General features: G+C 45.9%; 1 protein-coding gene across 1 annotated transcript; it reads left to right on the plus strand.

Moving 5' to 3' along the window:
• The first annotated feature begins 12,331 nt into the window (after positions 1-12,331).
• LOC145337959 (NACHT, LRR and PYD domains-containing protein 3-like) lies at positions 12,332-121,299 on the plus strand. The gene is made up of 11 exons (XM_080182737.1): positions 12,332-12,467; positions 24,797-24,968; positions 25,075-25,140; positions 32,700-34,437; positions 44,858-44,944; positions 49,453-49,623; positions 69,566-69,736; positions 97,027-97,197; positions 103,045-103,215; positions 117,877-118,044; positions 120,555-121,299. Exons 1-11 carry the CDS (start codon positions 12,396-12,398, stop codon positions 120,640-120,642), a joined length of 3,075 nt encoding a protein of 1,024 aa, XP_080038863.1. The 5' UTR covers positions 12,332-12,395; the 3' UTR covers positions 120,643-121,299.
• The last annotated feature ends 22,880 nt before the right edge of the window (positions 121,300-144,179 follow it).

Genomic DNA, 144,179 nt, shown 5'->3' on the forward strand with positions numbered 1-144,179 from the left:
TGGTAATTATAGACCAGTGAGTTTGACATCGGTAGTAGGAAAATTGTTGGAAAAAACTCTTAGGATGTATACGCATTTGGAGCGTTGCGATCTGATTAGGGACACGCAACATGGCTTTGTTCGGGGGAGGTCTTGCCTTACGAATCTGGTAGAATTTTTTGAGGAGGTGACAAAAACGGTTGACGATGGGAGAGCCGTTGATGTCATCTATATGGATTTCAGTAAGGTGTTTGACAAAGTCCCTCATGGTAGGCTGGTAGAAAAAGTTAAGGCACATGGGATACAAGGACAGGTAGCTAGATGGATTGAAAACTGGCTGGGCAACAGGAGACAGAGAGTAGTAGTGGGAGGGTCCTTTTCTAGCTGGAGGTCTGTCACTAGTGGTGTGCCGCAGGGCTCGGTACTGGGACCTCTTTTCGTAAGATATATAAACGACTTGGAAGAGGGCGCACGTGGTGTGATCAGCAAGTTTGCAGATGACACAAAGATGGCATGATTGGCGGATAGTGAGGAGGAGTGTCAGGTGACACAGCAGGATATAGATAGGTTGGTATATTGGGCAGGTAGATGGCAGATGGAATTTAATCCTGACAAATGCGAGGTGATGCATTTTGGAAGGAATAATGCAGGGAGGAGTTACGTGATAAAGGGTAGACCAATTAAGAGTATAGAAATGCAGAGGGACCTGGGAGTGCAAGTGCACAAGTCTTTGAAGGTGGCAACACAAGTGGAGAAGGTTGCGAAGAAAGCTTATGGAATGCTAGCCTTTATAGGAAGGGGTATAGAGTATAAGAGCTGTTGTCTAATGCTTCAGTTGTACAGAACGTTGGTTAGACCGCATTTGGAGTACTGCGTCCAGTTCTGGTCACCTTACTACTGGAAGGACGTGGAGACTGTGGAGAGGGTGCAGAGGAGGTTTACCAGGATGCTGCCTGGTATGGAAGGACTGTGTTATGAGGAAAGATTGGGACAACTGGGGCTCTTCTCCTTAGAAAGACGGAGATTAAGGGGGGATCTGATAGAGGTGTATAAAATAATGAAGGGAATAGATAAACAGTGGCAGGCTTTTCCCTAGATTGGAGACAACTATCACGAGAGGTCACGATCTAAGGGTGAGGGGGGAGAAGTATAATTTGGATGCTAGAGGGAGGTTTTTCACACAGAGTGCTGTGGGGGTATGGAATGCACTGCCAAGTAAGGTGGTGGAGGCAGGCACGCTGGACTTGTTTAAGGTTTACTTAGATAGACACATGAGCGAAACGGGGATGGAGGGTTATAGGAGACGGTTTTAAATAAGGGTCAGAGCCTCGGGACGTTCCTGGAAATAGTACGTTAATCCACAGGTGTCGCTCCACCTTGTTGTCTACCGAGAAGCATGCACATGGTGGGTCGTGCGTGGGCTGCTCTTGGATGTTTCGAGAGTGGCCTAGTACTTCACGTCGTTGTGTGTGTGCTTCAAACTGGACCAGCAGATGGGCACCACAACAGCTCAGTGACTATCACTGCTAGCTGTGCAGATACATGGATTTGGGCCTGTGTATGTGGGAGTTTGTGGATTCTCCCTGCGGTTGCGTGGGTTTCCTCCGGGTGCTCCGGTTTCCTCCCACACCCCAAAGATGTGCTCTTAGGCTGATTGGTGTACCAAATTGACCCTACACTATTCTCCCCTGAATCTGGCTACAAAGGGGTACCATTCACATACACACGGGGCAAGGTAGGTGTAGGAAAATGCTTTGTTAAAATGGCGGCATGGGCTCGTTGGGTCGAAGGGCCTGTTTCCCGTGCTGGGTTGTTCTTTGTTCTTTTGTTAAGTGTTAGATTTGTTTGTGAGAGAGCACTTTGGAGATGGTGTCTTTCACTATTGTAATGGAGAGGGATAGGGTAACATGGCAGGGCAAGGTTTATAATTGGGGGAGAGGTAATTATGATGTGATTAGGCAAGAATTAGGGAGCATAAAATGGGAATAGAAACTGTCAGGGAAAGGCACAAATGAAAAGTGGAGCTTGTCCAAGGAACAAATTCTGCGTGTCCTTGATAGGTATGTCCCTGTCAGACAGGGAGTAATTGGCCAAGCGAGGGAACCATAGTTCACAAAGGAGGTTGAATGTTTTGTCAAGAGGAGAAAGGAAGCATAGGTAAGGATGAGACAACAAGGTTCAGATGGGTCGCTTGAGGGTTACAAGGCAGCAAGGAATGAACTAAAGAAAGGGCTTAGGAGAGCTTGGAGGGGGCATGAGAGGTTCTTGGCGGGTTGGATCAAGGAAAACCCCAAGGCTTTTTACTCTTATGTGAGAAATAAAAGAATGACCACGGTTAGGTTAGGACCAGTCAAGGACAGTGTTGGGAACTTGTGCATGGAGTCAGAAGGGATAGGAGGGGTGATGAATGAATCTTTTCTTCAGTGTTCACCAAGGAGAGGGGCCATGCTTTTAAGGATGAGATTGTGATACAGGCTGATAGGCTGGAGGAGGTCAGTGTTCTGAGGGAAGATGTATTAGCAATTTTGGAAAACCTGCCCTCCAAACCAGACAGCATCCTGGTAAATCTCCTTTGCACTCTTTCTAATGCTTCCACATCCTCCTCATAGTGACGTGACTAGAACTGCACACAATGTTTCAAATTTCATCTTACCAAAGTCCTGTACAGTTGCAGCATAACCCCATGGCTCTTAAATTCAAACCCCCGTTACTAAATGCCTTCTTCAGTCCCCTAGGCAGATGGGATATGTCCTGGGATTCTTTGGGAGGCAAGGGAGGAGATTGCAGAGTCTTGGCTTTGATCTTTGGGTCCTCATTGTGGACGGGGATAGTGCCAGAAGACTGGAGAGTGGCGAATGTTGTTCCTCTGTTCAAGAAAGGAAATAGGAATGGCTGTGGTAATTATAGGCTGGTCAGTCTTACTTCAGTGGTCGGTAAGTTAATGGAAAAAGTCCTTAGGAATAGAATTTATGACCATTTGGAAAGATGCAGCTTAATCTGAGATAGTCAACACGGATTCGTGAGGGATAAGTCTTGCCTCACAAATTTGATTGAATTCTTTGAGGTGGTAACTAAGTGTGTAGATGAAGATAGAGCAGTTGATGTTGTATACATGGATTTTAGTAAGGCGTTTGATAAGGTTCCCCATGAAGAAAGTAAGGAGGTGTGGGATAGAGGAAAATTTGGCCAATTGAATAAGTAACAGACTATCTCATAGAAACAAAGGGTGGTGGTGAATGGAAAATTTTCAGACTGGAGACCAGTTACCAGCAGTGCACTAGAGGGATCAGTGCTGGGTCCTCTGCTATTAGTGATTTTTATCATTGACTTGGAGGAGGGGGCTGAAGGGTGGGTTAGTAAACTTGCTGTTGACTGCAAGATTGGTGGAGTAGTGGATGAGGTGGAGGGCCTGTTGTAGGCTGCAAAGAGACATTGATAGGATGCAGAGCTGGGCTGAAAAATGGCAGATGGAGTTTAACCCTGATAAGAGCGAGGTGATTCATTTTGGTAGGACAAACTTGAAAGCAGATTACAGGGTCAATGGCAGGGTTCTGAGGAATGTAGAGGAACAGAGAGATCATGGGGTTCATATCCACAGATCTCTGAAGGTTGCCACTCAAGTGGATAGAGCCGTGAAGAAGGCTTATAGTGTGTTAACATTTATTAACAGGGGGTTTGAGTTTAAGAGCTGTGGGGTTATGCTGCAACTATACTAGATGTTGGTGAGACCACATTTGGAATATTGTGTGCAGTTCTGGTCACCTCACTATAAGAAGGATGTGGAAGCATTGGAAAGAGTGCAAAGGAGATTTATCAGGATACTGCCTGGTTTGGAGGGTTGGTCTTATGAGGAAAGGTTGAGGGAGCTGGTGATTTTCTCTTTAAAAGCGGAGGAGAATGAGAGGCGACTTAATAGAGGTTTATAAGATGATGAGGGGCATTGATAGCGTGGATGTTAAGAGACTATTTCTTTGGGTGGATGTAGTGGTTACTAGGGGGACATAACTGTAAGGTCAATGGTGGGAGATATAGGAGGGATGTCCAAGGTAGGTTCTTTACTCAGACTGGTTGGGGTGTGGAATGCACTGCCTGCTGTGATAGTGGAGTCGGACACTTTAGGAACTTTCAAGCAGTTATTGGATAGGCACATGGAGCACACCAGAATGATAGGGAGTGGGATGGCTTGATCTTGGTTTCAGACAAAGCTCAGCACAACATTGAGGGCCGAAGGGCCTGTTCTGTTCTATGTTGATGCTAAATGCCTCCTTCATCATTCTGTCTACCTGTGACTCCACTTTCAAGGAGCTATGAACCTATAACCCCAGATCTCTTTGTTCTGTAACTCTCCCCAACACCCTACCATTAACTGAGTAAGTCCTGCCCTGGTTCAATTTACCAAAATGCATCACTTCACATTTATCTAAATTAAACTCCATCTGCTGTTCATCAGCCACTTGAGATGTGGTCTTCCCAATTCCCTGTAAAACTGAAGCGTAATATCCTTTTATGTTCAAGTCCCCTCAAAATAAAGGACGATATTCCATTAACCTTAATTACTTGCTGTACCTGCAAATTATTTTTTTCTGACTCATGCACTAGAGCACCCAAATCCAAATGCATCAGAATTCTGCAGCCATTCTCCTGTTTTGTAATTCTGCTTATTTTATTCTCCCTGCCAAAGCAAACAGATTCACATTCTCCCACAGAATACTCCATCTGTCAGTTTTACTCACCCATGCACAACCTCTTTATATCCCCTTCACAAGAACCTTTTTTACCGATGTTTATATCAGCTGTAAATTTAACCTTTCTGCCTTCGATTCTCTCAACTATTTCATTCGTAAAAGTGGTATCAGGTTGATGCCGCAGCATAAATGCTTGCAGCATTCCGCTCGTCCCAGCCTGAAGATCAGATAAAGCACCAATTTGTAAATACTCTGTTTTCTACCAGTCAGCCAATCTTCTATCAGTACTATTATGTTACTCCCTATAATCATGATCTTTCATTTTCCAACAAGTTTTAATGTGACATCCCATCAAATGGCCTCTGGAATCCAATTGCAGCATGTCTCCAGGCTCCTCTTTATCCACAGTGTCACTGATCCTTCAAAGAACAGTAAGAAGTCTCACAACACCAGGTTAAAGTCCAACAGATTTATTTGGTAGCAAAAGCCACTAACTTTCGGAGCACCGCTCCCTCATCAGGCAAGTGGGATTTCAGTTCACAAACAGGGCATCTAAAGACACAAGCTCAGTTTACAAAATAATGGCTGGAATGTGAGTCCCCACAGGCAATCAAGTCTCAAAGGTACAGACAGTGTGAGCGGAGAGAGGGTTAAGCACGGATTAAAGAGAAGTGTACTGTCTCCAGCCAGGACAGTTAGTGAGATTTTGCAAGCACAGGCAAGTTGTGGGGGTTACAGATAGTGCGACATGAACCCAAGATCCCGGTTGAGGCCATCCTCGTGTGTGGAACTTGGCTATCAGTCTCTGCTCAATGAGTCTGCGCTGTCGTGTGTTGTGAAGGCCGCCTTGGAGAACGCTTACCCAAAGATCAGAGGCCGAATGCCCGTGACCGCTGAAGTGTTCCCCAACAGGAAGGGAACAGTCTTGCCTGGTGACTGTCGAGCGGTGTTCATTCATCTGTTGTCTGCATGGTCTCCCCAATGTACCATGCCTCAGGACATCCTTTCCTGCAGAGTATCAGGTAGACAATGTTGGCAGAGTTGCAGGTGTATGTACCGTGTACCGGGTGGATGGTGTTCTCACGTGAGATGATCCGGCTTGTCTTGCAGAGGTTGCTGTGGCAGGGTTGTGTGGTGTCGTGGTCACTGTTCTCCTGAAGGCTGGGTAGTTTGCTGAGGACAATGGTCTGCTTGAGGTTCTGCGGTTGTTTGAAGGCAAGGAAGTGGGGGTGTGGCTACCTTCAAAGAACACCGTTAAATTAGTTAGGCACGATTTCCCTTTCCATGCTGACTCTTCCAGATTTCCTTGAATTTCTGAGTGTCCAGGTATGACCTTCTTAATAATCGATTTGAGTGCTTGATCTCTGACAGAAGTTAAAGTAACTGACCTAGTGTATCTTTTTTTAACCTCCATCCCTCATTGAATACATGGGTTAAATTTATCAGGTTTTCAGCCTGATGGAACCGTTTCACAAACTAGGGAATTTTAGAAAATTAACACCAATGCATCCAGTACCTCATTAACCACGTCTTTGTGATCCCTCGATGAATGCCATCTCGATCTGGAGATCTGTCAGCCTCAGCTCTAGCAGTTTGCTCAGTACCGATCCTCCTTCATCAAGTTCCTCTCCTAATCGCTGTCCTACAGCTATTACTGAATGCTTCTGTATCCTCTAGAATGTAGACAGCAGCAAATCATGTTCACTTCATCTGCTAGTTCATTATTATCTGCTAGTGTCTCCCAACTGTCACTCTCCACAGGGCTAGCACCAACTGTACCAACTCTCTTCCTGTTTGAATACTTGTAAAAACTCCTACTATCAACTTTCACCATTTTTACCTGCTACCTGTTTATTTCAGTGGACAACACAAGTCTTAGACCCATTCTTCAGCCTCAACCTGGCACTTGTCAGGCAACATTTTTTACACTCTTGCTGTTTACTGCAGTGAACAGTGTCATTCCCCCTCACTAAATTCTTTTGGGACAGAGTGTCCGGCTATTTCTCTCTCTGCCTGATATTACACAGTGTCTTCAGTTCAGCTTCCAGATCAGTAATCCTGATACAAATTTCCTCCAGCTGCTTATACTTTTCCTGACAAATACATCAGCAAATCGCCTTGTAATCCAAAAGCTCCCACATTTCCACAGCTGCAACGTAGCACCAGTGGTGCCTTTGCTACTTATGTTATTTACTTAAATTGATTGCTCATTTAATTAACTTAGAATAATTCCTATGTATACTACACCCCTCTCCCATGCACTGAAGTCCCACTTGAAGCTAATTTGCTGCTCTCGGTCACCGTCTTACTCTGGTGTAGTTATGTATCCCTTACACCCCTTTTACACAATACAAAATTAATATAGATGCTGTTACCTGGAAAGAACAGCAATGAGTGAAACAAACATATTTCGAGAGCATGAAATGAAACTTGCAAGTGATATTAAATCAACAGTTATTTTTTTGGTTACGTTTGGGAACAGACGGTGGTCAGTAATAATGTAGACCCTGTGAAAACTGATAATAGTGATATTGTCGGTGAAAATATGGAAATGGGGATATGTCAAATTTGCATGAGAATTTACAGTAAATTAGGGAACGACATGCCAGACATCTCCAGGAATCTAATGTTGAATCAGAGGTAAGGTTCGTTCCAGCATTTTAAACAAAGTCGGTGAGGCATTTTTCTCAGATTCATTAGAGGTTTGTTGGTAAAACCAGTATTTATTACCCATCTTATTTTCCCTTGAAAGGTGGTGATGAGCTGCTGCTGACTTGAACCTCTGCAGTCCATGTGGTGCAGTTACACTCAGTATATTAGGAAGGGAGTCCTGGGATTTTGATGAAAGAAGTGGGACATAATTCTAAGTCAGGATAGGGAAGAGTAGAACTTTGATGTGGTCCTGTTCCCATACATATGCTGCCCTGCTGGTGGATAGAGGTCATGGGCTTGGAAGGTGTTTTCGTGATTGCCAATCGAACATGTTATTTTGTCGTTGGTGTTGAGCTTATTGCATGTCAATGGAGCTGGTTTCTTCTGGGCACGAGATGAATATAGAACATATATAGAACATAGAACATTACAGCGCAGAACAGGCCCTTTGGCCCACGATGTTGCGCCGACCAGTTACAAAAACAATGACCCACTAGCCTATACCAATCCCTTTTCGTCCATAAACCTATCCAGAGATCTCTTAAACGCCCCCAAACTAGGCGCATTTACAACTGCAGCAGGCAGGGCATTCCAATCCCTCACCACCCTCTGGGTAAAGAACCTACCCCTGACATCTGTCCTATAACTACCCCCCCTTAATTTAAAGCCATGCCCCCTCGTGCTAGCTTTCTCCATCCGAGGAAAAAGGCTATCACTATCCACCCTATCTAAACCTCTAATCATCTTATATGTTTCTATAAGATCCCCTCTTAGCCGCCTTCTTTCCAATGAAAACAACCCTAAATCCCTCAGTCTCTCCTCATAGGACCTCCCCACCATACCAGGCAACATCCTAGTAAACCTCCTCTGCACCCTCTCCAATGCCTCCACATCCTTCTTGTAATGCGGGGACCAGAACTGCACACAGTACTCCAAGTGCGGCCGCACTAGAGTAGTGTACAGTTGCAACATTACACTGCGACTCCTAAATTCAATCCCCCTACCAATAAACGCCAAGACACCGTACGCCTTCTTAACAACCTTATCTACTTGATTCCCAACTTTCAGGGATCTATGTACACATACACCTAGATCCCTTTGTTCATCCACACTATTCAAAGTCCTCCCATTAGCCCTATACTCGACACATCTGTTGCTCCTACCAAAGTGAATTACCTCACTTTACTTTTACTTTACTTTCACTTTACTGACTTGTGCATTTTAAACAGTGAACGGGCTTTAGGGAATTGGGAAATGAGAAATATCTGCTGCAGAATTCCTAGCCACAGAATTTATATTGCTTGTCAAGTTCAGTTTTGTCTCAATGGTAACCCAGGGAATATGGTCAGTGGAAGATTCAGTGATTGTAATGTTGTTGAATGCCATGGGGAGATGATTAGATTCTCTGCTGTTGGCAATGCTCATTGTGTGACAGTTGTCTGGTGTTAATGTTACCTGCTATTTATCTGCCCATGCCTGGATACAGTCTGGTTCGTGTTGTGTAGGAACATGGACTGCTTTAGTATTTAAACAGTCATGAATGGAACTGAACATCGTGCAATCATCAGCCCAAATCCTCCCTTCTGACCTTATGATGGAAAGGAGATCATTGATGAAGCAAATGAAGATGATTGGGCCTAGCCCCTATCTACAGAACTCTGGCAAAGACTTGGAGTAAAGATGATTCCCCTCCAACCTTCACAACAACCTTCCTATTTGTTCGGTTTGACTCCAGGCAGTGGAAAGATTTCACCAGTGCAATGATTCTCATTAGTTTGAATTCTGTCAGGACATCCGAATGCCACAAGCAGTCAAATATTCCCTTGATGTCAAAGGCAACTACCCTGTCCCCCCCCTTACAGCTCTCATCATTTACAGATGAGAGTCCTTGTGTACAAAGCTTTCTTCTGATTTCACTCCTGAAAGGTGGAATTCTGAATTTTTAATTAAGCCACCTCATCCTAGAGGTGATGCAGTGGCCCACAGTCCCCCACTCAGGCTGAAAATTTACGTGTCTAATTTCACGTGACAAGGAATGTTCTGAACAAAATAAGGGCCATAGGCACATTCCACAAGGAGGTGTGCGACCGCCTCATCAGCCCCGCAGCCGCTTCGAGGGCAGCGTGTTGTGATGCTGAGACTTCGAGCATGCACAAAGGATCTGACGGGGAATGCCCTTCTCACCACCAGCCAAGCCAGATCTTGAGTTCTGGTGATGAGGCGTTCTGCCAGATGATACTGACGGTCTGCTGAGGGAACCATCTGACAGGATCCGCCATCTCCTTTTCTCTCAGGGCCCCAAGGACGTTACGCAGTGACCACTGCTTAATCGCCATGTGGTCAAAGGTGTGTTTGCGGAGAAATTCCTCCACGAAGGACAGGTGCTGCGGGACGGTCCAACTACTCGGAGCGTTCCACGGCAGTGTGGCCAGACCCATCCTTCGCAACACTGGGGACAGGTAGAACCACAAAACAAAGTGGCACTTGCTGTTAGTGTACCGAGGGTCTACGCACAGCTTGATGCAGCCGCACACAAAGGTGGCCATCAGGATGAGGGCGGCGTTGGGAACGTTTTTCCCTCCGTTCTCTGGAGATTTGTGCATCGCTTCCCTCCGGACGCGATCCATCTTTGATCTCCAGATAAACTTGAAGATGGCCTGCGTCACTGCTGCAGCGCAGGATTTGGGGATGGGCCACACCTGCGCCACGTACAATAACCTGGACAGCATCTCGCACCGGATCACCAGGTTTTTTCCTATCATGGAGAGGGAGCGTTGCTCCCACAAGCCCAGTTTCTGCCTGGCTTTGGCGATGCGCTCCTCCCAGTTTTTGATGCAAGCCCCTGCCGCTCCAAACCATATCCCCAGCACCTTCAGGTAATCTGCTTGTGGAATGTGCCTTTGCAAAGAAGGTCTGGAGTGAGATGCAGTGGTATTTGTCGAGGTTCGTCCCCAACAGCTCGGTGACGCAGGACTCTGTGCTCTACGGGCTGTTTCCGGGAACGCACACCGAGACAAATATCAACTGCTGCTGGAGGGTCATCAACTCGGTGAAGGACACACTTTGGTCCGCCCGAAACTTGCTGATCTTCCAGTTGAAAGAACTGTCCTCGACCGAGTGTTGCAGACTGGCACATTCCAAGGTCCAGGACTACGTGCTGAGGGACGGGCTGAAACTTGGGGCAGCTGCCGCAAAGGCACAATGGGGAAAGGCCACACTGTAAGGCCTTTTAACGGAGGCAGACCGAGGGCCCGGGAACTGCAGAATACCCTCGACCTGCGGAGCTGTGTGCTAATCTGAGCACTAACGGCAGTAATTTATTGAGGCATGGATATAGTCTTAAGTTTTGAAATGCCTATAACTTTGTGTAAATAAGACTGTATAGGTCTGTAAAAATGACCTTTTTTTGCACTGTTTGTAATTTTTAGATGTTGGTTTGCAATGTTTTGAGGTTTTTTTATGAATAAAGTATATTTTTGGAAAAAAAACAAGGGCCATAGGACAGAACAGCAAGACTTAAACTGCCATCAGGAAGGATCTCCTGCCTCTGCCAGGCCAGCTGACCAAATGGGAAGGAATGATGATCTCAAAGAATGAGGCTCTGGCTTGTCTCCTGCTGGGACGCATGTTGTCCTGCAATTTTGTGTTTCAAATTTTGCATATGCCCTGTGTGTATTATCTGGAAGCAACCCTCCCCACACTCTCTCCCAGCCCTCTACCCCTGTCCCAGCACTTAGAGGATTGGCAGCCCCTCCCCAACCCATTCTGATACCAAATGTATGTCATTGCCTTACCTCATAGATAGTAACAGTGACTTTAACCAGAAACAGACCTCGATCAGCCATATACACACAGCAGCAACAACAACAGGTCAGATATGGGGCATTCTGTGGAGAGTAAGTCACCACCTATCTCCCCAAAGCCCATAATCTGCAAGGCACAACTGGAAAATTTGCAACTTGCTCCATGAACACTCGAAGCTCTGTACTACCCAGGAGAAGACTGAAGGGGCCAGACAGGGTAGAGGTAGAGAGATTCTTTCCGCTTAGAAAGGAAAACAGAACTAGAGGGCACAGCCTCAAAATAAGAGGGGGGGGTGCAGTTTAGAACGGAGTTGAGGAGGAACTTCTTCACTCAAAAGAGTAGTGAATCTCTGGAATTCTCTGCCCGATGAAGTGTTGGAGGCTACCTCGCTAAATATATTTAAGTCACAGGTAGATAAGTTTCTGATAGACAGGGGTATTAAGGGTTATGGGGAGAAAGCGGGAAAGTGGAACTGATCCACTTCAGATCAGCCATGATCTTATTGAATGACGGGGCAGGCTCGAAGGGCTAGATGGCCTACTCCTGCTCCTATTTCTTATGTTCTTAAGACAACCCAGTTGAACAGCACCTCACTCCCTTAGCCGCCAATGCACAGTGATAGTAATATGCATCATTTACAGGAACTGCAGCAACTCAACAAAGCTCCTTCAACATTTCCCAATCCACGACCTCTCGCCCTTGAGGGACAAGGGCAGCAGATATATGGGAAGACCACTATCTGCAAGTTTCCTTCCAACAGTAAATTAAGAAAAGAAAACAAATTCAGGCCTCACCAGCAACCCCCACATCTAGAGAACAATTAAAAAAAAATGTTGGTTTTATATTTGAAATTCGTAGCCTCTTTTAACAATGGATGTTCATGGATTTGGGACTAAGTTCATTACAGGGGTATGGTCAAATATGCTTTCACCAAATGTTTCTGTGTTAAACACAGTAAGAAGTCTCAACATCAGGTTAAAGTTTGACTTTAACCTGGTGTTGTAAGACTTCTTACTGTGTTTCCCCCAGTCCAACACTGGCATCTCCACATTGTGTTTCTGTGTTCCCAGAAGGTGTTTGATAATACGGTTCACAGGGGGCTTCAGTTTCTTCTCGTAAAGCGTAACGACATGGATAGAAACTCATTGAAGTGTTTATTTTTCTCCATTTGTGTTCACAGATCCAAACTCCACAATCCCTGAGTTCCTGACAAACTGTGATGATTACCAACTGTTCAAATTGACAAAATTCTACCGGGACAGACTCGTGCAGGCGATGGAAGGAGGAGTGAATGGAATCAGCTCATTGTTAAAAGACAAGGGGATTTTCACTGAACAAGAACATCGGGTAAGTGAGAGGAACACAATGAATTTCAATCAGTGCAAATCTTTCAGGATATATTGACAAATGATGGTAAAAGAACAGGTTCTGTTCAAATGATCTTCTGGCATACACGGAATCACTTGCTGCACTGATAATGGAATTATTGACTAATAATATTCCTGTCTGTAAGTCTACACCGGACCCAGGTATGAGGAGAGGGAAACCTCTGAGATTGGGAATTCTGGGATCTGGAGATCCTTTTGGATTTTGAACAGAGGGGAGTACGGTAGGATGAGAGAAGAATTGGCGAATGTTGACTGGGGGAGCGCGTTGGAAGGTAGGTCTGCTGAGGAGCAGTGGGACTAGGGGGCACAGCCTCAAGATAAAGGGGGGGGCGGTTTAGAACGGAGTTGAGGAGGAACTTCTTCACTCAAAGTGTGGTGAATCTCTGGAATTCTCTGCCCGTTGAAGTGGTGGAGGCTGCCTCGCTAAATATTTTTAAGACGCGGGTTGATGGGTTTTTGATAAGAGAGGGGATTAAGGGTTATGGGGAGAGGGCAGGAATGTGGAACTGAGCCACGACAGATCAGCCATGATCTTATTGAATGGCGGGGCAGGCTCGAGGGGCTAGATGGCCTACTCCTGCTCCTATTTCTTATGTTCTTATACTCAGGGGCTCGGCTGCGCTCGCCCCGCCCGGGGACAGGGGCTCGGCTGCGCTCGCCCCGCCCGGGGACAGGGGCTCGGCTGCGCTCGCCCCGCCCGGGGACAGGGGCTCGGCTGCGCTCGCCCCGCCCGGGGACAGGGGCTCGGCTGCGCTCGCCCCGCCCGGGGACAGGGGCTCGGCTGCGCTCGCCCCGCCCGGGGACAGGGGCTCGGCTGCGCTCGCCCCGCCCGGGGACAGGGGCTCGGCTGCGCTCGCCCCGCCCGGGGACAGGGGCTCGGCTGCGCTCGCCCCGCCCGGGGACAGGGGCTCGGCTGCGCTCGCCCCGCCCGGGGACAGGGGCTCGGCTGCGCTCGCCCCGCCCGGGGACAGGGGCTCGGCTGCGCTCGCCCCGCCCGGGGACAGGGGCTCGGCTGCGCTCGCCCCGCCCGGGGACAGGGGCTCGGCTGCGCTCGCCCCGCCCGGGGACAGGGGCTCGGCTGCGCTCGCCCCGCCGCTTATTGGGATATTGCTGGATACACAAACTGGAGATCTGGCCTCAAAATCCAGAAATCCACTTAGGTGCTTGTGTAAACCAATGTTAAAGGAGCCCTTATGAGATCGGAGCTTTAAAACACCATGGAACATGCTTTGACATTAATATTCGATTTTCGTCAAAGGCCCTTTGTAAAGTCATAGAGATTTTCAGCATGTAAACAGCCCCTTCAGCCCAGCTTATCCATGCTGCCCCATTTTTAACCCCGAAGCTAGTTCCAATTGCCCCTGTTTGTTCCATACCCCTCCATACCTATCTCGTGTAACTCCCAATGACTTTTAAAATACAAAGTTGTACCCACCTCTACCACTACTTCTGGAAGCTTGTTCCAGACACACACCATCCTCTGTTTGAAAAAATTGCCTCTCTGGACCCTTTTGTATCTCTCCCCTCTCACCTTAAACTATGCGCTCTAGTTTAATCTCCTCTACCTTTTGGAAATGATGTTGACTATCTCGCTAATCTGTGCCCCTCATTATTTTATAGACCTCTATAAGATCACCTCTCAGCCTTCTATGCTCCAGAGGAAAAAAACTCCCTTGCAACTCGATCCATCAAGTCCAAGTAGCGTCCTAGTAAATATTTTCTGCACTCTTTCTAGTTTAATAATATACTTCCTATAATAGGGTGACTAGAACTGGATACGTTATCCCAAGTGTGGCCTTATCAATGTCTTGTACAACTTGAAGACATTCCAACTCCTGTATTCAATGTTCTGACTATTGAAACCAAGCATGCCGAATGCCTTCTTCACCACTCTGTCCACTTTCAAGGAGCTATGAACTTGTGCCTCTAGATCTCTTTGTTCTGTAACTCTCCCCAATGCCCGACCATTAACTGAGTAAGTCCTGCCCTGGTTCAATCTACCAAAATGCATCACCTTGCATTTATCTAAATTAAACTCCATCTGCCATTTGTCAGCCCACTGGCTGTTACAATGCTAGATAACTGTCTTCACTGTCTGCCATGCCACCAATCTTGATGTCATCTGCAAACTTACTAACCATGCTGACTAAATTCTCATCCAAATCATTAATATGAATGACAAATAACAGTGGACCCAGCACTGATCCCTGAGGCACATGACAAGTCACAGGCTTCCAGTTTGAAAAACAACCCAATACAACCACCCTCTGTCTTCTGTCATCAAGCCAATTTTGGATCCATTTAGATACCTCACCCTGGATCCCATTAGATTTAACCTTATGCAGCAACCTACCATGCAATACCTTGTCAAAGACCTTACTAAAGTCCATGTAGACAACATCAACTGCACTGCTCTCATCTACCTTCTTGGTTACCCCTTCAAAAAACTCAATCAAATTTGAGAGACATGATTTTCCATTCACAAAACCATGCTGCCTGTCCCCTATCAGTCATTGCATCTCTACATGTCTGTATGTAGATCCTGTATCTCAAAGTACCTTCCAACAGCTTACTCACTACCGATGTGAGGTTCACCGGCCTGTAGTTCCCAGGCTCTTTCCCTGCAACCCTTCTTAAACAAATGCACAACATTTGCCACCCTTCAATCTTCAGGCATCTTAGCTGTGAGTTTAGCTGAGGAAACCTGCTGTCCTGACTCAAGCTGGCCTGTTTGTGGATCCAGACACACAGAAATGTGTTTGACTACTCATTGTCCTCTGAAATGGTCTAGAAAAAGAGGCAAAGCAGCTTAATTTCTCCAATCAAGGATGCCTTGGCAGCACGATTACTGACTGAACTATCCAGGCTGAACTTGTGGCGATTCACTTGTTTATGACAGTGTTGGTAAGACTCAGCACACAGTCTGTGTTGGAGATGAAGTACCTTCTTTACACTGATGAGTGGGTGTGGTGTTGTGTGATGCTATGTCCTTGTGAAATGTGCTAGATTATCAGGTGCAGCATTGCTTATCACCTCAATCTATTCGATAATAACATCACACATCCATCACTCCACCATTATAATCAAACCAGAGGCCTAACCCTGGCTCAATGAGTTGTGTAGATGAGTGTTATGATGGCCATAAAGGACATGGGAGATGGTCATTAAATCTCCTGCTGGCTTTTTGAAGTACAAACTTCCTGCTTGAGCGGAGGCTTTAGCCGGACTGCTGGTTCTGGGATTCAGACTTGCTGTAAGTTGTGATTGCTGCTCTTCCTTTTGATTTTCAATAAATGGTTTCTGGTGATGGGGAAGTGGATTTGGAGGCTTTCTGCATTGGCGATGAGGACTCGCCTCTGCGGACGACTGCCATTCGTCAAGTAGCTTCAGTAATGAAAAGGAAATATGTTTGTTTTTGTGAAACCTGAGCCCTATGATAAGAGTGTACAGAGAGCATGCATTACTAATTTCATGTCAGCAACATTGAAGGAGATGAAAAACAAATGTAATATTGTTGAGAGCATGCGAGGCCCTGACATTCAGTATGATTTAAAAAGTTTGACCTTGCTGCATGTTCCTGACTTAAACGATTGATGAACTAGTAGACCGAGGGAAAATCCTCCATGACCCGAATCCCTCTGTTATACTCCAGAGATACCACTTCAACGTGGCTGAGAAACCTGTCGGGAACCTATCACCCAATTCCTGTCTGGATGATGAAAATTAGCAGAACATTTGTGAAATCTTGCTGCCTCGAGATGAATTGTGGTGATATAGATTGGTCTGCAGCATCAATAATCTAACTAGACAAAAAGAAGCTGTTGGTATAACTCAGTCTGGATTCACAACAAATAATTCCAATAACCTAATGTCAGAATAAAGCAGACGAGGTGCTCAGGAACTACAAGGGGCATCAGGCAGCAAAGTCATCCAACTGGGGAGATTGTCATTGTGTAAACAGTCTTTAATAGAGAGGGCTTGTGTAAACCAGCTGTTAAAGGACCCTTTGTGAGATCGGAACTTTAAAAGACCATCAACGAAAGGCAGTGATGACCCTAGGAGTGTTGGGGAACATGTGCCAGAGAGTTGTGGATGCCAGACAATAAATGATTACAAGTACTGCCAAAGGGCACAGCCAAGGTGAAATTACAGGAATCGGTAAAACGTGTGCTGCCTAGTGAAGAAACCATGGCCAATACCTGACCGTACCATGCTGCTATTCCTTCTTCCAGAGTCAGAGATACACAAGGGAATCACATCACCACAACAAAGGCTGCCCTCATCATTATAGAATTACTGGGAAATGGCTAACCCCAAAGAACAACAGGAACAGGCCTTTCGACCCTCCAAGCCTGCCAATTATGCTGTCCGACTGAACTAAAACCCCCTACCCTTCTGGGGACCATATCCTCCATTCCCATCCAATTCATGTATTTGTCAAGATGTCACTTAAAGTGACTATCTTATCTGATTCCACTACCTCCCCCGACAGTGAGTTCCAGGCACCCACCACTCTGTGGAAAAAAAAATCAGCTTGTACTCGTTAGAGTTTAGAAGAATGAGGGGAGATCTCATTGAGACGTATAAGATGATGAATGGGATGGATAGGATAGAGGTGGAGAGACTCTTCCCGCTCAAAAAAGACAGTAGGACTAGGGGGCACAGCCTCAAGATAAAAGGGGGGCGGTTTAGAACGGAGTTGAGGAGGAACTTCTTCACTCAAAGGGTGGTGAATCTCTGGAATTCTCTGCCCGTTGAAGTGGTGGAGGCTACCTCGCTAAATATATTTAAGACGCGGGTTGATGGGTTTTTGATAAGAGAGGGGATTAAGGGTTATGGGGAGAGGGCGGGAAAGTGGAACTGAGCCACGACAGATCAGCCATGATCTTACTGAATGGCGGGGCAGGCTCGAAGGGCTAAATGGCCTACTCCTGCTCCTATTATGTTCTTATACATCTCCTTTAAACTTTGCCCCTCGCCCCTTAAACAGGTGCTCCCCCTAGTAATTGACTCTTCCACTTTGGGAAAACAGCTCCTGACTATCCACTCTGTCCATGCCTATCATAATCTTGTAGACTTCTTTCAGGTCTCCCCTCAACGTCTGTCGTTCCAGTGAGAACAAACCAAGTTTCTCCAACCTCTCCTCATAGCTATTACCCTCCATACTAGGCAACATCCTGTTTTTTTTTCTCTGTAGCCTCTCCAAAGCCTCCACATCCTTCTGGTAGTGTGGCGACCAGAATTGAACACTACATTCTAAGTGCGGCCTCACCTAAGGTTCTATAAAGCTGCAACATGGCTTGTCAATTTTAAAACTCAGTGGCCCAGCCAACGAAGGCAAGCCTGCCTTCTTGACTACCTTCTCCACCTGCATTGCCCCTTTCAGTGACCTGTGTATCTATACACCCAGATCCCTTTACCTATTAATACTGTGAAGGGTTCTGCCATTTACTGTATATTTCCTTTCTGTATTAGACTTTCCAAAATGAATTACAAAGAACAAAGAACAACACAGCACGGGAAACAGGCCCTTCGGCCCAACGAGCCCGTGCCGCCGTCCCACTGTCTCAGTGACCTATTCATGATTTTAGTCTACGCCTAATGTGCGAGGATCAGGGAGGTCCAATATAGGGACAATTTAGTACCCAATCAATCAGCCTAAAAGCACATCTTTGGGGATGTGGGAGGAAACCAGAGCACCCGGAGGAAACCCACGCAACCACGGGGAGAACGTGCAAACTCCCACAGACACAGGCCCAAATCCATGTGTCCGCACAGTAACAGAGATAGTCTCTGAGCTGTCATGTTGCCCTCGAGATGGTCCAGTTTAAGCACACTAACGACATGAAGCAATAGGCAACTCCCGAAGCAACGTCCAAGAGCAGCCCACTACAACCTGCCGCCTGCATGCCCCTTGCTGGACTTAAATGCCTGTGGAGACAAAAAAATTCATTATTAAACAGGCAAAGACTAACATCCCTGAGGCAAAACGTATTCCCAAGCCTACAATGTTTAGTAAGGCCTACTATATCCCCCTATATGTAGCCCGCTCATGTGGCTGTCTAAGTGACTCTTAAACAACCCTAGCGTGCCTGCTTCCACCACCTTACTCGGCAGTGCATTCCACACCCCCACTACCCTTTGCGTGAAAAACTGCCCTCTAATATTTGTCTTATACCTAGCCCCCCTCACCCTAAGCCCGTGACCCCTCGTTCTATCCATTTCTTGTAGCGGAAATAGCTTACCACCATTTACTCTATCTATCCCCTTCATAATCTTATAAACCTCTATTAGATCCCTCCTCAGCCGACGTCTCTCAAGGGAAAACAGCCCAAGTTCATTCAATCTTTCCTCGTAAGACAGCCCTTCCATACCAGGCAGCATCCTGGTAAATCTCCTCTGCACTCTCTCCAGGATCTCTACATCCTTCCGGTAGTACGGCGACCAGAACTGGACGCAGTACTCCAAGTGAGGCCTAACCAACGTTCTATACAACTGCAACATCAGACTCCTACTCTTATATTCTATACCTCTTCCTATGAAGGCAAACATACCATACGCTTTCCTCATCACATTCTGCACCTGCGCCGACACCTTCAGGGACTTGTGCACTTGCACCCCCAGGCCTCTCTGCGTATCTATACTCCGGATAGTTCTACCTTTTATCGTATAACTCCCCTCCACATTATTCCGGCCAAAGTGCATCACCTCGCATTTCTCCGGATTAAATTCCATTTGCCATCTATCTGCCCAATCTACCAGCCTGTCTATGTCCTGTTGCATTGCCAGGCACTGCTCCTCAGTACCCGCCAATCCAACCATCTTAGTGTCATCAGCAAATTTGCTGATCACACCACCTACCCCCTCTTCCAAGTCATTAATATATACCACAAATAGAAGAGGTCCTAGTACCGAGCCCTGCGGCACACCACTGGTGACAGACCTCCAATTGGAAAAGGAGCCTTCCACTACTACTCGCTGTCTCCTCCTCCCAAGCCAGTTCTCCACCCATCTACATACCTGGCCTTGTATCCCATGAGCCTTCACCTTTTCTATCAGCCTACCATGAGGGACCTTGTCAAACGCCTTACTGAAATCCATGTAGACGACATCAACGGCTTGTCCTTCGTCAACCGTTTTTGTCACCTCTTCAAAAAATTCCACTAGATTCGTAAGGCACGACCTCCCTGTAACGAAGCCATGCTGCGTATCCCTGATCAGATTGCAGCGCTCTAGATGTTCATACATCCTATCCTTGAGGATCCTCTCCATTAGCTTGCCTATAACTGAAGTCAAGCTCACCGGCCTATAATTCCCTGGGTTATCCCTCTGACCCTTCTTAAACAACGGTACTACATTTGCAATCCGCCAATCCTCTGGGACCTCACCTGTGTCCAAAGAAGAGTCAAAGATTTGCGTCAGAGGCCCAGCAATTTCATCCCTCACCTCCCTTAACAGCCTGGGATAGATGCCATCAGGCCCCGGAGATTTATCCGTCTTTATACTGTCTAAAAGTCCCAACACCTCTTCCCTCGTGATGACTATTTCCCTCGACAGATCCTCAAACTCCTCAAGCACAGCACCAGACATCAGGCCCCTCTCCTGCGTGAATACCGACGCAAAGTATTCATTCAGGATCTCCCCCATTCCCCCAGGCTCCAAGCATAGTTCCCCTCCTCTGTCCCTGAGAGGACCAATCTTCCCTCTAACCATCCTTTTATTTCTAACATAGGAGTAAAATGCCTTAGGATTTTCTTTAATCCTACCCGCCAAAGCCATTTCGTGGCCCCTTTTTGCCTTTCTGATGCCCCTTTTAAGTTCTCTCCTACATTCTCTGTATTCTTCTAACGCTATCTCTGTCCTCAAATGCCTAGATCTAATGTACGCCTCCCTCTTCCTCCTGACCAGGTCCTCAATATCCCTAGTTACCCACGGCTCTCTAATCCTACCCTTCCCATCCTTCCTCTTGACCGGCACGTGCCTTTCCTGCAAAGATTTTAGTTTTCCCTTGAGAGACTCCCACATACCCAGCGTCGACCTGCCATCAAACAGCTTACCCCAGTCCGTATCTTTAAGATCCTGCCTAATCCGGTTGTATCTAGCCCTCCCCCAGTTTAACACCCTCCCCTTAGGACAGGCTTCATCTTTATCCATTAATATCTTAAACCAGACAGAGTTGTGGTCACTGTTAGCCACCTGCTCTCCTACTTCAACCTCAACCACCTGCCCAGGCTCATTCCCCAGAACCAAGTCCAGTATAGCCCCCTCTCTGGTCAGGCTATCCACATACTGCTCCAGGGATCCTTCCATTACACACTGTACAAATTCCTCCCCGTCAGCACCCTCTGATCTCGGCACCTTCCAGCCTACCCTGGGGAGATTAAAATCTGCCACTACCACCACCCTATTCTTCCTGCACTTATCTAGAATGTCCCTGCTTATCCCTCCTTCCACAGCCCTCGGGCTGTTGGGCCCTCACACTTGTCCCGATTAAACTCTGCCACCTCTCCACCCAAGCCTCCAACCAATCTATACCCTGCTGTATCCTTTAATTGTCCTCATCGCTATCAGCAAATCCAACAACCTTTGTGTCATCCACATATTTACTAATCAAACCAAATCATTTAGCAATGTCCCAGCACTGATCCCGGAGGAACACCACTTGTCACAGCCCTCAGAAATGCACTACTGCTACTCTGTCTTCTTTGACCGCGCCAGTTTTGTATCCACCTTACCAGTTCACCTCTGATCCCATGCGACTTCACCTTCTGCACCAGTCTGCCATGGGAAACCTTGCCAAAGGCCTTACTGAAGTCCATGTAAACAACATCCACTGCCCTACCCTCATCAATCATCTTCGTCACTTCCTCGAAAAACTCCATCAAGTTAGTGGGATACGACCTCTGCTTCACAAAACCCATGAGCCTGTCTCCTTTACCAGCATTGCATCAGGTCGTGATGACACTAAATCATTTGGAGAGTTTTCCAGTCTCCACATTACAGATTAGAGCCTGGACACAAAGATCAATCGACAGTATTTGATTCTACATGGAGGATTCCAATGGTGACTCTGTGAAGAAATGCAACCTTACCTAGCTAAGAAAGACTAGCAGTGGGATGGGATCATTGAGAGTCTCGAGTGTTGTTCCATCCCCAAGGTGACACCCAATATTAATGGAACTACATAATGGCCACCTTGGGGTATCAAACAGATTGGCGGAAGAGGCAGTGCAAAACTTCAGAAATGGCAGGAAAAAAATCAACTGATGGCAACCATGGATAGCAAACTGGTGTGATATTTGTTTGACTGCAGGATCACACCACATATAACGAATGGAGTTGCCTCTGTGAATCTGTTAATGGGATGGCAGCTTCATATCAGACAGAGACTATTGTTTCCAAACCTGGCAGGGAGGGTGGAGACCCAACGAGAAAATCAGAAGGGAAATAAAGATTCTACAGGGACAGAAAGAACATTTGAAGCAGGTCACCTGATTCACACAGTCAACTTCAACGCTGGTCCCAGCTGGGACTCTGTGACTGTTATGGAGAAAACAGGGCCTGCATCTTAAGCTTAAAGAAACATCTCAGATGCAGGTTGTCCACTTCTGAACAGGTTTCACTCCCCATGGAGAAGCCACTTCCAATGTTGACCCTCAACTCGAAGCTGAGTCCACATTAGCCTCTCCAGATAAAGAAGGCACGGACTCGCAGATGAAAGCTGAGGAAGTGGGTGTCCAGGCTACAACAAAACCAAAGGAGGAGACCACATCAGTGAACCTACGATGCTCCTTCGAAGCAGAGGACCCTATTCACTTCACTGCCTGACCCAGGCCCACCTTCAATACACCACAGACCAAACACTAAGTGATAGGAAGTATCTCCTCACGGTGGGGACATTGGGGGAGAAACAGACTCAAGGTGGAGGGGGGGAGGAGTGGGGCGAGTGTTATGAAGGACACGGGGGGTTGTTGATAAATCTGTCCATGGGCTTTGTGGAGTATAAAGTCACTTATTAAGCAAAAGGAGACTTGCCCAATGGGAAGATAGTGATGGGAGTTTAAAACCTTTTCCTTTAAGCCTCACGATTGTTGTAGGTCCCAAGTTTACAGACTTGTTTACTGTAACGAATGCAACTCATCTTGTTAGTCCCACTAAAGGGTTTCAGGAGAGAGGAATTTGTCTCTTTCTGAATTACTACAGAGACCATTGCAGGAACAGCAGCAGGGATAGATAAAAACAATGTGCCAATCTGGTGAATCTACAACCCCTCACCCTGCTATAGGTAGACAGGCAAGTTGAGCCACAACTGACACAGCATAAAGCTTTTCTATTCTGCCATACCAAGGCATATGATGTTGGATAATTAAACAGCAAACGTGTGGAGGGGATTTTGCAAAGTTTCACATCCAGCTCATGAGTGCAAAAGACCAGGCTGAAACATTCACAATAATATTCAGTCAGACATGTTACTGAGTTATTCATTTCAGCCTCTTCATGGGATCCCCATCATCACAGAAAAACCAATTCAATTCCCTCCACGTGATCTAAAGCGGCTGACTGAGACCTGGACAGATTATCTGTGACTTCAGTGTTTAGAATCAAGCTGAACTCCCATTTCCTGTATAATTATCAGTGCAGAAATATCCTTATTCCCTGAATGTAACACAACACATTTCTCCTCCCACCTTAGTACAGCTCCTGCTGAATCTGAATCTATATTTGTGTTACCCCCAGATTCGTCTGTTCCAATGTTCTCCTGTTGGGCCTCCCACATTGTCCTTTATCTTCAGCTCCTCAGATTCTGCTGCCTTTACTATGTTCCCTGTCAGACTGCAGATATCACTTTGTACTCATGATGGCCCCCAGTCCTCAGATGTCTTTGATTTAAAATTCCCATTCTTCTAGTTTACAAGTCAATGAGTTTGAACCATTCCTGTAAACTCCAGTCTGAAATTCTCCATTAAATGTCTCTTTGACATCTTGCCCAGCCCCTCCTTCACACCCCACTTGTAACTGTGTTACTATCTCTCAAATCCTATCTAACTCCCCTCTCCTCTTTACTGAGATTTCATACCAGTAATTTGAAAATGAAAAATGTTTTGTTTCTGTAATTTGAGTTACTGAGCAGTAAAGATTACATTAGATTTTTCACCATTGTCAATGGCTCATTCTCCTGGCCTAAATTAGCAGTCAGTATTTGAATTAGTCAGTGCCAATTTGTCAGTCAAATTTCATTTTAACATTGCTTCCATTTCAATAACTGAAGGATCAGACTCATTATTTCCCTCTGTCTGAGTTCTGATTCGCTGCTGTTTAGTTTACTTACACATGGAGAGCAGGAATCCCTACAGTCCATAAGGAGGCCCATCATTCTGCACCAACTCTTTGAAAGAGCAGCTTACCCAGGCCCATCTTTAGACAATGGAAACAGGAGCACCTGCAGGAAACCCAGACTTACCAAGACACCATCCCCCTCTCCGTTCCTACCACCGTTTCAAGAAGAGCGTTTCAAAGATGCACTACCCTTTCAGAGAGAAAAAAAAACATAGCCACATCTCATCAGGATTTCCTGGAAAATCAGAGCGTGATTTAAGTGTGTGAAAAACGTGGATCATGTTGTCAATCAGTAATCGAATGTCATAGAAACCCGACAGTGCAGAAAGAGGCCATCTGGCCTATCAATTCCGCACTGACCACAATCCCACCCAGGCCCTATCCCCTTATCGCTACGTATGTACCTGCTAATCCCTCTAACCTGCGCATCTCAGTACACTAAGGGGCAACTTTAGCATGGCCAATCAGCCTAACCCTGACATCTTTGGACTGTGGGAGGAAACTGGAGCACCCGGAGGAAACCCACGCAGAGGAGAATGTGCAAACTCCACACTGACAGTGACCCGAGCCGGGAATCAAACCCAGGTCCCTGGAGCTGTGAAGCAGCAGCGCTAACAACTGTGCTATCGTGCCACCCCATCATGTTGGTCAGTGAAGGACAGACAACTATCACATGAACATATTACAGATTCTCAGTGATTCCACACTAGCTGAAATGTGTTTTTGATTTCTAGTTCAATTGATTCACATTTGTTTATTGTTAATGATTGGAATGAGATTTCAAGAGAATTTTCAGTCCGTGTTTATTATGGATCAGGACTTGGCCCAGTGACTGATTTCTGAGCTGAAAACAACTGGGAAATCCCATCACTGAGCAGATCCTTTCCTTCTCATTCTCAGTGTTTATCTTTCACTCTGTGTCTCATTATTCTTCATTATTATTCTTCATAGAAAGTCACTGAGCTCATGGATAAGGGAAACCGGGTGGACAGTTCCAAACTTCTCCTCAGTCTGGTGATGGGAAAAGGATCTCAGGCTCGAAGGGTGATGTGGGAATCCTTTGTGAGAATGCGTCACGGAGTCCCAAAGCTGGATAAAATACTGAAAGAAATACAGGAGCTTGGTACGGTAAAATCACAGTGAATTTCACAATTTCACATTTAAACACTGCTGATATCAGTGTAATATTACACAGAGCTGTTTTCATGGAAGTTCATTTATTTAAACAGGTGCTGATTCGTTTGATTATATGGACATCGAGAATGGTTTATCTGAATTATCCAGTAACCTGAAAGGTAAGAGAGGAAATGGAGATTATAAACTATTTCACTTCTGAGAATCTGAATGATTGGAGCCTTTTTTAAGAGATTGTGAAAATCTGGGATAGTGAAAATTAAAGACTGTGGAAATTGGGTAGAGCATGATTCGGTTTTGTCATTAATACTCAAACATACATTGCTTCAAATTACAATTTGTTTGACCTGTTGTTTTTTTTTCAAACGTGTGACCACTGCATCTTTTCACTTAACCCAGCTGTTAATTGCTATTAACTCTGAAGTCTTGTACACACCCGGCTGAAACCCAGTACTGTGTGAATCTCAGTACAGAGCTCCTGTGTGCCTGGGTTTTCTGACTAACAGAAAGCAAAGTGGGGGTGGGGGGGGTGGCTGCGGTAAATGGGTGTTTTTCTTATTGGCGATTATTGACTAGTGGTGTGCCTTAGGGATCAGTGTTGGGACCGTAATTGCTTACGATTTACATGGATGATTTGGAGTTGGGGACCAAGTGCAGTGTGTCAAAATTCGCAGATGACACTAAGATGAGTGGCAAAGTGTGCAGAGGATACTGAAAGTCTACAAAGAGATATAGATAATCTAAGTGACTGGGCAAGGGTCTGGTAGATGGAGTACAATGTCAGTAAATGTGAGGTTATCCACTTTGGTAGGATTAACAGCAAAGTGGACTATTATTTAAATGGTAAACAATTGCAGCTTGCTGCTGTGCAGAGGGACCTGAGTGTCCTTGTGCAAGAATTACAAGTTTGTTTGTTTGCAGGTGCAGCAGGGAATTAAGAAGGCAAATGAAAGATAGACTGATGGAGTTTAAAAACAGCGAGGTTATGTTGCAGCTGTATGGGATGCTGGTGAGGCCACACCTGGAGTACTGTGTACCGTTTTGGTCTCCTTACTTGAGAAAGGATATACTGGCACTAGAGGGGGTGCAGAGGAGATTCACTAGGGTGATTCTGGAGTTGAGAGGGTTGGCTTTAGAGGAGAGACTGAGTAGACTGTGAAGATACTCCTTGGAATTCAGAAGAATGAGGGGAGACCTTTTAGAAACATATAAGATTATGAGGGGAATCGATAAGATAGAAGCAGGGAAGTTGTTTTCACTGGCAGGTGAAACTAGAACTAGGGGGCATGGCCTCACAATAAGAGGGAGCAGATTTAGGACTGAGTTGAGGAGGAACCTCTTCACACAAAGGATTGTGAATCTGTGGAATATCTCTAGTCCCAGACTCCCATTCAGAAAAGCTCCCCTCTACTGCTATCCCGTCTTCTATGGCCAAGCCAGTTCTGTATCCATCTACCCAGCTCTCCTCTGACCCCGTACCCTAAACCTATCACTGTCTCTGAATCAAAATCCTGGAACTCTCTCTGTATCAGTATTGTGGGTCTAACTACACCACGTGGACTGCAGCGAGTCCAGAAGGCAGCTGACGAGCACCTTTTCACGGGAATTAGGGATGGACAGTAAATGCTGGCTGAATGGAATGACTCGGGAAACCAGATCGGAAAGGAACTTACTTCATTACAGAAAGCAAAGCAAAACAACTGCCTGATGTATACACACGTTAGTCCATGGCCAATCAACCTAACCTGCACATCTTTGGACTGTGGGAGGAAACCAAAGTATCCGGAGGAAACCCACGTAGATATGGGGAGAATGTGCAGTCTCCACAAAGAGTCACCCGAACACTGGAATTGAACCCAGGTCCCTGGCACTTTGCTGCCCCCTGTAACTCCAAGCTCGTTCCCCCACCCCCTCACTCTGTCTCTATTATTCCTGATAAATGATGCCCCTATTCAACACTGCATCAACAACTACATTTGAGGCACATTTATCTTAATCTTTATCTTAAACCTGTTTGTCCATGTGTTTTCTCACTGCATGCAGTCAGATGCATATTTTTTCATATGATTGTTTTCTACAATGTTAATCATTCTATTAATATTTCCATTGGCAAATTTACTGTAAACCTCATACTACTGCTCCGAGCTTGTTTAATCTTGTTCAACTCATGAGCGGGACTGGTAAGAGTAATGTGTGTCAGACTAATTCTCGGGGAAGGCCATTCCAAATCCAGACTTTCTCATTTCCACTGAAACAATAACACTGTCTCACAGTGACCTTGTGTGAGGAATCTTATCAGTCTAGAATGACAATGTCCACTGTATTCCCAAATCCACTGGTAGACTCAATTTCACAGTAAACTCCAGCACAATCTATTTATTGTAGAATGTGTATTGTGAATATTTCCCTTTTCACAGTGACCATAAAGAATATCTTATATTTTCCCTTGTATCATCCACCAGACAATATACATCAGACTGATAAGTGTGTGGGTTGCTCGCTCTGATTTACCCCACATTGGGCTAAACGCTTGGGTGGGCCAGGAAGGAATATTGATCTTTACCATTTCATGGAACAGAATTTAACATCAGAAAATATTTGATAAATAACGAATAAAGAACAATACAGCACAGGAACAGGCCCTTCAGCCCTCCAAGTCTGCACAGATCATGTGTTCCTAACTAGACCATTTGTCCTTGCCTTGGAGGGAGTGCAGAGGAGGTTTACTAGGCTGATACCGGAGTTGAGGGGGTTGAGCTATGAGGAGAGGCTGAATAAACTAGGCTTGTACTCGTTAGAGTTTAGAAGAATGAGGGGAGATCTCATTGAGACGTATAAGATGATGAATGGGATGGATAGGATAGAGGTGGATAGACTCTTCCCGCTCAGAAAAGACAGTAGGACTAGAGGGCACAGCCTCAAGATAAAGGGGAGGCGGTTTAGAACGGAGTTGAGGAGGAACTTCTTCACTCAAAGGGTGGTGAATCTCTGGAATTCTCTGCCCGTTGAAGTGGTGGAGGCTGCCTCGCTAAATATTTTTAAGAAGCGGGTTGATGGGTTTTTGATAAGAGAGGGGATTAAGGGTTATGGGGAGAGGGCGGGAAGGTGGAACTGAGACACGACAGATCAGCCATGATCTTATTGAACGGCGGGGCAGGCTCGAGGGGCTAGATGGCCTACTCCTGCTCCTATTTCTTATGTTCTTATGTTTGTATCCCCCTATTCCCAGTCTGTTCATGTGGCTATCTAGATAAGTCTTAAATAATCCAAACAAGTCTGTCTCGCCCACTTTGCTTGGTAGTGTATTCCAGACCCCCACCATCCTCTGTGTAAAATACATCCCACCCATATCTGTATTGAACCTCACCCCCCACCCCCCTTATCTTGAACTTGTGACCTCTTGTGTTTGTCATTTCCAACCTGGGTAAAAGTTTCCAACTGTTCACCCAATGTTTGCCCTTCATAATTTTATAAACTTCTATTAGATTACCCCTTAACCTTCGTCTTTCCAACCATAGTTTACTCAATATCACCTCATAGCTGTGACCCTCCATAACAGGCAACATCCTGGTAAACCTTTTCTGCACTCTCTCCACAGACTCCACGTCCTTCTGCTGGTGTGGCGACCAAGAATTGTCAGTATTCCAAATATGGCCTAACCAACATTCTATATAGCTGCAACATCATATTTTTTAACTCTATGCCCCGTCCAATAAAGGCAAGCGTGCTTTATGCCTTCTTTGCCATTTTTCCACCTGTGTTGCCGCCTTTAAGGATCTGTGAACTTGCACACCCAGATCCCTCTGTGTATCTATACTCCTGATGGTTCTGCCGTTTATTGTGTAGCTCCCTCCTGCACTCGATCTACCAAAATGCATCACTTCACATTTATCTGGATTAAATCCCATCTCTGCCCAATTTTCCAGCCTATCTATATCCTGCTGTATTCTCTGACCAGAATGGTAGGGAGTGGGATAGCTTGATGTTGGGTTCGGACATAGCTCAGCACAACATGAAGGGCCGAAGGGCCTGTACTGTGCTGTACTGTTCTATGTTCGAATGTTCATCACTGTCCTCAACTCCAGCAATCTTTGTGTCGTCGCAAACTTACTAATCAGACCAGCTACATCATGTTCCACATCATTTATATGGTCCCAGTACAGAGCCCTGCGGAACACCACTAGTCACCAACCTCCAATCAGAAAAAGACCCCTCCACTGTTACCCTCTGTCTTCTATGGCCAAGTCAGTTCTGTATCCATCTAGCTAGTTCACCTTTGATCCCGTGAGATTTAATCTTTTGCACCAGCCTGCCATGAGGGACCTTATCAAATGCTTTACTAAAATGCATTTAAACGACATCCACGGCCCTTCCTTCCTCAATCACTTTTGTCACCTCCTTTTCTAAGACTAACTGCTGATGTTCACACAGTTGAACATTGATCTGAAGCAGTAATCTGAGGAAAGAAAGAATATCTGGGCTTGATGCAAAACTAGCAGTTGTTTATAAATGGCAGTGAAAGTTGAAGTTTCAGTGCAGTAACAGTGAGACTCCTGAACAATTACAGTCTCTCCCGCTCCCACACAGTCTCTAATATCCCACTTACCATTTCTGCAGCAGATTGGGAGCTCTGACTAGTTCACAAAGAACAAAGAACAAAGAACAACACAGCACGGGAAACAGGCCCTTCGGCCCAACGAGCCCGCGCCGCCGTCCTACTATCTCAGTGACCTATTCATGATTTTAGTCTACGCCTAACGTGCGAGGATCAGGGAGGTCCAATTTAGGGACAATTTTAGTACCCAATCAATCAGCCTAAAAGCACATCTTTGGGGGATGTGGGAGGAAACCGGAGCACCCGGAGGAAACCCACGCAACCACGGGGAGAACGTGCAAACTCCCACAGACACAGGCCCAAATCCATGTGTCCGCACAGCAACAGAGATAGTCTCTGAGCTGTCATGTTGCCCTCGAGATGGTCCAGTTTAAGCACACTAACGACATGAAGCAATAGGCAACTCCCGAAGCAACATCCAAGAGCAGCCCACTACAACCTGCCGCCTGCATGCCCCTTGCTGGACTTAAATGCCTGTGGAGACAAAAAAATTCATTATTAAACAGGCAAAGACTAACATTCCTGAGGCAAAACGTATTCCCAAGCCTACAATGTTCAGTAAGGCCTACTATATCCCCCTATATGTAGCCCGCTCATGTGGCTGTCTAAGTGACTCTTAAACAACCCTAGCGTGCCTGCTTCCACCACCTTACTCGGCAGTGCATTCCACACCCCCACTACCCTTTGCGTGAAAAACTGCCCTCTAATATTTGTCTTATACCTAGCCCCCCTCACCCTAAGCCCGTGACCCCTCGTTCTATCCATTTCTTGTAGCGGAAAAAGCTTACCACCATTTACTCTATCTATCCCCTTCATAATCTTATAAACCTCTATTAGATCCCCCCTCAGCCGACGTCTCTCAAGGGAAAACAGCCCAAGTTCATCCAATCTTTCCTCGTAAGACAGCCCTTCCATACCAGGCAACATCCTGGTAAATCTCCTCTGCACTCTCTCCAGGATCTCTACATCCTTCCGGTAGTACGGCGACCAGAACTGGACGCAGTACTCCAAGTGAGGCCTAACCAACGTTCTATACAACTGCAACATCAGACTCCTACTCTTATATTCTATACCTCTTCCTATGAAGGCTAACATACCATACGCTTTCCTCATCACATTCTGCACCTGTACCGACACCTTCAGGGACTTATGCACTTGCACCCCCAGGTCTCTCTGCGTATCTATACTCCGGATAGTTCTACCTTTTATCGTATAACTCCCCTCCACATTATTCCGGCCAAAGTGCATCACCTCGCATTTCTCCGGATTAAATTCCATTTGCCATCTATCTGCCCAATCTACCAGCCTGTCTATGTCCTGTTGCATTGCCAGGCACTGCTCCTCAGTACCCGCCAATCCAACCATCTTGGTGTCATCAGCAAATTTGCTGATCACACCACCTACCCCCTCTTCCAAGTCATTAATATATACCACAAATAGAAGAGGTCCAAGTACCGAGCCCTGCGGCACACCACTGGTGACAGGCCTCCAATTGGAGAAGGAGCCTTCCACTACTACTCGCTGTCTCCTCCTCCCAAGCCAGTTCTCCACCCATCTACATACCTGGCCTTGTATCCCATGAGCCTTCACCTTTTCTATCAGCCTACCATGAGGGACCTTGTCAAACGCCTTACTGAAATCCATATAGACGACATCAACGGCTTGTCCTTCGTCAACCGTTTTTGTCACCTCTTCAAAAAATTCCACTAGATTCGTAAGGCATGACCTCCCTGTAACGAAGCCATGCTGCGTATCCCTGATCAGATTGCAGCGCTCCAGATGTTCATACATCCTATCCTTGAGGATCCTCTCCATTAGCTTCACAAACTATATAACTGCTATACAACCAAGATCTACCAATGGGATGTCTATAATAAGGGCAGGGAGGAAAGTATTAACCATCAGAGTTAAAACATCACCTTTGTAAAATCAATGGGGGTGATTCTCCCAGCTCTCTGTGCTGTTTTTATAGGGCAGGAGACCAGGAGACCGGTGCAGAGCCGTTTCACAGGCTCCCCGCTGGGGGAAGAGCCTGCATGTGTCTCCCGCAGCTGGATTTCAGGCACCGTCAGCTCTGTGCCAGAGAGATCGGCGTGGAGCTGTATAAATTATTACAATGCACATTTGAAACTGCTTAAAAGTCATTAGAGGCCCAGGACTGAAATTTCCAGGCCCACTAGCTCCTCGCCCCACCACCCCCTCACATCAGAAGGGGTTTTGTATAAATTCCCATTAGCAGGGAGCTGGCGAACAGACCCCGCTGGAGTGAAGGGGATGACATTGAGGCCCCCAGAAGGGTGCAGGCTGCTGGGGTACCCTGGGCATTGTTAGCCTGGTCCCCTGGCACTGCCAAATGGGCAAAGTCTTAATGTCCAGGACACCTTGGCACTGCCTTCTGGGCACTGAGAAGTGCCAAGGATTCAGGACCAAATGGGGATCGGGCCTGTGGGAGTGAGGGTGGGGAACCCTGCTTCCACTCTGCATTCGGGCTGAGTGATGGAGGGAGGACAGTGATTGGGGTTGGCCATCAGGGTGGGGAGAGGGGACCAGCCTGCTGGGGGTTGTTGAGATTGCGGTGGAGTCAGTCTGCTGGGTTGAGCGGGGGAGAGGGTGTTGGGATTGTGTAGGAGGATGAGAAACACTGGCCGTCGGTGTTGTGGAGCCATTATGCATGCACCGATCTCTGTGCTGACAGATCATCGCACACACACTGGCCACTCAGCGCGATGCTGCCGGTCTCTCCAACCGGAATAGGCTCCATCCACTGATTTTCAACCTGATTCACGCTCATCCACTCTGCTGTGCACAGATTGTGGGAGGTTCATTTTGAAACTCTCGCTGAAAAGTCCAGCATGATTTACTCCAGTTTTTACACACATTCGACATTTAGATTCCTGTTTGGGAGAATCACCCCCAACATGTTATAGAAATATTGAAATTAAGTGATGATCTGAAACTTTGTGGAAATTAATCATTGTCAAATGAGATCTTCAACAACTCAATTTTATATCCTACTCAAACCTTGTCTGACAGTGTAAAATAAATCCCTCAAATCAGCAAAGACAGTGTCTTAATGTAACTAACATCTCTCTGTTCTAATTGAAGATCTCCAACAGAAACACAAGGAGACACTCCGGGTACAAACTGAAACTCTGAGAGTGAACACTATCCTCATAAAGGAGAAGGTTAAGATTTTCCAGCTGGTTGATCGATACGCTGAGCTAACGGTTATTTCCAATGTTCGAGATCGGACACTTGTCGAACATGAACTGCTGGCAAGAGGCCGAGACCATGAAAAATGGAGAGAGAAACATCTCCGGAGAGAACTGGAAAAAATCCGAACTGATCAATTGTTCCAGAGCAGCTTTTCCCAGAGAAAATCCAAATCTGGGAATTCAGCAGCAGTGAGCGGAGTCCCGGGAATTGGAAAAACAACAATGGTACAAAAGATTGTTTATGACTGGGCCACTGGGAAAATATACCCACACTTTCAATTTGTCTTCAGTTTTAAATTCCGGGATTTGAACACTATTAACTGTAGAATAAACCTGAGGAATCTGATATTGGATCAGTATCCTTACTTTGGGAATATCCTGGGAGAGCTCTGGAAGAACCCAGAGGGATTGCTGTTTATATTCGATGGTTTGGATGAATTCAAGGACAGGATTGATTTTGCTGACAATCGGAGAAATACAGAACCTCAGTCCATGTGCACAGATCCTGAATGCTGGTGTGAAGTGTCTGACATTGTGTACAGTTTAATACAGCACAAGCTGCTCCCAGGATGTTCAGTGCTAGTGACCAGCCGCCCTACTGCATTACATTTATTAGAAAAGGCTGAGATCAGTGTCTGGGCTGAAATCCTGGGGTTTGTTGGTGATGAACGGAAGAAATATTTCAACAAGTTTTTTGAAGATCAGACGGTGGCAGCAGCTGTTTTCAAACACGTGGAGGAGAACGAGATCCTGTACATCATGTGTTACAACCCTTCCTACTGCTGGATCCTCGGTCTGTCACTGGGTCCCTTCTTTACACAAAGAGACAGGAAACAGCAGCAAGTTCCCAAGACCATCACCCAACTATATTCCTACTATATTTACAACATTCTGAAAAACCATGGCCGAGAGATTGAAAACCCCCGTGATGTGTTACTGAAGCTTGGTGAGATGGCCTACACAGGAGTCTCCCAGAAGAAGATTGTGTTTGGAAATGCAGATTTGATTGAGTACAATCTACAACCTTCCCAGTTCCTGTCTGGGTTCCTGATGGAACTTTTGGAGAGAGATGATTCTGCCCAGAGTGTGGTTTATACATTCCCACACCTCACCATCCAAGAGTTTGTAGCTGCACTCACACAATTCCTGACTCCAGATCCCGGGGAGATCGGGAAACTCCTCAGTGAAGCCCACAGCGAGGAAGATGGGCGATTTGAGATATTTCTCCGTTTTGTTGCTGGTCTCTCCTCCCCACAGTCAGCTCGACCCCTGGAGGAGTTTCTGGGTAAATTTCCTCATCAAACAACCTGCCGAGTGATTGACTGGGTGAAGGAGAAGGTTGAAGGGCAGATTGAAGACACACAGACTGAAACTGGGAAACGGAAGCTCCTGAACACATTCCACTACCTGTTTGAGTCTCAGAATAAAGCACTGGCTGAGAACACAGTGGGATCTGTGAAAACACTTTCATTTGGTGAATTGCGACTGACCCCGATTGACTGTGCAGTCCTGTCTCATGTCATTGGACACTGTGATTCAATAAAACACCTCGATCTACAGCAATGCCACATTCAGTATGAAGGGCTCCAACGGCTGGGACCTGTTCTGCACATGAGTCCGGGATTGAGGTAATTGTTTGGTCCTGTCCCTGATATTTTCATTGAGAAGCCATTTCCTTTGTCCCACATAAAACAGAGACATGTTCAGTTGAGGAAGTCGAGAGAGAAACAATGTCCAGTGTTCACAGAGAAAGTGTGGGAGAATGGTGCAGAGTAATAATGTTCATTTCAGAGCAGCTGCAGACATGATGGGCCGATTGGCCTCATTCTGAACCTGTAATAAATCGATGATTCTCTGATAAAACTACATCATTTCAAGAATGCGGATTCTCGTGGGCAAATAGGCATGGGCAATAAATGTTGGCAAAACCAGCGATGATCACATTCCTTGAGTGAATGAAAGCGTTATTGGGATACATTTTAAATAATTAGAGGTGTAAAGGCCTCCCTACAAAATTTAAAAATAAATATTTCACTCTCCCAACAAAAACCATCTGATTCTGTATGATGCTAGAAAAAAAATTGTTTCTCTGTCTTCAGTACAGCTTACAGTTTGTAGCTAATTATTATCAGGATTATTTTCCTGTATGCTGCCTCTCTTATGTATTATAGTTCGTGTGTATTATATCGGACAGTGTCCCTTTATAATTCATGTGATCACCGGTGACATCAGTCAGGGTTGAAGTGGAAGTTCAGTCTTGTATTAAACTTTACAGTGGGCAGTTATGAAAATAAACCTCCCTGTTCGGTTACAGCAGCCCACCAGTTTTCTCTTTCACTGCAGCCTCATAAAACCTGAACCACTCACTGTGTTTAAAAAAAAAGTTGTTTTTTTCACACTGTATTTGCAACTTTTGCAAATCAATTTAAATTGTGTTGTTGATCCTTGTCCAAACAGCAAATGTTGATTTGCTACCTGCTCTGTCCAGCACCATCACTATTTTGAACATTTCAAATCTCCTCTTAGCATTCTTCCTTCCAAGGAGAACAACCTCTCCAATCGATCCTCGTGACTTAAGTTTCACATCCTTGTAGCCAATCTTGTAAACATCTTCAGCACTCTCTCCAATGTGTTCTAAGCCTTCCTAAAGTATGACACGGTGCAGTGAGATCTTTTTTCAGATTTGGCACAGCCTCCTTGCTCTTGTACTCGATGCCCCTATTGACAATGTTATGATCCCAGCTGATGTCTGGACAGTCAGGTCTAAGAGCAGAACACCGGCTTAGTAAATCGTGACTTTTTTATTTATTGTTTTATTATTTAGATATGGAGATGAACAGAATAACAAAGTAGTCAATTAACTTTTAACAAAAGACTAAAACCTTTGTTAAGAAAAAACTACAGTGCCCCACTACTTCACCCATCTAACTTCACAGATGTCTGCAGATCTGTAAGGATGACACGATTTACAGAATAGATCTTATGCTGTAATGTTCTCAGTAAGTACACAGTCAGTGTAAACCAACAAGCCACCCATGGTCAGATACACCATCTGTGTAGGTGTGACCTGTTCAGTAAGGACAGGTGGCACTTGAATCCCAGGGGACCAATATCTTGGTGGGAAGGTTGGCTAGGGCTACTGGGGGGAATTTAAACTAGAAAGGTTGGGGGGAGGGAATAGAGATGAGGAGACTGAGAGTGAGGAGGTTAGCTCCCGGGTAGGGAAGGACTGTAGACAGTATGAGAGGGAGGTTAGACGGGTGATGGAGAAGGGAAGTGCCCAGACTGAGGGTCTGAGGTGTGTCTATTTTAACGCCAGGAGTGTAGTGAATAAAGTAGATGAGCTTAGGGCGTGGATTGCTGCTTGGGAATGTGATGTGGTGGCCATTGCGGAGACTTGGATGTCTCAGGGACAGGACTGGATACTTCAGGTGCCAGGATTCAGATGCTTCAGGAAGGACAGGGAGGGTGGCAGAAGAGGTGGTGGAGTGCCACTGTTGATCAGGGACAGTGTCATGGCTGCAGAGAAGGTGGATGCCGTGGAGGGAATATCTACAGAGTCTCTGTGGGTGGAAGTTAGGAACAGCAAAGGGTCGATAACTTTGCTGGGTGTATTCTATAGGCCACCCAGTAGTGACAGGGAAGTTGAGATGCAGATAGGGAAACAGATTCTAGAGAGATGTAGTAATAACAGAGTTGTCGTGATGGGAAACTTCAATTTCCCAAACATCGACTGGAATATCCCAAGGGTAAGGGGTTTGGATGGGGAAGAGTTTGTTAGGTGTGTTCAGGAAGGTTTCCTGACACAGTATGTGGATAAGCCTACGAGAGGAGAGGCTGTACTTGACCTGGTACTGGCGAATGAACCAGGACAGGTGTCGGATCTCTCGGTAGGAGAGCATCTCGGGGATGGAGATCATAATTCTATCTCCTTCACGACAGCATTGGCAAGAGATAGGATCAGGCAGGCTAGGAAGGTGTTTGTCTGGAGTAAGGGGAGATACGAAGACATCAGGCAGATAATTGGACGAATAAACTGGAAGGAGGTGTTCTTGGGGAAAAGTACTGAAGGAAGGTGGTGGATTTTCAAGGAATGTTTGTCTGGAGCTCTGCATGACAATGTTCCGATGAGACAAGGAGGTTTTGGTAGGTCGCGGGAACCGTGGTGCACGAAGGCTGTGATGAACCTAGTCAGGAAGAAAAGAAAGGCGTATAAAAGGTTCAGAGAGCTAGGAGATGTTAAGGATCTTGAGGAGTATAAGGATTGTAGAAAGGAGCTTAAAAAAGAAATTAGGAGAGCCAGAAGGGGTCATGAGAAGGCCTTGGTGGGTACGATTAAGGAGAATCCCAAGGCCTTCTACAAATATGTGAAGAATAAAAGGATGAGAAGTGAAGGGATAGGACCTATAAAAGGTGAAGGGGGGAAAAGTCTGTGTGGAACCGGGAGACATGGCAGAGGTGCTTAATGAGTACTTTGCCTCGGTATTCACGGTGGAAAGTGATCTGGGAGGTTGTACTACAGGTTTGCGGCAGTCTGAAAAGATTGAGTATGTGGATATTAAGAAAGAGGATGTGTTGGAACTTTTAAACTCTATCAAGATAGACAAGTCGCCGGGACCAGATGGGATGTACCCCAGGTTACTGTGGAAGGTGAGGGAAGTGATTGCAGAGCCCCTGGCAATGATCTTTGTGTCGTCGATGGAGATGGGAGAGGTTCCGGAGGATTGCGGATGTGGTTCCCATTTTCAAGAAAGGGAACAGGGATAGCCTGGGAAATTACTGACCGGTGAGTCTGACCTCACTGGTTGGTAAGTTGATGGAGAGGATTCTGAGGGACAAGGTTTATGAGCATTTAGAGAAGTTTAGAATGATCAGGAATAGTCAGCACGGCTTTGTCAAGGGCAGGTTGTGCCTTACGAGCCTGGTTGAGTTCTTTGAAAATGTGACTAAACACATTGATGAAGGAAGAGCAGTGGATGTGGTTTATATGGACTTCAGCAAGGCGTTTGATAAGGTCCCCCATGCAAGACTTCTTGAGAAGGTGAGAGGGCATGGGATCCAAGGGGCTTTGGCCTTGTGGATCCAGAACTGGCTTGCCTGCAGAAGGCAGAGAGTGGTTGTGGATGGGTCTTTTTCTGCATGGAGGTCAGTCACCAGCGGAGTGCCCCAGGGATCTGTGCTAGGACCCTTGCTGTTTGTCATTTTCATAAATGACCTGGATGAGGAAGTGGAGGGATGGGTTAGTAAGTTTGCCGTTGATACAAAGGTTGGTGGTGTTGTGGATAGTCTGGAGGGATGTCAGAAGTTGCAGCGTGACATAGATAGGATGCAAGACTGGGCGGAGAAGTGGCAGATGGACTTCAACGCGGATAAATGTGTAGTGATCCACTTTGGCAGGACCAATGGGATGAAGGAATACAATATCAAGGGCAGGAGTCTTAGCAGTGTTGAAGAGCAGAAGGATCTTGGGGTCCGGGTCCATAGGACTCTTAAATCGGCCTCGCAGGTGGAGGATGTGGTCAAGAAGGCGTATGGTGTACTGGCCTTCATTAACCGAGGGATTAAGTTTAGGAGTCGGGAGGTAATGCTGCAACTTTATAGGACCCTTGTCAGACCCCACTTGGAGTACTGTGCACAGTTCTGGTCACCTCACTATAGGAAGGATGTGGAAGCTATTGGGAGGGTGCAGAGGAGATTTACAAGGATGTTGCCCGGATTGGGAGGCATGCCTTAGGTTGAGGGAGCTGGGACTCTTCTCCCTGGAGAGACGAAGGTTGAGAGGCGACCTGACTAGAGGTTTATAAAATGTTGAGAGGAATAGATAGGGTGGATTCTCGGAGGCTATTTCCCAGGGCTGAAATGGTCGCTACAAGAGGACACAGGTTTAAGGTGCTGGGAAGCAAGTACAGAGGAGATGTTAGGGGTAAGTTTTTCACTCAGAGGGTGGTGAGTGAATGGAATCGGCTGCCGTCGATGGTGGTAGAGGCAAACTCGCTGGGGTCTTTTAAGAGACTTCTGGATGAGTATATGGGATTTAATAGGATTGGGAGTTACAGATAGTTCTATGGCTTGATAGGTTATAGATGTCATCGGCGCAACTAGTGGGCCGGAGGGCCTGGTTGTGCTGTAGTGTTCTATGTTCTATCTCTGAAACCAAGTGACAGATGCCGCCCAAAGTAACTTAGTGGATTCTTCTTCAAATCCCCCCAAATGTTTGTAACAATGTGAGAAAACTTGTCTCACTGGGATTCTTGCTTCCACTCTACAAACTCCGCTCTAGAAAAAAAAAGCCTTTGGAATCCTTCCCCAAACAACACTTCCTCTCAGATGCCTTCACCAAGGATCCCCCTCCAATATTTCAATGTTTCCTTTTAGTATTCCTCCATACTCAGCCAGGCCAACAGTACACAGCTCCTCTTGACTGTATGAAGGTGTCACCAACTTTAGGATGATATCAGATGTCTGGATACTCGTGAGCAAACTTTACCATGTCCGCATTTAGCAGCTCTGTTTGTAACTGGGAGCCTCTCTCTGCTCCTCTCTAACTTTGGGAGCAGTAGCTTGTTCAGATTCAGGTTTTATTGTCACTTTGACTTCTATCTTCCTGACACTCCTCTTTTCCTCCTTGGTTTCTGACGGTGATTTATCTTTTGGGTTCTGCTTTCTGAATCCCTGCATTGTCCTGTCTCTATTGGCAGCCTCTGTAAACACCGTCTTGCTTCTTGGGTTAACTGGTTACAACTGAAACTCAGTGTTTCTATTATTCACTGTGGGTCTCTGAATATAAGCAACCATTTTCTTAACCTCGATAACTCTTACAGTATCGTAACCCTTAAATTAAAATGCCGGGACAGTTTAAAGTGAAACCAGGCAGGCAGCTTTGTTTAACATGAAGTGAAATTAAAGCTTTGGCCCTTTCTGAGCTCACAAGCACAGAAACACCAATTAAACTTAAACTCAGGGATTATTATCTGATACCCACAAACATAAACTAATTCATAACAGTAAATCCCAAGATTCTGTATTCTTTATTAACTGCTACCTACACTTACCCTGCTAACAGCAATGGTCAATGTACATATACGTCCAGTCCCTCTGATCCTGCAATCCGTTAACAATTCTACCGATTATTTTATATTGCTTCCTCATGCGCATGTTTCCTGAAAGTCTCACCTCACACGTCTCTGCATTGAACTTAATCTGCCACCTATCTGTACACTCCACCATGGTCTGTTTTTTCAGTCCCAAGCTCCCCTCCTCACAGTTTCTGATGCCTCAAAGATTTCTGTGACTAACAAACTTTGAAATTTTCCTCAAGACTGTAAACACCGAGATCATTCATATATATCAGGGAAAAGCAGGAATCCCAATACTGACCGCTAGGATTCTCCACTACAAACATCCTCCAGCCTGGAAAATATCCATTACTCTTTATTCATCCAATTTTGTATCCACATTAATACTTTCCCATTTATTTAATGAGCTTATGTCACAAGTCTGTTGTGTCACTGCATCAGATGATTTTTGAATATCCGTGTACACCACATCAACAGCAGAACCATCATTGACCCTCTCTGTTGCTTCCTCCAATTCACAGCAATATAAAGCCAATGGCAAACAGCATGTTTTGTTTACCAACCAATGGATTTAGTTTTCCTCTATGTCACTATTAGATTCACCATTTCCCTTTTGAACTCAGTGTGGGCCGCCTCAGAGTAGTTAAATGATTAACTGACCCTCCGACAATCAGCTAAGTTTAACAGCACTGCTCCAGGCTGGAGCCACAGGCTTGACTAAATTAGATAGACCCACTCTTTTAGGTTGTGGTTACTGGCTCCTGGCCCTCCCTTCATCCACTCCAACAAACTGAGATAGATGATACAATGTCAATAGTTAAGAGGCACTAAGAGGGATCCACTCTCACAGCTTTACCATTTAACTCTCCGTAAAATCTACAATTCTCATAAAATCCTGGATTTCTGTAACAGCAGAAATGATTTGAATTTCCGGAAACGTAGCAGGGTCAGTGAGATTCAGGAGGGTAATTCTGATGATCAGGAAATGAGACCAGAATGTGGGACATGTTTAAAATTACTTTCTTGTTCACAGGATGTGGGGTGGGGAGGATTTGAACGGGAGGGGAACTAATGTCTTAGCGGGGAGGTTGGCTGGGGTGTTTATGAAGGGTTTAAACTAATATGGAGGGGGGGTGGGGAGGTGGCTGGGAGAGAGTCGGGTGAAAGGAGAAGTATCAGGGAGAAGGTGGTTCCGAGGGACACTTGTGGGTTGAACTGTGTCTGTTTCAATGCTAGGAGTGTGACAGGGAAAACGGATGAGCTTAGGGCCGTGATGTTTGTGAGGCAGTTAGATGTGGTGGCTGTAACGGAGACGTGGTTACGGGAAGGGCAGGACTGGCAGCTGAATGTTCCTGGGTACAAGTGTTTTAGGTGTGACAGAGGAGGGTTGAAGAGAGGTGGAGGGGTGGCACTGTTAGTCAAGGAAAACATCACAGTAGTGCAGAGGGAGGACGATATGGAAGAGATAGGGATTGAGTCACTGTAGGTGGAGTTGAGGAATAAAAAGGGAGAGATTATGATGCTAGGGGTGTACTATAGGCCACCCAACAGCCCGAGGTCAGTGGAGGAAGGCATTTGCAGGGGCATTTTGGATAGGTGCAGGAAGAATAGAGTGGTTGTAGTGGGTGACTTTAATCTTCCTGGAGTGAATTGGAGGGGGCCTAGAGCTGGGGGTACGGAGGGAGAGGAGTTTGTGAAATGTGTTTTGGAAGGGTCTCTAGAGCAGTATGTAACTAGTCCGACTAGGGGAGAGGCTATACTGGATTTATTGTTGGGTAATGAGCCGGGGCAGGTGGGAGAGGTAGAGGTAGGCGAACATGTGGCTAACAGTGACCACAAGTCCGTCTACTTTAGGATAAAAATGGAAAGGGACGAGTGCCGGCCGAACGGGAGTGTGCTGAACTGGGGAAAGGCGAGCTATAGCAGGATTAGGAGGGAGCTGCAGGACACTGATTGGGAGGGACTGTTAGCTGGCAAGTCCACGGTTGGCAAGTGGGAGGCTTTTAAGGGTAAAATGAAATGGTTGCAGGGGAGGTATGTTCCGGTTAAGAGGAAGGATGGGAAAGGTAGGATTAGAGAGCCGTAGATTACAGGGGGTATTGAAGACTTGGTCAGGAAGAAGAGGGAGGCGTATGTTAGGTCGAAACGACTGGGTACGGAGAGGGCGCTGGAGGAATATAGAGAGAGTAGGAGGGAGCTAAAAAGGGGAATTAGAACGGCAAAGAGAGGGCATGAAATGGCTTTTGCTGGTAGGATTAAGGAAAATCCGAAGGCATTTTATTCCTATATTAGGAGCAAGAGAGTAGTTAGAGGGAAAATTGGTCCTCTTAGGGACAAGAGTGGAGAGTTGTGTATTGAGTCGGAGGGAATGGGGGAGCTCCTGAATGAATACTTTGCGTCGGTATTCACGAAGGAGAGGGGTTCGGAATCGTGCGGTCTCTTGGAGGGAGCGGAGGATCAGCTGCAGGAAATATCTATTACGAGGGAGGAAATGCTAGGGCTTTTAGGTAGCGTAAGGACGGATAAAGCTCCGGGGCCTGATGGTATTTATCCCAGGCTGCTTAGGGAGGTGAAAGATGAAATTGCTGGGCCTCTGGCGCAAATCTTTGTCTCTTCTTTGGACACAGGTGAGGTCCCAGAAGACTGGAGGGTAGCAAATGTGGTACCGCTGTTTAAAAAAGGTAGTAGGGATAACCCCGGAAATTATAGGCCGGTGAGTTTGACATCGGTGGTGGGGAAATTAATGGAAAAAATACTTAGGGGTAGGATGTATGAGCATTTGGAGCGTTGCAATCTGATTAGGGATACACAACATGGCTTTGTTAGAGGGAGGTCTTGCCTTACGAATCTGGTGGAATTCTTTGAGGAGGTGACAAAAACAGTTGACGATGGGAGAGCCGTTGATGTCATCTATATGGATTTCAGTAAGGCGTTTGACAAAGTCCCTCATGGTAGGCTGGTAGAAAAGGTTAAGGTGCATGGGATACGAGGTCAGGTAGCTAGGTGGATTGAGAACTGGCTGGGTAATAGGAGACAGAGGGTAGTAGTGGAGGGGACTTTGTCCGGCTGGAGGCCAGTGACCAGTGGTGTGCTGCAGGGCTCGGTACTGGGACCTCTCCTCTTTGTAGTATACATAAATGACTTGGAAGAGAGCGTAGGTGGTGTGATCAGCAAGTTTGCTGATGACACCAAGATGGCAGGGTTGGCGGGTACCGAAGTGGATTGTGAGGTGATACAACAGGATATAGATAGGTTGGTGCATTGGGCAGATAGGTGGCAGATGGAATTTAATCCTGACAAATGCGAGGTGATGCATTTTGGAAGGAATAATGTAGAGAGGAGTTATGTGATTAAAGGTAGATAAATTAGGAGTATAGAAACACAGAGGGACCTGGGAGTGCAGGTTCACAAATCCATGAAGGTTGCGACACAAGTGGAGAATGTTGTCAGGAAGGCTTATGGAATGCTAGCCTTTATAGGAAGGGATATAGAGTTTAAAAGCTGCCGTCTAATGCTTCAGTTGTATAGAACGTTGGTTAGACCGCATTTGGAGTACTGCGTCCAGTCCTGGTCACCTTACTACCGGAAGGACGTGGAGGCTCTGGAAAGGGTGCAGAGGAGATTTACCAGGATATTGCCTGGTATGGAGGGGCTGGGTTACGAGGAAAGGTTGGAGAAACTGAGACTGTTCTCCTTGGAAAGACGGAGATTGAGGGGGGACATGATAGAGGTATATAAGATACTGAAGGGAATAGACAGAGTCAATAGTGAGAGACTGCTCCCTAGATTGGTAACAAATACAAGAGGACATGATTTAAGGGTGAGGGGGGAGAGGTATAATTTGGATATGAGAGGAAGGTTCTTTACGCAGAGAGTTGTGGGGGTATGGAACGCGCTACCGAGTGGGGTGGTGGAGGCGGGAACGTTGGACTCGTTTAAGGTTCAGTTAGATAGGCACATGAGTGAAACGAGGATGGAGGGTTATGGTAGGGGGTATTAAATAAGGGTTAGAACCTCGGGAGACAGGAAAGGCAGGCTTGTGATTAACGTTTTTGTCTTTTATTCCACAGGTGGAGGTCCACCTTGTTGTCAAACGAGGGGCATGCACACGGTGGGTCGTGCGTGGGCTACTCTTGGAGGTTCCGGGAGTGGCCTAGTACTTCGTGTCGGTGTGTGTGTGTTTGATCCTGGACCGGTAGACGGGCGCCGCAACAGCTCGGTGACTAGCACTGCTAGCTGTGCAGATACATGGATTTGGGCCTGTGTCTGTGGGAGTTTGTGCATTCTCCCTGTGGTTGCGTGGGTTTCCTCCGGGCGCTCCGGTTTCCTCCCACACCCCAAAGATGTGCTCTTAGGCTGATTGGTTTTACCAAATTGACACTATTCTCCCCTGAATCTGGCTAAGTCAGGGGTTCTATACGTAGACACGCAGGGTAGAATAGGTGTAGGGTGATGCGGCGGCGCGGGCTCATTGGGCCGAAGGGCCTGTTTCCCGTGCTGGGTTGTTCTTTGTTCTTTGTTATCTCCTGCTCTAGGGGCCATTAGCAGTGGGAAATAAATGCTGGTCTTGTCAGTGACACCCATATCCCATGGACAATTAAACAAAATGTACATTTTGAGAGGTGTAAAAGTGGTTTCCCCAGTTGGCAAACCAGTGAGAGTGAATTGTTCAGCTGTTTCAATGCTGACTATTGCCTTTTCCATTCAACAGAAAGGGTTTGATATTATTTGATTTATTATTGTCACATTTATTAGTGCCAAAGCATAACATATATAGGGAAGGAAAGGAAAGAGTCCAGAATGTAGTGTTAAAGCCACAGCTAGGGTGTAGAGAAAGATCAACTTGGGTGAGATATCGTAACTTAAATCAGTTCACCATTGGTGCTAAGTTTCTGACACAAAAATAGACCCAGCTATTTCTCCTGCCGAAAATTAGTCTGAATTTAGCGTGTTTCTCACTTTCTCCATTTAGTCTGATTGGCAAGAAAGTGGGAGATTCAGGAGTGAAACTATTGTCTGCGGCTCTGAGGAACCCAGAATGTAAAATACAGAAACTACAGTAAGTATCAGACTGTGTGAGATTGTGTTAATAATCAGTGGATGTCTAACACTGTAAATTGTTATCTGTGTCAGTAATCGTGCCATTAATAACCATTCCACATCATTCCTGTCAGTATTCATGTTAAACATCACGGATTCACTCTGATTCCTGAAATCTTTCTCTCTCTGATCTCCAGTTTGGAGAGTAACAGCCTCAGATATTCTCACCTCTGCTCTCAGTACAAACCAGTCAGTGATGTGTCTGAACCTGAGTTACAATAAACTGTGAGATTCAGGAGTGAAAGATTTAATTCATCATTTATAATTATTCTCAAAACCATTCATGAGAATAAAAAAGATGGACAAAAAAATTAAATGTTTATAGAATTACCAGATATGGCTGGTCACATGTTCAATTTCTTTAAATTTGTCATATAGATGTTTGTCTGTCAGCTTCTCAGTTTAATTAAACATAGAAAACTGCTGTATATTGGTAAGGCAGATTACAAACTACATTGAATTCTGATGAGTTTTATCCCGAGGGATCCACTCTCAAATTTATATTAAACGGAGCTTAAGGAGCATCTTAAAAAGAGAATGCAGAGATGGAGGTGGGGAGGGTTATGAAGGGAATTCCAGAGCTTACAGCCCAGCAGTTCAAGGCACAGCTCAGCTGGCAATGGCAATAATCACAGTGCAGAATAGTCTGAATCATGTCCCTATTAATATTGGACATTGTTTTTAAGAACACAAATAATGATACTAAATATACCATTGCTATCAGTATTCGTGTTATTAAAAACACTGTCTGCTCTTAGGAAACACATAATAAGCTTGGGAGCAAAGTTGGAGACCCTGAAATAAGAGACAAAGGCAGCCTGGATATGAAGTTATCTGAGTGACAGGAGAGGTGAACTGTACCTTATCATTTATAGGAAGCTGACAATGGCTTTCCCCAGCAATCAATACCGTGTTACATATACGACTTTCGGTTTATCTAAAAATGAGGTGTAAACCTGGTGAAACTCCAGCACACGGCCACCAGACCAGAGAGTGGATACAGCATACGATAAACCGAGCTTGTGTCACAGTTGGAGCAGAAGAGGACCCACTGCCCACACCAGGGCCATCCTGAGAGGAGCTCCCAGATGCTGCAGGCAGCCGCTCCTCTATCCATTCAGGTCAAACTGGACCCTCCCTGTTCAGCTGGGAAGTCCTGACAGTGACTCCAGGATCATTTTCCCATCCCTCCCACAGCCCGTGTCCCACAGAGCTCCTGGAGGTGGTGAGAACATGCAGCTCATGTGTATTTCCTGTGGGTGATAGGCTGGATGTGACTCTCCATGAAGGTCACCAATCTCTCTGTGGAGGATGTTATTTGTGTTCATACCTGAGACATGGTAACACTGCTGGTCTGGATTGACTCCTCCATCCTTTTGTGTATGGATACACACAGCCTTTGGAAACTCCACCGGATGTTAAAATACCTTACACTGCAGCTCCAGTATCTGCTGTATTGTTAAAGACTCCAGTCACATTTCACCTTCCACAAGCTGGCTCTGCTCTCTCCCCTCAAGAGTGTGAGTGAACTCAGCTATTGCTGCCTCCATCAGCTGCTCGGGTTTGTGTGTGCTGTCCTGTGCTGCCAGATTGTAACCCCTTTGCTACTCGTGTGAGACAGTATCTGCTCTGGCGGATGTTATGGGGAATAATATGACAATCCATCCTCTGACGACCCCTCCTCATCTTCAGAGGCACACCCGTCTCCCGCTCACCACAGCTGTTGATCTGTGAGAGAGTGAAGATTGTTAGAGGGTAATGCACATCCCAACATGTCCTGGAGACTGTTCCTAACCCAGAGCTCCATCTGACCAATGGTGAACAGACAAGCACCAGGTTTTGGACTCAGCAGCAGAGTCTCTCCTGTGCCCATCACTCACTCACTCTCTCTGGATCCACAACCCATCTCACCATTAGCGATTGCCCACCCAGCCTCCAGGTCTCCCAGCTCCAGCACTTCATCTTCCATTGGCATAAGGATAACACAATCCAGACACTGTCACTCTTGGCTCCTTCTCTGATGCTCTGTGCCCTCTTCTACAAGCACATAAATTTCCATTGTTACTCACCCATCAAAGACACACACAAGCCTATGGTGCTGCCAGACTGCCCATCATGGGCCCACCAGGATGGTCACTCAGTGTGGGCAGTGCAGCAGTCATCTCTGACTGACCGGAACCCTTCACAGAGAGGCTGACATGTTCCTGAAGATTGATGCTGCTGTTTGGACATTGCCAGTGTCTGGGTGGAGATGTTCTTTCCACAATTTCTCTTCCATCCTTATTCACATATCAGCCTGTAAGTTTAACACTCACCTTGTCAGAACATATCAGGTTATTGATCCTTTTGCCTCACTGCAGCCACGTGCTGCCTGCTCTGGCCCTCGGCAGTTTCTATCCAGACTTGCTTGTGTTGATGTGACAGGTCTCCTCCTCCAGTCCTGAGGGAACAGAACCTCCCTCCAAACCGATATAGCCTTGAGAATTTCCAGGGAAGTGTCAGTGAATTGGGTTTAATCTGCCTTCTGCCATTTCAGCCCTTTGTTCATTAACCAGGCTCCCTCACTGCTCCCTTCAGAGCCTTTAAAAGTGCTGCTGGCTGCCTTTAAATCTGGTGCCAGCTTTGCCTGAATGGGATCTTCCCCTGCAGCCAGTGGTTAAGCTCTGGAATGACCAGGGTTTTGGGGGAAGGTGGGGGAATGACACTTAGTGAGTTGCTCATTCGGAGGGTCAGTGCAGACACAATAGGCCGAATGGCCTCCTTCTGCTCTGTAACAATTCTGTGATTCTGCCTGTGTTGCCTGAGTGGACGGATTCCCCTAACCTGTCAGATATTAATGTGTCCGTTCTGGTTCTGTGTGGAGTTGGTTAGTTCAGTTGGTTTGGTGTCTGGAGTGTGATGTGGAATGATGATAATGTTGAGGGTTTGGTCCTCGTACCGGCTGTGGGGTTCATGGAGTCCCATCTCCTCCCATTGCCCCACGTTTACTAAGTTTTGTCCCTGAAGCTCCATGTAACAAATTGTCTCTCTCTCTATTGGAGAGAAATACAGATATTTCATCGAGTACTGTGGATACTAACACTGTCCACTCAGGTTCGTTCTTACTCACATCTGAACATCACACCCCAGGCATCTTTCTCCACACCCATTTCAACATCCTGATCTTCACGTGGGGGGAGGCTACTCCTCTTACCGGTCTCAGGCTGGGTCTGTAAAGACAAATGCCTCCTTGTCCGTATATGTTCAGATCAGACCTCTTACACACTCTCACACTCTTTCATCACAGATGAACATCTACTGCACCTACTGTACTTTGACCCATTCTTTTTAAGTTTGGTGATCTATTCCGGGGCTCTGGTCATTCCAGAGTTTAACCACTGGCTGCAGGGGAAGATCCCATTCAGGCAAAGCTGGCACCAGATTTAAAGGCAGCCAGCAGCACTTTTAAAGGCTCTGAAGGGAGCAGTGAGGGAGCCCTGGTTAATGAACAAAGGCAGAAGGCAGATTAAACCCAATTCACTGACACTTCCCTGGAAATTCTCAAGGCTATATCGGTTTGGAAGGAGGTTCTGTTCCCTCAGGACTGGAGGAGGAGACCTGTCACCCTGAAGCTCCATGTAACAAATTGTCTCTCTCTATTGGAGAGAAATATTAATATTTCATTGGGGTCTGTGGCTACTAACACTGTCCACACGGAAACATCACCAACTCCCAGCTGAAATATCGATACATTTCCAACCATTATCTTCACAGAATTGTTACGGTTCACAATGAGGCCATTTGGCCCATCGTGTCTATACTAGCTCACCAAATTAGCTTTAGGAATGTGTGTCATTCTCCAGCCTTTTTCTCGTATCCTCGCTCATTGTTTCTATTCAAATAATCATCTAATTCCTTTCTGACTGTTTCGATACAGCCTCCCTCCACCACACTTCCCGGCTGTAATTCCAGACCCGAACCACTGGCAGTGTGAAAAAGGTTTCTCTCTCATCATCTTCAACCCCACCACGCACTCCATTCCTGAGCCACTGACCATCCCATGTCCCTCCCTGTGACTCAGGGTAAGGACATGGGAATCCTGAGCTCTTCCCTTTCACCATCATCCTTTTTATCATTTAATCACTCCGACACTTCCATTTTGTTCTTTCCTTGTCACCCGCCCATCCCCAGCTCCCTGTCACTTCAAACAATTTAATTCACTGCTACTTCCACATTCTAATTTTAACTAATTAAACTGAAACTAAATCTGTTTCTCTCTTCACAGATATTGCCTGACCTGATGAGAGTTTCCAACATATTTATTCATATTTCAGATTTTCAGCATTAATATAATTTTGCCTTCTGTATCAACTGAAGTTGTGTTTCTTGAATGTCCCGCACTGTACATTATTATCGTTAATGATCTTATTCTTAAAAACACTGGGGATTTACCCTGATTCCTGTTATTTTTCTCTCTCTGATCTCCAGTTTGTCTGGTAATGATCTCACCGATTCTTGTGCCGAGGATCTGGTCTCTGCTCTCAGCACAAACCGCTCACTGATAGATCTGGACCTGGGTTACAATAAACTGGGAGATTCAGGAGTGAAACGGCTGTCTGTGGCTCTGAGGAATCCGGACTGTAAAATACAGACACTGGGGTAAGTAGCAGACTGTGTGAGATTGTGTTTATAATAACTGAATATTCAACAATATAATTTCACCGCTGGTATTTGTATAAAAACACTGCCCATTACTATTGGTGTCAGTTATGAATAAGGAAAATTGTTTTTCCTCTGACTCCTGTTGCTTCTCTCTCTGATCCCTGAGCAATGGGATGTCAGTCCCACAGATCCTTATGTTGAGGGAGTGGGGGAATAATGTTATGGTTCACCCTCTGAGGTTCTCTCCTCCTCCTCAGATGTGTACAGCTCTCCCCGGACACAGCTTCCATTGATTTGTGAAAGGGGACAGAGTGAATAGATGACAGTAAATGGAGGACAGGACGTGGTGGTGGAGTCTCGCTGTTAGTAACAGATGACAGTACAGCAGCGAGAGGGGAACTTAGTTCCAATGATCAAGGTGCAGAATCAGTTTGGGTAGAGATAAGAATTAACAAAGTTAAAAGATCACTTGTGGGAATCATTTATAGACCCCTAACAATATTCAGAATCTCTGACACAGTACACAGGAAAAATAATGGGGTCTTGTAAAAACATACTGCAATAATCATGAGTGATTTTAATCTTCATCCATGAAGAAGAACAAAGAGCCACAGAACACAGTAACAGGCCCTTTGGCCCACCAAGCCTAACTCCTAATCCTTATTCAGACCCAGTCCTTACTGCCCATACGTGGTTTCTATTCATCTGTTCGTCTCCTGTTCCTGTGTCCATAAGAACATAAGAAATAGGAGCAGGAGTCAGCCATCTAGCCCCTCGAGCCTGCCCTGCCATTCAATAAGATCATGGCTGATCCGTCGTGGCTCAGTTCCACATTCCCGCCCTCTCCCCATAACCTTCAATCCCCTTGCCTATCAAAAACCTATCAACCCGCGTCTTAAAAATATTTAGCGAGGCAGCCTCCACCACTTCAACGGGCAGAGAATTCCAGAGATTCACCACCCTTTGAGTGAAGAAGTTCCTCCTCAACTCTGTTCTAAACCGCCCCCCCTTTATCTTGAGGCTGTGCCCCCTAGTCCTACTGTCCTTTTTTTGAGCGGGAAGAGTCTCTCCACCTCTATCCTATCCATCCCATTCATCATCTTATATGTCTCAATGAGATCTCCCCTCATTCTTCTAAACTCTAACAAGTACAAGCCTAGTTTATTCAGCCTCTCCTCATAGTTCAACCCCCTCAACTCCGGTATCAGCCTAGTAAACCTCCTCTGCACTCCCTCCAAGGCCAAAATATCCTTGCGTAAGTGCGGCGACCAAAACTGCACACAGTACTCCAGCTGGGGCCTCACCAATGCCCTATACAGCTGCAGCAAGACCTCCCTACTTTTATATTCAATCCCCCTCGCTATGAAGGCCAGCATCCCATTAGCCTTCCTGACCACCTGCTGCACCTGCAGGCTGGGTTTTTGCGACTCATGCACAAGGACCCCGAGGTCCCTCTGCACCGTCGCCTGCTGCAGTTTTTCACCACGTAAGTAATAGTCTTTCCTACCATAATTCCTACCAAAGTGGACAACCTCACATTTGCCAATCTTCCGGCACTTCCCTGGAATCCAGCGACGTTTGGAAAATAACCACCAAGGCATCCACTATAACCTCCGCCATTTCTTTCAGAACCCTCGGATGCATTCCATCTGGTCCTGGGGACTTGTCCACAATCAGTCCCTCCAGTCTGTCGAGCACCGCCTCTCTAGTAACAGTAATGTCATTCAGGCCTTCCACTCCTACCATCTTTCCATCGCTAACACCCGGCAAATTATTCACGTCTTCCTCCGTGAAGACCAAAACAAAAAAGTTATTCAAGACCTCAGCCATTTCCCCATCCCCTACCACTAAGTCCTCCCCCTCATCCTCTAAGGGTCCAACGTTCACCCTAGCCAGCCTCTTCCTTTTTACATCTTTATAAAAACTTTTACTATCCTTTTTTATATTAAGCGCTAGCCCAGCTTCATAGTTTCTCCTACCCTTCTTTATCAACTTCTTTGTCAATCTTTGTTGACATTTAAACCTCTCCCAATCCTCTTCTCGCCCACTACTCTTAGCTACTCTAAATGCCTCCGCTTTTAATTTAACACTTTCCTTCACCTCCTTCGTTATCCACGGCTTATTACCTCTCCTCCTACGGTCCTTTTTAACCATCGGAATAAATTTCTGCTGAGCACCAGGAAAGATCTCCTTAAAGATCCTCCACTGCTCCTCAGCAGACCTACCTTCCAACGCGCTCCCCCAGTCCACATTCGCCAATTCTTCTTTCATCCTATCGTACTCCCCTCTGTTCAAACAAAGGACGCGTGTCCGGGAACCCACTTTCTCCTCCTCCATCTGCAGCAGAAACTCCACCATACAATGATCACTCTCTCCAAGAGGATCCTTCACCGCAAGGTCCCTAATTCTACCCGCTTCATTACATAGCACCAGATCCAAGATAGCTCGCTCCCTCGTCGGTTCCAACACACACTGTTCAAGGAAACTATAAGATGTATGTTGAATGTTGGTAACATGTCTGCTTCCACCACCTCCATTGGCAGTGCATTCCAGACCCCACCACTCTCTGTGAAAACTTTCCCCACACATCTCCCCTAAACTTTACCCCTCTCACCATCATCCTGTGCCCTCTTGTAGTTGACCATCCCACCCTGGAGAAAAGTCTCTGACTATCCACCATGTCGATGCCCCTCATAATTGTGTTCACCTCCATCAGGTCACCCCTCAGCCTCCCTTTTTGTACTGAAAACAATCCGTGTTAATACAATCTCTCCTCATAACAACCTTCCATGGCCAGGCAACGATCTGGTGAACTTTCTTTACACCCTCTCCAAAGCATCCCCATCCTTCTAGTAGTGAGGTGAACAGAACAGCAAGCAATATTCACATGTGGCCAACTAAAGTTTCATACAGCTGTAACATAACTTGCTAACTTTTATACTCGATGCCCCAGTCAATGCTGTCTGCCTTTTTGACCACATCGTCCACCTGTGTTACCATTTTAGGGATCTGTAGACTTGTACACACAGATCCCTCTGTAGGTCAATGTTCCTATGGGTTCTTCCATTTATTGTATAAATCGCTCAGATTGTAAAAAGTTGAAAAGATTAGTTCACAGAATGTATTCAAGCAGTTTCTTGGAGAAGTACGTTCCAGTGCCAATCACAAAACAAGCTGTTTTAGACATGGTGATGTGTAAATGTGTGGCGTTTCCAACAAAAATAGTTTCCTTTCATTTGAAAAACAGCAGCAGAAGTGTTCCAGCCATTGCTAATTCAAGGAATGTATTAGATTAAGTGAAGATGTGGCACCGGAGTTGGCACTGCTGCCTCACAGCGTCAGGGACCAGGATTCATTCCAGTCTTGGGCGACTGTCTGTGGAGTTTGCACATTCTCCCTGTGTCTGTGTGGGTTTCCTCCGGCTGCTCCTGTTCCCTCCCACAGTCCAAAAAATGTGCAGGTTAGGTGGATTGGCCATGTTAAATTGCCCATTAGTGTCCAAGATGTGTAGGTTATGTGAGAAATGGTCTGATACTCACTTTTATGATCCCCCCCCTTGAATCAAAGACACGGATGAGTTCAGCTAACTGTCGGTTTATTCGATCTTGCAAGAAAGGGTGCCGTCCCGTGGGTACACACACCTTGCTTTACACAATCATAGTTTATATACATTTTTCTAGATAACAATAGGACAGCCCTCCTTTCTTCATTGGTTACCACTTCCTAATCCCTTTACCGAGTGAGCTCCTCCCTTGTTGACATCCTATTAACTCTAATCCAATCACCCCCTTTAAGGCTTAAATCGTTTTACCTCTCATTAATTCAGCTAACTCTTTTTCATTGTCCTGTAAATTGCTAACACATTTATTTTATATGGTGTAAATTAGTTTGTTTTCCTATCTCTTTTCTGAAGACCCTGGGCGCCTGCCGGTCTCATGTTTTTTTTTCTTCTTTTTCTATGTGTTTCATCATCTGCTGGTCTTAGTGTTTAACCCCTTAGGTTACAATAACGGTTCTGTCATGGTTTCTGCCCCAGATGGCTTGACTCAAAAATTACACTACCATCCCTTACAATCCTCCCTGTTTTTCTTACGCTTTGTAATTTTTGACATTCTTCTGGTGTTCCAGGCGTTCCAGCAGGTCAAGGGCCTGTTCGTCCAGAGTTTTATCGTCTAAGAGGCTTATCCTCTCTTCCGTCTCTAAATTCATATTTATCACTTTTCCATTCAGGACATCCCCCTTAGTCAGGGCTGTTTCGATTAGCCGCTGAGCCAACCCCCGAACACAAGGGATGATACAGCACCCTAGGGCGGCCAATACCCCTGCCGTCACCATGAAAGAGACAAGGACGGACATTACTACTCCTTTCCATTTGCCGAACCAAGTTTCCCACCACCTAGTGAGACCTGGGTCTGTACCCGAGTTCTCAGCTAGTTCATTAGCTAGGGTCGTTAGCCCTTCGAGGGCTCGGGTAATTGACCCATCGGGAGCTGTGTTATTTGGGCTCTTAAATCCTTTACCTCCACTACCCTGACTTCTCCCGAGACTCCCCGGCTAGGGGCGGAGGAGTTCCTGGTTTCGGCATTTTTGACTGTAACCCGCACACAACACAGGGCCACCCCCACCCTCCCTGTGTGTTCCTTGATCTTGACCCCAAGAACTTGTCCGTCGAGGCGCTCCGTCCCACCGTCGTCTGACTTTTTTATGGTGAGGTAGAGGGGGTTACATTGGTTTAGCTTACAGTCTCTGGGAAAGATCTTCCGTGGAACAAGTGATATTTTCTCGCGAATCCTTAACTTAACGTCTTCATTTAACCCCCCTACTTGACAAGATTCTACTTTCCCCTGTTCATTTTTAGTACACTTTGGGTTCTTATCGAAGACAAGTAATTCTATTTCCCTCCCCTGGTATCCCTTCTGCCCCATGAGGTCGTCTTTGCAGGGTACCATTCGACAGAGGTCGATCTCAATTACCTGTGCCTGGGGTGATTGGATTATAGTAAGGGAGTACACTTGGGCCGCCTGCCCAACACCTATGCCCCCATAGAGTAAACATATTATTAGTAACATCCCGCTATTGCCGTATATTGCCCAAATTAACATATCAAAAATCAAGTCCAATCAGTTCTTCGCGGTGTGGTGGCCAGGGGTAGATACTTCTTCTGCTGGTTCTGGCACCGGTCCTTTCACTCGAGTGTAATGCGTCCAGCCTTTCTCAGCCGTGTGGATAGCTGTTTCCGTGGTCAGAAGTACCAAGAAGGGACCATCCCAGATCGGTTCTAAAGTCCGGAGTTTCCAGTTCTTGATTAGGACCCAATGCCCTGGCTTGATGGTGTGTATCGCAAACTCGAGAGGTGGTGTCTGTGCCAGGAGTCCCTGTTGGCGTAAATGAGATAGAGCAGACCCCAGGACCTCAACATATTTATGCACAAATACATCGCGGGACTCGAATGTGGGGAGTTCCCCTTTTGGTCCATTAAAGGGGAGACCGAACATTATTTCGTATGGGGACACCCCCGAGTCCCGCCGTGGCTGCGTTCTTATTTGCAGCAAGGCAAGGGGAAGGCACTTGGTCCAGGGCAACCCGGTCTCCGTCCTGAGTTTCGTCAGCTGTTTTTTAATAGTCTGATTCATTCTCTCCACCTTGCCCGAGGACGGGGGATGCCAAGGGGTGTGGAAATCCCAGCTTACCCCCACTGCCCGCACTATGTTCTGTAGGACAGTGGACGTAAAATGGCTCCCCTGGTCTGAATCGATGGCCCGGGGGAGTCCGTATCGTGGGATAATTTGTTCGAGAAGGACCTTGCCCTGTCCTGCCAAATAATTCAGAAGGGTATTTGTTCCCGCTACGACCTCCGCTTCTGTGGGTCCGGACAACAGGAGGTCATCCACATACTGTATGAGTTTGAGGGCTGGGGAAAGGATCAGTCCCTCTAATACCTGCTCTAAAATCTGACCAAACAAATTTGGCGATTCGGTGAACCCCTGGGGAAGCACTGTCCAGCGGTATTGCTGCTCCCTGCCCGTGTCAGGGTCCTCCCACTCGAAGGCGAATAAGTCTCTACTGGCCTCGTCCAACGGGCAGGCCCAGAAGGCGTCCTTTAAATCCACTACACTGAACCATTCATGTTCTGGGAGTATCCGCCCTAGTATAGTGTATGGGTTCGGCACCACCGGGTGTCGTACCTGTACAATCTTATTGATTTCTCTCAAGTCTTGGACCATTCTGTAACTGCCGTCGGACTTCCGGACTGGCAAAATGGGAGAGTTATATCTCGACATACATGGTTCCACCAGCCCATCACTTATCAGGTCTTTCATCACTTCTTTCAGGCCCTGTCTCCCTTCCCGGGAGATAGGATACTGACGTATCTTGACAGAGGGGCTCTGGGGCTTAAGATCAATTTTTACAGGCTGAATCGAGAGTCGCCCTCTGTTTCCCTTGGCCGTCCATACTCTAGAGTCTATACCCGTGAGTCGGTCCTCGCTAAGGTATGACATAGTTACCACCAGGTCTTCATCGTCCCCTACATTTATTCAGAGCCCGAAGCGGATTATCAGGTCCCGCCCCAACAGACCATAGGGGAGATGAGGGAGGTGGAGGAGCTCTGCTAAAAGCTCCTCTTCCTCCCATTGTAGTACCTGTGGTTCAAATAGTTTCGCCCTAAATACCCCTCCCTTTACTCCTGATATGTTCAACATTTTAGTTTGGTAATTGGCTCCTGTAGGATAGATTGGGATTGAAGATCTGCCTGCCCCTGTGTCGACTAAAAATGTAACATCCTCCTTTTGTGGACCCACCTTTAAATTTACCAGGGGTTCTTGGTAGGTCCTTTTTCCGATTCTCCCCTGACCCCTCTAATCAACCTCACATTCCATTTCATAAATCCCTTCTCGTTCCTTCTTAAATTCAGGACACTCTCTTTTGAAGTGTCCCGGTTTCCCACAGTGGTAACACTCGGCCTCCCGGGGCCAGTCACCACCGTAAAATTCTCCTCGTCCTCTACCTCGGCCCCTCCTGGCCCCCCCTTCCTTCCAACCTCCCCTTGACCTTCCTCTACCTACTGTATATCCTTCATCCGTTATCCCGGTGGACTTACATACTTCCCTAACGGCTGCCACCATCATCTTTGCCTTCTGCTTTTCCTTTACAACCTCTCTCTGAACAAAGACCTTCTGCGCCTCCCGCAATAATTCCGCCATGTCCTTCCCACTCCAATCCTCAATCTTTTGTAGTTTTCTCTGGATATCTGGCCAGGATTTCGTTACAAAATTAATTTTTAGCATCCCCTTTCCAATTTCATCATCAGGATCGATTCCTGAATATTTGTGGACAGACTCCCTCAGTCTGTCTAAGAACGTGCTGGGTGATTCATCTTTTCCTTGCCTAATATCAAATGCTTTTGCCACATTCTGCTGCTTGGGGACACATGTCTGGATCCCCCGAATTATAAGATTTCGGAGATCCGACATGTTTGTCCGCCCTTCCTGGGTATTATGATTCCAATTTGGATCCTCAAGAGGGTATTTTTGATCTCCCCTGAGTTGTTCTTGCTGTTGGTGATCCCTATCCCAAATTTCTATGGCCCTATTTCGGATCATAACTCCTTCATCATAGTTGAATAATATGCTCATCATGGCCCAGAGTTCCCCCCCAAGTATACATGCTTGGACCCAGGAATTGGTCAAGTTGTGTCGCTACCGCGACAGGGTCTTCTAGGAGAGGGGGCAACTCCTTCCTAAGTTGTCGGATGTCTGCCGAGTTAAGAGGCACCACCACGAACCCTGTCTCTCTTTGTCCGAAGGGAACCTCCCTGAGAGGGTGCATTTCCACCTCGGGCGCTGAAGCCCCATTATTCTGCTGTTGTTCCAGGGACTGTTTTATTACTAACCTCTCGGACCTCCGCAGACCCTCAACTGGGGGTCCGTCTCCTGCGCCATTCTCAAGCTTTATGAGATCTTCCCCTTGGGGCCCTTAGGCCCCATTATTATTTGGTTGATATGCAGGGGGTACATTTGGTACAGGAGGGGGTGGCGGCGGGAGGTTGTCAAGAGGGTCCCATTGCCCCGGTCTGCTCTGTGGGATCATTGGATACAGGGAGACTGGCTGTGGCGATCTACTCATCGCGCCCACCCAACAGGCAGTGTACTTACTTTCCTCGGGGTTAAAGGGTTGTTTACTATTAACATATAAATTTAATATCTGACAGACCCAATCCTCATCCGATCCATATTTTGGCCACAATACAGATGGTTTTCGGATTGGTTCCTTCGTCCACACAAAACAACAATATTTTATCATAACCTTCTTTTTTAAGTCCTTAGTCTTTTGGTCCCAATCCCAATTTTCTAACTGTATCCCCAGAGGACTGTCGGGGGGGTATTCCCTTTTCATCATTATTATTTCCCGGTTTCCCATCCTTACTCTTGGACGGTTTACCTCCCATGGTTAGTCTTCAGTTGTCGTCTTGGACACAAGTTAATTTATTTGCGCCCTCAGATCAAACTGTCATAACCATAAAGTCAACAAGGAAGAAAATGACTCTCACCCTTAATCAACCGAATTCCCGGGAGAGAAATTTCTTACCTTGATCCGTGCACGGAGTTGTCCGACTTCTCCCAATGATGTGTATACCCCCTCACAAATTTCAGTCACGGTCCTAGCAGTCCTAGTGTATAGAAGTCATCCGTGTGATTCTCCAGGGTCCAGAATTATCTCAATTGAGTGGTTTCAGATTCCCCTCCTTCCAGACCAAAACGACGTTTTTACGTGTAAATATACACCAGACGCGTCTTATTCCGTCGATTTGGTCTAGTCGAGGGAAACCCCCGTTATAATTCCAGATCCCGGACGAGCCCCCAATTGTGAGAAATGGTCCGATACTCACTTTTATGATCCCCCCCTTGAATCAAAGACACGGATGAGTTCAGCTAACTGTCGGTTTATTCAATCTTGCAAGAAAGGGTGCCGTCCTGTGGGTACACATACCTTGCTTTACACAATCATAGTTTATATACATTTTTCTAGATAACAATAGGACAGCCCTCCTTTCTTCATTGGTTACCACTTCCTAATCCCTTTACCGAGTGAGCTCCTCCCTTGTTGACATCCCATTAACTCTAATCCAATCACCCCCTTTAAGGCTTAAATCGTTTTACCTCTCATCAATTCAGCTAACTCTTTCATTGTCCTGTAAATTGCTAACACGTTTATTTTATATGGTGTAAATTAGTTTGTTTTCCTATCTCTTTTCTGAAGACCCTGGGCGCCTGCCGGTCTCATGTTTTTTTTTCTATGTGTTTCATCATCTGCTGGTCTTAGCGTTTAACCCCTTAGGTTACAATAACGGTTCTGTCATGGTTTCTGCCCCAGATGGCTTGACTCAAAAATTACACTACCATCCCTTACAGTTAGGAGGATTAGCAACATATGCGGAGTTACAGGAAACCGGGCAGCTGCAGGTCTATTAGTCTGACAGTGAGAGTATGGAAGATCCTATAATAATCTATAATAAAGGAAGTGATAACAGAACACTTCGAAATTAATGTCAGGATTAGACAGGGCCAGCATGGATTTATGAAAGGCTGGTACGGTGACACAGTGGTTAGCATTGTTGTATCACAGCCACAGGCCCGGGTTCAATTCCAGCCTTGGGTGACTGTGTGGAGTTTCTACGTTCTCCCCATGTCAGTGTGTGTTTCCTCTGGGTGCTCCGGTTTCCTCCCACACTCCAAAGATATGCATGGTAGATGGATTCACCATGATAAAATTGTCTTTAGTTTCCCAAGATGTGTAGATTAGGTGGATTAGCCCTTGTAAATTTATGAGGTTATGGGGAGCGGACCTTGGTAAAATACTCCGTCAGAGTGTCTTGATAGGTGGAATGACGACCTCCCACATTCGGGATTCTGTAGTTGGATGATTCACTCACAAGAGGTTATTAAAGAAAATTGGAGCATATGGGATTGGGAGCAATATACCAGCATGGATTGAGAACTGGTTAGTGGACAGAAACAAGGAGTTGGAATAAATAGGTTATTTTTGGGTTATGATGTGGAGATGCCGGCGTTGGACTGGGACAAACACAGTAAGAAGTGTCACAACAGCAGGTTAAAGTCCAGCAGGTTTATTTGGTAGCAAGTTAATGGCGTTTGCTTCCAAATAAACCTGATGGACTTCAACCTGGTGCTGTGAGAGAATTACCTGTTTTTGGATTGACGACCTTGAACTAGTGAAGTACGGCTGTTATTCAGAATCTATATCAATGATATGGATGTGGGGATCAAATATAATATTTCCAAATGTGTGAATAATAGAAAACCATGTGGAAATCTGAATTGTGAGAAGGATGCAATGATGTTTGAAGGGGATGTGCAGAGGCCCAGGGAGTGGCCAAAAGTTTACCAGCTGGACTACAAGGTGGAAAAATGTGAAGTTATCTAATTGTGTAGGAAAAACAGACATGAAGACATCTCCAAAGATATTTTGATGTTCTAGTTCATGAGGCACTGAAAGCAAAGATGAGAGCAATTAAAATAACAAATGGTGTGTTAAGTCATTATTCTAAGAGGATTTGAGTTGAGGAAAAAGATGTCTTCCTGTAATTATATGCGGCCTTGCTGAGACCAACCTGGAGAATTGTGGACAGTTTTGGTCTCCTGACTGAAGCAAAGATGTACTTGGCATGTAAAGAAGGTTCACTAAAATAGGTCCAGGGACAGATGGGTTGTCCTCTGAGGAACAAAAGCACTTTATTCTCAGGCCTTTAGAAGAATGACAGCTGAACTTATTCAAACCTACACTATTTTATAGCGTTCAATAGGCCAGATGCAGAAAGGATGTTTCCCCTTGCTGGAGGGTCTGAAACCTGGGACACAATCTGAGAATAAGGGGCAGTTATTTATGAGATGAGGGGTATTTATTTCCCATTAGAATGCTGGTGAATCAAGGAATGCAGGGATAATGTTGGAAATGGTGTTGAAGCAGAGGATCAGCCATGGTCACATTGAATGATGGAGTGGATTTGAAGGACAGAATGGATGATTCCTGCTCCTGTTTCTTAACATTCTTATTGCAATAGGAATGGAAGGTAAGAGTAAGAAGGTTTTGCTGCAGTTTTACACGTCCTTCATTAGAACACAACTGGAGTAATGTGTCTAGTGTTGAGCTACTTACGTAAAAAAGGATAGAATTGTATTAGAACCAGTTCAGAGAAAGTTCACTCGGCTGATTCCTGGGATGGAGAGGTTTATTTTATGAGGAAAATTTGAGCAGATTGGAGCAAAATGTGTGAAAGTTCAGAAGATTAAAAGGTGATCGCATTGAGGAGATGAAACAGAGTAGTTGCTGAGAGGCTGTTTCTTTTTGTCCAGAACAAGGGGACAGATTTTCAAATGTAATTGTCAGTCCCTTAAGACTGAGATGAGGAGAATTTATTTTTTAGATGGTTGCTGGTCAGTGGAATTCTCTTCCCTGGAGACTAGTGGAGGCAGAGTCATTGAATATATTCAAGGCTGAGTTAAGAATGATTTTGGATTGAGGAGTGAATAAGGGTTACAGAGGAGTGAGCGGGAAAATAATTGTGACTACAATTAGATCAGCCGTGATGTAGCTCGAGGGGCTGAATGGCCTTCTGCTGCTCCTAGTTATTTTGTTCTTATCCCAATACATCCTTCAGACTGCTCTCTGTGACCAGTGATGGATACACAAGCTCTATGTTTTGTCCTCACCAGACACTCTCCTGTGTCCATTCATTAGGCCACCCACTCAACCCATCTCACCAGCAGTAATTACCCACTCTGTCCCCAGGCCTTCCTGATCCAGCACTTCATCTTCCATTGGTGTAAGGATGGCAAGACCTGGATGTCTCCACTCTTCTTCACTCACTCCCTGATGATGTTTGTTCTCTTTCCAAACACACAAATTGTTCCTCACTCATCAAACACATGCTGTAGCCCAGGGTTGTCCAACGTGTGGACCAAGGGGTGAATGTGACCCTCGAAGCCCCTCAGTGCGGCCCCCGGAGCGAGTTTCCAGAATCTCAGTCACACAGTTCAGTTTGAATGGAAGAATCTGTATGGAGCTGCTCCAATCACATGCCGTTTCTTTCCCATGTTTGCTGCTGATGGGTTTTTGAGCCAAACTGCAGCAAATGTGGGTGCAGGGTGTGGACGTCACTGGTTAGACCGACATTCATTGCCCATCGCTAATTACCCTCACATCCCCAAGGGGCTTGTAGCAGTCGGTAACACGCGCTGGTCTTGCCAGTGACACCCCTATCCATGAACAATTGAACAAAAACATACTTTGAGAGGTGTACAGGTGGTTTTCACCAGTAGACAAACCAGTGATAGCAATTTGTTTCATCATTCTTATACCCCAGGAGGCGGGACAGTAAGTTGCAATGAGGAAATAAGAATGGATATGGATAGGTTAGGAGAGTGGGCCAAAATCGGGCAGATGGACTTTAACGTGAATAAGTGTGAGGTCGTACATTTCAGTTGGAGAAATGGCAGAGTGACTTATTATCCAAATGGGGAGAGACTTCAGGGTGTTCCAGTACAGAGGAATAGGGATGTCCTCGTTCATGAGTCCCAGTAAACTAGCATGTAGCTACAGCAGATAATAAAGGAAGTGAATGTGAATGAAAGGAATAAAATATTAAAATAAGAAAGTATTGTTGCAGCGATACAAGGTGAGGCCACACCTGGAGTATTGTGCACAGTTTTGGTCCCCTTATTTGAGGAAAGATGTAGTGGAATTGGAGACAGTTCAGAGGAGGTTCATTAGATTGATTCCAGAGGTGAGGGGTTTGTCGTATGAAGAGAGATCGAACAGTTTAGGCTCAGACCCTCTGGGATTTAGAAGAATGAGGGGAGATCAGATTGAAATATAGAAGCTGATAAAAGGTATGGATAAAGTAGCTTCCGCTGGTGGGACATTCTAGGATGAGAAATCCTCATTTTAGGATAAGGGGCAGCAAATTTCAAACAGAGTTGAGGAGAAACTACTCCGAAAGGGTTCTGAATCTGTGGAATTCACTACCCCAAAGTGCGGTGGGTAAACTTACAAAGGATTTAGACAGATTTTTAATTGGTAATGGGTTGAAGGGTTATGGGGAGATGGCAGGAAAATGGGGATGAGGAGCATATCAGCCATGATTGAATGGTGGAGCAGGCCCGATGGGCTGAATGGCCTAATTCTGTTCCTGTATCTTATGTACTGGTGAATTAATGAGCTGAAGGCTCAGCTCAGCTGTCAATGGTAATAATCACAGTACAGAATAGTCAGAATTATATCCCTATTAATAATGGGCAGTGTTTTTAATAACACAAATAATGATACTACAAGGACCATAGCTATTAATATTCGTGTTAGAAACACTGTCCACTGTTAATAGACACATAACCAGCTTGGCAGTAAGATTAAAGACCATGAAATAAAACAGACAATGACAGCATGGATATGAAGTTATCTGTAAGACAGACAGGAGTGGGTGAACTGTACCCTTTCAGTTAGAGGAAGCTTACAGTGGGTTTTCCCAGCAATCAGTACAGTGTTACTGTGGTTAATTGTCTTTACATCTATTAACAAATTAGACTTGGGTGTATCTAAAAATGAGATGTGAACCTGGTGAAGCTCCAGCTCACGGTCACTTGGAGCCCAGAGAGAGGAAGCAGCATATGATAGACCGAGCTCTGGATCAGATCAGAGATCTGCAGTCTTGCCATATCCACTCATAAATAGTGTTAGACATGGAACAAATGTTGGACATGCCGCTAACATTAGGTGACACGGTGGCACAGTGGTCAGCACTGCTGCCTCACAGCGCCAGGGACCATAGTTCAATTCCGACTTTGGGTGACTGTACGTGTGGAGTTTGCACATTCTCCTCGTGTCTTTGTGGGTTTTCTCCAGATGCTCCGGTTTCCTTCCACAGTCCAAAGATGTGCGGGTTCGGTTGATTGGCTATGCTACGTTGTCCCAAGCAGTCTGAGGATGTGAAGGTTAGGGGGATCAGTGGGCCATATATGTGGAGTTTCAGAGACGGGGCCTGGGTAAGATACTTTTTAAAAATTGGTGCAGACTCAATGGGCCCAATGGCCTCCTGCATTCTGGGAATTCTATGATTCCAGAAACAAGCCACAAGAATTCCATCGTTACTGATGAGGGAACCGAGAGCATCAGTACAAACAACGAGGCTGAAACATTAGCAGCCACCTTCAGTCAGAAGTGACGAGTGGGAAGATTAATCTCAGCCTCCTCCTGAGGTCCCAGCATTACAGATATCAATTTGATTCACTGTATGTGAGGTAAAGAAATGACTGAAGACACTGCGTACTGTAAAATCTGTCAGCCTGGCAGTACCCCAGCAATGGTACTGAGGAATTGTGTTCCATAACTAGCCATTCCCCGAGCCAAACTGTTCCAGGACAGCTACAACACTGGATCTATCCCACAATGTGGAAAAAAACAGGACAAATCCAATCTGGCGAATTACTACTCCATCAGTCTGCTCTTGATCATCAGAAAATGTGTCATCCTTCCAATGCCTCATGATCATCACTGCAGGAGTTCCTCAGGGTGATGTCCGAAGCCCAACCACCTTCAATTGCTTTATCAATGTCCATCCTTCCATTATAAGGTCAGAGAGAGGATGCTCACTAATGATTGTACAATGTTCAGTACTGTTCACAATTCCTCAGATACTGAAGCAGTCCATATCCACAAACAGCAAGACCTGAACAAAACAGAAAATGCTGGAAAATCCCAGCATCCTGACAGCTTCTGTGGAGAGACAACAGCGAACCCTTCAAATCTGGATGACTTTTCATTGGAGCTCGGGGGCTGAAGAACATTCAGGATTAACCTGATAAATAGCAAGTTTGGCTTCAGTATGTTGTGTGCCAGGAGAGGACCATCTCAAACAGAAGACAATCTAACCACATTCCCTTTACATTGAATGGCAGCACCATCACTGAATCCTCGACCATCAACATCCTGAGTGGTGGGGGCCGCACTGGGACCATTGAACAGACACTGAACTGTAAATACTGTGGCTCCAAGGGTAGATCACAGCCTGGGAATTCAGAGATGAGGAACTCACCTCCTGTCTCCCAAATGCTTGTTCTCCACCAACAAGGTACAAGTCAGCAGTGTGATGGAATCCGCTCGTCTTACTGGAATGAGTGCAGCTTTAGAAATATTCAAGAAGCTCATCCGTGTCAGAGGAGCTGAATGGATCAGCAGGCCATCCACCAAATTAAACATTGACTCTCTCCATCACTGACACACAGTGCCAGCAGTGTGTACCACATGGTGGATTGTAGCAACTCACCAAATTTCCTGAGACAGCATGTTCCAGATATGTACTAATTATCACCGAGATGGACAAGGATATCAGAAGAATGGAACATCAACCAGCTTCAGATTCCTTTCCAAGCCACACACCATGCTGACTTGGAAAGTATTGCATTACCATCACTACTGTGGGATCATAATCCTGGATGTCCTTTCCGAATGGCATTGTACCAGGTGGCTGCAGAATTTAAGAAGATGGCTCACCACCCCCTTCTCAAGGGCAATTGGGAATGGGCTACAAGTGTTGTCATTCCCCGTAACACCATCATCCCATGAAAAACTGAAGACCAGCTCTACTCACTGAAGGAATGAGTAATTGTGCCTGTGTGTAACCCAAACTCAGTTACAGAGGAGAAACACAACAGCTGCGACAGGGCAACTAGAGTGACCATTGAGCAGGCCGGAGGGTTTCTAAAGATAGATCTGGTGGAACCCTTCAATATACCCAGTGAGGGTCTCAATGTCCTGGTGTTGTGCTGTGCTCTCTACAACCTGGAGTTAGAGTGGAGAAGCTTTGAACAAAGTATGATGCAATACAATATTGACCAGATGCTTCATGATGAGGAACCCCATGGACCACAGGCCAGGGACATGGGATATGTGTCAGGGAGGATGGAGATTCAGTAATACAGATATGTTTTCCATGGACCTTAACTCTCACAGCCATTCAGTGTAATAAATCTCCCACCATCTCCACTGTTACTGTTTCTGTGAATGTTTTATAATTTCCCTGGAGCCGTCACTACATGAAACAAAGACACTGGAATTGTATTGAGCTCATTCAGTGCTGTATTTCCCATCTCCCATTCCCAGTGAACTGTTAAAGACCCAGTAATATGGTGAAGGATTTATTTAGTGGTGTTCCATCTCTGAATTTACTGAAAATACAAACATAACAAAGTGACCGGTAACAACAAAGTATAACCCTGTGAAACCCAAGGCAGCAACCCCACCATGACAATCACCCCCATCCCCGCACTTTCCCCTGAGTTACAGGCAGGATCTTTATCTCTCTCCTCTGGGAATTTCGATGACTGTGGCCTTTGTCCTCGGATTTCCTGAGCCCTGGAAGGATCCAGCCGACTGTGAATCCTCTGCACAGATACTGGAGTTGTCTCTCTCATCATAGCTTCATGAGGTGTTTCTATTACAGTCGGAGCAGAAGAGGACCCACTGCCCACACCAGGGGCATCCTGAGAGGAGCTCCCAAATGCTGCAGGCAGCCGCTCCTCTATCCATTCAGGGCAAACTGGACCCTCCCTGTTCAGCTGGGAAGTCCTGACAGTGACTCCAGGATCATTTTCCCATCCCTCCCACAGCCCGTGTTCCACAGAGCTCCTGGAGGTGGTGAGAACATGCAGCTCATGTGTATTTGCTGTGGGTGATAGGCTGGATGTGACTCTCCATGAAGGTCACCAATCTCTCTGTGGAGGATGTTATTTGTGCTCATACCTGAGACATGGTAACACTGCTGGTCTGGATTGACTCCTCCATCCTTTGTGTATGGATACACACAGCCTTTGGAAACTCCACCGGATGTTAAAATACCTTACACTGCAGCTCCAGTATCTGCTGTATTGTTAAGGATTCCAGTCACATTTCACCCTCCACAAGCTGGCTCTGTCCTCTCCCCTCAAGAGTGTGAGTGAACTCAGCTATTGCTGCCTCCATCAGCTGCTCAGGTTTGTGTGTGCTGTCTTGTGCTGCCAGATTGTAACCCCTTTGCTACTTGTGTGAGACAGTATCTGCTCTGGCGGATGTTATGGGGAATAATATGACAATCTATCCTTTGACAACCCCTCCTCATCTTCAGAGGTGCACACCCGTCTCCCACTCACCACAGCTGTTGATTTGTGAGAGAGTGAAGATTGTTAGAGGGTAATGCACATCCCAACATGTCCTGGAGACTGTCCCTAACCCAGAGCTCCATCTGACCAATGGTGAACACACAAACACCAGGTTTTGGACTCAGCAGCAGAGTCTCTCCTGTGCCCATCACTCACTCATTCTCTCTGGATTCACAACCCATCTTACCATTAGCGATTGCCCACCCAGTCTCCAGGTCTCCCAGCTCCAGCACTTCATCTTCCATTGGCATAAGGATGACACAATCCAGACACTGTCACTCTTGGCTCCTTCTCTGATGCTCTGTGTCCTCTTCTACAAGCACATAAATTTCCATTGTTACTCACCCATCAAAGACACACACAAGCCTATGGTGCTGCCAGACTGCCCATCATGGGCCCACCAGGATGGTCACTCAGTGTGGGCAGTGCAGCAGTCATCTCTGACTGACCGGAACCCTTCAGAGAGAGGCTGACATGTTCCTGAAGATTGATGCTGCTGTTTGGACATTGCCAGTGTCTGGGTGGAGATGTTCTTTCCACAATTTCTCTTCCATCCTTATTCACATATCAGCCTGTAAGTTTAACGCTCACCTTGTCAGAACATACCAGGTTATTGATCCTTTTGCCTCACTGCAGCCACGTGCTGCCTGCTCTGGCCCTTGGCAGTTTCTATCCAGACTTGCTTGTGTTGATGTGACAGGTCTCCTCCTCCAGTCCTGAGGGAACAGAACCTCCCTCCAAACCGATATAGCCTTGAGAATTTCCAGGGAAGTGTCAGTGAATTGGGTTTAATCTGCCTTCTGCCTTTGTTCATTAACCAGGCTCCCTCACTGCTCCCTTCAGAGCCTTTAAAAGTGCTGCTGGCTGCCTTTAAATCTGGTGCCAGCTTTGCCTGAATGGGATCTTCCCCTGCAGCCAGTGGTTAAGCTCTGGAATGCACAGGGTTTTGGGGGAAGGTGGGGGAATGACACTTAGTGAATTGCTCATTCGGAGAGTCAGTGCAGACACAATAGGCCGAATGGCCTCCTTCTGCTCTGTAACAATTCTGTGATTCTGCCTGTGCTGCCTGAGTGGACGGATTCCCCTAACCTGTCAGATATTAATGTGTCCGTTCTGGTTCTGTGTGGAGTTGGTTAGTTCAGTTGGTTTGGTGTCTGGAGTGTGATGTGGAATGATGCTAATGTTGAGGGTTTGGTCCTCGTACCGGCTGTGGGGTTCATGGAGTCCCAACTCCTCCCATTGCCCCACGTTTACTAAGTTTTGTCCCTGAAGCTCCATGGAACAAATTGTCTCTCTCTCTATTGGAGAGAAATACAGATATTTCATCGAGTACTGTGGATACTAACACTGTCCACTCAGGTTCGTTCTTACTCACATCTGAACATCACACCCCAGGCATCTTTCTCCACACCCATTTCAACATCCTGATCTTCACGTGGGGGGGGGCTACTCCTCTTACCGGTCTAAGGCTGGGTCTGTAAAGACAAATGCCTCCTTGTCCGTATATGTTCAGTTCAGACATCTTACACACTCTCACACTCTTTCATCACAGATGAACATCTACTGCACCTACTGTACTTTGACCCATTCTTTTAAGTTTGGTGATCTTTTCCGGGGCTCTGATCGTTCCAGAGTTTAACCACTGGCTGCAGGGGAAGATCCCATTCAGGCAAAGCTGGCACCAGATTTAAAGGCAGCCAGCAGCACTTTTAAAGGCTCTGAAGGGAGCAGTGAGGGAGCCCTGGTTAATGAACAAAGGCAGAAGGCAGATTAAACCCAATTCACTGACACTTCCCTGGAAATTCTCAAGGCTATATCGGTTTGGAGGGAGGTTCTGTTCCCTCAGGACTGGAGGAGGAGACCTGTCACCCTGAAGCTCCATGTAACAAATTGTCTCTCTCTATTGGAGGGAAATATTAATATTTCATTGAGGACTGTGGCTACTAACACTGTCCACACGGCAACATCACCAACTCCCAGCTGAAATATCGATACATTTCCAACCATTATCTTCACAGAATTGTTACGGTTCACAATGAGGCCATTTGGCCCATCGTGTCTATACTAGCTCACCAAATTAGCTTTAGGAATGTGTGTCATTCTCCAGCCTTTTTCTCGTATCCTCGCTCATTGTTTCTATTCAAATAATCATCTAATTCCTTTCTGACTGTTTCGATACAGCCTCCCTCCACCACACTTCCCGGCTGTAATTCCAGACCCGAACCACTGGCAGTGTGAAAAAGGTTTCTCTCTCATCATCTTCAACCCCACCACACACTCCATTCCTGAGCCACTGACCATCCCATGTCCCTCCCTGTGACTCAGGGTAAGGACATGGGAATCCTGTGCTCTTCCCTTTCACCATCATCCTTTTTATCATTTAATCACTCCGACACTTCCATTTTATTCTTTCCTTGTCACCCGCCCATCCCCAGCTCCCTGTCACTTCAAACAATTTAATTCACTGCTACTTCCACGTTCTAATTTTAGCTAATTAAACTGAAACTAAATCTGTTTCTCTCTTCACAGATATTGCCTGACCTGATGAGAGTTTCCAACATATTTATTCATATTTCAGATTTACAGCATTAATATAATTTTGCCTTGTGTATGAACTGAAGTTGTGTTTCTTGAATGTCCCGCACTGTACATTATTATCGTTAATGATCTTATTCTTAAAAACACTGGGGATTTACCCTGATTCCTGTTATTTTTCTCTCTCTGATCTCCAGTCTGGAATATAATCGTCTCACCGATTCTTGTGCCGAGGACCTGGCCTCTGCTCTCAGTACAAACCACTCAGTGATAGATCTGAATCTGAGTCGCAATAAACTGGGAGATTCAGGAGTGAAACGACTGTCTGTGGCTCTGAGGAATCCGGACTGTAAAATACAGAAACTGGGGTAAGTAGCAGACTGTGTGAGATTGTGTTTATAATAACTGAATATTCAACAATATAATTTCACCACTGGTATTTGTATAAAAACACTGCCCATTACTATTGGTGTCAGTTATGAATAAGGAAAATTGTTTTTCCTCTGACTCCTGTTGCTTCTCTCTCTGATCCCTGAGCAATGGGATGTCAGTCCCACAGATCCTTATGTTGAGGGAGTGGGGGAATAATGTTATGGTTCACCCTCTGAGGTTCTCTCCTCCTCCTCAGATGTGTACAGCTCTCCCCGGACACAGCATCCATTGATTTGTGAAAGGGGACAGAGTGAATAGATGACAGTAAATGGAGGACAGGACGTGGTGGTGGAGTCTCGCTGTTAGTAACAGATGACAGTACAGTAGCGAGAGGTGAACTTAGTTCCAATGATCAAGATGCAGAATCAGTTTGGGGAGAGATAAGAATTAACAAAGTTAAAAGATCACTTGTGGGAATCATTTATAGGCCCCTAACAATATTCAGAATCTCTGACACAGTACACAGGATATAATAATGGGGTCTTGTAAAAACAAACTGCAGTAATCACGAGTGATTTTAATCTTCATCCATGAAGAAGAACAAAGAGCCACAGAACACAGTAACAGGCCCTTCGGCCCACCAAGCCTGACTCCTAATCCCTATTCAGACCCAGTACTTACTGCCCATACGTGGTTTCTATTCCTCTGTCTCCTGTTCCTGTGTCTATAAAGATGTGTGTTGAACATTGGTAACATGTCTGCTTCCACCACCTCCATTGGCAGTACATTCCACACCCCACCCTCTGTGAAAACTTTCCCCACACGTCTCCCCTAAACTTTGCCCCTCTCACTATCATCCTGTGCCCTCTTGTAGTTGACCATCCCACCCTGGAGAAAAGTCTCTGACTGTCCACCATGTCAATGCCCCTCATAATTGTGTAACCTCCATCAGGTCACCCCTCAGCCTCCCTTTTTGTACTGAAAACAATCCGTGTTAATACAATCTCTCCTCATAACAACCCTCCATGGCCAGGCAATGTTCTGGTAAACCTTCTTTACACCCTCTCCAAAGCATCCCCATCCTTCTGGTAGTGAGGTGAACAGAACAGCAAGCAATATTCACATGTGGCCAACTAAAGTTTCATCCAGCTGTAACATAACTTGCTAACTTTTATACTCGATGCCACAGTCAATGCTGTCTGCCTTCTTCACCACCTCATCCACCTGTGTTACCATTTTAGGGATCTGTAGACTTGTACACACAGATCCCTCTGTAGGTCAGTACTCCTATGGGTTCTTCCATTTACTGTATAAACCACTCAGATTGTCAAGAGTTGAAAAGATTAGTTCACAGAATGTATTCAAGTAATTTCCTGGAGAAGTATGTTCCAGTGCCAATCACAAAACAAGCTGTTTTAGACATGGTGATGTGTAAATGTGTGGTGTTTCCAACAAAAATAGTTTCCTTTCATTTGAGAAACAGCAGCAGAAGTGTTCCAGCCATTACTAATTCAAGGATGGTATTAGATTAAGCAAAGATATGGCACCGGGTTTGGCACTGCTGCCTCACAGCGTCAGGGACCCGGATTCATTCCAGTCTTGGGCGACTGTCTGTGGAGTTTGCACATTCTCCCCGTGTCTGTGTGGGTTTCCTCCGGCTGCTCCTGTTCCCTCCCACAGTCCAAAAAATGTGCAGGTTGGGTGGATTGGCCATGTTAAATTGCCCATTAGTGTCCAAGATGTGTAGGTTAGGAGGATTAGCAACGTATGCGGAGTTACAGGAAACCGGGCAGCTGCAGGTCTATTAGTCTGACAGTGAGAATATGGAAGATCCTATAATAATCTATAATAAAGGAAGTGAGAACAGAACACTTCGTAATTAATGGCAGGATTTGACAGGGCCAGCATGGATTTATGAAAGGCTGGCACGGTGACACAGTGGTTAGCATTGTTGTATCACAGCCACGGGCCCGGGTTCAATTCCAGCCTTGGGTGACTGTGTGGAGTTTCTACATTCTCCCAGTGTCTGTGTGTTTTTCCTCTGGGTGCTCCGGTTCCTCCCACACTCCAAAGATATGCATGGTAGATGGATTCACCATGATAAAATTGTCTTTAGTGTCCCAAGATGTGTAGATTAGGTGGATTAGCCCTTGTAAATTTGAGGTTATGGGGAGCGGACCTTGGTAAGATACTCCGTCAGAGTGTCTTGATAGGTGGAATGACGACCTCCTACACGAGGGATTCTGTAGTTGGAATGATTCACCCACAAGAGGTTATTAAAGAAAATTGGAGCACATGGGATTGGGAGCAATATACCAGCATGGATTGAGAACTGGTTAGTGGACAGAAACAAGGAGTTGGAATAAGTAGGTTATTTTTGGGTTATGATGTGGAGATGCCGGCATTGGACTGGGACAAACACAGTAAGAAGTGTCACAACAGCAGGTTAAAGTCCAGCAGGTTTATTTGGTAGCAAGTTAGTGGCGTTTGCTTCCAAATAAACCTGATGGACTTTATCCTGGTGCTGTGAGAGAATTACCTGTTTTTGGATTGACAACCTCGAACTAGTGGAGTACGGCAGCTATCCAGAGCCTATATCAATGATATGGATGTGGGGATCAAATATAATATTTCCGAATTTGCGAATAATAGAAAACCATGTGGAAATCTGAATTGTGAGGAGGATGCAGTGATGTTTGAAGGGGATGTGGAGAGGCTCAGGGAGTGGACAGATGTTTGCCAGCTGGATGACAAGTTGGAAATATGTGAGGTTATCGAATTGTGTAGGAAAAACAGACATGAAGACATCTCCAAAGATATTTTGATGTTCTAGTTCATGAGGAACTGTAAGTGAAGATGAGAGCAATTAAAATAACAAATGGTATGTTAGTCATTATTCTAAGAGGATTTGAGTTGAGGAAAAAGATGTCTTCCTGTAATTATATGCAGCCTTGCTGAGACCAACCTGGAGTATTGTGGACAGTTCTGGTCTCCTGACTGAAGCAAAGATGTACTTGGCATGTAAAGAAGGTTCATTAAAATAGGTCCAGGGACAGATGGATTGTCCTCTGAGGAACAAAAACACTTTATTCTCAGGCCTTTCGAAGAATGACAGCTGAACGTATTCAAACCTACACTATTTTACGGAGTTCAATAGGCCAGATGCAGAAAGGATGTTTCCTCTTGCTGGAGGGTCTGAAACCTGGGACACAGTCTGAGAATAAGGGGCAGTTATTTATGAGGTGAGGGGTATTTATTTCCCATTAGAATGCTGGTGAATCAAGGAATGCAAGGATAATGTTGGAAATGGTGTTGAAGCAGAGGATCAGCCATGGTCACATTGAATGATGGAGTGGATTTGAAGGGCAGAATGGATGATTCCTGCTCCTGTTTCTTAACGTTCTTATTGCAATAGGAATGGAAGGTAAGAGTAATAAGGGTTTGCTGCAGCTTTACATGTCCTTCATTAGAACACAACTGGAGTAATGTGTCTAGTGTTGAGTTATTTACTTAAGAAAGGATAGAATTGTATTAGAACCAGTTCAGAGAAAGTTCACTTGGCTGATTCCTGGGATGGAGAGATTTATTTTATGAGGAAAATTTGAGCAGATTGGAGCAAAATCTGTGAAAGTTCAGAAGATTAAAAGGTGATCGCATTGAGGAGATGAAACAGAGTAATTGCTGAGAGGCTGTTTCTTCTCGTCCAGAACAAGGGGACAGATTTTCAAATGTAATTGTCAGTCCCTTAAGACTGAGATGAGGAGAATTTATTTTTTAGATGGTTGCTGGTCAGTGGAATTCTCTTCCCTGGAGACTAGTGGAGGCAGAGTCATTGAATATATTCAAGGCTGAGTTAAGAAAGATTTTGGATTGAGGAGTGAATAAGGGTTACAGGGAGCGACGGGAAAAAGTTGTGACTACAATTCGATCAGCCATGATGGAGCTCAAGGGGTGAATGGCCTTCTGCTGCTCCTAGTTATTTTGTTCTTATCCCAATACGTCCTTCAGACTGCTCTCTGTGACCAGTGAGGGATACACAAGCTCTATGTTTTATCCTCACCAGACACTCTCCTGTGTCCATTCATTAGGCCACCCACTCAACCCATCTCACCAGCAGTAATGACCCACTCTGTCCCCAGGCCTTCCTGATCCAGCACTTCATCTTCCATTGGTGTAAGGATGGCAAGACCTGGATGTCTCCACTCTTCTTCACTCATTCCCTGATGATGTTTGCTCTTTTTCCAAACACACAAATTGTTCCTCACTCATCAAACACATGCTGTAGCCCAGGGTTGTCCAACGTGTGGACCAAGGGGTGAATGTGACCCTCGAAGCCCCTCAGTGCGGCCCCCGGAGCGAGTTTCCAGAATCTCAGTCACACAGTTCAGTTTGAATGGAAGAATCTGTATGGAGCTGCTCCAATCACATGCCGTTTCTTTCCCATGTTTGCTGCTGATTGGTTTTTGAGCCAATCTGCAGCAAATGTGGGTGCAGGGTGTGGACGTCACTGGTTAGACCGACATTCATTGCCCATCGCTAATTACCCTCACATCCCCGAGGGGCCTGTACCAGTCGGTAACACGCGCTGGTCTTGCCAGTGACACCCCTATCCATGAACAATTGAACAAAAACATACTTTGAGAGGTGTACAGGTGGTTTTCACCAGTAGACAAACCAGTGATAGCAATTTGTTTCATCATTCTTATACCCCAGGAGGCGGGACAGTAAGTTGCAATGAGGAAATAAGAATGGATATGGATAGGTTAGGAGAGTGGGCCAAAATCGGGCAGATGGACTTTAACGTGAATAAGTGTGAGGTCGTACATTTCGGTTGGAGGAATGGCAGAGTGACTTATTATCCAAATGGGGAGAGACTTCAGGGTGTTCCAGTACAGAGGAATATGGATGTCCTCGTTCATGAGTCCCAGTAAACTAGCATGTAGCTACAGCAGATAATAAAGGAAGTGAATGTGAATGAAAGGAATAAAATATTAAAGTAAGAAAGTATTGTTGCAGCGATACAAGGTGAGGCCACACCTGGAGTATTGTGCACAGTTTTGGTTCCCTTATTTGAGGAAAGATGTAGTGGAATTGGAGACAGTTCAGAGGAGGTTCATTAGATTGATTCCAGAGGTGAGGGGTTTGTCGTATGAAGAGAGATCGAACAGTTTAGGCTCAGACCCTCTGGGATTTAGAAGAATGAGGGGAGATCAGATTGAAATATAGAAGCTGATAAAAGGTATGGATAAAGTAGCTTCCACTGGTGGGACATTCTAGGATGAGAAATCCTCATCTTAGGATAAGGGGCAGCAAATTTCAAACAGAGTTGAGGAGAAACTACTTCTCCGAAAGGGTTCTGAATCTGTGGAATTCACTACCCCAAAGTGCGGTGGGTAAACTTACAAAGGATTTAGACAGATTTTTAATTGGTAATGGGTTGAAGGGTTATGGGGAGATGGCAGGAAAATGGGGATGAGGAGCATATCAGCCATGATTGAATGGTGGAGCAGGCCCGATGGGCTGAATGGCCTAATTCTGTTCCTGTATCTTATGTACTGGTGAATTAATGAGCTGAAGGCTCAGCTCAGCTGTCAATGGTAATAATCACAGTACAGAATAGTCAGAATTATATCCCTATTAATAATGGGCAGTGTTTTTAATAACACAAATAATGATACTACAAGGACCATAGCTATTAATATTCGTGTTAGAAACACTGTCCACTGTTAATAGACACATACAGTAAAAAGTCTGACAACACCAGGTTTTAGTCCAACCTATTTATTTGATAATATACTCGCAAGCTTTCGAGGGGTTACCCTCTTCGTCAGGTGAATGGAGAGTTCTGGCCTCAGACAGAGCATATAAAGCACAGACAGTTTAGAGATTACTGATTAAAATGCGAATCCCCACACCCAACCTGCTGTTCAAGACCTGAAGTGGCTGATAATGTGAGTGGTAGGAGCACTGATCACAGTTTAAAGAGATGTGTATTGTCTCCAGACAGTACAGTAAGTGAGGTTTTGCAAACCCAGGCAAGTCACGGGGGTTACAGATAGTGCGACATGAACCCAAGATCCCTGTTGAGACCGTCCTCATGTGTGCGGAACTTGGCTATCAGTCTCTGCTCAGCGACTCTGCGCTGTCGTGTGTTGTGAAGGCCGCCTTGGAGAATGCTTACCCGAAGGTCAGAGGCTGAATGCCCGTGACCACTGAAGTGTTCGCCAACAGGAAGGGAACAGTCTTGCCTGGTGACTGTCGAGCGATGTTCATTCATCCGTTGTCGTAGCGTCTGCATGGTCTCCCCAATGTACCATGCTTCGGGACATCCTTTCTTGCAACGTATCAGGTAGACAATGTTGGCCGAGTTGCAAGAGTATTTACCGTGTACCTGGTGGATGGTATTCTCACGTGTGATGATGGTATCCATGTCGATGATCCGGCATGTCTTGCAGAGGTTGCTGTGACAGGGTTGTGTGGTATTGTGGTCACTGTTCTCCTGAAGGCTGGGTAGTTTGCTGCGAACAATGGTCTGTTTGAGGTTGTGTGGTTGTCTGAAAGCAAGAAGTGGGGGTGTGGGGATGGCCCTGGCGAGATGTTCGTCTTCATCAATGATATGTTGAAGACTCCGGAGAAGATGTCGTAGCTTCTCCGCTCCGGGGAAGTACTGGACGACGAAGGGAACTCTGTCCACTGTGTCCCGTGTTTGTCTTCTGAGGAGATCGGTGCGGTTTTTCGCTGTGGCGCATCGAAACTGCCGATCTATGAGTCGAGCACCATATCCTGTTCTTACGAGGGCATCTTTCAGGGTCTGGAGGTGTCTGTCACGATCCTCCTCATCTGAGCAAATCTGACTTTTTACTGTGTTTACGCCAGTCCAACGCCGGCATACCCACATAATAGACACATAACCAGCTTGGCAGTAAGATTAAAGACCATGAAATAAAACAGACAATGACAGCATGGATATGAAGTTATCTGTAAGACAGACAGGAGTGGGTGAACTGTACCCTTTCAGTTAGAGGAAGCTTAGTGGCTTTTCCCAGCAATCAGTACAGTGTTACTGTGGTTAATTGTCTTTACATCTATTAACAAATTAGACTTGGGTGTATCTAAAAATGAGATGTGAACCTGGTAAAGCTCCAGCTCACGGTCACTTGGAGCCCAGAGAGAGGAAGCAGCATATGATAGACCGAGCTCTGGATCAGATCAGAGATCTGCAGTCTTGCCATATCCACTCATAAATAGTGTTAGACATGGAACAAATGTTGGACATGCCGCTAACATTAGGTGACACGGTGGCACAGTGGTCAGCGCTGCTGCCTCACAGTGCCAGGGACCATAGTTCAATTCCGACTTTGGGTGACTGTACGTGTGGAGTTTGCACATTCTCCTCGTGTCTGTGTGGGTTTCCTCTGGCTGCTCTGATTTCCATCCACAGTCCAAAGATGTGCGGGTTCGGTTGATTGGCTGTGCTAAGTTGTCCCAAGCACTCTGAGGATGTATAGGTTAGGGGGATCAGTGGGCCATATATGAGGAGTTTTAGAGACAGGACCTGGGTAAGATAATCTTTCAAAAAATTGGTGCAGACTCGATGGGCCCAATGGCCTCCTTCTGTACTCTGGGAATTCTATGATTCCAGAAACAAGCCACAAGAATCCCGTCATTACTGATGAGGGAACCCAGAGCATCAGTACAAACAACGAGACTGAAACATTAGCAGCCATCTTCAGCCAGAAGTGACGAGTGGGAAGATTAATCTCAGCCTCCTCCTGAGGTCCCAGCATTACAGATATCAATTTGATTCACTGTATGTGAGGTAAAGAAATGACTGAAGGCACTGTGTACTGTAAAATCTGTCAGCCTGGCAGTACCCCAGCAATGGTACTGAAGAATTGTGCTCCATGACTAACCATTCCCCGAGCCAAGCTGTTCCAGTACAGTTACAACACTGGATCTACTGGAGAATGGGGGAAAAAAGCAGGACAAATCCAATCTGGTGAATTACTACTCCATCAGTCTGCTCTTGATCATCAGAAAGTGTGTCATCCTTCCAATGCCTCATGATCATCACTGCAGGAGTTCCTCAGGGTGATGTCCGAAGCCCAACCACCTTCAATTGCTTTATCAATGTCCTTCCTTCCATTATAAGGTCAGAGTGAGGATGCTCACTAATGATTGTACAATGTTCAGTACTGTTCACAATTCCTCAGATACTGAAGCAGTCCATATCCACAAACAGCAAGACCTGAACAAAACAGAAAATGCTGGAAAATCCCAGCATCCTGACAGCTTCTGTGGAGAGACAACAGCGAACCCTTCGAATCTGGATGACTTTTCATTGGAGCTCGGGGGCTGAAGAACATTCAGGCTTAACCTGATAAATCGCAAGTTTGGCTTCAGTATGTTGTGTGCCAGGAGAGGACCATCTCAAACAGAAGACAATCTAACCACATTCCCTTTACATTGAATGGCAGCACCATCACTGAATCCTTGACCATCAACATCTGGGTGGTGGGGGCCGCACTGGGACCATTGAACAGACACTGAACTGTAAATACTGTGGCTCCAAGGGTAGATCACAGCCTGGGAATTCAGAGATGAGGAACTCACCTCCTGTCTCCCAAATGCTTGTTCTCCACCAACAAGGTACAAGTCAGCAGTGTGATGGAATCCGCTCGTCTTACTGGAATGAGTGCAGCTTTAGAAATATTCAAGAAGCTCATCCGTGTCAGAGGAGCTGAATGGATCAGCAGGCCATCCACCAAATTAAACATTGACTCTCTCCATCACTGACACACAGTGCCAGCAGTGTGTACCACATGGTGGATTGTAGCAACTCACCAAATTTCCTGAGACAGCATGTTCCAGATATGTACTAATTATCACCGAGATGGACAAGGATATCAGAAGAATGGAACATCAACCAGCTTCAGATTCCTTTCCAAGCCACACACCATGCTGACTTGGAAAGTATTGCATTACCATCACTACTGTGGGATCATAATCCTGGATGTCCTTTCCGAATGGCATTGTACCAGGTGGCTGCAGAATTTAAGAAGATGGCTCACCACCCCCTTCTCAAGGGCAATTGGAAAAAGGCTACAAGTGTTGTCATTCCCCGTAACACCATCATCCCATGAAAAACTGAAGACCAGCTCTACTCACTGAAGGAATGAGTAATTGTGCCTGTGTGTAACCCAAACTCAGTTACAGAGGAGAAACACAACAGCTGCGACAGGGCAACTAGAGTGACCATTGAGCTGCCGGAGGGTTTCTAAAGATAGATCTGGTGGAACTATTCAATATACCCAGTGAGGGTCTCAATGTCCTGGTGTTGTGCTGTGATCTATACAACCTGGAGTTAGAGTGGAGAAGCTTTGAACAAAGTGTGATGCAATACAATGTTGACCAGATAAACAAACAAAGAACAACCCAGCACAGGAAACAGGCCCTTCGGCCCAACGAGCCCGCGCCACCGCATCCTCCTACACCTACCCTGCCCTGTGTGTATGCGAGTGGAACCCCTAACTTAGCCAGATTCAGAGGAGAATAGTGTCAATTTGTAACACCAATCAGCCTAAGAGCACATCTTTGGGGTGTGGGAGGAAACTGGAGCGCCCGGAGGAAACCCACGCAGACACGGGGAGAATGCGCAAACTCCCACAGACACAGGCCCAAATCCATGTATCTGCACAGCTAGCAGTGCTAGTCACTGAGCTGTTGCGGCGCCCGTCTACCGGTCCAGGATTAAGCACACACACCGACACGAAGTACTAGGCCACTCCCGGAACCTCCAAGAGCAGCCCACGCACAACCCACCATGTGCATGTCCCTCGTTTGACAACAAGGTGGACCTCCACCTGTGGAATAAAAAGACAAAAACGTTAACATATAAGTCTGCATTTCCGGTGTCTCCTGAGGCTCTAACCCTATTTAATACCCCCTACTATAACCCTCCATCCTTGTTTCGCTCATGTGTCTATCTAAGTAAACCTTAAACGAGTCCAACGTTCCTGCCTCCACCACCCCACTCGGTAGCGTGTTCCATACCCCCACGACCCTCTGCGTGAAAAACCTTCCTCTCATATCCAAATTATACTTCTCCCCCCTCACCCTTAGATCATGACCTCTCGTAATTGTCCCCAATCTAGGGAGCAGCCTATCACTATTGACTCTATCTATTCCCTTCAGTGTCTTATATACCTCTATCATGTCCCCCCTCAATCTCCGTCTTTCCAAGGAGAACAGTCCCAGTTTCTCCAACCTTTCCTCGTAACCCAGCCCCTCCATGCCAGGCAACATCCTGGTAAACCTCCTCTGCACCCTCTCCAGGGTCTCCACGTCCTTCCGGTAGTAAGGTGACCAGAACTGGACACAGTACTCCAAATGCGGTCTAACCAACGTTCTGTACAACTGAAGCATTAGACGGCAGCTCCTATACTCTATACCCCTTCCTATAAAGGTTAGCATTCCATAAGCTTTCCTCAAAACCTTCTCTACTTGTGTCGCAACCTTCATAGACTTGTGAACCTGCACTCCCAGGTCCCTCTGTATTTCTACACTCCTAATCTGTCTACCTTTTATCACATAGCTCCTCTCTGCATTATTCCTTCCAAAATGCATCACCTCGCATTTGTCAGGATTAAATTCTATCTGCCCAATGTACCAACCTATCTATATCCTGCTGTGTCACCTGACATTCCTCCTCATTATCTGCCAATCCTGCCATCTTGGTGTCATCCGCAAACTTGCTGATCACACCACCTACGCTCTCTTCCAAGTCATTTATGTAGACTACAAAGAGGAGAGGTCCCAGTACTGAGCCCTGCGGCACACCACTGGTCATTGGCCTCTAGCCCGAAAAGGTCCCCTCAACAACTACCCTCTGTCTCCTATTACCCAGCCAGTTCTCAATCCACCTAGCTACCTGACCTCGTATCCCATGCACCTTAACCTTTTCTACCAGCCTACCGTGAGGGACTTTGTCAAACGCCTTACTGAAATCCATATAGATGACATCAACGGCTCTCCCATCGTCAACCGTTTTTGTCACCTCCTCAAAGAATTCCACCAGATTCGTAAGGCAAGACCTCCCTCTAACAAAGCCATGTTGCGTATCCCTAATCAGATCACAATGCTCCAAATGCTCATACATCCTACCCCTAAGTATTTTTTCCATTAATTTTCCCACCACCGATGTCAAACTCACTGGTCTATAATTTCCAGGGTTATCCCCTGGAATTACCATTATCATGAGGCTTCATGATGAGGAACCCCATGGACCACAGGCCAGGGACATGGGATATGTGTCAGGGAGGATGGAGATTCAGTAATACAGATATGTTCTCCATGGACCTTAACTCTCTCAGCCATTCAGAGTAATAAATCTCCCACCATCTCCAGCACTGTTACTGTTTCTGTGAATGTTTTATAATTTCCCTGGAGCCGTCACTACATGAAACAAAGACACTGGAATTGTATTGAGCTCATTCAGTGCTGTATTTCCCATCTCCCATTCCCAGTGAACTGTTAAAGACCCAGTAATATGGTGAAGGATTTATTTAGTGGTGTTCCATCTCTGAATTTACTGAAAATACAAACATAACAAAGTGACCGGTAACAACAAAGTATAACCCTGTGAAACCCAAGGCAGCAACCCCACCATGACAATCACCCCCATCCCCGCACTTTCCCCTGAGTTACAGGCAGGATCTTTATCTCTCTCCTCTGGGAATTTCAATGACAGTGGCCCTTGTCCTCAGATTTCCTGAGTCCTGGAAGGATCCAGCCGACTGTGAATCCTCTGCACAGATACTGGAGTTGTTTCCGTCATCATAGTTTCATGAGGTGTTTCTATTACAGTCGGAGCAGAAGAGGACCCACTGCCCGCACCAGGGCCATCCTGAGAGGAGCTCCCAAATGCTGCAGGCAGCCGCTCCTCTATCCATTCAGGGCAAACTGGACCCTCCCTGTTCAGCTGGGAAGTCCTGACAGTGACTCCAGGATCATTTTCCCATCCCTCCCACAGCCCGTGTTCCACAGAGCTCCTGGAGGTGGTGAGAACATGCAGCTCATGTGTATTTGCTGTGGGTGATAGGCTGGATGTGACTCTCCATGAAGGTCACCAATCTCTCTGTGGAGGATGTTATTTGTGCTCATACCTGAGACATGGTAACACTGCTGGTCTGGATTGACTCCTCCATCCTTTGTGTATGGATACACACAGCCTTTGGAAACTCCACCGGATGTTAAAATACCTTACACTGCAGCTCCAGTATCTGCTGCATTGTTAAAGACTCCAGTCACATTTCACCCTCCACAAGCTGGCTCTGCCCTCTCCCCTCAAGAGTGTGAGTGAACTCAGCTATTACTGCCTCCATCAGCTGCTCGGGTTTGTGTGTGCTGTCCTGTGCTGCCAGATTGTAACCCCTTTGCTACTCGTGTGAGACAGTATCTGCTCTGGCGGATGTTATGGGGAATAATATGACAATCCATCCTCTAACAACCCCTCCTCATCTTCAGAGCTGCGCACCCGTCTCCCACTCACCACAACTGTTGATCTGTGAGAGAGTGAAGATTGTTAGAGGGTAATGCACATCCCAACATGTCCTGGAGACTGTCCCTAACCCAGAGCTCCATCTGACCAATGGTGAACACACAAACACCAGGTTTTGGACTCAGCAGCAGAGTCTCTCCTGTGCCCATCACTCACTCACTCATTCTCTCTGGATCCACAACCCATCTCACCATTAGCGATTGCCCACCCAGCCTCCAGGTCTCCCAGCTCCAGCACTTCATCTTCCATTGGCATAAGGATAACACAATCCAGACACTGTCAGTCTTGGCTCCTTCTCTGATGCTCTGTGCCCTCTTCTACAAGCACATAAATTTCCATTGTTACTCACCCATCAAAGACACACACAAGCCTATGGTGCTGCCAGACTGCCCATCATGGGCCCACCAGGATGGTCACTCAGTGTGGGCAGTACAGCAGTCATCTCTGACTGACCGGAACCCTTCACAGAGAGGCTGACATGTTCCTGAAGACTGATGCTGCTGTTTGGACATTGCCAGTGTCTGGGTGGAGATGTTCTTTCCACAATTTCTCTTCCATCCTTATTCACATATCAGCCTGTAAGTTTAGCATTCACTGTTGTTGGTAAAGATACCTCTGAGACTAGTTGTGAGTCAAAGTATAGCAGTTTATTCAAAAGCTTTTGGGAGATACACCTGGGACCTAACAGCAGTTCCCCTGGCTTCTCTCTGAGCACTAATTAAGAGCACATATTTATACCCCCCCAAGCACGTATGTATCTTCTCATTCTCAGCAGGTTTCCAGGCTGTGGTTGTCCTCCATCGTAGGAACATGGCTGCCTCAGCGTTTCGTCATGGTTATCTGAAGTGTGATTAGCCATTCGCTAACATACAGACCGGCACAACAAGTTAACGGGGCCAGTATAACAATTTTATGTTCATAGGTTGTATAGCACATAATATCTCAGTACATAACACATAAACAATACAAAACAAATATATATGAAGGCATGCAAGCTCCACTATGTTAGGCAGAATATTAAAGACACAAACATAGATACGAGCTGGGTCAGCTACATTTCTGAACACAATTAGCTGGGACTATCATAAACTTGTGTACAACAGCAGGGACAGCTGCTGTCTCATCTGTCTGGGATACGTGAAAACAAGCCTTACATCTGTCTGGGATACGTGAAAACAAGCCTTACATCTGTCTGGGACGCACGAAAACAAGCCTTACATCTGTCTGGGATACGTGAAAACAAGTCTTACATCTGTCTGGGATACGCGAAAACAAGTCTTACATCTGTCTGGGGGACACGAAAACAAGCCTTACATCTGTCTGGGGGACACGAAAACAAGCCTTACATCTGTCTGGGACACACGAAAACAAGCCTTACATCTGTCTGGGACACACGAAAACAAGCCTTACATCTGTCTGGGACACACGAAAACAAGCCTTACATCTGTCTGGGACACACGAAAACAAGCCGAAAACAAGTTTTACAATACTTTTATATCGATCTCTAAGTATTACAGAGTTCATTAACCCATTCCCTACTGCACTCCCCCCTTTTGGTCGGGGGCCAGGGCCCAGGCATGGCCCCATGACCAATTTAGAACCAATTGTTACCGACATATGGGCCTAGCTCCTTTGTCAGGAGGTCTGCCCCCTCTGCCTGTACACTTGCACCCTGTATAACCCGGGCTGTTACTGTTTTACAACAAATATTCAATAATGTCATACAAACACAGCAAGCAGTAACAATTACAATTAATACAATTCATCCACACATCAGCTATGAACCCTACGTCCCAAACCATTGCCCCAGCCAGCCCGAAGGGTTATAATCCTGATATTGGGTCTCTTGTCTTTGCTACTTGTTTGATATGACCTGCCAAGTGAGTTATATTCTCCGAAGCATTTGAAACATACATACAACATTTGGAGCCAACGATAGCGCATGTTCCTCCTTGGGAGGCTAGCACATAATCGTGAGCCAGTTGGTTCTGTAAGGCAACGGTCTGGAGAGCTACGATCTCTGCTGATATCTCAGAGATGGCTGTACTTACTTCCTCGAACCCATCTTTAGTTTTTTTGCAATTCTCTCTAGGGTTGAGACCATACGTATAAGTTCCTGCGCTGCCTTTGCTGTCCCGTAGAATGGGTATGTTAGCATGAGGAATTGCTCTGTTCCACTAATGGCTCGCTTGGTCTTGAGCGAGTGTATCTCGGGTTGGTTCTGTAAGTCGGTGTAATGGTGAATATCGGGTACCACATATGCTAGATAACATGACCCCGACCATCCCCCGGAAGTCAAGGATAGACATTGTTTCTGCAGACAAAATAGGTGCCATTATAAGCAGTCATGCTGCTCACATAGGCGGAGGAGAAACTAACAGAGACATTGTCTGTGGGGCAGTGGATTGTGACCTGTTCTACCCGAGTCCAGGCGCTACTGGTAATGTTAATCTGCTGAATACAGTAGCTGTGGCCAACAGGTATGGAATCATTTCTTAGCAGGCAGATAGAACCTCTCTGTTGATTTTTCATAAAAAAATGTGGAGGAGAGTCTGATCTATTATAGCGAGGCTGGTAATGGTTCTTAAAGGCTGATAGAGTGCACCCTCTGCCTCCCAACCCCAGAACAGCATCACTGTCACTGACATTGAAAGAACCTTGTATCGTGGTTCCTGATGGGGATTTAACTGTCACTTTCCTTGTCCCGTCCTGGGTTCCATTCTGATTCAACATCCATTCCATCATTTCCGGGGTCAACAAAGGGAACAAAGGATATTCCCCCCTCGCTTCCGAGCATGGGAATGTGTGAACAGACCCAGCACTTGCTCAAATTCAACAATACTACATATAAGTAGGAAATATACACGAATGTGTTTGTATGAAGGGGTCCAATTTCAGAGGATTGTTGATCCCACCAATACTCTCCCTCTGTGGCTGACAGGGCCAAGGTCATGAGAAACAGCAGGAGAATCATCGTATTACTTAATTATAACCCACGAGACCGTTATACAATGGTTCAAAGGCTATATCGCCCGCAGATTCCCATTGACCCGATCGCCCGCGCACAACTTCCTGGGAGCCCGACCTCCTTGCTTGGAGGTCAGCTGTCTCTGTGAATTGAGCACGTTACATATTTTCAATTGGTGCTGGTTTATTCTTTCAATTGAGTCCAGTGTTTCCAGACACCCCTGTCTTGCATTTTTATGCAGGCACAGGTGTCGCCACTGATGTTAACCTCGCATGGGCCATTCCATTTGGGGGCAAACCCGAGTTTTCCAGACAATGTCTTTACTATAACCTTGCTGCCCGTCGGGGGTACCTCAGGGTCTGTTCTAGTTCAATTTACTCATCCCTGGTTAATTGGTTTTCCCTTACTGTCTTTCACATACCCTTCAGTTGGGCATTTAACTCTAAAACATATCCTCTAATTCTATCTGGTAGAGGGCCTACATCTGTCCCCCTGGTAATAATGGATTTGGGCAGTTACATGGTCCTTCCAGCCATTAACTCATACGGTGTCAGCCCTGTGGTTCGATTCATAGTAGCTCTGAGTTTCATTAATATGAGGGGCAATGCCTCAGACCCTCTCCTTCCTGAGTCCTGCATGGCCTTTACCAGGAAGGTCTTAAGGTTTCTATTCATATGTTCCACCATTCCCGAACTTTGAGGGCGGTAGGGTATGTGAAATCTCTGTTTTATCCCCATCAGTTGGCATGTAGTTTTTAACTACCTTCCCCATAAAGTATGTGCCTTGATCACAGTCTATTTGCAAAGGAACCCCCCATCTTGGGATTACTTCCTCAGCCAATATCCTTGTCACAGTCATGGCTGAACAATGTTTATTGGGGAACGCTTCCACCCATTTGGTGAATTGATTGATTATCGCTAAACAGTCTGTTCTCCCGTGTGACTGCGGGAGGGGCCCTGTGAAGTCCATTTGTAGATGTTCCCATGGACCCTTAGGGTGAGGCTGGTGCCCCATCTTAACCTTTACAGGTTTCCCTGGGTTAAACTGGGCACAGGTTGTGCACCGATGACAATACCAGGCAATATCCCCATTCCCTTCCACCACCACTCCTTTCCTGTACTTTTACTGTTTTGGGGCCACTGCTGTTTGTAATCTTTATTAATGATCTGGATGAGGGTATAGTTGGGTGGTTTAGTAAGTTTGCTGATGACACCAAAGTCGGAGGTGTGGTAGATTGTGAGGAAGGGTGTCGAAATTTGCAGGGTGACTTGGACAGGTTGCAGAGCTGGGCCGCGAGGTGGCGGATGGAGTTTAATGCGGAGAAGTGTGAGGTAATCCATTTCGGTAGGAATAACAGATGTGTTGAGTATAGGGCTAACGGGAGGACTTTGAATAGAGTGGAGGAGCAGAGGGATCTAGGTGTATGTGTACATAGATCCCTGAAAGTTGGGAATCAAGTAGATAAGATTGTTAAGAAGGCGTACGGTGTCTTGGCGTTTATTGGTAGGGGGATTGAATTTAGGAGTCGCAGCGTCATGTTGCAACTGTACACAACTCTGGTGCGGCCGCACTTGGAGTACTGTGTGCAGTTCTGGTCCCCACATTACAGGAAGGATGTGGAGGCTTTGGAGAGGGTGCAGAGGGGGTTTACTAGGATGTTGCCTGGTATGCAGGGGAGGTCCTATGAGGAGAGACTGAGGGATTTGGGGTTGTTTTCACTGGAAAGAAGGCGGCTAAGAGGGGATCTTATAGAAACATATAAGATGATTAGAGGTTTAGATAGGGTGGATGGTGATAGCCTGTTTCCTCGGATGGAGAAAGCTAGCACGAGGGGGCATGGCTTTAAATTAAGGGGGGGTAGTTATAGGACGGATGTCAGGGGCAGGTTCTTTACCCAGAGGGTGGTGAGGGACTGGAATGCCCTGCCTGCTGCAGTTGTAAATGCGCCTAGTTTGGGGGCATTTAAGAGATTGGTGGATAGGTTTATGGACGAAAAGGGATTGGTTTAGATTAGTGGGTCAATGTTTTTTTTTAAAAATAAGACTGGTCGGCGCAACATTGTGGGCCGAAGGGCCTGTTCCGCGCTGTAATGTTCTATGTTCTATGTTCTATGTACTGGCTATCATGGCATCCCTTCCCATCATGATAATCCATATTGTAACTGCATCAGAGTTTGCTGGATACATTCGGGCACTAACACTTTATAATTTAACCTCCATATACCCCTCTCATCAGGCGTAGCTCCCTGAGCTTTCCACCTTGCACGCTCTTCCCCAGGGGTGTCCTCATGTAGCTGTGAGATGTCTATCAGAGGTTCAGTTTTAACCCAGGTGGCAGGCAGGGCTTGCACTTCTCCTGTTTCTAGGGCAGATTGTGCCTTAAAAATATGGCACTCCAGACTTTGCTTGTCTGGTTCTTTTTGGTGTGCCTTCACCTTCAACACTGCGGATTCCAGTAGAAGCTCACTGGCCTCTAATAAGATTTCTATTATTTGGCCATGTCTAATTGGGCTGCTCCCCATTGTGACGAATCCCCTTCTTCCCAAATGATCATATAGTCATGTACAATCCCAAATACATATCTACTGTCGGTGTAAATATTGACCCATTTCCCCACCACTTCAGTAAAAGCCTGGGTCAGGGCTACGAGCTCCACCACTTGTGCTGACATTCTTCCTGCTTGGAACACTTGTAAGTCCGTGTTTAACACCGCCCATCCCGTTTGTGGTGATCTGTCTATATACTTCCGTGACCCATCCACAAACAGGGTCTCCTCCGGTGACTCCAAGGGCACATCCTTTATTCTACTTTCCTCTGCTCCTTCATCTCCATTCCCACATGTATGTGGTTTCCTTTCACCTAACATTCCTTCAGTGGGATTCTCTCAATGTCTTGTAGGATGGTGATGCTGGGGGGAAGAAGTACTGCCTCCCACTTTGTCCTTTTCATATGTGAGACAGACCGTAATTTTCCTGTATTTAACATTTCCACCAAGGTATGTTTGGTGTGCAAGACTATATTTCCCGTCATTACAATGGGCTCGCTGACTTTTACCCCGTGCCACGCAATCCAGTGCGGCTATACACCGGGGTAATCTGGTCACTACGGGGCCCTCCGCTGTAGAATAATATCCCACTGGCCACTGTTTGTCCCCATGGGTTTGGGTCACTACCGCTGAATTAAACCCTCCTTTGTTATTGCAATAGATATGAAAATTTTTACTGGTGTGGGTAGCCCAAGTCCCGGGGCTGACATTAATCCTGCTTTGAGTTTGCTATGTGCCTCTTCCTGTTCTGGTCCCCATTCCACAGTTTCTAGAATGGGTTTCCCCCCTTTCACTCATCTTTGTATTGGCTCAGCCAATTTAGCAAACTCTGCTCATTAAATAATCCCCAAACCTTCCTTACCCCTCGGATGTTCACCATCCTAGGCATTTACTATATGGCGGCTTTCCTGTCCACAGGCATCTCCTTGGTCCCCTGGGATATTAAATGTCCCAAATATAAGACCTGTGTCTTTCCTATTTGGGCCTTTTTTGGATTTGCCTTTAACCCTTGATCTTCTAAGTGCTTTAAGATTGAGTATAATGCTGTCTGATGTTCCGCTTTAGTTTCAGAGGCTATCAAAATATCGTCTACATACTGTAAGATTGTGCTCCCTTTCAGGAGTTCCAATTACTCCAGTACCTTGCTCATTGCTCGGTGAAATATGGCCAGGTTATTATGGAATCCCTGTGGGAGCCTAGTCCGTGTGTCCTGCCGGTCACCCACAGTGAAGGTGAATCTTGTCCTGAGAACTAAAATCCAAGGGAATGGACCAGAATCTGTTAGCTATATCTAACACTGAATACCTTGTGAGATGGTGGTAATCCGTTTCAGATGGTGGAGGGGCTGGCTACAATGGGGAGTCACTTTGTTTAAAGCTCTGTAATCAATGGTTAATCTATAACTTCCATCTGGCTTAGGCACTGGCCATGTTGGAGAATTTGTAGTACTGGTGGTTTCCCTCAGGATCCCCTTCCACCATTTCCTCGATTGCCCTTTTTGCTTCGGGTTTAATTGGGTGCTGTTGATGGGGTTTATGTTCTTACGGGGTCCAGTTAAATTAGTCCGGTATCTAATTTGGTTTCCGCCCAGACCCCAGGAACCGAGGTGCAAATGGCACCAATCCATTATCTTCTAACTGCCAATCGGGTCATAAGAACATAAGAACATAAGAAATAGGAGCAGGAGTAGGCCATCTAGCCCTTCGAGCCTGCCCCACCATTCAATAAGATCATGGCTGATCTGTCGCTACTCAGTTCCACTTTCCCGCTTTCTCCCCATAACTCTTAATCCCCTCTCTTATCAAAAACCCATCAACCCGTGTCTTAAAAATATTTAGCGAGGCAGCCTCCACCACTTCAACGGGCAGAGAATTCCAGACATTCACCACCCTTTGAGTGAAGAAGTTCCTCCTCAACTCCGTTCTAAACCGCCCCCCTTTTATCTTGAGGCTGTGCCCCCTAGTCCTACTGTCCTTTCTGAGCGGGAAGAGTCTCTCCACCTCTATCCTATCCATCCCATTCATCATCTTATACGTCTCAATGAGATCTCCCCTCATTCTTCTAAACTCTAACGAGTACAAGCCTAGTTTATTCAGCCTCTCCTCATAGCTCAACCCCCTCAACTCCGGTATCAGCCTAGTAAACCTCCTCTGCACTCCCTCCAAGGCCAAAATATCTTTGCGCAGGTGCGGCGCCCAAAACTGCACACAGTACTCCAGCTGCGGCCTCACCAATGCCCTGTACAGCTGCAGCAAGACCTCCCTACTTTTATATTCAATCCCCCTCGCTATGAAGGCCAGCATCCCATTTGCCTTCCTGACCACCTGCTGCACCTGCAAGCTGGGTTTTTGCGACTCATGCACAAGGACCCCGAGGTCCCTCTGCACCGTCGCCTGCTGCAGTTTTTCGCCATGTAAGTAATAATCCTTCCTACCATTCTTCCTACCAAAGTGGACCACCTCACACTTGCCAACATTAAATTCCATTTGCCATTTCCTGGCCCATTCGCCCAGCCTATCTAGATCCTTCTGCAGACTCTCCACACCCTCCGCACAATTTGCCGTTCCCCCAATCTTGGTGTCATCAGCAAATTTCGACACTCTACACTCGGTTCCCTCCTCCAGATCATCTATATAAATGGTAAATAGCTGAGGCCCCAGCACCAACCCCTGGGGCACTCCACTAGTCACCAACCGCCAATCCGAATAGCACCCATTGACCCCCACTCTCTGCCTCCTATTTGACAACCAATCCTCTATCCACGCTAACACCCTACCCCCAACTCCATGTCCCTCGACCTTCTGCAATAACCTCTTGTGAGGTACCTTGTCAAACGCCTTCTGAAAATCTAGAAAGACCACATCCACCGGCTCTCCTCTATCCACTGCCCTAGACACATCCTCATAGAACTCCAGTAAATTTGTCAGACACGACTTCCCTTTAATGAAACCGTGCTGCGTCCGCTCTATCAAGCAATTCCCTTCAAGATGCTGTTGCAGATGCTGCGTGGACGATCCCTAAATTATTTCCATGTGTCCCTGTCCAATCCTTCCTTCCGTTGGAATGGGGCCAAATCAATTCGCCTTTTCCGCAATCTATTAAGACTTTGTATTCCTTCATCAGGTCATTTCCTATAATAGTTCCTTCATTATTTTTACATACATAAAATTGCATTGGTATTTACAGGTTATTAATTTCTACGAGGGTGGTTTCGCTTCAGTAGGCAGGGGTCTTCTGCCCGTTAATTCCTTTTGCATCATTTTATTTGCTATGGGTAAGGGTAGGTCTGTGATAGATATGGAGGCTCCCATGTCCACCAGCATTTCACGCTGTCTGTCCCCTACTAGTGCAGACAGACAGATCCTTCCCTTCTTTCTGCCCAGACCTGCGGGGGCTTCCTCACGTCATTCTCCTCCTTCCTCCGTAGGGGTGGGGGAAGGAGGAAACGATTGGCACGGTCTCCCTTGCTTGCTCCAACAGGTGGCCTTAGTGTGGCCATCCTTACTACAGAACCGAGAAGTAGGCGCTCTCCCCCTACCTCCCTTTGGAGCTGTATAATTTCTGGCAAGGTGGCCTTGCTTTCCACAAGTGTAACATGTACTCTTTGGTTTAGTTCCTCCACTGTTTGCACTAACATTTACCTGTTTTATTCATGGGTATGGTTTCTCATCTGATCCATCTTTAATTCCAGATGCTCATTCTACTAATTCATCATAATCCTGGGAACTAATAACTCCCATTTTAAGGATTTTTTGTGAGTTGGTGACAGCCCATCTTTAAATGCTTGTAAAAAAGGCTCTATCTATTCGGGCAGGTTCGGGCACTCCCGAACATTCTTGATATACTCGAAAGAGTCACTCCCCAGATTCAGACCCTTCCTCACCCCTCTGTTGTTTAGTATTGGTAATTCTGGACCAGTTGGTTGGAGCATTGCCCAAGACTCGTTGGACTTTCTCCTCAAACCAATTAAATGGTTCCAGTGTTGCATCGATCTCGGCATTTATCTCTGTCGCGTACGTCCAACTTCTGCTTTGGTAATCACACCGAGTTGGGTCGACGGTGTTTGCCTGGTCTGCCCCGTCACCCATCAGTCTCCACTTGTCCTGCGGGCAAGTGGCTCGTACCAACTGGTGTATATCCCACAAGTGTCACTGATGTCCAACCCAAATGGAGTCTAGTTTTGCCCAAAATTTCCTGTTGTTATTCCGGGGATGAAACCTTCCCAAGGAAGTCAATAAATATTGGGCAGTGGGATTCTGTAATGACCCACCCTGAGTTATAGGAGCGAGATCATAAACCTCTTTCTCATTGGGGTCAGAGTCTCCTACAGGTGCCGTAGGTTGTATGGCCAGCCTATAAGGAGGCGAGGGTCCCCAGCCGTGGTCTTCTAAAAGTTGGTTTCTCTTTTCTAACTCTCTATTGCGTGCTTCCAACATTTTAATTTTTGCTTTATGGTCAGCCCATTTCTTACTGAGACTGAAAACTGTTTAATTAATCCAGCCAATTGGTGAACTAAAATCATTCAAATTTTCTTAGTTCCGTCCTGTTTTTCCCTTTTCCGACCATTCCTGTTGTAGGTCTAATGGGTGAGATGAATCCCACTCCCCTTTCCCCATCTGTTTGATGAATTTGTCCCTCTTAGTTATATACTCGTTTATTCGGGATCCCGGGGTCCCCACTGTCCTTGTGATCCTGCCATAACACCGATAAGTTTATACTCAGCATCTGGAGTCTTCGATTCTCCCTTCTCGCTCTCCCAGTCCAAGCTCGCTCTTATCAGAGTCCGGTGATACCTGTTAGGGGTGATCAGATCCCTCCGTATTACCACATACACAAGTAAGCTCACACCTTTAAGCTCAGACTATTCAGCCAGCTTTTCCTTCTACTCCGGCGATCACTCAGGTTCTTTCTGACTCACACCTGAACATCACACCCCAGGCATCTTTCTCCACACCCATTTCAACATCCTGATCTTCACGTGGGGGGGGGCTACTCCTCTTACCGGTCTCAGGCTGGGTCTGTAAAGACAAATGCCTCCTTGTCCGTATATGTTCAGTTCAGACCTCTTACACACTCTCACACTCTTTCATCACAGATGAACATCTACTGCACCTACTGTACTTTGACCCATTCTTTTAAGTTTGGTGATCTATTCCGGGGCTTTGGTCGTTCCAGAGTTTAACCACTGGCTGCAGGGGAAGATCCCATTCAGGCAAAGCTGGCACCAGATTTAAAGGCAGCCAGCAGCACTTTTAAAGGCTCTGAAGGGAGCAGTGAGGGAGCCCTGGTTAATGAACAAAGGCAGAAGGCAGATTAAACCCAATTCACTGACACTTCCCTGGAAATTCTCAAGGCTATATCGGTTTGGAGGGAGGTTCTGTTCCCTCAGGACTGGAGGAGGAGACCTGTCACCCTGAAGCTCCATGTAACAAATTGTCTCTCTCTCTACTGGAGAGAAATATTAATATTTCATTTGGAACTATTTCTACTAACACTGTCCACACGGCAACATCACCAACTTCCAGCTGAAATATCGATACATTTCCAACCATTATCTTCACAGAATTGTTACGGTTCACAATGAGGCCATAAGAACTAAGAACATAAGAAATAGGAGCAGGAGTAGGCCATCTAGCCCTTCGAGCCTGCCCCGCCATTCAGTAAGATCATGGCTGATCTGTCGTGGCTCAGTTCCACATTCCTGCCCTCTCCCCATAACCCTTAATCCCCTCTCTCGTCAAAAACCCATCAACCCGCGTCTTAAAAATATTTAGCGAGGTAGCCTCCACCACTTCAATGGGCAGAGAATTCCAGAGATTCACCACCCTTTGAGTGAAGAAGTTCCTCCTCAACTCCGTTCTAAACCGCCCCCCCCTTTATCTTGAGGCTGTGCCCCCTAGTCCTACTGTCTTTTTTGAGCAGGAAGAGTCTCTCCACCTCTATCCTATCCATCTTTCGTCGAGGAAAGCGGAGAGAGCAACCGGCCGTCGCTGCCCCGCTGCCCGCAACCTCTAAACAACAAATGGCCTCAGACTGCTTGCAACAGTGTCCTTCAATCAATGGAGAATTCCTGGAGTTGCCAGGATAGTTCTGAAGGGTTGACAACCCTACCCTAACATTCTTTGATGGTTATCCACATTGCACGATTCACAGCTGGTAGAAGCAAGTTGTACTGCTCACGACACCTTTTCAATCAATGGGGCACCAAAAGGGGCATTTTTGGATGCATGGGTAGTATCTACTTCCTGATGAACAACAGACCAGATATAAGAAAAATAAAAATATTTCTACAGTGATTAAGAAGCTAAGAAGATCACAAAAATAAATTTAAAATTCTTGTTTCCATGTGCCTAAAACGCCAGATTTCTAACTTGATCCGTGAGCTTTGTTTTGAGTTCTGTATTGATGTTTGAGCTGAACCACTTCATACCATAGTGTATAATTGCAACCTTCAGGGGCATCTCCTTGCTGAAATCTTGTTGACATAACTTTTAAGTGTTTTAGCCATTTAGTTTGTTGCAATAATACTAATCTAAACATCAGCCATTAATATTTTAAAATGTATTAATACATTGTCTGTGGTGTTGCTCAGTGAAAATGGAAAGGCATGCTAACATAATATAATTAAGAAATAGGAGCAGGAAAAGACTGTGTGGCTGTTGAGCTTGTCTGATTGTAGGTGATCATGGGGTTGAACTTCACTTTCATGCTTGCTCCTTGATTCCTTGAGAATAAAAAAAACCTGGTTCTTTGAGTCTCAAGTATACACCATTTTGCAATAGTCGGTACATTGTGACAATGTTATATATTCAAAAAGATTTGCAGGTTGCTTTAAGAGTTGATCACATGATTTGATGATGATGTTATTAGGGTGCTCAGGTTGCTGTTTTACTTTCAGTTTTGTATTCAGATGCAGTGCAGAGAGCAGCTGTTCAATAAAATCTGTTGTGTGGTTGTTTGAATCTATGTGTGCAAACCCAATTGTTTCTTTCTGTTAAAACCCACAACACCTAACATAGTTAGAACAACGCAGAAAGAAAATTGGTGGCGAATTGGGATTTGTTTAATTGAGAATATCGAAAAATGATCTCAAAGAAAGCTGTTTCGGTAGTGTAGTGGTTACCACGGTCACCCAACATGCGAAAGGTCCCTGGTTCAAAACCAGCCAGAAACACTTTTGACTAGTTTAGGGGTTTTAAAAACAAAAGGATGGCATGGACAAGTTGGGCCGAAGGGCCTGTTTCCATGCTGTAAACCTCCATGACTATCCCATTCATCATCTTATACGTCTCAATGAGATCTCCCCTCATTCTTCTAAACTCTAACGAGTACAAGCCTAGTTTATTCAGCCTCTCCTCATAGCTCAACCCCCTCAACTCCGGTATCAGCCTAGTAAACCTCCTCTGCACTCCCTCCAAGGCCAAAATATCCTTGCGTGAGTGCGGCGACCAAAACTGCACACAGTACTCCAGCTGCGGCCTCACCAATGCCCTATACAGCTGCAGCAAGACCTCCCTACTTTTATATTCAATCCCCCTCGCTATGAAGGCCAGCATCCCATTCGCCTTCCTGACCACCTGCTGCACCTGCAAGCTGGGTTTTTGCGACTCATGCACAAGGACCCCGAGGTCCCTCTGCACCGTCGCCTGCTGCAGTTTTTCGCCACTTAAGTAATAGTCCTTCCTACCATTCTTCCTACCAAAGTGGACCACCTCGCACCTGCCAACATTAAATTCCATTTGCCAGTTCCTGGCCCATTCGCCCAGCCTGTCTAGAACCTTCTGTAGACTCTCCACACCCTCCGCACAATTTGCCGTTCCACCAATCTTGGTGTCATCAGCAAATTTCGACACCCTACACTCGGTTCCCCCCTCCAGATCATCTATATAAATGGTAAATAGCTGAGGCCCCAGCACCGACCCCTGGGGCACTCCACTAGTCACCATCCGCCAATCTGAATAGCACCCGTTGACCCCCACTCTCTGCCTCCTATTTGACAGCCAATCCTCTATCCACGCTAACACCCTACCCCCAACTCCAAGTCCCCTGACCTTCTGCAATAACCTCTTGTGAGGTACTTTGTCAAACGCCTTCTGAAAATCCAGAAAGACCACATCCACCGGCTCTCCTCTATCCACCGCCATAGACACATCCTCATAGAACTCCAATAAATTCGTCAGACACGACTTCCCCTTAAGGAAACCATGCTGTGTTTGGTCTATCAAGCAATTCCCTTCAAGATGCCTCGCAATTTCCTCCTTGATGACGGATTCTAACATTTTACCTACCACAGACGTTAAACTAACCAGCCTATAATTCCCCGCCTTTTGCCTGGCACCCTTCTTAAACAACGGCGTAACATTAGCCGTTTTCCAATCTTCCGGCACTTCCCCGGAATCCAGCGACGTCTGGAAAATAACCACCAAGGCGTCCACTATCACCTCCGCCATTTCTTTCAGAACCCTCGGATGCATTCCATCCGGTCCTGGGGACTTGTCCACAATCAGTCCCTCCAGCCTGTCGACCATTTGGCCCATTGAGTCTGTACTAGCTCACCAAATTAGCTTTAGGAATGTGTGTCATTCTCCAGCCTTTTTCTCGTATCCTCGCTCATTGTTTCTATTCAAATAATCATCTAATTCCTTTCTGACTGTTTCGATACAGCCTCCCTCCACCACACTTCCCGGCTGTAATTCCAGACCCGAACCACTGGCAGTGTGAAAAAGGTTTCTCTCTCATCATCTTCAACCCCACCACGCACTCCATTCCTGAGCCACTGACCATCCCATGTCCCTCCCTGTGACTCAGGGTAAGGACATGGGAATCCTGAGCTCTTCCCTTTCACCATCATCCTTTTTATCATTTAATCACTCCGACACTTCCATTTTGTTCTTTCCTTGTCACCCGCCCATCCCCAGCTCCCTGTCACTTCAAACAATTTAATTCACTGCTACTTCCAAGTTCTAATTTTAGCTAATTCAACTGAAACTAAATCTGTTTCTCTCTTCACAGATATTGCCTGACCTGATGAGAGTTTCCAACATATTTATTCATATTTCAGATTTACAGCATTAATATAATTTTGCCTTCTGTATGAACTGAAGTTGTGTTTCTTGAATGTCCCGCACTGTACATTATTATCGTTAATGATCTTATTCTTAAAAACTCTGTGGATTTACCCTGATTCCTGTTATTTTTCTCTCTCTGATCGCCAGGCTGAATGTTAATGATCTCACCGATTCTTGTGCCGAGGACCTGGCCTCTGCTCTCAGTACAAACTGCTCACTGATAGATCTCAATCTGAGTGTCAATAAACTGGGAGATTCAGGAGTGAAACGGCTGTCTGTGGCTCTGAGGAATCCGGACTGTAAAATACAGAAACTGGAGTAAGTAGCAGACTGTGTGAGATTGTGTTTATAATAACTGAATATTCAACAATATAATTTCACCACTGGTATTTGTATAAAAACACTGCCCATTACTATTGGTGTCAGTTATGAATAAGGAAAATTGCTTTTCCTCTGACTCCTGTTGCTTCTCTCTCTGATCCCTGAGCAATGGGATGTCAGTCCCACCGATCCTTATGTTGAGGGTGTGGGGGAATAATGTTATGGTTCACCCTCTGAGGTTCTCTCCTCCTCCTCAGATGTACACAGCTGTCCCCGGACACAGGCCCTTCGGCCCATCGAGCCTGTGGCAGCGACTCATTCTTATTCAGATCCAGTACTTGTTGCTCATTCACAGTTTCTATTCCTCTGTTCGTCTCCCGTTCATGTTTCTGTCGAGATAAACCTTGAACATTGGGAACGTGCCTGCTTCTGTCAACCTCACTGGCTGTGCATTCGAGACACCCACCACCCTCTGTGTGAAAACTTTCCCCGCACATCTCCTCTAAACTTTCCCCCTCTTGCCTTCAAACTGTCCCGTCCTGTAGTTGACCTTTTCACTCTGAGGAAAAGACTCCAACTATCAACCATATATCTGCCTCTATCAGGTCACCCCTCAGCCTCTGTCTTTCCAGTGAAAACAATCCAAGTTTATTCAACTTCTCTTCATACCTTAACCAGACCAGGCAACATCCTTGTAAACCTTCTTTGGTTCTGAATATTGTTAGGGGCCTAAAAATGATTCCCACAAGTGATCTTTTAACTGTGTTAATTCTTATCTGTACCCAAGCTGATTCTGCATCTTGATCATTGGAACTAAGTTCAACTCTCTCTACTTACATAATCTGTTACTAACAGCGAGACTCCACCACCATGTCCTGTCCTCCATTTACTGTCATCTATTCACTCTCCCCTTCTCCAAAGCATCCACATCCTTCTGGTTGTCTGGCGATCAGCACTGCACTCAATATTCCATATTGGGCCTAACTAAAGTTTAATACAGCTGTAACATAACTTGCCAACTTTTATATCGATGTCCCGGCCAATGAAGCGAGCATGCTGCATGTCTTATTGACCAAGTTATCCACCTGTGTTACCACTTTCAGGGATCAGTGGACAAGTACACACAGATCCCTCTGTATGTCAATGCTCCTGGTGTTTTACTCAGATAGAGAAAGCTGGGGGACAACCATGTGGAGTTCTATCAAATTATAGAAAGAAATCTTTCTCTTTCATTTGAGGGGGCAGTAACCAGTTGTATTGATTTAAGGCATTGAACAGAAGTTCCAGAGGAGAATTGAAGATGACTCAGTGGTTAGCATTGCTGCCTCTCAACATCAGGGACCTTTGTTTAATTCCAGCCTCTGGTGACTGCCTGTGGAGTTTGCACGATCTCCCCGTGTGTGCGAGTTTCTGTCAGGTACTCTGGTTTCTCCCACAGTCCAAACTAGTGTAGGTTAGGTGGATCGACCATGCTAAATTATCCCTTAGTGTCCTAAGATGTGTAGTTTTGGTGGATTTGCCATGGTAAATGTCCAGTGATAAGCAGTTGTGTGGGCCTGGTTAAGATGCATCTTCGGAGAGTCAGTGTAGAGTGGATGGGGCGATTGGGAGCCTTCTGCACAGTGGGGATTCTCTGGTTCTGTGGAAATGTTTTTTCACCCAGAGGGTAGTGGGAATCTGGATCTCACTGTCTGAAAGGGCGGTGGAGTCAGGAACACTCACAACATTTAAGAAGCATTCAGACAAGCAGTTGAAATGCCGCAGCGTACAAGGCTATGGAGCAAGTGCTGGTAATGGATTAGAATAGATTGGTGCTTGATGGCTGACAGAGACACGGTGGGCCGAAGGGCCTCTTTCTGTGCTGAAAACCTCTATAAAGGCCCAGGGATTGGAAGTTATGAACCAGAACCTGAATCTTCACTAATCCCTGTTATTTCTCTCTCTCTGATCCCAATGAAATGGAATGTCAGTCACATTGATTTTTGTGCCCTGGGTGTAGGGGAATAATGTAACGGTCACTCTGAGGAACTGTTCACATGCTTACAGGGGGACAGGTGTCACCCAGTCTCACAACCCTTGGTTTATGAGGAAGGGGAAAGAGTGAATGGAGGCAATTGTTGAGACGCAGGCCAGAAACTCCAAGGTGTTTTGTGAAGTTAGCCTGGACCTTTGGTTTTATATTTGATTTTGGTATTGATGAGCATGAGGTGTTTCACTCCAGGTATGAATCAAGTGACCCACGAGGATGCTTTTATCAAACACAGTTTATTTAAGAATGCAATTAGAATGTAACAACAAAAATTAGCATAACCTTTACCAATTGCAAGACATAAAGATGACACAGTATAACTCATAACAGCTAGCTATCTCTGTTGTTCCTATATAAAGCAATACCCACATACACACACCCTTCTCCAACATTAGTTAGCACAAAAACAAGTATGCTCACGTGTTGCCGATTTTCCAGCTTTTTAACACTTCCAGACAGCCAATTGACAATTGTTTTCAGAGAAGGATTTAGCCTCCGAACAGCCCAATCGCAGGGAGGTAACCCCAGTCTCTGACAGCTTCCAACACAGCAACACTTCAGCAGCAAAAACTCCAACTTCAGAGAGGGAAACAGCACTGCTGTTTGTCTTAACTTCAAGCAGCTTCTGAAAGCAGAATAAAAACTAGAATGTTCTGTGAAAAATAGCTGTCCCTCAGTCACATGACATAACCTGTCAATCACCCACAATCAAGCTCTACTCTGCCATCCCAGGGGAACACTGAAACAACAGAACACTGCATTAGTTCAGATTAAAATCAACATGATGTCAATTATACTGCTTCAGTAACAATAAAGGAAACCGGGTACAGATAGCACGGTGCGGACAGTATAACCTGCATAGAAACATGATTAAAATAGAAACTAGAAGCAGGAGTCGGCCATTCGGCCCTTCGAGCCTGCTCCTCCATTCATTTTGTTCATGGCTGGTCATCGAATTCAATATCCTTCAATATTGAGTATATTTCTTAAGGGTATAGTTTGTAATAAAATGTACATTCCAACACATCCTTCAGCTGGTTCCATGTTACCAGTGATGGGCAAACAGGTGGATTTACCCTGATTCAACCTCACGTGCTATAAAATGATTCACTACCTTGTCAGAACAAAGCAAGTTATTCATCCTTTTGCCTCGTGTAACTGTATAACCCACACCTGCCCAGGTGCTGCGGGTACCAGAGTGTCTCCTGTGCCCATCCATTCAACCGCTCGTTCTCAGCTCCACAACAAATATCACAATCAGTGATTTCCCACCCTGTCTGCTGTTTACACTGTTCCAGCGCTGTGAATTCTAGGTGTAAGGATGGCAAGATCTGGATGCTGTCACCATTTTTAATTTATTTCCTGACATTTCGTGCTGTCTTCTACAGACATATAAAGTTCCATTGTTACTCTCCCATCAAAGACACAAGCCTGTGCCAGTGACAACCTGACTGACCATGTCTGCAGAGCAAAGGTCTCCTGCATGTGACCATCTCATTCTCACAGTGCAAGAGTTATCTGACTAACCAGAACGCTGCAGAGAGAGGCTGACATGTCTCTGACAGTCGATGCTGCTGTCTGGGCATTTCCTGTGTCTGTGTGGGGATGACCTTTCCACCATTTCACTTTCATCCTCATTTGACCTCATATCCCTCTGCTTACATGTTATAGGATGCTTCACCACCTTGTCAGAACATAGCAGGTTCTTCATCCTTTTGCCTCACTGTAACCATATAAAGAACAAAGAACAAAATCAGCCAGGAAACAGGCCCTTCGGCCCAACAAGCCCGCGCCGCCATTTCAACACTACCAGTCCCCCTCTCCACCCATGACCCTTATCTACGGTTATGGCCAACCACATTGAGGGAAACTGATTTAGGGACAATATATTCCTGCCAATCAGCCTAACAGCACATCTTTGGGGTGTGGGAGGAAACCGGAGCACCTGGAGAAAACCCACGCAAGCACAGGGAGAATGCGCAAACTCCCCACAGACACCAGTCCAAATCCATGTGTCTGCACAGCAAACAGTGATAGTCACTGAGCTGTCGTCTTGCCCAGTATCTTGTCCAGTTTAGGCACACACTAACGACATGAAGCACTAGGCCAATCTCAAACAACCAAGAGCAGCCCCAGTACGACCCATCGTGTGTATGCCCCTCGTTGGACACAAGGCGGACTGACTTAAAACCTGCTCAGGTCTCCAGCAATCTCCACCCCGTTATACTTGGATTGATGTGGCAGACACTCTCCAGTCCTGAGAGAACAGAAATTTGCTCCAAACTCACGTAGCCTTGGGGAACACGACCAAGTGTTGCCAAGTGCATCATTGAATTGAGTTTAACCTTCCTCCTCCTACTTTAGCCCTGTGTTCAGTAACCAGGCCTTCCTCACTGCTCTCTGCAGAGCTGCTGCCTATGAAATTGCTGCTCGTGCCAGCATTGCCTGAACCGGGACTTCCCCTGCAGCGAGTGGTTAACGGCTGGAATTCACTGTCCGAGAGTGTGGTGGAGACACGTTCAGTTGAAAATTTCCACAGGGAATTGGATTATTATCTGAAAAGGAAGAATGTGCAGGGTTACGGGGACAATTTGGGGGAATGACACTGAGTAAATTGCTGATTCAGAGAGTCAGTGCAGACAGTGTGGGCCGAATGGTCTCCTTCTGCTCTGTAACAATTCTGTGATTCTACCTGAGAGAGATACCAATGGCCCTTAGAGGGCACTGGTTAAATTATCTAACCCTGTTAACACTGCAACATCACCAGCTTCCAGTTAAAATATCGATACATTACCAATCATTATCTTCACAGAATTATTGCCAAGCACCACGAGGTGAAATGTGTCTGCCCCGGCTCACCAAACTAGTATTAGGAATTTGTCTCATTCTCCTGCCTTCTCCTCATATCTTTACACATTGTTTCATTCGAATGTTCATCGACTGCCCTCTGTTATGCCTCGAATCAGCCTGCCTCCACCACACTTCCCGGCTGTAATTCCAGACCTGAACCACTGGCAGTGTGAAAAAGGTTTCTCTCTCATCATCTTCAACCCCACCACACACTCCATTCCTGAGCCACTGACCTTATCTCAGGATGAGGACATGGGAAACCTGGACTTTATGGTACAGGATCTGTAGTCAGAGACTCTTTTCCTCGTGTGGATGTAGCTGTTACTCGGGGGCATAACTATAAGGTTCATGGTGGGAGATATAGGAGGAATGTCCGAGGTAGATTCTTCACTCAGAGAGTGGCTGGGGTGTGGAATGCACTGCCTGCTGTGATAGTGGAGTCGGACACTTTAGGAACTTTCAAGCGGTTATTGGATAGGCACATGGAGCACACCAGAATGATAGGGAGTGGGATAGCTTGATCTTGGGATTGGACATAGTTCAGAACAACATCGGGGGCCGAAGGGCCTGTACTGTTCTCTGCTTTCTGTTTCACCATCATCCTTTTTGACATTTAATCACTCCGACACTTCCATTTTGTTCTTTCCTTGTCACCCGCCCATCCCCAGCTCCCTGTCTCTTAAAACAATTTAATTCACTGCTACTTCCAAGTTCTAATTTAAGCTGATTGAACTGAAACTAAATCTGTTTCTCTCTTCACAGATATTGCCTGACCTGATGAGAGTTTCCAACATATTGATTCATATTTCAGATTTACAGCATTAATATAATTTTGCCTTCTGTATGAACTGAAGTTGTGTTTCTTGAATGTCCCGCACTGTACATTATTATTGTTAATGATCTTATTCTTAAAAACACTGTGGATTTACCCTGATTCCTGTTATTTTTCTCTCTCTGATCTCCAGTCTGGGATATAATGATCTCACTGATTCTTGTGCCGAGGACCTGGTCTCTGCTCTCAGCACAAACCGCTCACTGATAGATCTGAATCTGGGTGACAATAAACTGGGAGATTCAGGAGTGAAACGGCTGTCTGTGGCTCTGAGGAATCCGGACTGTAAAATACAGACACTGGGGTAAGTAGCAGACTGTGTGAGATTGTGTTTATAATAACTGAATATTCAACAATATAATTTCACCGCTGGTATTTGTATAAAAACACTGCCCATTACTATTGGTGTCAGTTATGAATAAGGAAAATTGTTTTTCCTCTGACTCCTGTTGCTTCTCTCTCTGATCCCTGAGCAATGGGATGTCAGTCCCACAGATCCTTATGTTGAGGGAGTGGGGGAATAATGTTATGGTTCACCCTCTGAGGTTCTCTCCTCCTCCTCAGATGTGTACAGCTCTCCCCGGACACAGCATCCATTGATTTGTGAAAGGAGGGGAGAGTGAATAGATGACAGTAAATGGAGGACAGGACATGGTGGTGGAGTCTCACTGTTAGTAACAGATGACAGTACAGTAGCGAGAGGTGAACTTAGTTCCAATGATCAAGGTGCAGAATCAGTTTGGGGAGAGATAAGAATTAACAAAGTTAAAAGATCACTTGTGGGAATCATTTATAGACCCCTAACAATATTCAGAATCTCTGACACAGTACACAGGATATAATAATGGGGTCTTGTAAAAACAAACTGCAGTAATCACGAGTGATTTTAATCTTCATCCATGAAGAAGAACAAAGAGCCACACAACACAGTAACAGGCCGTTCGGCCCACCAAGCCTGACTCCTAATCCTTATTCAGACCCAGTACTTACTGCCCATTCGTGGTTTCTATTCCTCTGTTTCTCTCCTGTTCCTGTGTCTATTAAGATGTGTGTTGGACATTGGTAACATGTCTGCTTCCACCACCTCCATTGGCAGTACATTCCAGGCCCCACCACACTCTGTGAAAACTTTCCCCACACATCTCCCCTAAACTTTGCCCCTCTCACCATCATCCTGTGCCCTCTTGTAGTTGACCATCCCACCCTGGAGAAAAGTCTCTGACTGTCCACCATGTCGATGCCCCTCATAATTGTGTAACATCCATCAGGTCACCCCTCAGCCTCCCTTTTTGTACTGAAAACAATCCGTGTTAATACAATCTCTCCTCATAATAACCCTCCTTGACTGGGTGAACCTTCTTTACACCCTCTCCAAAACATCCACATCCTTCTGGTAGTGAGGTGAACAGAACAGCAAGCAAAAAAAGTTGATTTGTTGGTTAGGAAGAAGAAGGAGGCTTATGTTTGGATGAGGCTTGAGGGCTCGGGTTGTGCAGTAGAAAGCTTTAGATTGGCTAGGAGGGAGTTGAAGAGGGAGTTAAGAAGGGCTAGAAGAGGGCATGAGATGACTTTGGCTGATAGGATTAAGGAGAATCCTAAGGCGTTCTATAGGTATGTCAAGAACAGAAGGTTGGTTAACATAGAACATAGAACATTACAGCGCAGAACAGGCCCTTCGGCCCACGATGTTGCGCCGACCAGTTACAAAAACAATGACCCACTAGCCTATACCAATCCCTTTTCGTCCATAAACCTATCCAGAGATCTCTTAAACGCCCCCAAACTAGACGCATTTACAACTGCAGCAGGCAGGGCATTCTAATCCCTCACCACCCGCTGGGTAAAGAACCTACCCCTGACATCCGTCCTGTAGCTACCCCCCCTTAATTTAAAGCCATGCCCCCTCGTGCTAGCTTTCTCCATCCGAGGAAAAAGGCTATCACTATCCACCCTATCTAAACCTCTAATCATCTTATATGTTTCAATAAGATCCCCTCTTAGCCGCCTTCTTTCCAACGAAAACAACCCTAGATCCCTCAGTCTCTCCTCATAGGACCTCCCCACCATACCAGGCAACATCCTAGTAAACCTCCTCTGCACCCTCTCCAACGCCTCCACATCCTTCTTGTAATGCGGGGACCAGAACTGCACACAGTACTCCAAGTGCGGCCGCACTAGAGTAGTGTACAGTTGCAACATTACACTGCGACTCCTAAATTCAATCCCCCTACCAATAAACGCCAAGACACCGTACGCCTTCTTGACAACCTTATCTACTTGATTCCCAACTTTCAGGGATCTATGTACACACACACCTAGATCCCTCTGTTCATCCACACTATTCAAAGTCCTCCCGTTAGCCCTATACTCGACACATCTGTTGCTCCTACCAAAGTGAATTACCTCACACTTCTCCGCATTAAATTCCATCCGCCACCTCTCGGCCCAGCTCTGCAACCTATCTAAGTCTCCCTGCAGACTATGACACCCTTCCTCACAATCTACCACACCTCCAACTTTGGTGTCATCAGCAAATTTACTAATCCACCCAACTATACCCTCATCCAGATCATTAATAAAAATTACAAACAACAGTGGCCCCAAAACACATCCCTGAGGCACACCACTCGTAACTGCACTCCATGATGAATATTTACCATCCACCACCAAGATTAGGGCCAGTTACAGACAGTAGAGGGAAGTTGTGTGTGGAACCGGAAGAGATTGGAGAGGCATTGAACCATTATTTCTCTTCGGTGTTCACGCAGGACGATATGAATGTAGCTGAGGAGGTCACTGGGGTGAAGGGGTGTAAAATAGAAAGTATTGCAGTTGATACAGAGGATGTGTTGGATATTCTAGAAGGGTTGAAAATAGATAAGTCCCCTGGTCCAGACGGGATTTACCCTAGGATTCTATGGGAGGCAAGAGAGGTGATTGCAGAGCCACTGGCTCTGATCTTCAGGTCGTCGTTGGTCTCTGGTATCGTACCGGAAGATTGGAGGACAGCGAATGTTGTCCCATTGTTTAAGAAGGGGAACAGAGACTTCCCTGGGAATTATAGACCAGTGAGTCTTACTTCTGTAGTGGGCAAGGTTTTAGAAAGAATTATTAGGGATAGGATTTATAGTTATTTGTAGAGTAATGAATTGATCAGAGATAGTCAGCATGGTTTTGTAGCGGGAAGGTCGTGCCTTACTAACCTTATTGAGTTCTTTGAGAAGGTGACCAAAGAGGTGGATAGGGGTAAGGCAGTAGACGTGGTATATATGGATTTTAGTAAGGCGTTTGATAAGGTTCACCATGGTATGCTTCTGCAGAAAATGCAGATGTATGGGATTGGTGGTAATTTAGGTACTTGGATCAGGAATTGGTTAGCAGATAGGAGACAGAGGGTGGTGGTTGATGGTAATTATTCATCATGGAGTTCGGTTACGAGTGGTGTGCCTCAGGGATCTGTTTTGGGGCCACTGCTGTTTGTAATCTTTATTAATGATCTGGATGAGGGTATAGTTGGGTGGATTAGTAAGTTTGCTGATGACACCAAAGTCGGAGGTGTGGTAGATTGTGAGGAAGGGTGTCGAAGTTTGCAGGGTGACTTGGACAGGTTGCAGAGCTGGGCCGCGAGGTGGCGGATGGAGTTTAATGCGGAGAAGTGTGAGGTAATCCATTTCGGTAGGAATAACAGATGTGTTGAGTATAGGGCTAACGGGAGGACTTTGAATAGAGTGGAGGAGCAGAGGGATCTAGGTGTATGTGTACATAGATCCCTGAAAGTTAGGAATCAAGTAGATAAGGTTGTTAAGAAGGCGTACGGTGTCTTGGCGTTTATTGGTAGGGGGATTGAATTTAGGAGTCGCAGCGTCATGTTGCAACTGTACACAACTCTGGTGCGGCCGCACTTGGAGTACTGTGTGCAGTTCTGGTCCCCACATTACAGGAAGGATGTGGAGGCTTTGGAGAGGGTGCAGAGGAGGTTTACCAGGATGTTGCCTGGTATGCAGGGGAGGTCCTATGAGGAGAGACTGAGGGATTTGGGGTTGTTTTCGCTGGAAAGAAGGCGGCTAAGAGGGGATCTTATAGAAACATATAAGATGATTAGAGGTTTAGATAGGGTGGATGGTGATAGCCTGTTTCCTCTGATGGAGAAAGCTAGCACGAGGGGGCATGGCTTTAAATTAAGGGGGGTAGTTATAGGACGGATGTCGGGGGCAGGTTCTTTACCCAGAGGGTGGTAAGGGACTGGAATGCCCTGCCTGCTGCAGTTGTAAATGCGCCTAGTTTGGGGGCGTTTAAGAGATTGGTGGATAGGTTTATGGAGGAAAAGGGATTGGTTTAGATTAGTGGGTCAATGTTTTTTTTTAAAAATAAGACTGGTCGGCGCAACATTGTGGGCCGAAGGGCCTGTTCCGCGCTGTAATGTTCTATGTTCTATGTTCTATGTTCTATATTCACATGTGGCCAACTAAAGTTTCATCCAGCTGTAAACATAACTTGCTAACTTTTATACTCGATGCCACAGTCAATGCTGTCTGCCTTCTTCACCACCTCATCCACCTGTGTTACCATTTTAGGGATCTGTAGACTTGTACACACAGATCCCTCTGTAGGTCAATGCTCCTATGGGTTCTTCCATTTACTGTATAAATCACTCAGATTGTCAAGAGTTGAAAAGATTAGTTCACAGAATGTATTCAAGTAATTTCCTGGAGAAGTATGTTCCAGTGCCAATCACAAAACAAGCTGTTTTAGACATGGTGATGTGTAAATGTGTGGTGTTTCCAACAAAAATAGTTTCCTTTCATTTGAGAAACAGCAGCAGAAGTGTTCCAGCCATTACTAATTCAAGGATGGTATTAGATTAAGCAAAGATATGGCACCGGGTTTGGCACTGCTGCCTCACAGCGTCAGGGACCCGGATTCATTCCAGTCTTGGACAACTGTCTGTGGAGTTTGCACATTCTCCCCGTGTCTGTGTGGGTTTCCTCCGGCTGCTCCTGTTCCCTCCCACAGTCCAAAAAATGTGCAGGTTGGGTGGATTGGCCATGTTAAATTGCCCATTAGTGTCCAAGATGTGTAGGTTAGGAGGATTAGCAACGTATGCGGAGTTACAGGAAACCGGGCAGCTGCAGGTCTATTAGTCTGACAGTGAGAGTATGGAAGATCCTATAATAATCTATAATAAAGGAAGTGAGAACAGAACACTTTAGACAGGACCAACATGGATTTATGAAAGGCTGGTACGGTGACACAGTGGTTAGCATTGTTGTATCACAGCCACGAGCCTGGGTTCAATTCCAGCCTTGGGTGACTGTGTGGAGTTTCTCCATTCTCCCAGTGTCTGTGTGACTAGGACGCTTGCCGGGAGTTGTTTTTTTTTCTCGGGCCCCTAACCCTATAAATTAGTGTAGAGAGGATACCCGATCCTCTACACTGGTAGAGAATCCCACCCTCCCACCTCCTCTAACCTAATTATAAGAGTGGGGGAAGTTTGTTGTTTTGTTTTTAAATTTATTTTTCTGCTGGTAATTGCTTCAGGGATGGCAGTTCAGGCAGTAAGCTGCATCTCCTGTAGGATGTATGTGGTGAGGGAATCTAGTAGTGTTTCAGGGGATTTTACTTGTAGGAAGTGTGTTAGATTGCAGCTTCTGGAGGAGCGTGTAAAGGAGCTGGAGGTGGAATTAGAGGAACTCCGCATAATTCGGGAGGCAGAGGTGGAAATCGATAGGAGTTATAAGGAAATAGTCACTCCTAGAAATGAGTCTTGGGTCACTGCCAGGAAGAGGGGAAAGAAGCAATCGGGGGGACAATCCCCTGGGGCGGTTCCCCTCCAGAATAGGTTTTCGGTCCTGGAGGCTACAGTTGAGGAGGAAACAACTGGGGATAGCCAAAGGGAGCAGGTCTCTGGGGGTGAGCCTAGTGTGAAAGCTCAGGTGGTTAGGGGCTGTAAACGATTGGGCCTCGTGATTGGGGACTCCACAGTTAAGGGGACAGATAGGAGAGTCGGAAGTAAAGGTAGGGACTCAGGGCTGGTGTGTTGCCTACCAGGGGCTGGGGTCCGGGATGTATCTGAAAGGGTATTCAGGACTCTTAGGGGAGAGGGAGATCAACCCCAAGTTATTGTTCATGTGGGGACACGTGACATAGGGAGGTTAAGGGAAGGGGATATTAAGCAGAGATTTATGGAGTTGGGGTGGAAACTGAAGGCCAAGACTGATAGAGTGGTTATCTCTGGACTCTTGCCTGTGCCACGAGATAGTTTAGAGAGGAATAGAGAAAGGGAAAGTTTGAACTCGTGGCTGAGGGGATGGTGCAGGAGGGAGGGGTTCAGGTACTTAAGCAATTGGGGCTCGTTCTGGGGAAGGTGGGACCTCTATAAGAGGGATGGTCTACACCTGAATCAGAAGGGGACCAATATCCTGGGGGGTAAGTTTGCTAGGGCTATGCAGGGAAGTTTAAACTGATTCGGAGGGGGGGAGGGATCCTGAGTAGAGGGGTTGAAAGTGAGGGGTGCATGGATGGGGACTGCAATGCATGGCATCGCAGGGGTAGGGTGGAGCAGGGTTTGAAATGCGTATACTTCAATGCGAGGAGTATTCGCAATAAAGTGGGTGAACTTGCAGCGTGGATCAGTACCTGGGACTTCGATGTTGTGGCCATTTCAGAGACATGGATAGAGCAGGGGCAGGAATGGATGCTGCAGGTCCCGGGGTTTAAATGTTTTAGTCGGAGTAGAGAAGGAGGTAGAAGAGGGGGAGGGGTAGCATTACTGGTCAGGGATTGTATCACAGTGTCAGAGAGGAGGTTTGATGAGGACTTGTCAGTTGAGGTAGTATGGGCGGAGATTAGAAATAGGAGAGGAGAGGTCACCCTGTTGGGAGTCTTTTATAGACCTCCTAAAAGTTCTAGAGAGGTTGAGGAAAGGATTGCGGAGACGATCCTGGTTAGGAGTGAAAATAATAGGGTAATTGTTATGGGGGATTTTAACTTTACTAATATTGATTGGAATTGCTATAGCTCTAGCTCGTTAGAGGGGTCAGTTTTTGTGCAAAGTGTGCAGGAAGGTTTTTTGACTCAGTATGTAGATAGGCCAACTAGAGGTGAGGCTATATTTGATTTGGTGCTGGGAAATGAGCCAGATCAGGTGTTGGATTTGGAAGTTGGTGTGCATTTTGGTGATAGTGACCACAATTCGGTTATGTTCACCTTAGTGATGGAAAGGGATAGGCATGGACCTCGGGCCAGTGGTTTTAGCTGGGGGAAGGGTAATTATGAGGCTATTAGGAGAGAATTAGGAAGCATAGGTTGGACTAGGAGATTACAGGGGCTGGGAACGTCCGAAATGTGGAGTTTTTTCAAGGAGCAGCTACTGCGGGTCTGTGATAGGTATGTCCCTCTCAGGCAAGGAGGGATTGGTAGGGCTAGGGAACCGTGGTGCACCAAAAAAGTTGATTCGTTGGTTAAAAAGAAAAAGGAGGCTTATGTTCGGATGAGACGTGAGCATTCGGATAGTGCACTAGAGAGCTTTAGATTGACTAGGAGGGAGTTGAAGAGCGAGCTAAGAAGGGCTAAAAGAGGACATGAGAAGACTTTGGCTGATAGGGTTAAGGAGAATCCTAAGGCGTTCTATAGGTATGTCAAGAACAGAAGGTTGGTTAGGGCAAGATTAGGGCCAGTTATAGACGGCAGAGGGAAGTTATGTGTGGAAACGGAGGAGATTGGTGAAGCATTGAACCAATATTTCTCTTCGGTGTTCACGCAGGGGGACATGGATATAGCTGAGGAGGACACTGGGTTGCAGGGGAGTAGAATTGACAGTGTTACAGTTGATAAGGAGGATGTGCTGGATATTCTGGAAGGTCTGAAAACAGATAAGTCCCCTGGTCCGGATGGGATTTACCCCAGGATTCTCTGGGAGGCAAGAGAAGTGATTGCAGAGCCTCTAGCTCTGATCTTCAGGTCGTCGTTGGCCTCTGGTATAGTACCAGAAGATTGGAGGTTAGCGAATGTTGTCCCATTGTTTAAGAAGGGGAACAGAGACTTCCCCGGGAATTATAGACCGGTGAGTCTCACTTCTGTTGTGGGCAAGGTTTTGGAAAAAATTATTAGGGATAGGATTTATAGTTATTTGGAGAGCAATGAGTTGATTGGAGATAGTCAGCCTGGTTTTGTGGCGGGTAGGTCGTGCCTTACTAACCTTATTGAGTTCTTTGAGAAAGTGACCAAAGAGGTGGATGGGGGTAAGGCAGTGGACGTGGTGTATATGGATTTTAGTAAGGCGTTTGATAAGGTTCACCATGGTAGGCTTCTGCAGAAAATGCAGATGTATGGGATTGGGGGTGATCTAGGGAACTGGATCAGAAGTTGCCTAGCGGATAGGAGACAGAGGGTGGTGGTTGATGGTAAATATTCATCATGGAGTTTGGTTACAAGTGGTGTGCCTCAGGGATCTGTTTTGGGGCCACTGCTGTTTGTGATTTTTATTAATGATCTGGATGAGGGTATAGTTGGGTGGATCAGTAAATTTGCTGATGACACCAAAGTCGGAGGTGTGGTAGATAGTGAGGAAGGGTGTCATAGTTTGCAGGAAGACTTAGACAGGTTGCAGAGCTGGGCCGAGTGGTGGCGGATGGAGTTTAATGCAGAGAAGTGTGAGGTAATTCACTTTGGTAGGAATAATAGATGTGTTGAGTATAGGGCTAACGGGAGGACTTTGAATAGTGTGGAGGAGCAGAGGGATCTAGGTGTGTGTGTACATAGATCCCTGAAAGTTGGGAATCAAGTAGATAAGGTTGTTAAGAAGGCATACGGTGTCTTGGCGTTTATTGGTAGGGGGATTGAATTTAGGAGTCGTAGCGTTATGTTGCAACTGTACACAACTCTGGTGCGGCCGCACTTGGAGTATTGTGTGCAGTTCTGGTCCCCACATTACAGGAAGGATGTGGAGGCTTTGGAGAGGGTGCAGAGGAGGTTTACCAGGATGTTGCCTGGTATGGAGGGGAGGTCCTATGAGGAGAGGCTGAGGGATTTAGGGTTGTTTTCGCTGGAAAGAAGGCGGCTAAGAGGGGATCTTATTGAAACATATAAGATGATTAGAGGTTTAGATAGGGTGAATAGTGATAGCCTTTTTCCTCGGATGGAGAAAGCTAGCACGAGGGGGCATGGCTTTAAACTAAGGGGGGGTAGTTATAGGACAGATGTCAGGGGTAGGTTCTTTACCCAGAGGGTGGTGAGGGACTGGAATGCCCTGCCTGCTGCAGTTGTAAATGCGCCTAGTTTGGGGGCGTTTAAGACATCCGTGGATAGGTTTATGGACGAAAAGGGATTGATTTAGGTTAGTGGGTCATTGTTTGTTTTTTTTTAACTGGTCGGCGCAACATCGTGGGCCGAAGGGCCTGTTCTGCGCTGTAATGTTCTATGTTCTATGTGTGTGTTTCCTCTGGGTGCTCCGGTTTCCTCCCACACTCCAAAGATATGTATGGTAGATGAATCGCCATGATAAAATTGTCTTTGGTGAACCAAGATGTGTAGATTAGGTGGATTAGCCCTTGTAAATTTGTGATGTTATGGGGCGCGGACCTTGGTAAGATACTCTGTCAAACTGTCTCGATAGGTGGAATGACGACCTCCCACATTCGGGATTCTGTAGTTGGAATAGAACAAAGAACAACACAGCACGGGAAACAGGCCCTTCGACCCAACGAGCCCGCGCCGCCGTCCCACTGTCTGTGACCTATTCATGATTTTAGTCTACACCTAACGTGCGAGGATCAGGGAGGTCCAATTTAGGGACAATTTAGTACCCAATCAATCAGCCTAAAAGCACATCTTTGGGGGATGTGGGAGGAAACCGGAGCACCCGGAGGAAACCCACGCAACCACGGGGAGAACGTGCAAACTCCCACAGACACAGGCCCAAATTCATGTGTCCGCACAGCAACAGTTTATGGTCCAGTTTAAGCACACTAGTGACATGAAGCAATAGGCAACTCCCGAAGCAACGTCCAAGAGCAGCCCACTACAACCTGCCGCATGCATGCCCCTTGCTGGACTTAAATGCCTGTGGAGACAAAAAAATTCATTATTAAACAGGCAAAGACTAACATCCCTGAGGCAAAACGTATTCCCAAGCCTACAATGTTTAGTAAGGCCTACTATATCCCCCTATATGTAGCCCGCTCATATGGCTGTCTAAGTGACTCTTAAACAACCCTAGCGTGCCTGCTTCCACCACCTTACTCGGCAGTGCATTCCACACCCCCACTACCCTTTGCGTGAAAAACTGCCCTCTAATATTTGTCTTATACCTAGCCCCCCTCACTCTAAGCCCGTGACCCCTCGTTCTATCCATTTCTAATAGCGGAAAAAGCTTACCACCATTTACTCTATCTATCCCCTTCATAATCTTATAAACCTCTATTAGATCCCTCCTCAGCCGACGTCTCTCAAGGGAAAACAGCCCAAGTTCATTCAATCTTTCCTCGTAAGACAGCCCTTCCATACCAGGCAACATCCTGGTAAATCTCCTCTGCACTCTCTCCAGGATCTCTACATTCTTCAGGTAGTACGGCGACCAGAACTGGACGCAGTACTCCAAGTGAGGCCTAACCAACGTTCTATACAACTGCAACATCAGACTCCTACTCTTATATTCTATACCTCTTCCTATGAAGGCTAACATACCATACGCTTTCCTCATCACATTCTGCACCTGCACCGACACCTTCAGGGACTTGTGCACTTGCACCCCCAGGTCTCTCTGCGTATCTGTACTCCGGATAGTTCTACCTTTTATCGTATAACTCCCCTCCACATTATTCCGGCCAAAGTGCATCACCTCGCATTTCTCCGGATTAAATTCCATTTGCCATCTATCTGCCCAATCTACCAGCCTGTCTATGTCCTGTTGCATTGCCAGGCACTGCTCCTCAGTACCCGCCAATCCAACCATCTTAGTGTCATCAGCAAATTTGCTGATCACACCACCTACCCCCTCTTCCAAGTCATTAATATATACCACAAATAGAAGAGGTCCAAGTACCGAGCCCTGCGGCACACCACTGGTGACAGGCCTCCAATTGGAAAAGGAGCCTTCCACTACTACTCGCTGTCTCCTCCTCCCAAGCCAGTTCTCCACCCATCTACATACCTGGCCTTGTATCCCATGAGCCTTCACCTTTTCTATCAGCCTACCATGAGGGACCTTGTCAAACGCCTTACTGAAATCCATGTAGACGACATCAACGGCTTGTCCTTCGTCAACCATTTTTGTCACCTCTTCAAAAAATTCCACTAGATTCGTAAGGCACGACCTCCCTGTAACGAAGCCATGCTGCGTATCCCTGATCAGATTGCAGCGCTCCAGATGTTCATACATCCTATCCTTGAGGAATGATTCACACACAAGAGGTTATTAAAGAAAATTGGAGCACATGGGATTGGGAGCAATATACCAGCATGGATTGGGAACTGGTTAGTGGACAGAAACAAGGAGTTGGAATAAATAGGTTATTTTTGGGTTATGATGTGGAGATGCCGGCGTTGGACTGGGACAAACACAGTAAGAAGTGTCACAACAGCAGGTTAAAGTCCAGCAGGTTTATTTGGTAGCAAATTAGTGGCGTTTGCTTCCAAATAAACCTGATGGACTTCAACCTGGTGCTGTGAGAGTCTTACCTGTTTTTGGATTGACAACCTCGAACTAGTGGAGTACGGCAGCTATCCAGAGCCTATATCAATGATATGGATGTGGGGATCAAATATAATATTTCCAAATTTGCGAATAATAGAAAACCATGCGGAAATCTGAATTGTGAAGAGGATGCAGTGATGTTTGAAGGGGATGTGCAGAGGCCCAGGGAGTGGCCAAATGTTTGCCAGCTGGACTACAAGGTGGAAAAATGTGAAGTTATCTAATTTTGTAAGAAAAACAGACATGAAGACATCTCCAAAGATATTTTGATGTCCTTGTTCATGAGGTACTGAAAGCGAAGATGAGAGCAGTTAAGATAACAAATGGTATGTTAGTCATTATTCTAAGAGGATTTGAGTTAAGGAAAAAGATGTCTTCCTGTAATTATATGCAGCCTTGCTGAGACCAACCTGGAGTATTGTGGACAGTTTTGGTCTCCTGACTGAAGCAAAGATGTACTTGGCATGTAAAGAAGGTTCATTAAAATAGGTCCAGGGACAGATGGGTTGTCCTCTGAGGAACAAAAACACTTTATTCTCAGGCCTTTAGAAGAATGATAGCTGAACTTATTCAAACCTACACTATTTTACAGGGTTCAATAGACCAGATGCAGAAAGGATGTTTCCCCTTGCTGGAGGGTCTGAAACCTGGGACACAGTCTGAGAATAAGGGGCAGTTATTTATGAGGTGAGGGGTATTTGTTTCCCATTAGAATGCTGGTGAATCAAGGAATGCAGGGATAATGTTGGAAATGGTGTTGAAGCAGAGGATCAGCCATGGTCACATTGAATGATGGAGTGGATTTAAAGGACAGAATGGATGACTCCTGCTCCTGTTTCTTAACGTTCTTATTGCAATAGGAATGGAAGGTAAGAGTAAGAAGGTTTTGCTCAGCTTTACATGTCCTTCATTAGAACACAACTAGAGTAATGTGTATAGTGTTGAGTTATTTACTTAAGAAAGGATAGAATTGTATTAGAACCAGTTCAGAGAAAGTTCACACGGCTGATTCCTGGGATGGAGAGGTTTATTTTCTGAGGAAAATTTCAGATTGGAGCAAAATCTGTTAAAGTTTAGAAGATTAAAAGGTGATCGCATTGAGGAGATGAAACAGAGTGGTTGCTGAGAGGCTGTTTCTTTTTGTCCAGAACAAGGGGACAGATTTTCAAATGTAATTGTCAGTCCCTTAAGACTGAGATGAGGAGAATTTATTTTTTAGATGGTTGCTGGTCAGTGGAATTCTCTTCCCTGGAGACTAGTGGAGGCAGAGTCATTGAATATATTCAAGGCTGAGTTAAGAATGATTTTGGATTGAGGAGTGAATAAGGGTTACAGGGAGTGACGGGAAAAAGTTGTGACTACAATTAGATCAGCCTTGATGGAGTCTGCTCGAGGGGCTGAATGGCCTTCTGCTGCTCCTAGTTATTCTGTTCTTATCCCAATACATCCTTCAGACTGCTCTCTGTGACCAGTGATGGATACACAAGCTCTATGTTTTGTCCTCACCAGACACTCTCCTGTGCCCATTCATTAGGCCACCCACTCAACCCATCTCACCAGCAGTAATGACCCACTCTGCCCCCAGGCCTTCCTGATCCAGCACTTCATCTTCCATTGGTGTAAGGATGGTAAGACCTGGATGTCTCCACTCTTCTTCACTCACTCCCTGATGATGTTTGCTCTCTTTCCAAACACATAAATTGTTCATCACCATCAAACACATGCTGTAGCCCAGGGTTGTCCAACGTGTGGACCAAGGGGTGAATGTGACCCTCGAAGCCCCTCAGTGCGGCCCCCGGAGCGAGTTTCCAGAATCTCAGTCACACAGTTCAGTTTGAATGGAAGAATCTGTATGGAGCTGCTCCAATCACATGCCGTTTCTTTCCCATGTTTGCTGCTGATGGGTTTTTGAGCCAATCTGCAGTAAATGTGGGAGAGAAACAGTTTGTGATTGATGAGGATTAAACTCTAATCATCATCTTTATTTATTCCTCATTATTGTGCTCAGCAAGTTGTTTCTTTTCATATCTCAGTTTAGTTTTTAATTGAAATTTCTGCTGTGCCAAACTTGATCATTCTGAAATTTACTCATCGGTCCCTTGAGTGAGAAAAACATTGCCATGTGTTTGCCCAGTGAATATGTTGGTGAACCCTGCTCTAGCCTATGCTGGTGCCAGTCTAACGGACATGTCTCTGACAGTCAATGCTGCTGCCTTTGCATTGCCAGTGTCTGGGTGGAGATGTTCTTTCTACAATTTCACTCTCATCCTTATTCACATATCAGGCTGTGCTGCACTCACCATGTCAGAACACATCAGGACACTGATCCTTTTCCACACTGTAACCACGTGTCTGAAACCTGCTCACCTCCCAGCAATCTCCATCCAGACTGGCTTGTAATGATGGGATAACCTCCTCCCATCCTGAGGGAACAGGACCTCCCTCCGAGCCTGAGCAGCCGGGAGGAGCCCCTCCAGGGAGGAATTAGTGATTGGGGGGTAACCCTTGCTCTGGTTTCTGACATTTCAGCCCCTCATTCAGTAAGCAGAGCTCCCTCGCTGCTCCCTCCAGAGCTGCTGTGTTTGAAAGTCCTGCTGGCTGCCTTTGGAGATGGTGCCAGCATTGCCTGAACCGGGACTGCCCCCTGCCCAGGCTGCCTCAGTGGGCAGCTCCCCCTGCCTGCCAGCCGTTAATTGTCCGCCTCTGACAATATCACCTTCATAACTCTGCCTATCCTGCCCACACAGACACACCACCCATTTCCAATCCCCATGTTGGGAATTCACAGCTTCTGGGAAAATCACAGCCATTATCTTCACCCTCACCACAAACTGCATTCCCAAACCACTGACCATCCCATGTCCCTCCCGAGCCACTCCGAGTAAGGACATGGGGATCCTGTGATTATGGTCCTGTCCCATCATCACTTTTACCATTTAATCACTCCTGTCATTCCAGTTTGTCCTTTCTTTGTTTCATCCCCAGCCACCCACCGCTGTCCCTTCAAACCTGTCAATTCACTGCCAGTTCCCAGTTCCAATGGAAGCTCAAACTTTACCCCTGTTTCTCTCTTCACAAATATTTCCCTAACCTGCCGAGCATTTCCAGTTTATTTATATTTCATTTTCAGCATTGAGTATTTCCTCATTCTACAGAAATGCAAGTTGTGTTTTTGGAATGTCTCCTACAATACATTATTATTGTTATTAACAGTATTATATAAAACACTGGGGATTGAGCCTGATTCCTGTTATTTCTCTCTCTGATCTCCAGTGTGTATAGTAACGCTGTCACAGATTCTTGTGCTGAGGATCTCACCTCCGCTCTCTGTACAAACCAGTCACTGAGGCTTCTGAACCTGCAATCAAACTCCTTCACAGATCAATCTGTCCCGGCTCTCCGCCGCCTCATACTGACCTGCAGGAGTCTGGAGCAGATAGAGTGAGTGTTTGTGTTAATTTTTATAGAACATAGAACATTACAGCGCAGAACAGGCCCTTCGGCCCACGATGTTGCGCCGACCAGTTACAAAAACAATGACCCACTAGCCTATACCAATCCCTTTTCGTCCATAAACCTATCCATAGATCTCTTAAACGCCCCCAAACTAGGCGCATTTACAACAATTAAAATATAAATGGATTTAAAATATAAATGGGCCTGAATCTTCCAAGCAGCAGCAATGGTAAGCAGATTGCCGGTATGTGTGAAAATTCCCCCAACCTGAAACTGCTGCATATTTCTCCCAGAATCTACAGCACAGTGACCCCGGGGAGCTCCATCAGAGCAGAGTCGGGGAAGAGAGAGCACACACCCTATTTACAGCACAGTGACCCCGGGGAGCTCCGTCAGAGCAGAGTCGGGGAAGAGAGAGCACACACCCTATTTACAGCACAGTGACCCCCGGGAGCTCCATCAGAGCAGAGTCAGGGAAGAGAGAGCACACACCCTATTTACAGCACAGTGACCCCGGGGAGCTCCATCAGAGCAGAGTCGGGGAAGAGAGAGCACACACCCTATTTACAGCACAGTGACCCCAGGGAGCTCCATCAGAGCAGAGTCGGGGAAGAGAGAGCACACACCCTATTTACAGCACAGTGACCCCGGGGAGCTCCATCAGAGCAGAGTCGGGGAAGAGAGAGCACACACCCTATTTACAGCACAGTGACCCCGGGGAGCTCCATCAGAGCAGAGTCGGGGAAGAGAGAGCACACACCCTATTTACAGCACAGTGACCCCGGGGAGCTCCGTCAGAGCAGAGTCGGGGAAGAGAGAGCACACACCCTATTTACAGCACAGTGACCCCGGGGAGCTCCATCAGAGCAGAGTCGGGGAAGAGAGAGCACACACCCTATTTACAGCACAGTGACCCCGGGGAGCTCCATCAGAGCAGAGTCGGGGAAGAGAGAGCACACACCCTATTTACAGCACAGTGACCCCAGGGAGATCCGTCAGAGCAGAGTCGGGGAAGAGAGAGCACACACCCTATTTACAGCACAGTGACCCCGGGGAGCTCCGTCAGAGCAGAGTCGGGGAAGAGAGAGCACACACCCTATTTACAGCACAGTGACCCCGGGGAGATCCGTCAGAGCAGAGTCGGGGAAGAGAGAGCACACACCCTATTTACAGCACAGTGACCACGGGGAGCTCCGTCAGAGCAGAGTCGGGGAAGAGAGAGCACACACCCTATTTACAGCACAGTGACCCCAGGGAGATCCGTCAGAGCAGAGTCGGGGAAGAGAGAGCACACACCCTATTTACAGCACAGTGACCCCGGGGAGCTCCGTCAGAGCAGAGTCGGGGAAGAGAGAGCACACACCCTATTTACAGCACAGTGACCCCGGGGAGCTCCGTCAGAGCAGAGTCGGGGAAGAGAGAGCACACACCCTATTTACAGCACAGTGACCCCGGGGAGCTCCATCAGAGCAGAGTCGGGGAAGAGAGAGCACACACCCTATTTACAGCACAGTGACCCCGGGGAGCTCCGTGTTAGTTGATTGGGGGAGTGAATGGGTTGGTGTGTCGCTGGATGAATGGTTAGTCAGGGAGCTGGGGAGAGGTTAGAGGATTAGTCCTGGGTGTCGGGGGACTGGACGAGTTGTGTTGGGTTGGAGGGTTAATCAGGAGTTTGGATGGTGTCTGTGAGTTGGTCATGTTGTTGGGGTCTAAACAGATGTGGTTGTGTGGTGGGGGGTTGGGATTGGTTAATAGCTTTGAAGAGGGTAGTGGGGTGGGGTTGGTTCTGGGGGAATGAGTTTCAGTCAGAGGTTTAGTCAAGAATGTATTCAGGAGGCAGCTGGATAGAGCACTTGGGGTGAACGGGATCAAAGGTTATGGGGAGAAAGCAGGATGAGGCTATTGAGTTGGACGATCAGACATGATGGTGATGGATGGTGGAGCAGGTTCGAAGGGCCAAATGGCCTCCTCCTGCTCCGATCTTCTATGTTTCTATGTCAGGTGAGGAGAGGTTGGCTCAGGATGAGGCCAAGTTGGGAGGGTTAGTCCGATTAGTTTAAGGGCTCATGGGAGGTGGCCAGGCTGGAGGGGAGGTAGGGATGAGTGGGTCTAGTCAGATTGTGGGAGGTGTAGTATGGGGGATCAGTGGGAAGTGATTGGGGGACTCGGTTGTGCTATTCAGGTATTAGCCCAGGTGGTGAGCTGTCTAACATTACCTGAGTAACTATCCAGGTAAATTTTGTGGATCTGTCCCAAGTCTCTGACTCTAACTGCAGCAGGGGAATTTCCCCAATAGTAGTTACTACCTCTGGGACAATTCCCAGGTAGATCAGTGTGTCAGGACATCCACAGGGTCCCGATGCTCATCTTCAGTTGTGTGTCTGGGTCTCTGGTGATCCAGAAACCAGAAGATTTGTCCCATTAACTCCAGTCTCCTGTTATTTACCCTGTTGTTCAATCTGTTTATTTCCTGTTTCATCTTTAATCTGTTTCAGGTTGGGGTGGAATCGGTTCAGTTCAAATGGAAAGATACAGCTGGAGTCACTGCGGGGAGTCAGATCGGGACAGACAGTGACAGTGTGAACATTTCAATCTGTGAACATTGCTGCTCCACCGGTTACAGTGAAATCCTGAATTGTGAAGATCTTCGACAGCTCCTTCCAAACCCTTCATTCCTGCCCCTCTCCCTCCCTATTCCATCAGCCCCTCCGGCCTGGCAGTGATTTCCCTGCTTACCTGGTTTCCCAGCTGGAAAACTGTTGTAGTTTTAGTCTCCACATTGAAGGAAAGATTGCTGCAAACCATTGTTTAAGCAGCAATGTGTTGTCAGTGTTCTCAGCAACAGAGTCTTCACCCTCCTTTCAAAATGGAGCAGCAGAGATCATTCTCCAGAGAGAGGGAAAAGTGTGTGAGATTCTGACAGTACCCAGCAGAGGACAGATTGGTCAATCTTGTCAGAGTTTCCTCTCTGTCTCTGTGAATGAATTAAAGGCTCCACCAGCCTCTCCTCAAAACCTCTTTCACTATCTGGGGATTAAAGTCACACAATGCCACCATCTGCTGGTGGCTCACACCTACTGCAGGCGCTGCTCTGTGTGAGCCTCAGACAAGTTCAGTCAGTCCCATGTCTGCATCTGGGAACCGGTTACTGCAGTGTGAATATTGAACAATATTGACAGGGATTGGAGTTTACAGCAGGAACCTCGGCTGGTGAATTAACCCTTTTATCACCAGATACTGTACATGAACTCTGTTCCCTCATTCCCTCTGGGAGATATTGTCTGGAGATTGTCATTGGGGATGATCTCAGACTGTAATGTGTACGTTTGGTGCAGTTATTAGACACTAATCCCATTCAGAATGGGAGTGGGTAAACTGTGCTGCACTCTGTAATTCCTGTGTCAGACATTCAGTGTTTAATCTTCCACAGTGGATCTTACTAATGGATCTTTTAATATTTCCCAGGTAATTGTCTCAATCTCACAGACTGATACTTTGAAAATTGGAAATACAAACATTTTGAGACACAATTACAACCGTTCATCAATTTTGTCCGTGCTCGAACAGAAAATAATTTCCAAACAAACTATTCCCCTTTTCCTTTTGCTTTACAATTCCACAGGTTGATACAGAGAGCAGTTCCATTGGAATCCAAACCTGCCAATTATCAACATCAACACAAGTTCCCACAGATTTACCTGGGAAAGTTTCAGTGTTGACTCTGGTGAAGCAGGGTGTTGATTCCTTAACCCACAACACGCACACACACATACATATACACACACACACACACACGGTAAATGTTAATTCAATTATTTCTGGAACTGTTAAAATCCCAAATGCACAGGTTGATTAAAGTGTTTCCAAATCAAAGGTGGAATGTGTTTCTGATTTATAATCTGAATCACACAGAGGCACTGACATTCGCCCACAAAAACATACAATCACAAGCATAATCTCACACACACACACACACACACACACACACACAGTGACACAATCATGGAACCAAACATACAGATACATAATCATACACATACACACATCTGTGCATCCTACACACAACCCTCCAGACACACACACTGATACACACAGACACAAACTGACACCAACACACACACATTCACACACTGACAAACTCACACACAAGTTCCAGGTCACAGAGATACACACTCCCTGAAACACGCACATACAAAGCCAGGCAAGTCCACACTCTTACCCACATATTGACACACACAGAGAGACTTCAGAGGGAAACACAGAATCTCTCTTAAATACACACAACACACATCACAAACCCATGCATTACAGCGGTTAATAAATTCTCAGCACCCCATAAACAAATGAAATTTAATTTAGACAACAGTGATAACATTTCCTCTGAAACCGACATCCCTTGACCGAAAATAACAAATGAACACTGGGGCAGCACTGGACAGGATCGGAGCTTCGGAAATACAGTTTCCTCTTTCCTTGTTCCTTATATCTCACTGAGCAGATCCAGAGCTATAGCACAGAAAGCTCGAATTCACAATTTCACTCTGTCCCTGCACACTCACCTCAGCTTTATTTAATTTCTGAATGTATGATTTATTTTGGATTGTCCCAAATATCTCAGGACAGATGCATGATGTCAGATATTACCATTATTTATCAAACTGTTTATTTTACTATGACAGATATTACCTGGGGTTTGTCAGATTGTTGTTTTTCATCCATCTGCAGTTGCAGATGTCAGCATTGAAAAGTGGAGAGATATTCTATACCATTAAAAGCATCACATTGAGTCAGGGAAATTCTTCAAAGACTATGAATTAATCACTTTCAAATTAGTATCATTTCTTCAGAACAAAGTATTCACATCATCTATTATTACAATTTAAACTCACTTTATTGTGTTGTCTGGTCTGTACTAGTTTTAACTGAATACTGCTCAATATGTGACATGATCTGTGTTATTGAGTTTTGAAAGAGAAAGCGTTAATTTGCTGCTCTATAATTGTAATGGATATTCCTCATGTTATCATCTGTATCACTGTAGGTATTTGTAATTAAATATTGCATTTTTTTTATGTTCAATGCTAATTGGTAATCACTGCACTCCTGAAACTAATACATACACAAGCTAATAAAGAGTGGGGGACTAGGATAAATACTGCAGCTAACAGAGTGAAACTAAAAAGACTAAGATACAGGAGCAGAATTCAGCTGTTCTGCTCATCGAGTCTCCTCCGTCATTTAATCACAGCTGATAACTTTCTCAACCCCATTCTCCCACCTTTCCAATCAAGTGCCTGTCTATCCCTGTCTTAAATACAATCAATGAGAGAGAGAGTAAGCAGAACATGTGAGGGGGAGGGTCGGTGAAGAGTGAGGTGCGGGGAGAGGGCGATGGGAGATAGTGTGAGGGAAGGAAGTGAAGGAATAAATTCAGAGTGAATGAGGAGGAGAGATGGTGAGGGGAGCTGATGAGAGAGAGTGATGGGGAGAGACAGAGGAGAGAGCAAGAGGACAGGGTGTGAGAGAGGGATGGGGAGAGTGTGTCAGAGATGGAGCGAGCTGGTGTGAGTGAGGGGGGGAATGGGGTGGGAGTGATAGGACAAGAGGCTGAGGGAGAAAGGGTGATGTCAGTGAGGGGGAGACACTGAGAGTATAGGGGAGAGAGTGTGGGGGAAGATTTTCGAAGAATAGTGTGAGATGCGGTGACTGAACAGGAGATATTGTAAGGGACAGATAGAGTGGGGGGAGGGATCATGAGGGTAGATAGAGTGAGGGGAGAGATAGGGAGGGGCGAAAGTGAGGGGAGGGAGCATTGGGAGATAGATTGAATGAAGAGGGGAGGGAAGGGACAGGAGTAGTGAGAGAAGGTGAGTGAATGAGGGAGAGTGAGTCGGGGGGAAGAGGGAATGACTGGGAGAGAGCGCAATGGGAGACAGATTGAGTGAAGAGAGGGGGAAGGCATTCTGAGGGGGAGAGAAGGTGAATGAATGAGGGAGACAGAGGAAGGAGAGTGTAAGGGGAGAGAGTGAGAAGAGAGCGCAATGGGAGATAGATCGAGTGAAGAGAGAGGTGAGGGGGAGAAAAGTTGACTCAATGAGGGAGAGAGAGTCAGGAGGGAGAATGAAGGGGAGAGAGTGAGTGAGGGGTAGAGTGTGAAGGGAGATGGAGTGCTTTATCCAAGGAATGTTTCATCACATTTTTATTAATGTAGGAAAAGCAGGAATTAAATTGCTCAGCATCCCAGTGTGGCCTCGTGTTTATTTCAATCAGCCCCTTCACATTCAAACATGAAGGTGAAGTTTTGAATACTGTCTGTGTCAGTGTTTGTGGATTCAGTTCTTCTCTCACTTTTTTCACTTGTCTGAAGAATTTGAATGATAGACATTGTTTAATCATTCCTGGAACTGGTGAATCTTCAGGGGTGACAATCTCATCAAACTAACAAAGAACTGTATCTTTATTCATCCATCATTTCCAATCTCTGAATAGCTCACACACATTTCCAGAATGCAGGAAGCTCTCAATAATCTCCAATTATTTCCCAAAACAATTGTTCCCACTTTACTGTGAGCTACATTCCACTGATACTCCCAAAGCAGGCCACAGAAAAGTGACTGGTTATTTTAAACTTTTAACCTGAGCTCTTTGAACTTACCATTCACTCACATTGTACAGAAATGTTGTCCCTGTTTTGATGAGAGTGACCAGATTAACATTAAATCATGAAAGCAGTTTCCGTACTGAGATTAACCACATTGGCAGCAATTCCAGAATATCAGAGACATTGCTGTGTGTACTGTGTGAATCCAGCTGTGAAATATCAGAATATTTTTCAGCTTCCACATTTTATCGTTTAATAAAAGACATTATTCCATCCATTTTCAATCTAAATCGTGTCAATTTACATCTCCCTGCACTGAAACTCTCCACGGAATAACTCTTTGCAGTTTGATATTTCCAGCTATCCTGCTTCCAGTGCTGGCTAATGTTTTGTGTCCTTGGCAGACCAGGGTGTTTAGCATTCTGTCACATTAAATGATCAACAAATATGTCAAAACTGTGGATACATTTCAGTGTGTGGGGGTGGGGGAGGTTGTCAGCATGTGGGTCAATGTATTTAAATCTCAAATATGTGCAGTTCTCGGCCGTTTGACTGAACGAACCTGATCCGGTGGTGAAAATGCGGAACAAGAATTTTCAGAGAATAATATGAGACAGATGAGGCTCTTCGACCTGTTCACGGGACAACTAATATCATAACTAATTCAATATCTGGCTCACAGCTATGCATGTTATGATGTACCAAGTAATCATCCAGATTCTTTACAAAGGATGTGACACAACCCACCTCTACCAGCCTCCAGGAAGTAGATTTCAGACCATCACCGACCACCAAGTAAAACAAAATGGTCACATTCCCCACACGTCCTGCCTCTGACCCTTCAATTAATGGGAACGGATAGAAACGGATGCTCCTTATCCACTCGATCAATGGCCCTCATAATCTTGCACGCCTAAATTAAGCCACCCCTCAGTCATTGTTGCTCCAGTAAAAACAATCCAATTCTATTTTCATAAGACCCTTGTCAGACCCCACTTGGAGTACTGTGCACAGTTCTGGTCACCTCACTATAGGAAAGATGTAGAAGCTATTGAGAGGGTGCAGAGGAGATTTACAAGGATGTTGCCTGGATTGGGAGGCATGCCTTATGAAGATAGGTTGAGGGAGCTGGGACTCTTCTCCCTGGAGAGACGAAGGTTGAGAGGCGACCTGATAGAAGTTTATAAGATGTTGAGAGGAATAGATAGGGTGGACTCTCAGAGGCTATTTCCCCGGTTTGAAATGGTCGCTACGAGAGGACACAGATTTAAGGTGCGGGGAGGGAGGTTCAGAAGTGATGTTAGGGGTAAGTTTTTCACTCAGAGGGTGGTGAGTGAGTGGAATCGGCTGCCGTCAGTGGTGGTGGAGGTGAACTCGCTGGGGTCTTTTAAGAGACTTCTGGATGAGTACATGGGATTTAATGGGATTGAGACTTACACATAGGCCTGGTAGGTAGGGATATGATCGGCACAACTTGTGGGTCGAAGGGCTTGGTTGTGCTGTAGTGTTCTATGTTCTATAACTTCAATCTTCTAACACAGGCAACCCTCTTGTGAAGCTCCTCTGTGTTTCCATACACCCAGATGAAATCGAAGTTCTCGGCCGAGGGCTCAATTTCTGCCCCACCACCAAAATGGACCCCATCAGTCTCGCAGCGGACACAGAGGAATTCATCAGGCGAATGAAGCTGCGGGAGTTTTTCCACAAACCCCAAGAGGCCAGCAACGAACACAGTGAGACAGCCAATGAACCAGAACAGCCGACAGAGAGATCCGCAGTGCAACAACCTAAGAGGAAGGAATCCAATTGGACTCCTCCGGAAGGCCGCTGCCCTCGACTGGACTTGTATGCCCAAACCATCAGAAGGTGCGTTAACACCAGATTCATCAGCCGCACTCACAAGACAGCCCCAAACATCACCCAAGCACAACGCAACGCCATCCACGCTCTCAAGACAAACCGCAACATTGTCATTAAACCAGCAGACAAAGGAGGGGCCATCGTCATACTGAACAGAACGGATTACTGTAAAGAAGTGTACCGACAACTAAACAATGAGGAACACTACAGACAATTACCCACAGATCCGACCAAAGAACACGCTCGTCAACTCAACAATCTGATCAAGACCTTTGATCCAGACCTTCAGAGCACCCTCCGTGCTCTCATTCCACTTACTCCCCGCATTGGAGATCTCTACTGACTCCCAAAGATACACAAGGCAAACACACCTGGCCGTCCCATCGTATCGGGCAATGGAACTCTGTGTGAGAACCTCTCCGGCTACGTCGAGGGCATCCTGAAACCCATTGTACAAAGAACCCCCAGCTTTTGTCGCGACACTACGGACTTCCTACTGAAACTCAGCACACACGGAGCAGTTGAACCAGGGACACTCCTCGTCACAATGGATGTCTCAGCGCTCTACACCAACATCCCCCACAACGATGGCATTGCTGCAACTGCCTCAGTACTCAATGCTGACAACTGCCAGTTTCCAGATGCAATTTTACAACTCATCCGCTTTATCCTGGACCACAATGTCTTCACCTTCAACAACCAGTTTTTCATCCAGACACATGGAACAGCCATGGGGACCAAATTTGCACCTCAATATGCCAACATCTTCATGCACAGGTTCGAACAAGACTTCTTCACTGCACAGAATCTTCAACCGATGCTATACACTAGATACATTGATGACATTTTCTTCCTTTGGCCTCATGGTGAACAATCACTGAAACAACTATATGATGATATCAACAAATTCCACCCCACCATCAGACTCACCATGGACTATTCCCCAGAATCAGTTGCATTCTTGGACACACGCATCTCCATTAAGGACGGTCACCTCAGCACCTCACTGTACCGCAAGCCCACAGACAATCTCACAATGCTCCACTTCTCCAGTTTCCACCCTAAACATGTTAAAGAAGCCATTCCCTATGACAAGCCCTCCGTATACACAGGATTTGCTCAGATGAGGAGGATCGTGACAGACACCTCCAGACCCTGAAAGATGCCCTCATAAGAACAGGATATGGTGCTCGACTCATAGATCGGCAGTTCCGATGCGCCACAGCGAAAAACCGCACCGATCTCCTCAGAAGACAAACACAGGACACAGTGGACAGAGTACCCTTCGTCGTCCAGTACTTCCCCGGAGCGGAGAAGCTACGACATCTTCTCCGGAGTCTTCAACATATCATTGATGAAGACGAACATCTCGCCAGGGCTATCCCCACACCCCCACTTCTTGCTTTCAGACAACCACACAGCCTCAAACAGACCATTGTTCGCAGCAAACTACCCAGCCTTCAGGAGAACAGTGACCACATTACCACACAACCCTGCCACAGCAACCTCTGCAAGACATGCCGGATCATCGACATGGATACCATCATCACACGTGAGAATACCATCCACCAGGTACATGGTAAATACTCTTGCAACTCGACCAACATTGTCTACCTGATACGTTGTAAGAAAGGATGTCCCGAAGCATGGTACATTGGGGAGACCATGCAGACGCTACGACAACGGATGAATGAACATCGCTCGACAATCACCAGGCAAGACTGTTCCCTTCCTGTTGGCGAACACTTCAGTGGTCACGGGCATTCAGCCTCTGACCTTCGGGTAAGCATTCTCCAAGGCGGCCTTCACGACACACGACAGCGCAGAGTCGCTGAACAGAGACTGATAGCCAAGTTCCACACACATGAGGACGGTCTCAACAGGGATCTTGGGTTCATGTCGCACTATCTGTAACCCCCGTGACTTGCCTGGGTTTGCAAAACCTCATTTACTGTACTGTCTGGAGACAATACACATCTCTTTAACCTGTGATCAGTGCTCCTTCCACTCACATTATCAGCCACTTCAGGTCTTGAACAGCAGGTTAGGTGTAAGGATTCGCATTTTAATCAGTAATCTCTAAACTGTCTGTGCTTTATATGCTCTGTCTGAGGCCAGAACTCTCCATTCACCTGACGAAGAGGCTGTCCCCTCGAAAGCTTGTGAGAATATTATCAAATAAATAGGTTGGACTAAAACCTGGTGTTGTCAGACTTTTTACTTTCCATACACTGTCTTGGGACTCCCTGGCCTGTAGTTCGCTGGTTTGTATCCTCTAGAATATCTTCCGATTTTCAGTGCTTTTACCAGCCAGAGTATACCCGTGTACCCTCTTTACTTTTCTAATTACTTTCTTAAGCTACGTTCTGTACTTGAATAATGCACCCAATCATTTTAGTGCTCCTTCACAACTAAAAGTACATTTATTTGTCGTGCTAACCTGTATATCTCTGGTCATTATGGATATTCGAGCTAGTTAGTCCTTGCTAACATACTTGAGGGAATATTTTGGGATTGCACTGTCCCCATTTCCTATTTCAGAATCCCCACCTGTACTTCAGCAGATCCTCCAACAATCGCTGCTCCTCTCTACCTCGGCAAGATCATTATTGAACCAAACGCCACTCCTGCTCAGTCCAAAGCAAGGTTTTGTTGTGAAGTGCTGAAGGTTTTATCTATACCAACTGTGCCTGAATGGAGTTTTAAGTTCAACATGCTGAAAGGTCGCCAATCAGTCCAATTTATTTTTTTGGTTACAGTTGATTTATTTTGCATTACGTTGGGATTTCCATGTGACTCGCGGCCTGGAATTTGTCAAAGAACAGAAGGTTTTAGATTCAATCCCTCTCCCTTGGCAGAGACGAGTTCTGAACAGGCTTTAGGGAGCCTGTGTTCCTTATCTGGGCATTGGAATGGAAACAATATGCACTGAATTGGCCCAGAGATGACGTTTGAAGTGACCAATTCTGTTTGTATTGAATCGAACGATTCACGTGGGGTTCTGATCAATTCACTGTCGAGTTAGCAAGGAACATTTGGAGTTTTAACTCTGCTAACAGTCCATCTTGTTCAGAAAGTCGGGATGAAGAACCTGGGAACCAAGCTCACAAGGAGAGACAACATCTGGAAGACGAGGACAAAAAACTGACTGCGTGTGACAGTGAAATCCTGAGCAGGTTTTAATTGCAAGTGGAAATCAATCATGAGTTAAATACGGTAAGAGATAGTGAGCATTTCATTTATGTCTTACATGTAGCTTCAGGAAAAAAAGGAAAAAGTATTTAAAATCAACTTTGTGTCTTTATTCTCTGCAGACTTTAAAACACAGGTTTGGAAACATAAGTGGAACCCGAGCAGTGACCCGACAAGAAACAGAGGTGGAAGTTGCTCCGGGTTAGACTCTGAAAACTTTTGAAGTGATTTTGACAAACCTGATATTGACTCTGATCCAATAAATGCAGTAAATGGTATTATAGCTTAAGCAATGGCGGGGGGTGAGGGGGTAACTCTAGAGCCAGCTGCAAGAAGAAATGATCTTTTGATAGTATTGTGGGGGTAAGGAGTGGATAGATTCACTTGTCTGATACTCCAGGCGTTCAGGGAATAGAAGATATTTCATTAGCACAAAGTGAGTTCCTGAGCTAAATGGCCCCATTCCCTCTCTTAGTTTACACCAGATGGAATGGAGAAAATGGCAGAATGTTAGAAATGGGAAGAAACGTTGAGAAATAAACTCCATTAAAAAAAATGGCCACATTGGGTGGAACTTGGCATCAATAGTGAAGAAGATCTGGGATCCCTCAAAAAGGGTGTGGAGCCCAAGGGGAGCGAGCAGATGAAATGATTAAAGTTACAGTGATTGCGAGTTGTTTGGGGGCAGTTAGAGGGAAAAATAAAGGGAAGTTAAGTGATAGAACATAGAACATAGAACATTACAGCGCGGAACAGGCCCTTCGGCCCACAATGTTGCGCTGACCAGTCTTATTTTTAAAAAAAAACATTGACCCACTAATCTAAACCAATCCCTTTTCGTCCATAAACCTATCCACCAATCTCTTAAATGCCCCCAAACTAGACGCATTTACAACTGCAGCAGGCAGGGCATTCCAGTCCCTCACCACCCTCTGGGTAAAGAACCTGCCCCTGACATCTGTCCTATAACTACCCCCCCTTAATTTAAAGCCATGCCCCCTCGTGCTAGCTTTCTCCATCCGAGGAAAAAGGCTATCACTATCCACCCTATCTAAACCTCTAATCATCTTATATGTTTCAATAAGATCCCCTCTTAGCCGCCTTCTTTCCAGTGAAAACAACCCCAAATCCCTCAGTCTCTCCTCATAGGACCTCCCCTCCATACCAGGCAACATCCTGGTAAACCTCCTCTGCACCCTCTCCAAAGCCTCCACATCCTTCCTGTAATGTGGGGACCAGAACTGCACACAGTACTCCAAGTGCGGCCGCACCAGAGTAGTGTACAGTTGCAACATGACGCTGCGACTCCTAAATTCAATCCCCCTACCAATAAACGCCAAGATGAAATGATAAACTGGAGAAAGCAGATTCAGCAATAGAGTAATAATGAAGATGAGTGAGCATATTGTAGATACAAAAGCAAAGAACGTGTAGGAGGATGCTAAAATTAAAATGGATAGAATGTAGGGAAAGGTGAAAGGACTTTGAGTTTAAGTGGCAGATCAAGAAAGAAAGAAACCAAGCTAATATGAGAAGATAAGAACTAAGAGCAGGAATAGTAGGCCATCTGGCTCCTGGAATCTGTTCTGCCATTCAATAAGATGGCTCATCTTATCATGGACTCAGCTCCATTATCCCGCCTGGTTACACTAGCCCTTAAACCATCTACTGTTTAAAAAATGATCTATCCTTGCCTTAAAAACATTCAGTTATGTCGTCTCAACTGCTTCACTGGGCAGAGAATTCCACAAATTCCCAACACTTTGAGTGAGGAACTCTGTCCTCAACTCAGTCCTCAATATAGGGGCACAAAGTGGTCTTGGCAGACAGGATTAAGGAAAATCCAAAGGCATTTTACTCCTATGTTTGGAACAAAAGGGTGGTTAGAGGAAAAATCGGTCCCCTCAGGGACAGAGGAGGGGAACTGTGCTTAGAGTCTGAGGGAATGGGGGAGATCCTGAATGAATACTTTGTGTCGGTATTCACAAAGGAGAGGGACTTGTTGTCTGGTACTGTCTTGGAGGGAGCTATAGACCAGTTGAAGGAAATATCCATTACGAGGGAGGAAGTGTTGGGATTTTTAGGTAGTATTAAAACCTCGTGTCCAACGAGGGGCGTACACGCGATGGGTCGTACTGGGGCTGCTCTTGGTTGTTCGAGATTGGCCTAGTGCTTCATGTGGTTAGTGTGTGCCTAAACTGGACAAGATACTGGGCAAGACGACAGCTCAGTGACTATCGCTGATTGCTGTTCAGACACATGGATTTGGGCCGGTGTCTGTGGGAGTTTGCGCATTCTCCCCGTGCTTGCGTGGGTTTTCTCCGGGTGCTCCGGTTTCCTCCCACACCCCAAAGATGTGCTGTTAGGCTGATTGGAGGTAATAAATTGTCCCTAAATTAGTTTCCCTCAATCTGGATGGCCATAAAACATTAGACAGGGGTCGTGGGTGGACAGGGGGACTGGTGGTGTTGAGATGGCGGCGCGGGCTCGTTGGGCCGAAGGGCCTGTTTCCCGGGCTGATTTTGTTCTTTATAAATCTCCAGGGCCTGATGGTATTTATCCCAGGCTGCTTAGGGAGGCGAGAGATGAAATTGCTGGGCCTCTGATGCAAATCTTTGTCTGTTCTTTGGACACAGGTGAGGTCCCAGAGGACTGGAGGATAGTGAACGTGGTACCGTTGTTTAAACAGGGCAGTAGGGATAACCCGGGTAATTATAGGTTGGTGAGTTTGACATCAGTGGTAGGGAAGTTGTTGGAGAGGATTCTAAGAGATAGGGTGTATAAGCATTTGGAGAGTTACGATCTGATTAGGGATACGCAGCATGGCTTTGTAAAGGGGAGGTCGTGTCTTATGAATCTGGTAGAATTTTTTGAGGAGGTGACAAAAACGGTCGATGAAGGATGAGCCGTTGATGTCGTCTATATGGATTTCAGTAAGGCTTTTGACAAAGTCCCTCATGGTAGGTTGGTAGTAAACATTAAGGCTCATGGGATACAAGGCCAGGTATCTAGATGGGTAGAGAACTGGCTTGCTAAGAGGAGTCAGAGAGTAGTAGTGGAGGGGTCCTTTTCTAGCTGGAGGTCTGTCACTAGTGGTGTGCCGCAGGGCTCAGTACTGGGACCTCTTCTCTTTGTAGTGTATATAAATGATTTGGAAGAGGGAGTACGTGCTGTGATCAGCAAATTTGCAGATGACGCAAAGATGGCTGGACTTGCTGATAGTGAGGAGCAGTGTCAGGCAATACAGCAGGATATAGATAGGCTGGTAAACTGGGCAGAGAAATGGCAGATGGAATTTAATCCAGATAAATGCGAGGTGATGCATTTTGGAAGGAATAATGTAGGGGGGAGTTATACGATAAATGGTAGGACCATCAAGAGTATAGAAACACAGAGGGACCTGGGGGTGCAAGTCCACAAGTCCTTGAAGGTGGCAGCACAGGTGGAGAAGGTGGTGAAGAAAGCTTACGGTATGTTAGCCTTTATAGGAAGGGGTATAGAGTATAAGAGCTGGAGTCTAATGTTGCAGTTGTACAGAACGTTGGTTAGGCCGCATTTGGAGTACTGCGTCCAGTTCTGGTCACCTTACTACCGGAAGGACGTGGAGACTCTGGAGAGGGTGCAGAGGAGGTTTACCAGGATGTTGCCTGGTATGGAAGGACTAATATATCCTTTCTCAAGTAAGGAGACCAAAACTGTACACAGTACTCCAGATGTGGCCTCACAGCTGCAACATAATCGCTCTGTATTTAAACTCCATCCCTCTCGGGATTAAGGACAAAATTCCATTTGCTTCTTAATTATTATCTGTGAAAACTGCAAAGCAGCTCCTTGAGATTCCTGCACAAGCAAACCCAGGTCCCTCTGCATCGCAGCATGCTGCAATTTATTCTACAATTTAAACAGTCCATTCTGCTGATATTTCTACCAATATGGGAGAGATTGATTTTACTGCCATTGTACTTCATCTGCCAGACCCTCGCTCAGTCCCTTCAGCGTTCTCTATCCTTTGCAGACTTTCAGCGCCCTCTGCACATTTTGCCCTTCCAACATCTTATGTCGTCTGTGAATTTTGAGACACTGCACTTGGTCCCCAAGTCCAAATCATCGATAGAAATCGTAAACAATTGTGGTCCCAACACTGATCCCTGAGGCACGCCACTACTCACTGATCGCCAAACCGAAAAAAACCTACTCATGGACCATCCCCCCCGCTCCTTCTTTCTGTTAGTTAATTAATCCTCTATCCATTCTAATATATTACCCGTAACAGAATGCACCTTTATCTTATCAGCTGTGCTGCACACAGCTCTGTTTCAGATTCAATGAGAAAAGTCTCACCATGAAAAGTAGCGAGTTTTTCATGAAAAGGATGAGGCTGAAAAGCTGCCACTGCGTTAACAGAGAAATGCACAAATCTGCCGTCAGAGTTTAGTGTTTTTACACCAAGTCAGTAATGAAAAGCAGGTGCCTGCTGCTGCTCATTCAAAGCCCCAGTGAGAAACTGAAAAGTTGAAGTCACAGTGATCGATAGAGCAGGGAATGAAGTGTGTGTTTGAGATAGGATAGAGCCATGCAGGGTGAGGAGAATGCCTGTGCTGTCTTGCAGGTAATCAATGTTTATAATATGATGAAAATTGGGACCCCCCCACTTCCCTTCAGGGCCATATCCCGTTCCAATGCACCTGATAACCATTCAATGTAACTGGGACGATGGGTCGTATACAGTCACAAATTTAACTTTTTTTACGGTAGCTGAAGTAACAAATCCTATTTGACCATCCAACTGCCAAAACTGTGGAGGAGAAATGTATTAATTAACGGGATATTGAAACACCGAGGCACTGGTGGGAGAGGGTGTTGTATTTTTCCAGTCCTGACCAATGAGAAATCCCAGCAATGACGTACAGTTTCAAAGTGAATTTAACAAATGCAAGTGGAGGGGTAAAATGTCTCTGAGTGAAAAGGAGAACCCAACCAATCAAACCCACTTTTAATGGACAGATCCTCTCCTGTTTTTGTATTCGGTGACACGAGCCGCTATCCCTCAGGCACATAGAACATAGATTTCAACATCTATGTTACAGATCATACCGTACACATCTCACCTGCAAAGCACACGGCTCTGTCCCAATAAAAAACCTGTCATACATGTTTCTGTCACAGTATCAGCAGGCTTGGATTCCATTCTGTTAACATAGGGGGCTGTTTAGTTTAGCTGTCTGGATCGCTGATCTGTGACACACTCTGATACCAACACTCCATGTTGACTGAGGTATATGAAGGCCCACCAGTCCCACAATGCCCATCACCTCAGGTTCTGTCATCCTCAGCTTAAATCAGCACTGGTCAGCTCTCCCCATCAAAGGGGGGAACAGAATATTGTCATAAGAACATAAGAAATAGGAGCAGGAGTAGGCCATCTAGCCCTTCGAGCCTGCCCCGCCATTCAATAAGATCATGGCTGATCTGTTGTGGATCAGTTCCACTTTCCCGCTTTCTCCCCATAACCCTTAATCCCTTTGTCTGTCAAAAACCTATCTACCCGTGACTTAAACATATTCAATGAGGCAGCCTCCACCACTTCAACAGACATCCAGAGATGCACCATCTTTTGAGTGAAGACGTTCCTCCTCAACTCCGTTCTAAACCGCACCCCCCCTCCCCACCTTATCTTGAGGCTGTGCCCTCTAGTTCTGTTTTCCTTTCTAAGTGGGAAGAATCTCTCTACCTCTACCCTGTCTATCCCCTTCATTACCTTATATATCTCTATAAGATCCCCCCTCAGCCTTCTAAACTCTAATGAGTACAGGTCCAGTCTATTCAATCTCTCCTCATAAGATAATCCCCTCAACTCCAGTACCAACTGGTGAACCTTCTCTATACTCCCTCCAAGTCCAATATATATAAATAGGCCATCTAACCTCTCAAGCCTGCCCCACCATTCAATAAGATCATGGCTGACCTGATAGTGGTTCAGTTCCACTTGTCCGCCTGCTCCCCCTAACCCTTAATTCCCTTATTGGTCAAAAATCCATCTATCTGTGTCTTAAACATATTTAATGAGGTAGCCTCCACTGTTTCAATGGACAGAGATGTCATTTGTGACTACGAGGGCTTTATCTTACCTTTATCATAGACATTGCACTTCTTTTATATTCCCACATGGCCTGACCCACCACATCCTTCAAACCAATATAGTAAACTACAGTTGGAATAGTACAGCAAACGTAAAACAAAACATGTGGGAACTTAGCGGCTTAGATGTTCCAACAATTGAACCACTCACAGAATTCAAATAAAGGGAGATTTCAGGAATTTCTTCAACTGGTCTCTGAACTTCGTCTGGGTCACTACATAAATAAATGTGTTCGTGCAGCAACTCAAGAGCTGCAACATGAATCCCAATTCGAGAACGTAATATGGCACAAATGTATAAGTATATCCCATCCAAACCATTTGGTTCAAAATGGAGAATACCTTTAATGTTGACCATAGCAGGATGAAATTTGCTGAAATTACAAACAGTAAAACAATGGATTTCCTCTGCTTATCCATCTCTGGGTCTCTGGGAGCCTCCCCACTGGTGTAAGTCCGGAGTCTTCTCCGGGCTCTGCTGGTCATTAAAATGTGTTGTACTGTGATAACATTAAGCAGCAAAATCAGGACAAATGGGACAAACGGTGTGAGAATATAGTGCAAGAATGAGATTGTTGTCCATGTCCGAGAGAACAGAACATCAATTGTTGTGAAACAAAATCTTGGTGAGTTCTGCAGCATAAACTCACCTGTTAACATAAAATACCAAAAACTGTTCTTTAAACAGCTCAGCACGGCCACTGTTCCCAACACAACAACCGCTGTTTTCTCAGTGCAATATTTATGGCTAAGCTGATGGCAACAAATGGCCACAAGTCTCCCAAAGGTGAAAGAAATGGTAAACCAGACAGAACAATCAGCGGCTGTAAAAAGCAGAATGGCACGGATATTGTAAACAGGATTGATTTCAGGAAGATAAATTGCTCTTTATAAATAATTGGAATCTGTATCATTATTAGGTCCAGTATAACGAGTAGCAGATCTGCCGTTTCCATGGCCACTAAATAACAGGCGATACATTTGGAGAGACGGCATTTTCCACGAGAGAGAAGGATAATTGTCATTATGTTTACTGTAAGAAAGGGAAATGAAGATTAACATTACAAATTAGAATGGAGGAAAATTTAAGATATGATGAATTAATCATTTGGAACGCTTTCCAGAATTGGGTGACTTGTTACAATGTTTGTACATGAGCAAACAAACAGCCGTATATCTGCTAGATTCGAACCTACTCTGGTGTTACAACTTACCCAATGACTGGGTCATTGAATCTGCTTTTATTCACACTTTGTGATGGGCACGGTTTGAATCACTGAGTCCTCGTTGTTGACGGCTTTGCTCGGTGAGTCGACTGTAGTTAATTGCTGGCGCTTGTTCATTCTCCTTCTGATCCTGGCACTTGGTGCATTGAAATTACAAAAAAATGTTTAGAAACACGATTGTAAAGGAATCCGAGATTTTCGCAGCTGAATGCAAAAGTAAAACCATGTGTCTTGCAGCTACGAGGCTGCGTGTTGGCCTGTATTGACTCTTCACTTGTACAATTCCCCTTCCTCTTCTGCGGACAATGAATGACTTCTTCTACAGGCTGGGACTGACATTTATGTGCGTAAGAAAAGAAAAACATTTATCAAGTTGGTACAGAATGTTTGGGAGCTTTCTCTGTCAAAGGTGTTCCCAACTCAAGGAAGAGCGTGACTTTGCAGACTCCATCTCATTTGTTGATGATAGAATATGAGTTTGAAGATTAATAATGAATAGAACAGAAGTAATTGCTAAAGAACAATTTGTGGAACTCGCTGCCCCAGAGTGCGATGCAATCTGAACAAGTGAATGGTGTCAAGGAGGCGATAGATATATTTCTGATAGCAAACAGTAAATGGATATATGGGGAGAATTTAGGGAGTTAAATTTGACACAACGATAAAGTTCAGCCATGATCTGATTGAATGGCAGAGCAGGCTGGGAGAGCTGACTTCGCCTAATCTTGCTCTGAATTCCGATGTTCCTATGGAATATTTTGGTGACTCATCAGTTTTGCAGCTGGATTGTAATAGGCACACGGTCAGGATGTACTGAGAAACATAATATTATTAAAAATAACAGAACTTGTTGAACTCTGATATAAAAGGTAATCTGGTTGCCCCGGTAACTGGACCATAAAAAGTTTACAAGAATTTAGAGCGAGTAATTACGAAGGAATATGTCTCAATGTCGCCCATTGAAAGTAGAATTTAATCCAACACTGAGGCGTTGTTGAGATAATATGTCGATTATTGTGTCAGTTGCTGTCCGGCAAAATCAGATTGATTGAGAATGAGCGGAGAGAAGTTTCATTGGGCTGGTTCCTCAGTTAAAAGGGTTCTCAGATCAGGCAGGATCTGCCCCACTGATTATTGGAAGCCCGTCCTGATGGAACGCATATGATCCTGAGGGGTAGTGGGAGAATCGACGCTAAAAGGAATTTCCCCTTAATATTGGAAACAGAACATGTGGACGTAAGTTTAGGAATTGTGTTAATGAAGAAGACTTTACTTGTTCTCATCACCTTGCCAGCCGCTTGAGGCAGGTTGAAGTCTGCTCACTGAAAGTATTGAGTTTTTGATTGAAATGATGGGGTGATAAGGTGTGTGTGGTAGTTATAAAAGCGGTGTGGAAACCACAACTGACCAGCGGTGATTTTATCAAGTGCCCCAGGAGGGGCGGGAGAGCAGTTATTCAGAAGATGTCTTATTGAGTTCGCACTGCCCTCGGTGAGTGTATGTGAGGGTTTAGACCGAAACCATTCCTAAATCTCACTCACCCAACACCCCATGGGGAGCAAATCCGCCAGCCCCCCAGTCCCAACCCCACCTCAGCACCTCTCCAGGAAATTCCAGTCGTTCCAATCACTGGGAAGGAGGCATTTGTACAGAACAAATTCAGCACAGCCGCCTCCAGATCAACATACAGACTAAAGAGAATCCATTTCTGACGGCAATTTGAACTGCCCTGTTTTTCATCTCATTCCCTCCACAAGTGTTAACCGCTATGCCATGCCTTCGAACCCCACATGCTTCTGAACAGCACGATCAAACCTTATCTGAAGCATCTCCAATTAAAACAGTCCAGCATTCTCCAATAGGTTTGTGTAAAGGACGTTCCCATCCCTGTAATGATGCTTGTGAATATTTCCTACTTTGGAATCAGTTTGGGTAAATTTGAATAGATTAGCAGATGGAATATGCAGCGTGTCTTAGGTGGAAAAGGTTGGACAAACTGTGCCCACATCGGTTGGAAGTTATATGAGTAACCGGCGATTTATCTTAAACACACAATATTCTCAGGCATTTCAAAGGTGTAGATATGGATCCGATATTTCCCGAAAGGGGACTAAAGAACTCGGGTTCACTGTTACTATTAAAGGTTTACCATTCAGACCAAAGTGAATACATTGTTTTCCTCTCTCAGGGAGTTTCGGGATTCCCTTCCTCCAAAGCAGATTGGAACCACAGATATTGAATAAGTTTCATGCACAGACAGATAGATTCTTGGGAAGCAAGTGGCCATTGGCTGCTTGAATACGTGAGGTCACTTCCCTTGACTGTGTCAAATGTTGAATGGAATGGGATGTTGGCCTTTACAGCGAGGGGGATAGAATATAAAAGTAGGGAGGTCTTGCTGCAACTGTACAGGGCACTGGTGAGGCCGCAGCTGGAGTAGTGTGTCCAGTTCTGGTCACCTTACTACCGGAAGGACGTGGAGACTCTGGAGAGAGTGCAGAGGAGGTTTACCAGGATGTTGCCTGGTATGGAAGGACTGGGTTATGAGGAAAGATTGACCAAACTGGGGCTGTTTTCCCTTGAAAGACGCTAACTGAGGGGGGATCTAATAGAGGTATATAAGATTATGAAGGTATAGATAGAGTAAACAGAGGTAAGCTATTTCCTATGTTAGAGACACACAGTACGAGGGGCCACGGGCTTAAGGTGAGGGGGGAGAGGTATAACACAGATATTAGAGGGAGGTTTTTCACACAGAGGGTAGTGGGGGTATGGAATGCTCTGCCAAGTAAGGTGGTGGAGGCAGGCACACTGGAGTTGTTTAAGAGTAACTTAGACAGGCACATGAGTGGGTTGGAGATGGGAGGATATAGGAGATTGTTTCAAATAAGGTTCATTAGCATTGGGGCATCCCTGGTAATGTGTAAGGATGTGGTATGATAATAATGTTTTTCTCTTTTCATTCACAGGTTTGAAGTCGGTCCACCTTGTGTCCAATGAGGGGCATACACGCGCTGGGTCGTACTGGGGCTGCTCTTGGTTGTTTGAGATTGGCCTAGTGCTTCATGTCGTTAGTGTGTGCCTAAACTGGACCAGATACTGGGCAAGACGACAGCTCAGTGACTATCGCTGATTGCTGTGCAGACACATGGATTTGGGCCGGTGTCTGTGGGAGTTTGCGCATTCTCCCCGTGCTTGCGTGGGTTTTCTCCGGGTGCTCCGGTTTCCTCCCACACCCCAAAGATGTGCTGTTAGGCTGATTGGAGGTAATAAATTGTCCCTAAATTAGTTTCCCTCAATCTGGATGGCCATAAAACAATAGATAAGGGCCATGGGTGGAGAGGGGGAACTGGTAATGTTAAAATGGCGGCGTGGGCTCGTTGGGCCGAAGGGCCTGTTTCCCGGGATGTTTTTGTTCTTTGTTCTTTATTCATTCAAAACTCTGACGGCAGCTGGGAAGAAGCTGTTCTTGAGTCGTTTGGAACGCAACTTCAGACTCAGAGTAGGAGCCATACCAAACTGTGAGACAACCAGAAAGAATGCTTTCTATGGTGCACTTGTCAAAGTCACTGAGAGTAGTGGGCATGTCAAATTTCCTTAGTCTGTGATCGCCTTGGACAAATCTGAAATTGGAGAGATGATAATGTTTGAATTGTAATATAAGAACATAAGAAATAGGAGCAGGAGTCGGCCATCTAGCCCTTCGAGCCTGCCCCGCCATTCAATAAGATCATGGCTGATCTGTCGTGTCTCAGTTCCACATTCCCGCCCTCTCCCCATAACCCTTAATCCCCTCTCTTATCAAAAACCCATCAACCCGTGTCTTAAAAATATTTAGCGAGGCAGCCTCCACCACTTCAACGGGCAGAGAATTCCAGAGATTCACCACCCTTTGAGTGAAGAAGTTCCTCCTCAACTCCGTTCTAAACTGCCCCCCCTTTATCTTGAGGCTGTGCCCCCTAGTCCTACTGTCCTTTCTGAGCAGGAAGAGTCTCTCCCCCTCTATCCTATCCATCCCATTCATCATCTTATACGTCTCAATGAGATCTCCCCTGACCTTCGAAACTGATGCGAGTATGTTTGTAACCATTTCAGTAATGTTATTCAGCAATGTAGCCTTTTAATAAAATATTATTAATTAGACATTTCATTAGGTTGTTGTCTCACTTTGTAAAGCTTAATGCCATAATTTTTCTAGCATGAAATTACAACATCAGTTGGTTCAGAAAAAGAATCCGTGCAGGATCTTGTTCACGGGTGGTCAGTCTGCTGAATAAATTCTTCCAAATGTATTTCCATTCCTTCACATTTCCCGTTTGAAGCCACACCGTGACTGTGTGCTGTGATTGTCTACACCACTCTGACCGTGGCCCCATAACTTATAGCATGATGCATTGAATGGAGTTATCCAATTGGATTGTGATATCTAAAGCAACATTCCTGTCTGTGACTGTCTCCATGCAGCAATTTTCTTGTTCCCATCAGGATTCAGGTTGCCTCGATGTGCGAGTCAGGATTGGCTCGATAACTGATGAAGAAAGCTGTTCACACATGCTGAGAAGACATTGTCATTGTTGGAGCCAAACTGTTGGGTGTTAATCTACTGGCCCAGTGGTAAACACGCTCATATCTTTGTTTGCATGTGCATATTTTTGGTTGCGCAGTTGTTATTTCATTTTCAGCCGAACACAAATGCAAAATATACCTGAAAATTGGACAAACACCAGCGGGGAAGGAGTTCTATGGCCATGCCCTGCATTTTGACCTGTTGGCAGTACTGCACCAATTGCATGATCAGGAGTAATTCTGACTTTTAATCTTGGCTGCCTCTATCTCTGCAAACCTGCGGAATGAGGCAATGGCCAGACGCTGAGTGAGAAAAAGCCTGCTTACAGTGCCCATGGGATTGTACCCCGAGTGGAAGTATTTAAGTTGTCAGCAAACACACACCAGCATCCCACAGAGCCAGCGGTTTGAGAAGAGCAATAGAGGCACAGCCAGAGAGCCAGGACACTTGGAGGCTGATATCTTGAATCACTGATCGGGAATCTTGAGAGGCCGCCCTCTTCCCTATCCCTATTTGAGGATTATGATCCAGATGCTGATACTAATTCGGAGGCAGTTATCCCCAGGATAATGAACATTAGATTTGAAATTCGGTGGAGAAAAAAAACGCCCATGCAACGGAAACCCGGAATAAAAGGGTTGTAATTCATCGGTGTGTATCATGTATTTCCAATGTAAACCTCTGACTGAATCCCCGTCTAAGATTCCAGCCATTAATGTGTTGATAATTACCCATGGTTCTAAATGTAACAGCCTCTCCTCACAGTGAGGAACCTGGGAGTGGATTACATCTTACAGCTCTTCTCAGTCAGAGCAAATGCAAATTAAAGTATCAGTGGGTTAGATTTCCGAAGCTGCTACTGTTAACTCGTTTTACGTCTCCCTGAAGTTTACATGAGGGTGCTGATCTGGCTGACTGTGAGTGCAGAGACCCAAACGCACTTTCCCAGCTGCTGATCTCTGCCGTGGTCTCATTAGTGTGAGGTGGAATAAGCACTTGATGACTCTGTGGCCCTACATGAGAGATTGTGTCCGAGTTCATTCCTGTGCTGGACAACAACCAATCAGCAATTCAAGTCAATGGTGACCAGAAGTTGTGGATATTGTAATCTCCTCGCAATTAACCCAAGAAAGGGAATTTGAGAATTGACATGACGATGGTTGTGATCTATTCAGGTGTGGGGTAATATTACTTTCTCTTCTGCATAAGTGAAAAATGCACATTAAAGTAGGGAACATACGGGTTTTATGTGGTTTTGTTAAGAATGGCACAATGACGGCCTCAACACACACAATACCTCGAGACTGAGGATGGACTGTGCCACACCTGATATGGGTTCAAAAAGAAAAGAATACCAGAAGCTTCACCACACAAACTTTCTTCTGCATTGTCAAATACGAAGAACATTTTAATGCCATGCAGAAGAAATGATCTCTTCACAAAGTGATCATGCAAAGACATACATTTGAGATGTCCATCCACAAGGGCCCACGTTGCATCAACAGAATTTGAGGAATGTTGAAAGCCACTAAACTCAATCATCCGTGAAGCAAGAGGAACCTTATTCGCAAAATGAGATCCGAAAATAAATATTGGATTTCGGCATTGCCTGCTAAGGTAACATACTTCATTATTCTAAAAGGAACGCCATGATGACCAGACATCTGAAGGCAGAGAGTAGTAGTGGAAGGGTCCTTTTCCAGCTGGAGGTCTGTCACCAGTGGTGTTCCGCAGGGCTCAGTACTGGGACCTCTTCTCTTCGTAATATATATAAACAACTTGGAAGAGGGAGTAGGTGGTGTGATCAGCAAGTTTGCAGATGACACAAAGATGGCTGGACTTGCTGACAGTGAGGAGCAGTGTCAGGCAAGACAGCAGGATATAGATAGGCTGGTAAACTGGGCAGAGAAATGGCAGATGGAATTTAATCCAGATAAATGTGAGGTTATGCATTTTGGTAGAAATAACGTAGGGGAGAGTTATACGATAAATGGTCGGCCGATTAAGAGTATAGACACGCAGAGGGACCTGGGGGTGCAAGTACACAAGTCCTTGAAGGTGGCAGTACAGGTGGAGAAGGTTGTGAAGAAAGCCTATGGTATGTTAGCCTTTATAGGAAGGGGTATAGAGTACAAGAGCTGGAGTCTAATGTTGCAGTTGTACAGAACATTGGTTAGACCGCATTTGGAGTACTGCATCCAGTTCTGGTCGCCTTACGACCGGAAGGACATGGAGACCCTGGAGAGAGTGCAGAGGAGGTTTGCCTGGTATGGAAGGACTGGGTTATGAAGTTGAGATTGGGCAAATTGGGGTTGTTCTCCTTAGAAAGGCGGAGAATGAGGGGAGATCTAATAGAGGTATATAAAGTTATGAAGGGTATAGATAGAGTGAACAGAGGTAAGTTTTTTCCTCGGTTGGATCCAAAAATTACGAGGGGCCACGGGCTTAGGGTGGGGGGGGGGGAGGCGAGGTATAATTCAGATGTTAGAGGGAGGTTTTTCACACAGAGGGTTGTGGGGTATGGAATGCTCTGCCA

This window comes from Carcharhinus amblyrhynchos, unplaced genomic scaffold, assembly GCF_965287045.1.
Source record: "Carcharhinus amblyrhynchos unplaced genomic scaffold, sCarAmb.v2.hapA scaffold_86, whole genome shotgun sequence".
NCBI classification, from domain to species: domain Eukaryota; kingdom Metazoa; phylum Chordata; class Chondrichthyes; order Carcharhiniformes; family Carcharhinidae; genus Carcharhinus; species Carcharhinus amblyrhynchos.

Bases quoted from the DNA above. Each gene is read 5' to 3' on its own strand.
- LOC145337959 (XM_080182737.1), top strand. From the start codon at position 12,396: ATGGAAGGAGGAGTGAATGGAATCAGCTCATTGTTAAAAGACAAGGGG. The intron at 12,468-24,796 runs GTAAGTGAGAGG...TATTCTTCATAG, and splicing joins TCACTGAACAAGAACATCGG to AAAGTCACTGAGCTCATGGA. The intron at 97,198-103,044 runs GTAAGTAGCAGA...TCTGATCTCCAG, and splicing joins TGTAAAATACAGAAACTGGA to TCTGGGATATAATGATCTCA.